The sequence below is a fragment of the Mixophyes fleayi genome, chromosome 3, assembly GCF_038048845.1.
Source record: "Mixophyes fleayi isolate aMixFle1 chromosome 3, aMixFle1.hap1, whole genome shotgun sequence".
NCBI classification, from domain to species: Eukaryota; Metazoa; Chordata; class Amphibia; order Anura; family Limnodynastidae; genus Mixophyes; species Mixophyes fleayi.
The window spans coordinates 193367597-193489492 of NC_134404.1; the positions used below are offsets into that span (position 1 = coordinate 193367597).

The window sequence follows — 121896 nt, forward strand, 5'->3', positions numbered from 1 at the left end:
ATTGCATGATTTATAGTTCTCTGCTCAAAGTTAGCTTGAATGTGATAACAGTTTATTATCAAAAGATGCTATTTATGTGACTAGAATATCGTGCATGTTTTGACATCTTTATAGATAAGTACCTCTTAGTGCGATAGAGTATAGAAAGTGGGAAAACGTACAAATTGTGTTTAAGAATCCATATACATTTTGCTGCTGTCTTAGAACATTGCTCTGTTAATTCTTGTCCAAGGTTTAAAGTGTTTTCATTGTTACATATCTACCTCTAAATTAATCGTTTCTTTGGTGAAATGTATTTTTAATAACAAAAAAAACGTCAGTGACCCACGACTCCATAAATAAACGTACTAGTGTGGCTTTTAAAGACCAGTTTGGAGTATTGAGATTTCATTAGAGTGTCTGAGGTCGTAAGTAGGTAGTCAGAGGGTTCGTTAGTCTCCCTCTGGTGTTCCAGATTCTCTCAACATTACCCAATACTAAATCATGACTAAGGTGAAAGCACTGCATAGAAGATATTAAGGTGAAAATTGATATCCAGTACATGTAAAAGTACACACACTACTTCCCACAGACACGCTGGGGAAATGGGTGTTACATCACTGTAGGCTTAAATTAGTTAGCCTTAAAAAACAATATTTAGCAATGATTTTTCTGCTGTGTACTGCCTAAATTGATTGTGCGTCTATCCAATTTAAAGTAAAAGCAATGACAAATATATCACACCACAGTAGCCACAAAGACTTTAACTCACTCCATTATCATTATTCTAGACTATTGTAGCCTTATTCTTATTGACTTTCCACTGAATTACTCTGCTTCTGCCTCCCCCTTTGCTGTATAAGTATGTGCCCTATCGCTCTTTAAGTTTCTATACAAAAGTAATGTACCTAAAAACATCAGAGTCTCTAAAAGTCCAAGAGCAATAATTTTTTAAAATGGCAATTTTATTAAAGGCAAAACCCGATGGGCTTTAGCTTTAATGCTGTTTTAAAAAATGATGACAATTCACCAAGGATCTGCAGTTTGTCGGATCCACCGCTTGATAAATATACCCCCAAAACTTTAACCATTCACTAAAAGCTCCCCTCTTCAAACAAGCATATCCACATATTCCTCGTGTCTGCCCTAGGAATTTGACAATGTTTTGGTAGCAACGCAGAATTTGAGATCACTTTCATTACAATATATAACTGAAAGAAAACAGCAACGCAAGGAAAGAAATGGATATAATCCAAAAATGTATTGGCAAATTTGGGACTATAACACAAATTCAATAATCATGTGATCGGATTAAACATACATAAATTATGATATATAAAAAATACCCGTGCGAGCAACACAATTATGGGGTTAACCACTATCCTCACATACATGTACAATCGAAAAATATATAATTGGTGCTCAAACAATTGTAACAATGTGAAGTCAATATGACCGAAACAACCAAAACGGAAAAAAAAACACAGAGTCCTGATCTTGAAGTGTGGTTGTGACCACTTAATTGTCCGATATGTATTCAACAAATATTGCATCCAAATCAAGGATTCATTAAGAATATAACAGTTCTATATAAAACATCCGCTCTTCAATATGGTGGCCTAATTACCTTGTGGTGGAGATAATCTGCGTTATCTCTAGCCTTTTCCCTGGATGTTGTTAGGCTGCCGGTCTGATAACGAACTTACTGAACTGATGGAAGAGTTCTACGCCTATAGCACCCACCTTTCCTGTAGAACTTTATGCACTCACAGGTACTCGGATGCTCCCAGGACTTAACTCTTAGCGTAGTATAAGTTTGCTAAAAACACCGCAACAGCAGACCAAGGAAGGCTGAGTAGATGGTAGCGGATGGTCAGATGTAAGCCGAGGTCAAGGGTCACAAGCACGACAGCAGAATCCAAGTGCAGAGCAAAAAGGTCACAACAGGAAGTCCAATAGTAAACGGGCAGCGTATCCACAGAAAAACTGAGACGACAGGAACAGGACAGGACCAGGTCAGCAAGAGTCCACGCTATAACCGGCAGGGAGACTAAGCCCTCCCTGCCTTAAATACTGATGGTAGCCAATCAGGGCTTAGGCCTAAAATCACCCCTAGGCCATGATAATTAATTAATGGACAGTTTAATGAGTCCACAGGCTTGGAGGCACGCGCCCGACTGCTCTGGGTTCCCGGGGCGCGCCTGCTGTCAATTCGGCGTCCGACCGTTGCCCTGGCAATGGGAGTGACGTCCAGATCGTCATGGAGACGGCCGGGATGCCAGAAGGAGACTGAAGTGAGTCACGGCGGTGCCCGCGGTCGTCGCTGCTCATAACAGATGTGCTGCAACCTTCCGACCACTCGATCAATGATCCTTTGCTCGTAGTGTGTAATGATCAGCTGACCACAGATGGTGTTGATTCCGTGTGTCCAGGAGCATTTAGAGAAAAGAAATATGCGGAAACATTGAGAATCTATAAAACACTTTGTTTATTATTGAATAAAAGTTACACTTACATACAACTGTGTAAAACCGCCAAAGTGAAATATCACATGTGGATCTTTATTCCCAACACGTTTCATCCAAACAACCAGGATTTTCTAAAGGAAACTGTGTGTTCACAAAGAATCTGTTTAAATACTAACCTATTGAAAGCGCTGAGGTCTGTGAGCCATGGCCAAGTGATATTCAACAGCTGACTGAATACCTTACCATTATTCAGGAATTGGAGTGTAGATTGCACTGAGTAAGCTGCTCTGTCTGTGCATAGACAACATGTGGAGCATTGACAGTATATCTTTATGTGAAGCAGAGGAGGGGCTATGTAGCCCAAGTGAATAAAAGCCGCAGGAAGATGGACGCAGAACCAGTGGGGGGGAGTAAAAAGGTACCTTTGAGAATCCCTGGATAGTGGGATGTCAGTTAATCCACGTTGGAGTGTGAGCATGAACCTTCAAAGTACGAGGTATGTCTATTAAATAACGAGACTGTGATTCCACCTAGTAAACAAAGCAGTAAGAACCGGTTATAACTGCTTACGTAGTAACCTTGAACTTGTCTGAACCTGTATGACAAACTGCAACACTGTATGATTGTGAGTGGCCATTTAGTTTGGTTGTGTTTTCTATAGAGTGCCGAAAAAATGCTAAGTTTAAAAGTTGAATAAAGTGTCAATTTGAAATTTTTAGTAAAATTGCACAAAACACCAACAGAATGTTTTCAAATGATTACTACGGCCTATGGGAATGACTGCCTGTCTCGTGCGCGTGTGTTTGATTGGCACAAAAGATTTAGCGAGGGACTTGAGAAAGTCGAAGATGATGAACGCCCTGGTCAACTTTGCACTTCAAGAACCGAAGAAAATGTAGAAAAAATCAGTCAGATTGTTTGAAAAGACCGCCGACTCAGTGTTCGAATGATAGCTGAATCCGTGAACATTGACAAAGACACCGTATGGAAAATTTTGCGTGAGGATCTTAACATGACGAATGTTTGTGCAAAGTTGGTCCCAAGGTTTCTCACACCAGAGCAAAAAGAACGTTGCAAGGAATGTTGTGTTGACATTCTGCAGCAACTTGACACAGATCCAAACTTATTTCATAAAGTAATCACTTGTGATGAGACCTGGATCTTCCAGTATGTTCCTGAAACCAAAACACAGTCAATGTATTGGAAAACATCGTCATCACCAAAAATGAAAAAAGCTTGTCAAAGCAATTCAAAATTCAAAGCAATGCTTATTTTTTTTTTCGATATCAAGGGTGTAATTTTGGAAGAATGGGTTCCAGAAGGCATAACAGTTAATTCACATTATTATAAGTGAGTTTTGAAAAAGCTGAGAGAAAGAGTCAGAAAGAAATAGCGGCAAATGTGGACAAATGATTTCTTACTTCACCAGGACAATGCGCCTGCTCACACAGCACTTTCTGTGAAGCAGTTTTTGACCGACAAACACATTACTACACTTGAGCGTCCTCCGTATTCGCCCAATTTAGCACCTTGCGATTTTTATCTTTTCCCAAAAGTTAAACCAGTGCTTTAAGGGACACATTTTGAATCAGTTGATGCTGTAAAGAAGAAAACGGCAGATATGTTGAAACAAGTGAAAGAAATTGATTTGCTTCATGTCTTCGACCAGTGGAAAACAAGACTACAGCGATGTATTAGTGAAAATGGGGAGTATATAAGGGGACAAACATTAAATTTGTAATACCAATAAATAAAGGTGAGTTATTTAATCAGTCTGGTTATTTAATAGACATACCTCATATGTCCATTGCGTACTGACACCTGTTATAGTGAGAGCCAAGTATTCTGAGTGTGTACAACTACTGCAACCTGCAACACCTGGTATGCAGCTCAGTGGTTGAAATGGAAATTTTAGAAGTGACAGTATGAAAACTGTAATAGGAATGTAAGTGAATGGAATCTGAGAGTTTTATAATGAAGGCTGTAGGAGAAGTGGCGGTATGGCATACCACCTTATACGCCTCCACTATGACCTCCACTATGGACTTAAGCAAGTGAAGTGCAGGTGGAGTAAAGGCGTAATATAGCTTAACATCTAGTGAAGTGTATGTGCTGAAGGCATTTGGATGAAGTTGTGCTTATAATTGCTATGATTTGTGCTGAAGGGGTTTGGCATTTGAATGTCCATTACAACCATTATGATATGTGCAGGAGAAGAAAGAATTGAAAAAATAAAAATATTTACTTTTGTTATGAGATAGTCTGGCGCCTAACCTTTATTTTACTGTGCACTGAACACCACTAGTAACCACTCCATGTTCATTCTGTTTAAAGTAGAGACGAGCGGTTTGGATTCGGAAAAATCCTACAGATCCGAGATTTGGGGTTCCGAGTGAAACTGAGTCATGACTTAGTTTCTCAGGCCAAAATCGGATCTGAAAACGAGGCAAAACGTAATTTTTGGGAAAATGTCAGATCTTGCTAGTTTTGGAACATTATATTTTATATATAGCCCTCCCTCGTGTTCTCATCTGCCACTTTAGAATAGACAGTGTGTAGGGAGGATGTTAGCTGCAGTGCTGTGCTCTGAAAATTGCATTTAAACAGACTACAGCATTAGACAAGTGAAAGAGGGACAGAGAATACAACAGAATAGCTGTGATTATTTTAATGCAATTCTGTAGGCATCAATCATCTAGAATAGTTTGCTGATCAATTGGTTTTCTGTCAGAGAGTTTAGACAAAGAAGAGGCTACTGGTTGTTATTAATGCATATATAATACTATATAGAGTTAGACATCATTCTGAACTAATTAGTATTTAGTGGAGAAAAACAGTGTGCTTTTGCTGTATGACTCTTAGCAGCAGAACCCAAAAAGAAATATTAGATTTATTTATTTTAAATGTTTAAGTATTTCTAGTTAATCTTGTGCTGGGCAGTGACATCTGCATTAAGTGGGGAATAAAGGGTGTTTCAATGTGAGGTTCAGCAACAGAACCTCTCAAAAAAACTCTACATTCTACATTTTTTCTAATTTTCAATAATTGTAAAGTTGTTAAGGGTCATTCAGTGACATCTATATTAAGTGGGAAAAAAGGGTGTTTGTGTGAGAGTGTCAGCAACAGAACCCCTCACTACAGCTGCACATCCCTAAAAAAAACTCTATATTCTAATATTTTTCTATTTTTCAATACTTCTGAGGTTGTGAAAGGTCAATCAGTGACACCTATATTAAAAAAGTGTGTTTGCATGTGAGCGTCACTGCAGCTAGACACCCCCCAAAAACACTCACAAAAAGTGGTGACGTTGTTAAGGGTTATTCAGTGACATCTGTATAAAATGGGAAAAAAGGGTGTTTGCATGTGAGCGTCACTGCAGATGCACACCTCAAAAAACTCTATATTATAAGAATGTTTCTATTTTTCAATACTTGCAAAGCTGTTAAGGATCATTCAGTGACATCTATGTTAAGTGGGAAAAAGGGTGTTTGCATGTGAGCATCAGTGCAGCAGCACATCCCAAAAGAGTAAACAGGGTGTTCTTGTCTTTGACTCTGAGCAGCACAACCTCCCTCATAAAATATAAAATATGTTTATTAACAAATAAGAACACATTTTTTAAATTACAAGTATATTGTGGAGCAGTGTCATAAGAATTGTTAGATAACATTTGTTTCTTTTCCTATTTCATTGGGCATTCCACTGGTGTGGTGGCAGGCAGCTACAAATAACTCCTACTTGTTCAAGTAGCATTACTCCTCTTGGCAACCATGGATCACTGTACAGATCAGGAGCATGGCAGTAGTAGTACTTTGATTGTTACGACCTCTACTAGTAAAAAAAAGTAATGGAAGAAAGTTGACAAAAGCATACTCCAAATGCAAAAACTATTTGTCAAATTCAATCTCAAAGGAAACATCAGCTCTTGATGAAAGGAGCCTGAGTAAGAGAGAGAAATTTCTAATGACTGTGGTGATTTTTCCAAAAAAAGCTAAATAATTAACATTCCATACACCACTCGCACTGGCAAGACAAGGCTCAGATTAAGCCTACTTTTTGCTAGTAGGGGCCCAGCTAGTGCTGGTACTAGTAGATGTACTAGGATGGCCATTGCAAAACAGAGTATCCAACACACTGTCAAGATCTGCCTACAGCTTTCTGCATTTGCATGCTACTTTGTATTGGCAGCTCCTGCCTCCAGGACTTTTGGACTTATTACATTCAATGTTTATCAGTCAGTACCTCTATTCACCAGAGTGCTTCTATTGTGCTTTTTCTTTTTTCGTTATAGGGGCACCAATTATCTCCTGCACCTGGTGGTTCCCTATTTATACCTGCCTCTCTATTACCTGTGCTGGTCATTGTTGTTTTGTTGCTGGTTCTTATGGTTGTGTTCTCCTGTTTCTCATGTGCTCTGGGACTTTCTCATGCTGCTGCTGACATCACTTCACCGGATTTCTCTCCACTCAGCGACTCTACCTGCATCCGCTGTATTCCTTTGCTACCAGTATTCAGCTTTAATCAGAAATCCCTGTGCAGCATCAGCAATATTCAGTTCATACTATTTCTTGTATGTTCTTATTTTCAACCTGCTCAATAAACACCTTATGATTTTTTCACATCCCAGGCTCCATAGCTGTGATTTCCGAACAGCCCAAAAAACAGCTTTGGAGCCGAGTGAAAGATTCTGCCTCAGATTTGTATTCATGGGACTCAATTGTTTCCATTTGTTTTCTCCTGCAAACATGTATGCCTTACAAAGAATTGAACTGCTTCTGCTACAGACTCTACTAACGGACATCATTTTATTACGCTCTCAGCTGGCTCAGTTTTCTACTTTACTCACGGACCCACTCAGGAGACTGTCAGATTTTGTTTCTGCCAATTCTAATGCTGTTGATTTGTCAAAACCTACATTCTCTGCTGCTGTTGAATCAGTGCAAACAACACTTTTTAATAGTGCTACTACAAACTTTAATTTAACCAAGAACTACTATGTAACAAACTCCAGGATGGCAGATGGTCCAGGCCCCCATCTGACTGAAGAGGAGTGGCGGCGCAGAAGAACTTGCAAATTATGTCTTTACTGTGCCAGTAATGTACACTTCCTACAAGACTGTCCTCTCTACAGACCACAAAAACCAAGGGAGGGCTGGCAGACTTTAGCCCGGGGGGCAAGCACACAGCACTGGCCCATAAGTAGCTGTCCACCCTTAAAGGGTGGTTTTTGGTACAATATATATTTATCTATATAAAAAGAGGCTATTTTAGTGCTGCTTAATCCATATATATATTTGTATGACCAGGCCCAGAGCTGGATTAAGGCTCTGGGGGGCCTGGGTACTTTAGATAGGGTAACCCCCTATGATGTAACATGGGGCCTGATTCATTAAGGATCTTAAATGAAGAGGATTCTTATTTCAGTCTCCTGGACAAAACCATGTTACATTGCAAGGGGTGCAAATGAGTGTTCTGTTTTGCACATAAGTTAAATACTGACTGTTTTTTCATGTAGCACACAAATACTTAATAGCTTATTTGTACACTGAAATTTACAGTTGATAAGTGTGTGCTACATGAAAAAACAGGCAGTATTTAACTTATGTGCAAAACAGAACACTCATTTGCACCCCTTGCAATGTAACATGGTTTTGTCCAGGAGACTGAAATAAGAATCCTCTTCATTTAAGATCCTTAATGAATCAGGCCCATGGTTATCATTTTAGATAAATACACAGGCTGTAGTACTGTGTGTACTACAGTTAGGTGCACACAACTCTGCCTTCACAAGTAGTACAGTGTGAAGCAGGACATACCTCTCAACTGTCCTAAGTGAGACAGTCACCCAAATTCGGGACTGTCCCTCCAGATGCAGGACAGTTGGCAGACTGTCCTGTTCTCTCCTACCTGTTCTTGTCACTTCCACCACTTGTGAGTGCTGATTTCTTAACTCATTTGCTGCTTATCTGGATCCTGGAATGTTGGATTCCCTATTAGAAAAAAAAAATGGGTACATAAAATTTAGAAAACTCCAAACAGTCCCAGTGTTAAATTAATAGCACCCACGTTTTATAATTAGGCCTCCCTCCAGCCCTAACCTTAAAATAATTATATTCTCATTTGCTAAATAGATCTAATTCTCTCCAACCATCCCTAACATTAAATAGCAAACACATTTAATATATAAACCTATTTCTCTCCCTCCAAACAGCCTCACCAATAAATTAAATTACCCCAATTGCCGCCAGTACAGAGGTGACAGTTTCAGCCACCAGTCCTGAGGCGCCAGGATCAGCTGCTAGCCCTGAGGTGCCAGGACCAGCCTCTAGCCTGGTGGCGCTGGCTCCAGCCACTAGCCCCAAGGCGCCGGCTCCAGCTGCCTGTCCTGGGGTGCCAGCTCCAGTCGCCTGTCCTGAGGTGCCAGCCTCTTCCTCCAATTCCGAGTCGCCAACTTCCAGGAAAATTGAATACTTTTGTCTATATGGTGTAGGTAGTAGAACAAAAGTTATAAGCATAAGAGAAGGAAGAAAGGTATATGAGGTATGATGTAAGGAATGTGATGAATGTGGTATTGGAGGGGAAAGGATGTGTAGTCAGTGAAAAACGAATGATGGAAGTGATTGAAGGGTATTATGGTAATATGTATAAGGATAGGAAGTGTGAGGGAATGAATGATGTTTTCAAAGCTATTGTGGGTAGAATATGTAATGCACAGTAAAACAAGGTTGATTTTTGCAGCCCTCAGTTGTATTTATGTCCAAATCTAAGCCTGGCCTCAAGTATATGCAGTGCCTGACAGAAGAATCACAGACAGTCTGATGTTGTTGAGAGATTTGATTGGCAACTGTAAGGAAAGAAAACAGAGAATGTTAGTATTAGCACTTCAAAAAGCTTTAGATAGAGTGTTATATAAGTTTAGACTTATAGCGTTCCTCTGTTTTTGTGTGAAAGGTTGTTGAGTAGTGTGCTTCATTTAGAAATTGAATAAGAATGTTGGGATAGAGTCTGGTGAGCGACAAAGATGTCTTTAATCCTCTATTGCTTTTTGTCTGTGTAATTATGCCTCTGTTGCAAATGAAGAGAGATAATAAGACTGTTGGACATTGGTGATGTCTGATATTGGAGGTAGAGGGGTAAAAGTGTTGGGATATATGGATGATGTGGTTTTTGCATGGAAGACTAAAGCAATGCTAGCTAAAGCAAAATTTTTGACTAAAATATTTGGTCAAACATCTGCTTTGTAAGTAAATTGAGGCAAGAGTAAATGTCACAGCTATGTGGATATCAGTATGCGTGAGGATGAAGTTGATTATATAGCAGCAGGGTTAAAAGTCCTGAGTGTTGTGTTTGAGGAGGATTTGAAGAGAAATGAGAGTTAGGAGGAAGCTAGAATGAAATTTACAAGAAAGTAGAATTTTTGGAGAATCAGAGACTTGTCCAGTAAAGTTTTGATTTTCAAGGCTGTGGTGTTAATTATACAATTGCTATACTATACTCTTAGAAGAGAGGTTGTGATGAAAGAGAGAGGAAAAGGTGATTTTGAGTTTCCTAATGTGGATGTGTTCCTAGATGTGAATTTTATAGTACATGCAATAAGAATGATTGAAAGGCAAAAAAAGATTGAGTGTATGCTGTGTTATATTGCTGTGGGGATGATATAATGAATAGTATAGAATAAAACAACGCAAAAGTATCTGAGAAAGCCAGTGTTCATTTAGTAAAGTGGTATGGAAGGATTTGGGGGAATGTATAAAGGTGTGGTGTGTTATACAATTTTAAAATCAATTAGATGCTGTTTTCAAACACAAGCCACATAATTTACTAATCGTTTGCGTAAAATCGCACCCGATGTGTGGAGGTTTCAAAAGGCGCAAACAGTTACTTTGCAAACTGAATAAGACCTTTGTCTCCTGATTTAACCCTTTGTGATGCAAATGATTTGGACTTACATGTACCTTTAAAATGGGCTTTTTAGGAGGTGTATCTTAATGCGTCCAAATGTGTTAGTGCATCTCTTTATGATGATGGTGACGATCACAACTGTGCTCTGCATTCTTCTGTATGCTGTATTTAAAAATGTATTTGGCACAATATTTGTGGCTAAACATATTTTTGCAGCTACTTTGTGGCGGCATTAACTAAAGCAGGAATCATACTCAAAACGCTTATGATTTCACCATAAATGCCAGTGAGAACCACATCTAAAACATTGATGCAATTTTGTGCACTTTACCGCTTGATATATTGCACTATTTTATGGGTTCCATATTATAAAACCAGCATTACACTTTGTGATCTACTGGTTTAAAAAATTGCTGCTTGACATGTAGTTTTTATATTGATAAATTCAAAGGGAGATAATGAAAGTATTGAATGATAGTGTATATGTGATATTGTTTTGCATGGGAAAGGATGAATATGAGGCAAGATATTGTTTTGGATGAGTGTGTTGGGGGTTTTGTCAGTGCATTAAGTGCAGAAAAAGATAGATTTAGTGAGGTTAGATGAATGTCCTAGAATAGGTTTTAGTAGAAGGGAGAGTATCATAACTCCCATCTGTCCTAGTTTCAGCAGGATAATACTGATTTTAGCGCTCTGTCCTGCTGTCCCATCTGGGGACATGTTTGTCCCTTGGTTGAGAATGTTGGGTGAAGGTAGGTAAGTAATGGGCAGCCTAGTGCTTTACAGTGCTAGTTAGCCAGCTGGGGGCATGGCCATACCCATGTCTTTAATTAGCCATTCGCAAATTGTGATGTGACCACGCCTCTCTGTATAACTGTCGGGGACAGACATATTGGGCGGTATGGAGTATTGCATTTGTAGTGGAATTGTTGGTATCCACAAGAGGTATGGCAGTTGTTGAGTAAGTTATGAAAGGATAGCTGAGATGAATTTTATTTCATGAAAGATTGCCTTGTTTGGAAAATTATTGCTAGAGTACTATGGTTGGTGATGGTTTGTATTATGTAAGCACTGTAGGATATAAGAAATGTTTAAGTATTAAAGAAAAAGAAGACTGTTGTGAAAGATTGTGTGAGAATAGTGACAGATAATTTATATGTGTATTTATGGGACATGAAAGGCAGTGTTCGTCTGGATGATGCAGGAGAGGTGTGACACTTTAAAAAAATCAAAACACTTGGTGAACGTTTATGTAGTTTGAGTCGGTGAAGTTTCTATGGCATAGGTGGTGTGGTTGGCGGTATTGTAATATTTTTTTATTTTCCTGTTATTCTTCTTGTGTTATAAATTGAAATAGTTATTTAGTAAATAAAGAGAGAAAATCATTGTAGATCATGCAGGAGAACACATTTTTATTACACATTTTTATTAAAAATACACGTGTAAAAGTTAAAAAGAGTTAGGTTCAAAACTAAAGTGAATAAAGACTTGTTCACCACTTCATTAAATCTTCTTTTTTTTCTTTCTTGTTTGTTGATTCATTGCAGTCCAAATGGAAAAAAAATCTTCTTTTCATCTCCCTGGATCCATCATTCTCCAAAAATCAAAATCCAAACAAATTCCAATAAAAAATTACCCATCTGCACATTACAGGTGATGCAAAATAATTATAGCCAGGAGTCCCTGTAAACTGTCTCCACCAGCCAGCAAATTACAAGCATTTTCCTACTATGGCCATTATTTGCTAGAGGGTGAAGTGGAGTCCCCAATGTCAATCACAAGGGGTCTATATTTGCTACTTAGCCCATGGAGGTCAGCTGTTAGCTTCTGGGAGGGGCACTGTTTATTGCAGCACCCACCCATATAGGCTGACCAGCCTGGAGCAGATTTTCACTTTAGCAGGGGGATCCCAGGCTTGTGATCTCTCTATTAACGTGGAAACCAGCCTAAGCCATCTTGTGCTGACAATTGATGCTGCTAAATGTGAAACTAAACACAAAATGAAAAGATATTAAAATTCTATGAGAAGGGATATGTGCTTGGCTCAGGTAATCTTAGATAAGCTCCATTAGGGAGTAGGCCTAAGTAAAGTTTTAAATAGGTATGGTATGTAATTTGAAAAATAAAAATTATAGATCTTTTACCTATCACAAAGTAAATAAAATGTATTTAAAGGTAGCCAAATTGATTAAGTCCAACACACAGATTCTGGAGTGGAACCAGCCATGGTGACCTCTTTCACAGTAAGTGGTATTTGTATATGCTGAGAGCAAAGAAAATTCTATGATAATAGAACATCTATGCTTCACTTGCTTGATTCAGAGAATGTTTCAGATACAAACAGGTGGAATAAATGCTGTTGCATACGGTGATGCTAAAAAAAACTGTTCAACTTAACCTTGATCATATACATCGGCAGTTGGATGGTTTTCTTCAAGGAAACATCTAAAAAGCAATTTATAAACCAATTTATTGAGTAAAAGCTAGGAACAGTAGGTCAACACAATTCATTGTTTACAACAACACATCAAAATATATTTATGTGTACATTCACTTTAAGTTTGAACTATAAACTAAATACTATGACTCTTCTATTAATTTAAAGCACGTTGCATCTCTCTATAATGTACAGCCTTTAATTCAGTTATTCTGTAAATAACATACAGCTATTCACAAATACTAGGACATAATATAATAAGCTAAAGTCTATTCAGAACAGTTCTATTCAGTTATTTTTATAAATTTGATAGGTTATTTTTAACAGTTGTAAGCAGTTTGTATAATAAATAGAATTATAATACCCTTTACTTGTGCAGGTAATAAATAATATCAGTAACATCATTATGCACACTCTATGATTCATATGTTAATTTGCATCTAACATTTTTTGGCCACGCTGCTTTCTCAAATAAGAATGGTCTATCTGTGTAATGAATTTGTAAGTTGTTCTGCTCCGTCGAATACTCCTTTAATTGGAAAGTGAAATATGATGTAACAAAGCATATTGTCTTTATGCTGATCACCACAAAATGTACCCATTATTAAATTGCTCTTATTTTTCTTACTATTCAAAACATTTCAACCAAAATAATTAAGTACATAACTGTCCAATGCATCTCTAAATATATATATATATATATAGATAGACAAAAACAAGGATGCTCTGCACTCTCCAAACATATAATTAATGCTGTCCTAACTACTTTTCCGTATTAAAACAGGGAATGTTAGTTCCACTTATTGCAATATATAGTAAGCTGACCAACTCACGCCAAAGTCTTCCCATTCCTATATATATATATATAGAGAGAGAGAGAGAGAGAGAGAGATTGTGGCAAAGAGGAGTAATTGCCACACCTCTCCTGCATAGGGACAGGTGAGGTCCAGAGGAATCTGCAGCTTACGGCTGCAGACCAGGTAACAGGTGTAGCACTGCACTTAGGTTCTGTTATGAGAGATGTCACAAAGTAAATGTAAAATGTGATTTACTTATATGCTTTCACAGTTTCTTGCACAGCGACAGCAGAAGGCTGACAAGGTGTCTGCAATTAAAGAAAGAAACTTCCTTTAAAGCCAAATTGGGAGTGTCGTCTGTCAGTCACCCAAGGCTGTGGGAGAAGCCTTAAGTATAAAAGACTATGTGGTTCACATCTGCATTGCAACCAATGCCAGTACCTGTGAGCTCGTTACGCTCACAGGTACTCAGATGCCCCAGGTCTTACACTCAGCGTAGTAGAAGCTTATGAACATACTGCTGCATGGAATAGTGGGTGATGACAAACAAAGCATGGTCAGGAAACAGGCCATGGTCTAGGGTCCGAAGCAGGTAACGTAGTCAGGAACAGGCAAGTGGTCGGGGCTGGCAGTAATCAAAGAAGTCCGGGAAACAAAGCAGAGGTCAGGGCAATCAGCAAGCAATCAAAGTCCAGGAAACAAGCAGAGGGTCATATACAGAGAATCAATCTGAAAGTTTCAGCTACACACACAGGGACAGGCAAGCTAACAGGGAACTGAATTCTATAACTGTCAGGGAGGCTAAGCAAGCCCTCCCTGCCTCAAATACCCATAGTAGCCAATCAGAGAAGGAGGAAAAGGCAGCCTAATAATAAGCATCAGGGGCTGCCTAATTATCTGCACAGCTCATAAATTAGCCCACAGGCTATTGCCCACCTAATGTGCACACTCCCAGCTGCCCCACATGCCAGGATACGGTGTTGTCCAAAAAATTAGCGTCCCGACCATTTCCGTGGCAATGGCCGGGACAGAGGGGAAGTGATGTTGCGGTCGTCATAGTGACGGCTGGGACGCGACCGTAGAGAACACAGAATCGCGGCAACTCGTGGCAGTACCTCCCCCCCCTATTGAGGATGGGTTACGAAACCCCGGCAACCTGCATTCCCTGGAAACTTCCTAAAGAATTCCTTGACTATCTTATCAGCGTGGAGGCACCTTTGCGAAATCCATGATCGTTCCTCCGGGCCGTAGCCTTCCCAATGGACTAAGAACTGAATCTGCACTTGCACTCTCCTGGAATCAAGGATTTTGTCCACAATTAATTCACAATCTCCATCAATAATGACTGGCCGTGGTCTGTGTGGCCTATGCCGATTAAACTTATTAAAAGCGACAAAAGGTTTTAAGAGAGAACAGTGGAAAATGTTTGGAATTTTTAAAGATGGAGGCAATTTGAGTCCGAAAGCCACAGGGTTGATTTGCTTGATAAACGTAAACGGTCCAATAAATCTGGGTCCCAGGATCTTACACGGCTGCTTGAGTTTAATGTTTTGGGTGGAAAGCCAGACTTTATTACCAACTTTCAAAAGACAAGCACTATGATGGATATCCGAAAGAGATTTCGACCTGAAGGATGCTTGAAGTAAGACAGAGTGAACTTTCCTCCAGATAGCTCTAAGCCATGAAGCAGTGGAAGGAATCTTGGAATGATCAGAGGTTAGCATGGAATAGAGAGAGTTGCTCTGGAATGGAATCCGTGATTGCAAAAAATTGGAGATGTGCAGGTTGAGGAATCATAGGAATTATTTTAAGCAAATTCCGCCCACGGAAGTAGCGAGAGCCAGTTGTCATGAAATTTGGAGATATACAACCGAAGTAACTGTTCCAAGGACTGATTAGTTCTTTCAGTTTGACCATTGGACTGTGGATGATAAGCAAATGACAGGCTAATCTTCATACCCAGTAGACTGCAGAAAGACCTCCAGAAGTGAGCGATAAACTGGGAACCACATCATCATTCAATACCGCTTACAATACATTCCACGATATTAGACAACCAAGGAAGATACACGATTTTAGTTGGATCTATTTCTCAGACCCTTATAACTATAGCTACTCCCTATGCTTCAAACGTGGTACAGGGTTTCTTTATCACTGTCATTTTTGGTAAACTAATTTAATCAGCTATGGGTCATATTTTTCTTGGAAGAGACATTATTACCAAGTTAGATGCAAAGTTGGATCCTTCACCATCCTACCCTTCCTCCCTTCGCTCCTCTAGAGATTTTCGCCAAATGAATTCCCTGATTAAATTACACAATTTTTATCATGCTTGGCGGGTATTGAACTTATCGACCACTTCGCTACTACGTTTCTCAGATGTTCTTCCCATTTCCTTGACAGACCACTCAGCGCTCTTCCTTCACATAGACATTAATCCTACTGTTCATCCCCGACTCTCTTGGCGTCTTCATGATAATCTCATTTCCAAAAAAAGAAGATAAACAAAGGGTTATGCGGGCGATCGCAGAGTTCAGGGAACTCAATTCATTCCCAGAGATCTCTTATTCTGTCATATGGGATGCCCATAAGGCCACAATCCGAGGCTTATTGATTAGTATGTCCTCTGCCTTGAAATAAGCCCAAATATCCCGAATACATAACCTTGAATCTGAGATATCATCTCTTACTGAAAAACACCATCGCCATCCAAAACGTAAAATCTATCTAAAAATCCTAGCTCTCAAAGCCCAAATGCAACTAATTTTGTCAACTAAGGTTGCTAATACTCTAAAATGGCTACGTCAAAGATATTACAAAAAAGATAATAAGGCGGATCCCCTTCTAGCTCATAGCTTATGCTCTTAAAGGACATGCAACAGAATTACTTCTATACAGGATGCTTCTGCTAACAAACTCTATGATCCACAAAAAATAGCCGATCGCTTACAAGATTTTTACTCCAAATTGTATGATTTGCATGCTGACACCCCTCCGCCCAAAGATCTTCAATCTAAAATCATTAGGTTTTTAGAGTTTTGTCATCTCACTCTGTTAGATGACTCTCAATTGTGCTTTCTGAACAATGAGATAACGTCCACAGAACTAAAATTTACTGTGAAATCCCTCAAAAATTCCTCCGCCCCAGGCCCTGACGGCGTCACAGCCTCATACTATAAAAAAATGCTCCCAGCCCTCTCCCCCATGCTCTTGGATTTGTTTAATTCTATTCTTCTAAGTAGGAAGTTTGACGGAGCCACCACCAGAGCAAATATAGTTGTAATCCCCAAAGAGGGTGAAGATAAAACTCAATGTGCAAGTTATTGTCCGATCTCTCTGTTAAATGTCAACTTAAAACTTTTTACCAAAATTTTAGCTAACTATCTTGCTCGGATGATTCTCTCTCTGGTCCATCTGAATTAAGTGGGTTTCATCCCTAACCGCCAAGCAGCAGATAATACCAGAAAAGTCATTGAACTAATTTATGCTGCAAACAAGTCTAAGACACCCGTTCTGGTGGTGGCTCTTAATGCAGAGAAAGCAATCGATTGTATCTCTTGGCCCTTCATGTGCGAAGTTCTTAAAGCTGCTGGTATCCACGGTCCTTTTCTCAAAGGAATAGCTTCTTTATATTACAATCCCCCAGCTATAGTCCTAGCTAATGGATGTGCCTTCCCCTCTTTTGCTATTTGTAACGGCACTAGACAGGGATGTCCCATCCCTTCTTCTCTTCGCACTAATAATGGAGCCTTTTGTCGCTAGAATTTGCCTCAATCAGAATATCTCAGGAATCTCTTCATGTTCGAGATCATCTAAACTAGCAATCTATGCTGATGATGTACTTACTCTAACGAATCCTCATGTTTCTGAACCCACTGTTTTTTATGAAATTAAAGACTTCTCTCTAACTTTAAAATTAATTCTGATAAAACTGAAGTCCTTGCTCTTAATTTTCATCCTAATACTCAAAAACATTTGCAAGATTCTTTTAAGTTTAATTGGCAAACACAACACATTAAATATTTAAGGATTAAGCTAACCAAATTTTATAATAAATTTGGCCAACTTTCCCCTCTAATAGAAGCTCTAAAGTGCAACTACCATCCCTGGAACTCTCAATTCATATTGTGGGTTGACAGAGTCACTGCAGTAAAAATAAATATCCTTCCCAGAATTTTTTATTTATTTCAAACCGTGCCAATACGGTTCCTTTGTCCTCAAAGACATTCAATGAAGCATCTCCCAGTTTGTTTGGTCTGGTAGACTCCCAAGAGTCTGCCTGAAAGTTCTTTCTGACACGGGGTTCTGGGCCTTCCCTGCCTTCATAAATATTATCTATCATGGCACCTCACTCAAGCTGTTTTAGACTGTAGGTTGACATGGAAGGGGACCTTCTCCAGATGTTGTCTCCCAGTATCTTATTCTGGCTCAAAACAAAAGACCACCCCCTCTTCATAATCTCCCTCCCACAGTTTGTTTCTTATTCGAAATCTGGAAATATTGTACACATACTTTCAAACTTATAGATAACCCCAAATGTATATTCCTTCTCTGGAATAACCCAGCATTTCTAATCCTAAATCTTTTGCACATTGGACTAAGCATAATATTGTGTTTCTACCCAATATAGTCCCAATGGGATTCTTTCCGACCTTCTCTGAGCTCCGTGATCTCCTTCACCTGCCTCATTTTAGTTTTTACCAGTACTTGCAAATTCCTCACCTATTTAACAGTAAGATAGACCCAAGATCACCTTGACGACCATCTCCCCTAGAGAACTTCTGTCTCAATAGGACCTGCTCAAAGGGTCTGATTTCCACTTTCTACTCCTTCCTGATGAATAATAATCTACCTGATAAAGAATTGCATAAACTGTGTTGGGAGGAAGATATGGCTGAGGTTCTAGAGCCTGGAGAATGTAAAGAGATTCGAGAGGCAGTTGCTAAATCTTCAATCTGCACTTAGATAAAAGAAAATTCTTATAAACTTTTATTTTGGTGGTATTTGGTCCCTTCCAGGCTGAAAACTATTTATCCATTGGCATCAGATCTCTGCTGGTGTAATTGTGGTTATCAGTGTTCAATGTCTCACGTTTGGGGTAGCTGTCCTAAGCTTGTCCCTTTCTGGCGAGAAATGACTGACCTTATTTATAAAATAACTAGTCTAAAGCTTCCGTTCCATCTCTCTTATTTTCTTCTCCCTTGCCTTCCCCCTGACACTCCCAAACTTATTTGGAAACTTCCAATTCACATTCTTAATGCACTAGATGACTAATAACTAGAAAGCAAGCTGAACGCCCCACTATCTCTGCGCTAATTCAGAAAGTTTGGCAGATATACAATCTAGAACATATGACTAGTATATTAAATGACCGTCCAAACCAATTTCTCTCGACATGGCATCTTTGGCAAGACTATTTTGCCTCTTCGCAAGGCATCTCTTAATGTATCATACTGTTAGGGCTCACGACCACCAAGATGAGCTTTTAGAACAGTTAGAGTAGCGGTGTTCACTTTTAGCGGCCGCCTTTCCTTAGAGCTTTATATGTTCACAGGTACTCAGATGCCCCCAGGTCTTAAGCTCAGAGTAGTAAAAGCTCATCAATGATGGCCGTAGCGCAGATGGAACCGGAGGTGCTAGCCCAGACTAGAGGGGAGGTCAGTGGCAGGCTGAGGTCAGAGGTCCGTAGCAAACAGGCAAATCAATATCCAGGCAGAGGTCAGGGTCACTGGCGAAACAGCAAAGTCCAGAATACAAGCCAAAAGGTCAGGGTCACAGGCAAACAGCGAAGTCCAGAATACAAGCCAAAAGGTCAGGGTCACAACAGAAGATCAGGCAGACAGGAATCCAACAGCAGGTCAGCAACAGCACAGGACTGGAAACGTTATAGCCAGCAGGGAGGCTAAGCCCTCCCTGCCTTAAATACAGAAAAGAACCAATCAGGACCCTGACCTACAAATATCCCCAGAGCTGCCTAATAAATTAACTTGGCAAATTAATTAGCCTGCAGGCTGTTTATTCCTATGCACATGCCCAGTGTTGCCGGGACACGGCACTGCTCAGAAAGCGTCCCGACCGTTGCCATGGAGATGGTTGGGACGAGGGGAAGCATAAGCTGTTGAAATGACAGCCAGGGCGCCAATGGGAGGAAGCGAGCCGCAGATCACCGCGGCTCGTGACACATACCCACTATGTATCTTGAGAACATAATCTATTTTTTTTTAATCTCTCTCTATTCTTCCAAACTCTCCCTCTGCTATTTTCCCTATGCTAACAAACCCTTCTTCACTCCCCTTCTTTCCTCTCTTTCCCCCTCCTCCACGCAGAACAGTGTATTCCACACAATGAAGTTTGCTCAAACTTGGTCTAATCCCATGGCTGCTCTCTAAATTGACATATGTATTAATATTGACATATTATTTTGAACCTGTCTGTAATGTAATGTGTGTCTTATCCTGAAATTCTGGGATTTGGTTCATTTTCTTTTTCTGTATATCCTGTTTTGGAAATGATTGCGAGCCAAGCATTCTCGTCCAACATCATAAATGCTCTCCAAAATGAATGGCACTATTTCCCACAGAAACACTCCAACATCTTGTGGAAAGACTTCCAATAAGAGTGGAAGTTGTCATTGCTTCAAAAGGGGGACCAATTCCATATTAAAGTATATGTATTTGAATACAATGTCATTACATTCCCTGTTGGTATAATGGTCAAGTGTCCAAATACTTTTGTCTATATAGTATATATATATAAATTGTGACCGTGAGGGGGAACCTGCCACCAAGTCTAGGGTTGTTCCTACAGCTGTCCTCAGCCAGTTTTATTAAGCAGCAAAATAAAAAGATGACTACAAAATAAACAAACTGCCGTCTGGCTCTAACTAAACATTTGTCAATACTGACTAATAAACTAAAATAAAACATAAACAGTTCAATTCACAGGCAAATAGCAAGGTTTCCTCTCAGAGGGACTTACCAGCCTCAGTCCCCAGGCAGAGAGAGAGACATTCAGGTGCACCTGTTGATTAGCAGAAGGTTAACAGGTAACCTGAAACACCCGGCTACAGGCCTAATGGATGGAGCCCACCCTACTTTCTCCATCCATAAACCCCAGGTCCCTTATCTGGCTTTTTTTTACAAGCCTTTAGTATTATAGCAGCTCACAGCTACTACTAACAGACATTCTCCTGGGGTTTTAAAAGCAGTATGTTAGGAATCTAGGTTCAATGTACCTATTATCATACACCTCACCCTTGACTCTGTCACAATATATAAGGGCAAAACTTCAATGTACTAGAGGACTCTAAGATTTCCATGTTGGCTAATGAGCTCATGCAAGCTGTGATTTTCAAACTTGAGTTTCCATCAGAGCCATCAAATGTTACACGATTTCAGTTATTCAGAAGGACTACACATGATGCACCCAGGAGAAGAGTGTCTGTAAGAAGAGAGTTCAGTAAACTAATCACTCACTAGACAGTGCTCAGACTCTCCATAACCATTTCCCCCGTGGCCCATATCAGCTCTCATAGGGTTCTTCACTGAGAGAGAGAGAGAGAGAGAGAGACATACTATTTTAACAGGAAATATTATTTATATGGACAAATAAATAAATAATATATTATGGGTTTTTTTGTTTACTGAGTAATTTCACACTGTGTTATTTTCCACATTGTAAATGTAAAATTTGTTACATGACTAATCATAATTTTGCTGTCATTTTTTGTGGTACCATTATTGTTATGGAGTAGTAATAAATGTAAGGGTGTTCTTAGAAAACATGCAGCATTTGGTAATGTCCAGTCCCAATTGTAATTAAAATTATTCTTCCTTGGCCTTAAAGACCCACATGTTCATGCATCAACCATTCCAGTCTACTTCATAAGTCTAAACAATAGAAATAAAAGGGTTAGGGCGCTTCCTTGTGCAGTAATTTCAACATGTCATTTTTTTTAATTATATAAAATATGGGTGTCAAATAAAAGTAGTGAATGGCTTACTGTAAGTCTTTAGGTCTTGGACCATTCTGAAACAACTTTCAGCTCCATGTGTCCAAATATATTAAAAAGGAAATGAAGGCACATTATCTATGGTGTCACTGGTGGTCAGCTGTACACTATAAACTGGTTGGGATCACTGTTCTGGAAGGTATTTATCACAATGGAAAAATACTTCAGGATTAATGAATTCAGTATACTGTGTTGGAAAAGTAACTTTGTGGTTCAAAGGCACTCTATCTGTGTGTGCTTGCACAGGTGTGTTTTTTATAGCAATATTGCACAATTATTTTTAATTTCCTTTTTAATATGTTTGAACACATGGAGCTGAAAGGTGTTTGAGAATAGTCCAAGACCTTACAGATAAGCCGTTCACTATTTTTTATTTGGTATGCATTTGTTTTTATATAGTTATGAAAAATCATGTGTTGTAATTACTGCACTAGAAGGCGCACTTTTCCTTTTCTTCTTTTGCTTAGATTCTCAGTTTTCTTTAGTGAACAAGCAGTATACTAAATGTTGACAGTCACCTGGATTTAAGGGAGTAGCTTTTCAAAATAGACTAGGATTGGTTGATATTAAGAGACTTTATTTTACTTGTGACCATTAATTCTATTGGGAAGCCAAGGGATTCAAGTGCCAATTACTACCTGCATATTGCTCTTCATAAGTCTGTTCACAATCCCCTTACACTTCTGAGCAGCGGAAATTACCACTAAACTCCAAAACTAAATTGTTCAGATATATGATCCATGGTGGCAAAATACAATGTTCAGGGTTACTCTGGCATTTCACTGTAGCTCTGTTAAATTGTTAAGCATTACCTTTCTACTCCATTACAGACAGCTGAGCCCTTCCACATTTTTAAGACCATGCCCTGATGGTATTGGATACAGGTCAAATACTTATTCTGAAAGCATTTTAGTTGTTGTGACATCACTGGCCCTGCCTCAGTGTAAGATACAGCCAATCCATATAGTGTATTCCTGCCAACCAAGTATACTAACCTGTCAGTCACTGTTCCTTGCTTCCAGGTCTAATATGACAGCTGTATGACCATCACACAATTTATGAAAAGGTTAAAAATTTCTCCTGCATTAACTTACTTTTCATGGGTTACCGAAGACCCAATCGAATTCTGTGAGGACTGTGATGTTAGGAATTTACGCCATTTCAGGATGGCACTAGCTTACCTCTCTATCTGGTCCACTGAAACCAGAATGGCTATGCATGATCCATCACTGGGACAAATCCTAACTTTAGTTGCGCATGCACAGTTTATACTTTGGATTCACCTGCAGCTTTAAGATGCCTATGATTTGCATATTGCTTGACACCGCACTTGTTTAATAATTGGACCCTTATGTTATAGAAACACTACCCTGTTAACATGGCAATTTCTTGCATGAGAGGGAAAAAGAGCATGATGGATTTACTTAGTACAAAGCCTTTATTTATTTAATGTATATATTTCTGCTCAGTAATACATAGCTTTTGATACATATTAATGTATATTAAATAGTGACTTTACTGTTACTTGAAGGGTTAGAGGCACTCATGCACAGTTTAGTCTGCTGTACTGCTGGAACATTTTAATTTGGTAGAGAATACAAGAGATAGCAAAGTTAACTCAACACTAGCAAATCAGCAAGCAGAATCTACTTTTGCCTTTTGCAGCTTCTCTCAAAAGAGAGCGCATACTTTTATACTGTGAGTAAAAATTCATACAAGCAACTGCTTGCTTGGAGCCCATGGTATGGTCAACCTGAGCTGAAGTCAATGAAGTTTGAAAGCCTGTCATAATAGAGATAATTATTCTCTATTGCAAACGAGACATCAATACACACCGTACAGACTTTGAACACAACAAACAGCTCAGGCTCATACCTCAGGTGCAAAGTACGCGTTTAAGGTAAATATTGTGTACACTAAAAGGAATATTCGGAGTGTTCGCTGCGGAGTTAGTGGCTCTATATACATAAATGATGATGATGATGATGATGATGAATGATGATGTTCCCTAAATGGAAAACTGTATATGATTGGTCAATAATAACACACTATATACTGTATAAATATCTGTAATTAGGGTGTGATGCTGCATTGTAACCAGCTAACCTTGCTATAACATACATGCTGTAACATATGCCATATACTTTGTGCCTTCCTGTTTGCTGTCTGCACGACCTGCATAATCTGTGAAAGATTGGAACAAATAAAAGACTTTCTTAATTAAAGAAAATACCTTGAATTTTGTGTAAAGACAAAGCAATGAAACTTATAGCAGGGCAAGAAGTATATTGATGCTAATTTTGTTATCACATCCCTGCCGAATCAGGCCGGCACTGCTTGATGATACACTATGCATCATCATGGCACATCCTCTCAGACAGGTAACAATCTTTCCAGGAGAATTGCCTACCCTCCCAGGAATCCAGGAGGATTTATTCTAATCCTGGAGGCTCCGGGACATTCCAGGAGAGTCATTCCAGGAGAGTCTGTAACTACAAGACAGCCTTGTTCATAATATTATGACATATTAATTAAGTGACCCTGTGCCCAGGTTACTGCAATATGTTAAATGATGACCATAATATAGATTTGGTCCAGTTTGTCCCTGGATTATATGTATATGATTATTAAAATTCAAAACCACTACTGCCACAGCTATGTGTCCCTCAGGCATATTATGGGTCATGGTTGGCTGACAATTATAATTATCTAGCACAGTGGTTCCCAAACTTTCTCAGCTCGAGGCACCCTTAGGGTCACCATAATTTTTCCAAGGCACCCCTAAGCAAAAATAATTACCGGGTAGTCCCGTTTTTTAAGTAGTTGGGTCAAAATGACGTAAGATGTATTTAGACCCCTTCACCATCACATTGTGCCCCTTTATCATATCACTCTGTGTCCCCCTCTTCGCCATCTCACACCCTGTGTCCCCCTCTTCGCCATCTCACTCTGACCCCCCTTCAGCGTCTCTCTCGGTCCCCCTCCTTCAGCGTCTCTCTCTATCCCCCTCCTTTAGTGTCTCTCTGCCCTCCTCCTTCAGCGTCTCTCTGTCCCCCTCCTTCAGCATCTCTGTCCCCCTCCTTCAGCGTCTCTCTCTGCCCTCCTCCTTCAGTGTCTCTCTGTCCCCCTCCTTCAGCGTCTCTCTTCCCTCCTCTTTCAGTGTCTCTCTGCCCTCCTCCTTCAGTGTCTCTCTCTGTCCCCATCCTTCAGTGTTACTCTCTGTCCCCCTCCTTCAGTGTCTCTCTATCCCCCTCCTTCAGCGTTTCTGTCCCCCTCCTTCAGCCTGTCTCTCTGTCCCCCTCCTTCAGCCTGTCGCTCTGTGCCCCCTTCAGCCTCTGTGTCCCCCTTCAGTGTCTCTCTGTCCCCTTCAGTGTCTCTTTGTCCCCTTTAGCGTCTCTCTGTCCCCCTTCAGCGTCTCTCTCTGTCCACCTTCAGCCTCTCTCTGTCCCCCTTCAGCCTCTCTCTATCCCCCCTTCAGCCTCTCTGTGTCTCCCTTCAGCGTCTCTCTGTCCCCCTTCAGCCTCTCTCTGTCCCTTTCAGTGTCTATCTTTCCCCTTCAGCGTCTCTCTGTCCCCTTCAGCGTCTCTCTGCCCCCTTCAGCGTCTATCTGTCCCCTTCAGCGTCTCTCTGCCCCCTTCAGCGCCTATCTGTCCCCTTCAGCGTCTCTCTGCCCCCTTCAGCGTCTATCTGTCCCCTTCAGCGTCTCTCTGCCCCCTTCAGCGTCTATCTGTCCCCTTCAGCGCCTCTCTGTCCCCTTCAGCGTCTCTCTGTCCCCTTCAGTGTCTCTCTGTCCCCTTCAGCGTCTATCTGTCCCCTTCAGTGTCTCTCTGTCCCCTTCAGCGTCTATCTGTCCCCTTCAGCGTGTCTCTCAGTGCCCCCCTTCACTTACCTTCTTCCCTGACGTCTTCTCTGCTGCTGCTCACTGAGACTGCTGGACATGATGAGGTCACGCCCCCGGCAGTCAGTGAGGAGGAGGATACGGCGCTGGATGATGGGTAAGTTGTATTTTTTTTGTTTGTGTTTTCTATTTTCTTTTTTTTTTCTAGGCGATCGCGGCACCCCTGTGACAGCGCCGCGGCTGCGCACAGTTTGGGAACCGCCGATCTAGCAGAAGATTTTATGTGTGATGTAACAAAAGAGAATATCAATAGGATAAAACTATACTAATACCAGGTTACTGCAATATGTTAAGAGATGACCATAATATAGATTTGGTCCAGTTTGTCCCTGGATTATATGTATATGATTATTAAAATTCAAAACCACTACTGCCACAGCTATGTGTCCCTCAGGCATATTATGGGTCATGGTTGGCTGACAATTATAATTATCTAGCACAGTGGTTCCCAAACTTTCTCAGCTCGAGGCACCCTTAGGGTCACCATAATTTTTCCAAGGCACCCCTAAGCAAAAATAATTACCGTGTAGTCCCGTTTTTTAAGTAGTTGGGTCAAAATGACGTAAGATGTATTTAGACCCCTTCACCATCACATTGTGCCCCTTTATCATATCACTCTGTGTCCCCCTCTTCGCCATCTCACACCCTGTGTCCCCCTCTTCGCCATCTCACTCTGACCCCCCTTCAGCGTCTCTCTCGGTCCCCCTCCTTCAGCGTCTCTCTCTATCCCCCTCCTTTAGTGTCTCTCTGCCCTCCTCCTTTAGTGTCTCTCTGCCCTCCTCCTTCAGTGTCTCTCTGTCCCCTTCAGCGTCTCTCTGTCCCCCTTCAGCGTCTCTCTCTGTCCCCCTTCAGCGTCTCTCTGTCCCCCTTCAGCCTCTCTCTGTCCCCTTCAGCGTCTCTCTGTCCCCTTCAGCGTCTCTCTGCCCCCTTCAGTGTCTCTCTGTCCCCTTCAGCGTCTATCTGTCCCCTTCAGCGTCTCTCTGCCCCCTTCAGCGTCTATCTGTCCCCTTCAGTGTCTCTCTGTCCCCTTCAGCGTCTATCTGTCCCCTTCAGTGTCTCTCTGTCCCCTTCAGCGTGTCTCTCAGTGCCCCCCTTCACTTACCTTCTTCCCTGACGTCTTCTCTGCTGCTGCTCACTGAGACTGCTGGACATGATGAGGTCACGCCCCCGGCAGTCAGTGAGGAGGAGGATACGGCGCTGGATGATGGGTAAGTTGTATTTTTTTTGTTTGTGTTTTCTATTTTCTTTTTTTTTTCTAGGCGATCGCGGCACCCCTGTGACAGCGCCGCGGCTGCGCACAGTTAGGGAACCGCCGATCTAGCAGAAGATTTTATGTGTGATGTAACAAAAGAAAATATCAATAGGATAAAACTATACTTGCAAAAAAGAATACAGGTGAAACCACATGCTATTTAATGATAATTTGGTCAAGTTTATTTTTTAATGTTCCTTGCAATGCTGTTGTAATAATTTATTTGTACAATATTAATTTATTGCTTGTTTACATTCAATGTAAAATAACTATTACATTACAGTTCTATTGTTACATACATGTTTTTATGGGTAATGCTTCCAGTTGATCGTTCTAAGAAGGTATGCCTTGTAGGAGAGTTTTCACATTCCTTTTTTTCTTATGTGCCCTTTGCCATAACTAGTATGCTAATTTGATTCAACATGTCTTACTTAAAGTGAACCCATCACCTCTAGAGACTATTCAAATGCTGTTGTCACATAAAAAAAACAATAAAAAAAATAATGGCAATGGCAATAGGAGGACAGTGGCGGTACTTATACTGTCCCAGTCCTTGTAAAATTGGTACCTGGCAAAGGCTACCGCCGGCAATAGTCCTTACTAGCCTGACGGATTTGATAAAAAGGCAGAATCCCTAAATACGGTGAAAAGCTCCAGTTTTTCAACAGATTTATGGCTTATCCCATTGATAAACATACCCCTTAATTAACTCAGCTCTGTGCATTGAATACAGTTCAATCAAAATAGCATTCTGAGTCATATTTAAGGGCAACAAAAATAAACAAATCTGCTTAGATAATAAAAAAGTATTGGTAAAAAATTAAGAATGAAGCCAGAAAGATAAAGCCATGTATTTGCTAAAAGTTGCGGGAAGGCATGTACGAACAGTGAGTTAAAGGTGTCTGAAGGTGGAAACTTCCTTAAAACCATTTATATATAAAATCTTTGTTTAAATAATGTTCAAAGGAACCAATACATATCTGATTGAAAGCCATTTTACAATAAAAACATATAAAACAATCCCCTTATATTATATTTGATTTGTTATCACAGTCTGCATTGAGTATTGTTTAACTGTTGCTGGGAATATTCCACTAACAGCTATGCTGTAAGTGTAAATGAAAAAGTTTTATGCAATTGTTATTTTCTTTTAAAAAATTATACTATTGCTAAAAGTTATGTCAAAATAAATAGTAGTTGTAGGCATGTATGTATTTCCAGTACTCAGTATGAGTTTACCTTCGTTGCAAATGTGTAACAGATGCAGAATAACAATATGCACTTATTACCTAATTGTACAGCTAATGGAAGAGTTACCTCTTTAATCTGTTGTCTCAGATGCAGTTATTATGGGTCCAATAGGAAATATTATATCTTGATTTTAAGTTTATGCAATATACATTATGTAGGTCAAACCTTTATTATCGCAAATACCCAATCATTTACAAAATAGAGTTTTGGGGGGTTGGTAAATAAAGGTCAATAAAAATCACTTTCAAAAGTTATCTTATTATTTGGTGAAGCAAAACAAATACAGTATTATGTAATTTACAAGATGAAGTATCCACTTGGGACTCTGTTTCAATTGTAACTGTAACTGGTTATTTTCGTTCTCTGTGTGAGTAGATGATTTGCATAATATATAACCTGTTGTCTACTGTGATTAAAATACATTTGGTCAGAAAAAGCTAAAACCTAAAAAATAAATAAACTTCAATGTCCTGCATACTATAATATGTTGACTACCAACTCAAAGCTGCACTACCATCTACACATTATATTTGACTAAACTCCTTCCTCCCCTAGCTGCTGACCCCCCAAAAAATGGCCACCCACTCACACCTCTTCAGTCTTGTGAGAAGAACCGCAGAACCTCGGACAGGAAAATAATGGTAACTAGGCCCCTTCTTGTTTGGGTTTCCTCCGGGTGCTCCGGTTTCCTCCCACATGTCAAAAACATACTAGTAAACTAATTGGCTGCTGTCAAAATTGACCCTAGTCTCTCTCTCTGTCTGTCTGTGTGTATGTATGTTAAGGAATTTAGACTGTAAGCTCCAATGGGGCAGGGACTGATGTGAATGAGTTCTCTGTAAAGCGCTGCGGAATTAGTGGTGCTATATAAATAACTGATGATGATGATGATGGCAATCATGTTTTAAGATATATAACTTGTGACAGTATGGGTACATCAGGGCTAACTTTACTTTTAGTATCATAAGTTTACAGTTTTTATTTATATTTGTTTTGTGGCTTACTGTAAATAATTTATTTGGCTTCCGAAAATGGATGCAAAATAGAAATCGTAAGTGTAAATTGCATCTCATAATTTACATAGTATTCCAAGTTGCAAGGATCTACTTAGCACCCTCAAAAGATACGTCTCCTAGAGACCTATTTGAGTCTGCCTTTACATTGCTAGTCATGCCCACTACCTTCCCCGTTTCACCTCTCTAAGTGCAGAGAGGTGCAAAGGGGGAAATCCATCTCAGTCGGAGTGCAAACTGAAATGGATCCTTGCCCAAAAGTTTTTTTTGCGCTGATCAGTTCGACTTGCACCCAACTCTACATGAGGCCCTCAGTTTGTACTTTTGGTGTTGGAGGTCAGGGGCAAACTCTAGACAGTGTTGCTATAATACTGATTTCTGGAAAAAGCAAAAAAAACACTTGCTGCACCTAGTTCACCTTTTTGTTTTATTCGGGTGATCTCATTTATGTTCATATAATACTCTCCATCTCCACCAAGAGGAATGTGACACGCGCTAAGGTGGTGGACACACAGCTGATAGCACTGGATAACACTATAGGATGTGCTGCATGTGTGAGTAAGAAGAGGAAGCTGACTACTACAGCAGCAGCAGTGCTCCAAAGTAAAGTGTCCAGCTCACCCAGCGGTTTAACAAGAAGCCGTGACACCAAGAGGAAGCATCTTACTAAGGTGCCCCCTCCGGTGACCAGTGAAACTAGGGCATGTGACCAGCAGATGGGGAATGTCTAGTGCATTATAATTGCTAAGCCTCCCTCCAACTCCCTTTCTGTTTCGTGCTCATTAGATAGGATTCCTAAAAATGTTTGCTATGATGAGGAGGAGGTTAATTGATGGTAGTGAAGAGTCTGCAGCATCTAATGATCAGCTCACAGACCGGGGCACTGCTGCCTGCTGGCACTGATTCTCTGCATTCAGGGAAGGAGGAGAGGCATTTGAGTCTCTCTAGTGATTGTCAGCCTGTCTCGCACACTCAGAGCATGGCAATATTGTATAGAGAACCAAGCCCCCAACAGATTTCGTTGAATGATAACTTCATGACCGAGTAGCTAACAGAAAACCACTCCACACCAAGTGTTTTAGCTGACAGGAATATCCAGCCCACCTAACTGCTGTGAATGAACTAGATACAGAGAGTGAAGCAATGAATGAAGGCAGACAAAATGGCCTAAAGGGCATTATTCCAAGTGATTGCAGAGAGTTCTGGGCAACTGGACATCCCCCCATCATCATGCACACATGAAGGTGAAGAGTACATAAAGTTAGGTGGCATGATGTTAAGCCTGAGCTACCCTTAGTAAACTTTTGGAAGATTTTTTAGTCCTCACTACAATAACGCCCTAAGGTTCATATACAACCAAGTAAGTACAAAATTGTTAAAAGTATATCTGATTTGTTTATACATTATATTAGTAGTTTGCAGAAGTTTGTAGGCAATAAAATACAATGGAAATTTACAGAGGAAATACAAATTACTTATATTTAGACAGTTTGGATATATATAATTCGACAGCTTGGGTCAAAAGGGCATGCAAAGTAAAGTATACCTTCCCATAGTTGAAATTCAGACACATTAGAGATCTAGCACCAATATGGGGGAACATTGGTACATTTCTTTTAAGTCTTTGTAAACTGTATATGACTATTATTCCAGAGTGCTCATGCTATATTATATGAAAGTGCTAGTTTGTTCACATAAGCCATTTAAAACCATGAAAAAGTCATGTGATCGATTTCTTCAGGTAGTGATGTGCCAGTTCAAATAACTGTTGAAATGACGTTGATTATCCTTCATTGCTTAAATGGTCTGAAAAATTTTAGTGTTTAATTTATTGTTTACTTTTCCTATTCAGTATTAGTGTCCCAGAGATAATAAGACCTTATCAATCGAGTCTCAAATAGTTTCCATTTACCCAGAGTTTACAAATGTATTTGCATCCAAATAAGATGAAGCGTCTGTTTCAAAGTAATCTTCAAGCCTCCACTGTAACGTTTCAAAGGTTGGCCGGTTCTCTGGCCTTCCATTCCAACATTCCAACATGATGTTGTATAGGTCCTTGGGACAGTTGAGAGGTTTGGGGATTCTGTATCCTTGTTCCAGTTTTTCTAAAACCTGCCTTCCATTCAATCCTACACAAAAGAACATACAGTTAAAAGGTAAAAAAAATAATCCATGCACTTTTTAAATTTGCATAAGAGAATAATTTTCATCAACGAGCACTGTGGGAATCTTTTAACTACGTGATGACCTTGTCTACTCTTTAAAAGTAAAGAAACCTTGATCAGCAATTAAAAAACATGAAATTGCTCAGCTGGTGAAACTGCAGGTAAACCATGTTTGCAGTTGCTCTCTGCATGCTGGGTTTCTTAATAAAAAATGTAAAATTAAATTGAAATTTACGGCAATACGTTTGGATGCTTTGTTTGATTTTAATAATAGATAGATAATTTCAATTAAATTAAAATGTGATCTCATCATTGTTTGCTCTTCTTGCTTTGCTTAGAATGTTTCACTAGCCACCAGTTAATCCCATTCATGCAGAAGAACAGCAATGCCAGACATTTCTCCTAATGGGCAATCAGCCCTATGGTATTCCTGATTTATTCCAGTCATTTCACTCTTAAGATTTCTCCTTTCTTTTTTTTTTTTTTTTTTACACTAAAGGAAACTATTTTGAAAACGTAACCCAAGCAACAAAATAACTATTGTAGGTGACTCGATGTTGAATAAAATGATTTATAGTAAATATTAAGTGAATTCTGACAATAACATCCCACATTTATGTTTCTACTTCTATTTTAGTTTTGCCCTCCACACAAGTTTGTTGTTTTATTGTATATTCATGAAATGAGGGATGAGTAGCAGTCAAAGAAAAGTGAGTTAGTGGATATATCCCACTATGGCATGAATTGGCTTTACCAGGATAATGTTAATATTAACGTTCAGGGTATATTTAGTGAAACATAACTGATCATAACTGATGGCTGTAGTGTATTTGTATTTATATTTGTAAATAAATAGGATATCTAAGCCAAGGCCATAAACCTGTGGAAGTCTGATCAGCCTGAGGGCCAACGTTCTGTGTCACAGAGGGAGTTTGAATAGAGGAAAAACACATAAATAATTATATAATTATATAATTACATAATGTGAATTAGGTACATTTTTAGCCTTAAATTTCAGTACGTATTTTTATAACTATTTGTTCATCAATAAATATTGTGATTATTTATTGTCATGTTAAATTACAATGTCAGACACCACAGCAACTTTGGTTCAACCTCTGGGCAGATATGGTTATAAAGGGTTCATACAGGGTGTGCTCTCAAAGCCTATTACTTTAAACATCTTGCCATGAAGTATAGGTCACTTACATTTGGCTATTTGGCTTGTAGACTGGGGAGTAAGAATACTTGCGGATTTCAAGGCATCTGAACTCTGTGTAAAAAGCGCTCTGGCGCAATGAAAGCTTTTTTATGTTCTTGGCACTGGCATCATCACAGATGCCAGGCACAACTCAGATTCTATATTAACCCAGCGTGCTGGCCACAGTATCGCCATATTATTGTGTGTCTGTCACCGTTGTCTAGCATTACTTTTGTTCCCAATGCTATTCTGTGTATCAGACCCTTGGACAGTTCCTGACTATGAATCCTGGTTCTCCCAAACGCTTACCACTATTTCTCCTATACTATTAATGCTGAACTTAGGGTCATTGTTTTCAGTAATCACTAAAGCTCAGACCAGCCTAGCTATCAGAGTTCCAGCTTGTGTTTTGGTTGCATGTTTCACTTAACCTTTAAATTAAGAATGTACTATGATTGCAGTCCACATCCATACATTAACCCTAACACTTCTCTGAGCAAGTTTCCTGATTTAATTCATGAGTAAAAACATCAAGCCTTAATTACATCCACTTTGAAAGGTCTACTGTATTGGTGCACTGCTGTTGTCTTTGCTTTTGATCCTTGCTTTGCCACTGGAAAATCGGGTCCATTGCTAAGATGACTAGCTGCAGAAGTTATTTGCAGCAAACATTGCACACATTTAATAGTGTTCTGTCTTTGTGTTCTTAAAGGATCCGTGCAGAGCCGTAACTTAAAATCTTTAGCTCCTGGGGCGTGAAACCAAAGTGGCGCCCCCCTAGCCCTCAATTTTAATCAAATGAACCTAAAATATTCGTAAACTGCGCCCCCCGTCAGCCTTTGCATCCTGGGCAGTTGTCCCTATCGCACAGCCCCAGTTATGGCCCTGGATCCATGTGTTAAATCGAATTATAATACTTCTTTTAATGAAATATTTTTTAGAACACACCATGTACAGAGTGAATTCTTTGGTTTACAGGAACTTTGCTTAACTGGGTTTTAAGTGCAAACTTGATCAGTGACTGATCAGTGACTGATTGAAGATTTGCAAAGATTATCAGCTCTTGAACAAAACTTTAGCAGTGGAACTATTTTGTTTTTAATAATGATATTAAACATTATGAGGAAGTAATCACTTATAGACAGACCAGATCGTTTTGTTTTAAATAACGCTTTCACACTAATGTGAAACACATGTACAGATGTTGTTGTGACACTGTCCCGTTCTATCACTTCTGTGAAGATTCATCTTTGTGATTGAGGTTTCTTCTATAAGCTTATTTTATGTAGAAATGCAGTTCTTCTGAAAAAAAACAGATAGCTCAATGTATAATATGGTATATGTTATTGATCCTTTTCCTAATGTAATAACTACTGGTGCTTAATTACATCTCACACATGGGGGGGAATTCAATTCCCCCTTAGTACCACCGCGTTATGGATATTACCATTATTACGGTAATATTAACCTGGTTTCTGGCGTTTGAACTGCCGTAATAACGGTAGTTACGCGCACTACTACCGTAATAACGGTAATAGTTTTAGCACGGAGGTACATTGGGGCAAATTGAATTCCCCCCCATAGTTTTAGTTATTATTTTAGCTGTACAGTACAGCCATATAGAAATCTGCAAGAATTGTATTATATGCTTTGCTGCTTTTAAAATAAATTTTTAAAATAAATTCAATATTTGTGTTCCATCTAAATTAACTTAATGTGTATAACAGCTCAAGGGGCATTAAAGTAAGAGGGAACTCAAAAATTATCAAGTTATGCAATTTATATCTTTAAAAAGATATAATTACATAATGTGAATTAGGTAACTTTTTAGCTTTAAGAATATTTTGATATTTTTTAAAAAGACCAATCGTTCTTATTTGTCATTTTCTATGAATGTTAAGTAACTACTCCCATTTATCAGTCACTATCATTGACATGTATTAATTAGCTCAGACTTTCCTTAAAGATCTGTTCAGAACTTTGGATGCACTTTACTACACTACTCATGTGTATTAAAATCTGTATTTAGAGTTCTAAGTTAATTGTGCTTAGGCTATGGAAAGACAGATCTACAGTGTGCAAAGCAAGATCCATACTGTGGGGGTGTGCAAACATAAGTGTACCATGTTCACTGTAGATGTGACCTAGTTAGACATACCTCTATGGAGATGCATCTATTGCATCTACAGCGTTAGCACGTATCTATACTGTGTTAAAAAAACAAAACTTCTCCACACCCCAGTCATTGAAAAAGTTCTAAATTATCAACAGGCTAATTAAGTACATTTGTCAGAATGTGAAACCAACCCCAAGTTTGTTAGCAAGTAGCTTAAATCCTTAGAGGAACCAGGCCCACAATAAAATGTGTTGAACACACACAAACACACACACACACTCTAGGGACAAGCAGTTCTTTGCTGAATAGCACTATCAATGATTATGACTAGTATATCTTCATTGCAGATTACCTTAAGTCTTAAGACATATGCAACGCAAGAAAAGCATTACTTTGTGGATGCCTATGTTCAGGCCCTAATATGGTCTTTCTAACCACATGATTCTAAACTCATTACATACAGTATATACAAGATGATAAAAAAGAAAACATGTTATTAGCAAAATAATACTGGAACATTAACTTACCAGGGTAAGGCATCTTTCCATATGTCACTATTTCAAAAAGAAGGATCCCAAATGCCCAGACATCAGATTTAACGCTAAACTTGTGGTGTCGGATTGCTTCTGGTGCCGTCCATTTAAGAGGAAGCTTTACACCATTTTTAGACTCGTAAACATCATCCTCCTCCTTAAAAAGTAATATAGAGTTAGAATTGTATTTTGCTGTGATGGAGATATAGAAAGAGTTTAGTGTCAAATAAAGATACTGGCACAGAATAACCTGTATATTATGCTTTCAGTTATTTAAAATATTATACTGTATTGTAACATGAGAGTCATTTTACAACAATGAGCAGATGGCAAAGATTATGGTGTGTGTCATGAAAAGTTACACATACTGTAATGGAGCAAAAAGTAATACATGCAAATGTACACAGACCAAATTAAAAGTGGTGTGCATCCAACCACTGGGAACCTACAGCTTTACCCTAGCCTCTGCTCCGTAGAACGTTTCTGGGGAGAACAAGATCTTGCTTTCTATGACACCTTGGTCTAGAAACAGGTTTAAGACAGGACTCATTAACAAGTTTTAATGATGATTCCTTTTTTATATAGAATTGACTCACTTTTTAGTTGAATCAGGTAAAATACAGATATTAGTAGGCCTCCAACCAGATTTGAGGCTTTGGTGGGTCTTTTAGAGTTTAGAGGGGGATGCAGGAAAAATCTCTATGATTAACTCCATATTTAGCTATATGTGTACTTGGGAAGAGGCAGAATGAGGGGGCATTTCAACATAGGCCAAGTACAATAAAGGCATGGTCACATAGATGAGATGTCGAGACTGGCTATGGGCGTTGGTGCTGGTATTTTTTTTTTTTTTATTTCAAACAGTTTTACATCATCCTCATCAAGTTGAAAATGATGAATGTCATCTCCAGTATGACGCCGCAAGATGGTGTGCTTTAAATGTATGTTCATTCAGGAGCATCTATGTATTTATTTTGAATAGCAGATATTGTAAGATATGTGTAACTGAAAATAAACATGTAAATGCACTTTTGATGCAAATGTGTCCAGCTCTAAATGAGCCCCTTTATGTTTAAGTAATAGACAACACTTGCATGTAATTTTGCATTGATTTCTTCTTTTGCTAAACAATGAATACTAACTGCAGGCCTATTTTATCCAATGTATCTAAGTATGAGCTTATGGGGACTTTCACTCTCGCTTTTTTATTGTACACCTGCTGACTGACCAGTGATTAAATCTCAAACAATTACCTGTGTATTTCCCTTGTACTACCCATGTTAGCCCTGCAACTATTTTGGCTGGATTTCCCATATTTCTCCCTTTTTCTCTTTCTGTACCACCATGTTGTCTCTTTCCTTTAAAAAAACTGTTAAAGAATATGAAAAAATGTATTATACTAAAAAAACAGCTACCAACCCACAGAAGAGAATTAATGCTTTCATCTATAGCTGACAGACACACTGTGGTGGCGATACCCCCACATTCCCATCTGGTTCTTATGTCACTCATTCAGTGCTTCTGGCACCGTGTAATTACTGGGTGGCCCTAGGCGGCCGAATAGGTTAGCTAAATGGTAATGACAGCCTTTCCTGTTAAGCATACTTATTCAACCTGTAGCTTGCCAGTTGTTGCATATCTGCAAGTCCAAGCATGCCCTGCAGAGCCACTCATTGGAAGTCAACTGAGACTAGATGGATATCCACCTAAGTACACATCACCTGGCCCTCATCAGTACAAAAACCCTCATTTGCAGAGTTTTCACCATCAGGATACTGTGACATTGGCTTCCCACCCATTTTAGACATCTCTTGTTACCAAATACACTTATGACTGTTAACATCACTACACCTAAAGATGTATATGGGTTAACTGGGGAAATGAATTTGCTCCAATGTGGACCACCACCCAATGTCCAATTATGCCTGTCGCCAGATTTCTGATACCTTATATAAACTGAGTATATTAACGTATTATATCTTTGGACATCCCACAAGAACTTTGGATATGGAGCTATGTCCTTAATTTCATCTGTAGATATTTTATGGACTAATATGGGTAACTTCAGACATCAAACCAATGTTTATTCATTCCTCCCTCAAGGATTGCACCCTGTATATTAAACACTTGGTTGGATCATTGTGTGGAAATTATGCATGTTACATTATAGGAGTGATGTAATTCCAGAAACATTTTCCTAAATAGAGCCAGGTGGGTCCTGTGGGAGTGACAGGGTCTGGGACTGGATGCCATATCTGCTGACTCACCCACATGTCCCCACCCATCTTGGAAACAGGAAGTTAGCATCAGCTGAACCCCCTTTCATGTTACAAAGAAATTAAAGGGGTTAAAACACAGAGGCTCTACTAATTAAGAAAGCCAAACCTCCTAATCACAGTGATGAATAGGCCATTGTTTTCCCCTGGACTAAACCAGGCAAGTGTGCCCAAACTCAGCAAGAGGAAGCCAAAGTGGTATTGAATTTTATCTACTCCCCATCCACCCCTAGGAATATCCTAGCCAAACGATTCCAATGGAGTCTCACTCGTGGTATGTTTGGACTGCAAGGATCTCAGTGATGTTCCAGTTCGGAATGAGCTTAATGTTGGAGTTTCAGCTTCTACCAGCTCTGTCAGAGGACTACTATTTTTATACAAGATGTGCATAAACCTCTGATTCCGTGTTCGTCACTGTATCGGGAGAAGCTTCTGCAATGTGTCTGCCTGGCATGCCTACCTGAGTGGGGAGACTGATATTCAGCTTCCTACCATACTGGTAGAGGGTCTATTGGCTAAGCAGCTGGGATACTCAAGAGCTTGGCTGGAGACCACTACAGTCCAGCCATAAACTACTGACATCTTGAGCGAGGTTTGTTACAACTTGGCCAGAATACTGTGTGGGGGAGTAATAGTGTGGGGGCTGGGGAGTAAGATCCAAAATCATTGAGAGATGAAGGACGTATTGCTCCGCCAACTACCTCAGCACCACTTCAGAGACAGCTTGGCCGGGGGCTATCAACAGCTTGGCTGAAGCATATATATAAGTTGGTACTTAAATATATACTTAAACAAAAGCTTAGCTGGAGCCAAATCACTCTCAGCATGGAATCCACGCTGGCAGCCCCATCTTCGGTCTCCTGAGTATGTGCAGGGGAAGGTGCAAGTTCAGTGAAGCCATGAACTGAAAGCTCAAATGGGGCTTCATTGCATATGCGCTGATTGCCACATATGCTCATAAAAGCAGAGAGGGGGCCTCTAAAGCAAATGGTTCAGCATCATCAGCCTCTTCCAAGTGCAGACCCCATAGCAGCCAGGCTGCTCTAGCAGTAGTTCCACCACTGCATAGAGATACATAGCTTGTTTCCTGATAGTGTATATGCCTCTAGAATGTCACTTGTATGAAAAAAACAAGTCTTATTTAGGATTTATAGCTGTACCTCAAAAACTCTGGCAAGTCCAAAATCTGCTACTTTGTAAACACTATTTTCACCAACAAGCACATTTCTGGCTGCTAAATCTCTGTGGATGAAGTTTTGTGTTTCCAGGTAAGCCATTCCTGAAGCCACTTGAGCACCCATGTCCACCTGTTGGGGCACTTTGATGGATACACCAATATCATCTGCGAAAACAACAATGCATTAATAACTTTTAGTACAATATATAACAAAAATATTTTTTTAACATTTAAAACACATTTGTCACCTGTGCCACACTTTTTATGGTGGAAACGTGCTGTGTCATCTTCCTAAAATCTGACAAAGATTTTAAAGTTACTGCAAATATAACAAGCGTATTTTTCAAAAACACACGGGTTAAGCAGCCATCCTTTCTCCAAAAAGCAACATTTTATTGAAGAAAGCATTGTCCTTTACATAACAACTTGCTTATGGATAGTACTGTAGTGTGGGGATGTGATATAATCATCATCATCAATTATTTATATAGCGCCAATAATTCCGCAGCGATGTACAGAGAACACATTCACAACATTACCTGTCCCACAGTCTAAATTCCCTAACATACGCACAGAGAGACTAGGGTCAATTTTGATAGCAGCCAATTAACCAACCAGTATGTTTTTGGATATAATGCACTGCCACTGTATATTATAAAGCTATTAGAAGTTGCTGAGTAGTTTAGTAGTCATATAAAGACCAGAAATCGGGTGTCTTCATATATATCTCAGAACTCCAAGACTAATTATTATTGTGTAAGGACAAGTGTCCCTGATCGTTATTGATGTGTTTACATTAACTAATAACATCACTATTAATAATTAACCAAAAATAATGTTAGAAGCACAAAAAAGAAAACACGCTGACTAACCGGCTCATATGTATGTAAAAAGCCATGTGGCAATAAAGTGACACAGTCTAGGGATAAAGGAGGGCATGCTATAAAACTTTTATTCTGTAATAAAAAAAAATGACTAGTAATGGTCAATCCAATGAAATAAGGCTTATAATATATCTTAGGGTGCCTAACTAGTGACTGGTGGTCCTCAACTGTTATTCCCACTTGTTAATAAACAAGTCAGATTCCAGACGCCACTATATTCAGACTAGACTCTTTGGAACTACTTCCTTATCTAAGCAGCACTGCCTATACAGTCAGCAGTTGACTAATGAGATCATTCATTTTTTGTGTTTTTAAAGTCCAAGGTGTATACTTTCGTTAATGCAGGTGCATAAAAAAGTGCATTACACACAAAAACTGCAAACATATACCATCTTCAGAACCCCCTTTCGCTGCAAGTTTAGAGGACTATTTTTCCTCTGTATCAGACAAGGCTTTCCCCAGGATTTACATATTTGGCTCTCATTTTGGGAGAGCCTCCAAAAAGGTTAGGGCAATGGTAACTGAAAGATATTTGTGAACAGAGCCTATAAGTGTCCACAGCACTCCATTAATCCAAAAAGACAAATAAAAAATGTGAAAGTGTTGACATGTGAGGACACTGAAATTAAATAGTGCCCCAGCTGTCAGAAAAGCCAGGACAAAAAAATCTACACCCTAGTCATCTACCATGGGATCACCACACCCAGGTGATCTTCTAGCAACCACAGGTCTCCATTCTGGGGACATTGCACCCTGAGCTTCCAATCGCTGATTTTCTGGTCAGAGGTTCAAGGTAAACTGTCCATGATTGGAGGGGTCATTCACCTAGGACAGGACGCTTGATCATAGGCATACTGAAAATTGTTTCATTTCTTGTTATTTTTTCTTTGATGTTTTGTCAAGCCAGTACACTGATAAAATCAGAGTGAATTCATCCTACTTTGTAAGTTCATCAGCATTGATTCTATTTAAGATTGTTTTGCTATATTCACAAATACTTGCACTGTAAGGAGTTATGTGTGATTGAATTTTTCTTTACATATTAAAGTGTTCTGGTGGGTGGAACATTCTATTACTGCTGGCTTTCTATATAGAATATCGCACTATTTACCAATTGTGGCAAATAAGCTAGAAGGTGCTATTTTGCACCTTAACAAAACAGCAGGGGTGTGACTGGATCACATATAAATAACTCATGGTATAAATTTATTTAAAGGAAATAGCACAGGGCGATTACTTAAATAAATTGTCAATGCACTTATTTTTAATATTGTGTATATTTTGGTAAGGGAAATTCTTAATTTCTGAGACCAGGGTAGAAAATTAGTTTTTTCTGTTTAACCTTTCTAAAGCAAATGCATTCTGATGTATATATCTGATACAATGAGTCTTTGTTTACAAAGCCTTTTGTGTATTGTGATGTGAGGAAATGGCTTGTTTTGAGGTTTGTACTTTTTCTTTTGGAATGTGTATTGGGCGACTGTCTGAAGTATTCATGCCAGTTAGACCTTTTGACTTACTAGTGGGTCTCCTGCCTCTGAAATAAGATGCAGGATATCACAGCAAGGTTTTTAAGTATTTCATAGCTAAGTGTAAATATTATTGGCTTTGCAATGCATGTAAATTCATGTTTGTGTAAACAGGCTATATCCTGATGCTAAAAATAGCCTGTGTCTAAACTGTATAAAATGCACTAGCTTGTATTGGAAACCTGTTCTTCTGATTTAATCTGGCCTGCTCACTGGTACCTTTAACCAGTGAAGAGCAAATAAACATCTTGCTTCAAAGACCTGCTTGAAAACATCTTCAATATTTCTGTATTCCTGGGACCTGCAGATTAGACCCTAAATCTAATCCGTTCTCCGGCTGTCTCCGAGGTTTGGACCCAAAATTTTCCATTACCACCGCTCTGTCTGCTACCCATGCAGCCCTGGTCAGTGTGATAGGCCAGGGGGGATCCATCCACAGCTTCCCTGATCCATAGTAAGAGGTCAGGAGTACCAGCCGAGGTACACCAGTAATGGGGTACACTCGCAGCGTCAGTTACCCAGAAGAAACCTGGTACTGGATGCCAGTAAGGAGTCCAGTGGTGGCAGCACGTGTAAGCCCTCCTACTGTGGCAAGAGGGTGCATTTGGCATAACGTAAGGGAACAGTGGCAAAGTAAGCCCAGCCAGTTCCCAGTAACAACAGACAGGGTGGCATAGGCGGTCCATCCTGTCACAAGGGGGTTTTAAAATGTGTGGATGAAAGTAGAGTTGGAAGGGGGTACATCCTAGTTCTGCACTAGATTTCAGTGTAAAAATAAAGCTGTCCAGAATTTTATGCTATGTGCAAAATTGAGCAATATTTTCCCTGCATGTAAATCTAAATTGCATTTACAGTTTTGGCAGTGCAACATGGTTTGTCCGAGGCAAATTTGCAAGCTTCAGGTTGGTTTGCTGCTCCTCCGTCTACCTAAAGCCCACATTCTATACTTATAATGTTGCATTTTATTAACTAGTATGTATGTCTATGGGCCTCTACAAGCTATTAAACCAATGAATTAAAGCCGCATTCTCACAAACAAGTTTTTTTTCTATTTTAATAGCAAGATAAGTGTTAGCTGTCATGTGTTGGCAGAGAGTGGAGAAGGAGGGGGAGGATTTTACAGAGATCAGAGCCTCTCTGCTCACTACATGTGTCATGTGACTGTGGTTGCCATGGTAATCACATGACATTATTCAGAACTATAAATCTAAAATAGCAACTTGAAGAAAAAAAACAAGGAAAATCAGCAATATTCTTCTTAGTCTTTCAAACTGATTTATGTAAAAAAAAAAACTCACCTCATTTTTTCATTGGATTTCAGTAAGATTGGTTGATTTTTTTATGTGCACTTATTATGTGTCTTTTGTGGGAGTTTGCATTTGTGTTGATTACTTTTATAGCAATTCTTTCTTTCTGCCAAGGCTGTGTTGACTTTATTGCCTCATCATTTTTTTAATATGTTTACTTTGACATCAACCATCAAAATAGATATTATTTATAGTTATGTAGATATACATGACCATTATTTTAGATTACAAATACATCATCCTTAACATATCCACTATTGTGTCCTGTTTTGGGCAAAATTCACATTTTTAATGAGCAATTTTTTCTAGTAAACTACTATGTCAGAAGAATGTGAAAAAAAGACAAAAATTAAAATGCACGTCAGTAAATCTATACCATTGAGTTTACTAAATTAAGATGATCACACATATTAAAAGAGGATTACAGCTGACAACACACACATTGCAGTAATAGTATGAGACTGTTAGAATTCCACATTACAGAAAACTTTATAGATAGTTGGAACTACTGTACATAGACCACCATACATCCACATTAGCACAATAGCTATATATACGGTATGGTACAGAGTTCAGTTTAAATTCAGTACAACAGACCTAACTGTTAAAACCTCAAGAAGTAATCTATGACAAGCAATCAGGTGTTTTTATTATTGGGAATAATGCATTACCTTGAGCTCTAAGTAATTGGTATTCTGCTAATAGCAGGAGTTTTGTTATTACCGTGGTAATTCATTACATTTCTCTTACATTTCTTTCCCGAAACTGCAATATTTCACATCCTTGTCTAGCACAAAGCAATACAATTTCAAACAGGTACAAATTCATCCACATTTTTCAAGGCAAAGAGACTTTACTGTTACTGTGAACTTGCTGAACTGTAATACTCTGCTAATGGTGATATAATTAATAGGGCTTCTCAGCAACAATTATTCTTTATTGTTATTCTCTTTTTTATTTAATAGCGTCCAGTTCTTTCAACATGCCAGTGATTAAATAAGCCATTGCATGCATTGCATTACACTGTTGAATAAAACCCATTGGAATATACTTTCAGAACACATAGTAAACACATTGATAGAAAATAACTCAACAGTTCAATTAACAGATAATCTTTGACAGCAAATAAAACTAAAAAAAAAACAGAAATACAGTACTGCAGAATCGTCTTTGCAATTATGCATGTAATGAGGAGTACATCAAGCACACCGATCAGTGCTATGTAGTATTTCTTTTACCCTGGGGTCTAAAACCAACACACACCTGGCCACAGGTCACAGAGTCTATTATTGTCAGTGCTCTCTATATACAATGTCCACCTCTCACCCAGTGGCGGAACTACCATTGGTGCAGCAGGTGCTGTGCACTGGGGCCCTTGGAGATAATAGGGGCCGCTGCATGGCAGATGCAGAGGGTCGGAACTAGCGAGCTGTGAGCCCTGCTTCCTTGAACTGGGACCCTTAGCTAACTGCTTCCACCTCTGTGCTCACCATCAATAGGATGGGACAATGCCGCTGTAAAATCTGTGTACTTGTCTAGAGTAGATAGCAATGAGCAAGCACCTTCTATTTGTCAGGTTTAGGGTAAGAGCACTTATAGTATGGGAACAGTTCCCCTTAGCCACTGCCAGTCCGAATTTGTTTTACATAATAAAATATGCACTTGAAAACGATAATGCTTTTTCTTTTGCTAGTTTGAATAAAATGCATAAAATGCGTAGCCCAACAAGGCATACCATTTTGAAAACTAGACAAACTACCACAACAAATGAGCTGAGTTTATAGAAGCCAGGATGGGGAAGATCTTGACATTATAACCCTTCCCCCATCTCTGGATTTCTTAATCTTTCTATAGTGTATCGTATTATTATCTGGGGTGGGGTATGGAATAATGATGCTGATTATTCCGACAAGACTTGCCCTGATGTCTTCACACCGAAGGGCTCCTTCCCGTCGAGGCTTCCCGGATGACTGATGTGCCAAGCGACTGGAAGCAATTACGATGAATGAAGAAGCCGCCGCGGCTTGATGACATCACTGCCAACCGCAATGCTGTTATCGGTGCTGTTAAGGGGGTAATGTAATTATGCGGGCTTGGACAAAGTACTTTACAAAGCATTGTACATTGTCCATGCCCGCATACTTACATTACCCCCTTAACAGCACCGATAACAGCGTCGCGGTTGACAGTGACATCATCAAGCCGCGGCGTCTACTTCACTCATCGCGATTGCTTGCAGTTGTTTGGCACATCAGTCGTCCTGAAGCCTCGTCGGGAAGGAGTCCTTTGGTGTGAAGGTATCGGGGTAAGTCTTGTCATGGTAGTCAGCGATTATCTGGTGAACATCAGACAATAATTACTAAGGGGGCACATAATTTGAAATAGACATTCTCATGAAAATGAGAGATCCCCACAGTTTCGAAGAGCCAAGACGGGTGTGATCTGGACATTACAACACCCCACTCTCATTAGTGCTGCTTAGTGTTTTCTATAATGGGGAAAATCTAGGCATTATAACTACCATCTCTAGAACGTAATGCTTTCTGTTTTGTAGGGTGGGGATCACAAAACAATGACTACTAAAACCTAGCATCTCAGGACTCCATTTAAGATAAGTGTACCCCTGAGTTTATTGAAGATCCTCCACCATTCTGGACTTCTTAATAATTTCTGTAGTGTAGGGTATAATTGTCTGGTAATCACACATGATCACCGGAGCTTCTGAGCAACATTTGAAAGTTGGGCCTCTCCTCTTTCAAATGATGGTACCCCTGAGTCTGTAGATACTAGGAAGAGGGATATTGGGCATATTTAAGGATATCCTCCATCCCCTCCACTACTGAATTTTTCTGTAGTACAATAGCTGAGCACCAGCTTGCTCAATGATTGTGATGTAATTGCACACCATCATGTTGATGCCATAAATCCCAGTCTCTTTTCACAGCCACAATTTTTAGAAAATATCAGTGATGGATAAGTATTATTTTAACTACTTTGAATTGCATCAGTGCTAAGGATGAATGGGACTCTTCCACATCACTTTAGGGCTAGATGTGAAGAACAAGTTCCACTCGTCCTTAGCAATGATGGGAGTTAATAAAGACTTAGGGCCTGATTTAGAGTTGTACATAAATCCAGTCCTACTTACAAGTGCAAAGGACATTGAAGTTTATTGCAACAATCAATGGACTTCATTGATATAGTATAGTTCATTCATAGCCCAGGTGGGGTCTACACACTAGTAGCCAATCTGATTGACTATTTGCTGGCAGGACTCTGTTTTCATTTTATTCTGCGTCGTCCAACAGGGACCATTTGTAACCCTTGGATTATTTTGGGTTACTATAGGATGGAAGAAAAGAAGATGTCTATGTATTTAGATGTGTATGAGGGATTTGGTTATTCTGTATTTCTAATAAAGGATATTTCCTATGGTGCCTATTTATTTACTATTGGTTCAGTGTCTGGAAAAACAGCCTCCAGTGGGCCGTGGCTGCCACGGCATTCTGGCATTTGTAATTCTACAAGTACCAGCATAGCCCTGCAAGCACTGCCAGTATGTTCTAGCAGTTTTTTGCTGGGATTTGTAGCTTCACACACTAATGTATTACAGTTGTGACCAAACATATTGGTATGCTTGTACTTTTTTTCAATGATTTAGCTTTTCGAGATTTATTCTACTGCAAACCAAATGAATACATATGTATTTATTTTTAATTTCAACAATTTTCGGGAAGAAATGGTGCATTATTACAAAAAAAACTGAAAGGTTACCAGCATTTTTGGCCATGACTGTACTTTAACACATTACTCTGGCCCTCCACACCGGGCTGGTTTTCCCTATAGTGGGCCCAATTTCCCTATGGAATTCAGTCCAGACTGACACATTATGGGAGGGGACCTCTCTCTGAAGGTCTTCCTGGCACGGAGTGCCCGTCCCAGCCTGACATAGCCTAGTGCTGGGTGCAGCTTTTAGTGAAAAGCATCCCAAGTTATAAGCTGGTTATACTTTTAGGGAAGGGTGGTAGTTTCTACATATGATTTTTAAAATGTAATCTTTTTAACTTTAAATTCCAGTCACCATCAAGTTGCCACTCTTTGTTTTGCTTCATATTTTTCCAGCAGATATAAAACATTTTTATAGCTACATGTATTCCCGCTGCCACAGAAAACACTGAAAGGTTTGGTGTGAACAAGTCCTTGCAAACGGTAATATTTTAGCAGACACAATATTTTTTCAACCAAATTATGCAAATATTCAAAGAGCTGAGTTTAGTCTTAATTCAAACAGATTGATCAGTAGTCAACTAAATCCAGGGTCTACACAGCAACTAGTCTTCCACCTGATTGAATCAATATATATTTAATGGCTGCTTACTTTGTAGATATGAATGCAGACTTCCATGTTTCATAAGCTCAGTAATAATATACACTGGTTCTTCCAAACTGCACACTGCATACAGCTGGATGAGTTTTGGATGTCTGAGACTCTTCATAAGATGTGCCTCCCTTAAAAAGTCCTGTGGATTCATTGATCCTAAAAAGAAAACAACACAGAGTTGATACTATTAAGGATTGTTCTTATATACACAGAAACCATGTGGGAATAGTTACAAATGCTTTCTGTTTCTGGAATCTAAAAGAAGAGCACCACAAATCTTCCAAGGTATCAAAGGATATCAGTTCAGCTGAGGAAAATGTATAACTGGAGGATGCCAAATGTCTTAGAGGAACAAGAACCTTTTATGTCTCTGTAACCTTTGACAAGAAAAATCAAACAGAAAACTCAATAACAACATAACAAGAAAAAAGCAATGCTGTTTTAACTCTTCAAGTCCTCTGGTGGTGCCGAAATCAACTAACATCAGCTTTTGCTAACATTAAATAGAATCACACTATCTGTATACAAAGTGGGTGGTTTACAAAAGTCAGCCATTTAAAGCTTAGCTTACCGTTCACCTGTCCAATCAGGCATATACAACTATAAACTGATGGGGGCTTGTTTTTCCCCAACACCTGATTTGACAGTTTGGGGAGTAAATTCCAATCCACCAAGCTTATGAGGGCTACTCGCTTAAGTAGATAATACTATAAATTTCTACCAAATTAATATATAACTGTGATTAACCTTTGCATAACTTGTAATTGGGAATGTAGAAAGGGGGTGGAGCAGTGGCGAACAAGCAAAGACCTGATACAGTGACGGTGTGTTTGCATAATTTCAACACAATTATATGTGCACAGATCCGCAGAAACACTTAGGAGTGTATCTCTGGCAGGTGTTGGAGGGTAGGTGCAACAATGCGCGATAATGATGATGACAATCAGCAAAACTATCTAGCCGCTAATTTGCAGATTTACCCCTCCAGCTGATAGCACTTAAATCATTAGTGTTGCAGCTATATTATATGACATTGCATTGAGATGGATGCAAATTGAGATATGTCCAGCTAAACATATGCATTTTAAATATGCTTTTTCTTCATGTGTCTTTTGTCTGCATACGTTATGCGCACATATGCATTCAAATTTAAATGAGCCCCTATATATAATGTAAAAAATGGTGAATGTATTCTCATCATATCTCTCTCCTTTCCCCTATCTCTCCCCACAGTATTGACTGGCCCTACATGACACGTAGGATCAGTACATCAGAAGAGAGCGAGGCAGAGTGACTCTGCCTCGCAGCTGAGGTGACACTGCCTTTCACAATAGCCAGACTTGTGAATAATAAAGCAAGTCAGTGTCAATGAATAGTTCCCAGAATGAAAACAGTTGTCAATGTCAACCTCAATGATCCCTGCCACAGATAGGCTTGGGCTATGACAAAAGTATCCCCACAATAACAATCTTAAGAGATTTACTATGATAACAATATATATCACAATAAATACATTTAGTATAAAATATACTTATATCACTTACTTCAATAAAAAATATGATTTATTTACAAACATACAATATGCACCCAACAGAGCAAAATTAATTTTTTTTATGTTATGGGCCTATTTCTGTGCAATTGTGACCATGTATATGTTTATTTCGCATGTTCTAATGGATGGAGTTGGTAAACAACTTAGCATTCCTGTGTACACTGGGCACATTCTCGCTGTGAGCCCACATTAAAAAACGAGATTTTGTTTTGCAAGATTATATATTTAGATGACTTTTAGGTGAACAACAGGATAATTTCCTAGTTAGCAGATGGCAACAGAGCCTCTTTTCACAACACAAGGATTGTTTTTCTACAGATGCTGAGGAGGTTCCAATAATCGCAACTCGCTCTATATTTTAAATGAGAAGACTTTTGCTCCCTCCCTGGAGACCTTGCTGTTACCAATATAAATCCTGCCAAAGATTGTATAAGGGATTTTGAATGGAGTGGGACCCTCTGGCAAGATGGTGGAAAATTGAACCCTGTTAAATACAGATTAAAAGCTTTATTAATTGTAATATTTAATTCCACAATTTACAGCTACATACCTGTTTTTAAAGTTTTAATAGCCACTGAAATAGTATTGTTCCACAATCCTTCCCAAACTTCACCAAACTGACCCTGTCCCAGCTTCTTCAAAAACCTTAGAGAGTTTCGGTCAATTTCCCAATGATCTGCAGTTTCATAACACAAATCTGGAGGCAAAGGAACTTCTGTCTGGATTAAAGAAAAATAAATAATTACCAACAATTTGGAAAGATGAACTTAGTTTCATACAGAGTTGATTTTGACACCACAATCTTCCCTCACAAGTGTGACAGGAGTCCAGTATTATCATGCTTTGCTGTTATGGAACCCTGCTCCTTCCACTGTCTAGTACTCTGTGGCTTCTTGTTTCCCCTCATTCCCCTCCTCATATCACAACATAGCCCCTGTCACAAGCTGTCCTACCCTCACTAACGTATGTACTGGTCAATGTCTCCCTCAAGATCTGCACACGTATCTTTTAAAATGTCCACTGTTGCTGTTACCATTTTAATGTTTAGTTTGGCTTAAAGGTCCTAGTCTCACCCAAAGGATACACACAGGTAAACAGGAGATGGAAAAAAAAGGTGTTGAGACTCTAGCCAAGCAACTGCTAAAAACAGGAAAAAACATTAAGCCGAACTTTGGGGAATCTACCACACAACTTATATTTCTAGAATTTAACGATTCTGGTGAAAAAAAAATAACGGTAGTATCTACTTTGAATTTATAGGAAAATACATTTTTGTTTAGTTGATGTCCTATTGAAACGAGTCCATGAGCAAGTATATTTTTTTGACTTTGAAGTATTGAGAAAAAATGTATCATGAAATGTGGACACTGATATACAATGGGGAAATAGTCAGACTAGATGGGCTGTGTGGTTCTTATTTGCCATCAAATATATGTTTCTTTGTTAAAATGTCTCTTAAAGCAGTTATCATTTTGCTGTCATTGACCAATGAAGTCCTTTTTAGCACACTCCTGGCTGAACAGGAGCCTTTGTATCCCATAACGATTAGTAGTTATTTTTTATAACATCACCATTCACTCTTTTCTTTGCACAAGTTCAGCAAAACGGCACTTGAACAAAAATTTTCTTCTGTAGCCACACACACAACAGTTCTTATTGATAAAGTCAGATGAAACTAAGGACAACTTCCATTACAATAAAAAGTTGTCTCACAGTTATGTGCAATTTCTTATGCACAGAAACAGCTGAGGTGTTTGAGGAAGATAATGTTCAGATGATCACACAGACTTCACTACCAGGAAACATTTTACACAAACACCTATCAGACTACCCATTAGTATGCACTACATTGTGAAATTACTTGGTCCGCTTTATACCATTACACAAATTTCTGCATGCTTATTAGGGAATTAAATGATTTGTTATGGTTTAGAAAATGCTTGTTTCTCTATCCCAAACCATAGCCACATCTGGCTCTCCAGCTGTTAGGATCTATCACATCACTAGAATTTTTAATTACTGTATGGCGTTTATTTAATATTTCTCTCTAAACTGTATTTACTTATGTTGAACTGAAGTTAATATAAATACAAACGCTATTACGTACATAGTTTTAGGGTATCTTTAGGGCTCCCATAATTCTGAAACTAACATCTAGGACATCCATGTGAATAGAAGTTGTATGAGGCCATAAAGGTCACCCCAATCTTCATTTAGGACTCAAATGAGGCAACAAAATTATAGGAACCTTTTACCACTTATCTTATTAATTTGGATGCATCCAGAGTCTCAATTCTGGAAAATGATTATTGTAAATTAGCAATATAATGAGACAATTGGCGCACATGGTTGCCCTAATTCTTAACCATTTTTAAGGCACGGATTTGGAAGAACAAGACCCTCTATGGGAAAAGGCTAGATGCACTGCTGCATCTATCCACAAGATGGCACTTGCACTTTTCTTGTCTACCATGTGATCATCTTAGAAAAATGTCAGACAAGGAAACTGAATTGTCATTTTTACTAAGACAAAAAACAAAGTTAAAAGGCCATACACATGTTACAGCAGCCAGCAGCCATAAATACACATAAATCTGATAGAGATACAAAAGTGCAGGTGGATGATGGCTATACACACAATCACAGTCAATTATCTAGCAAGATATATATATTATGTAAGCTAAATTATTGCTAAGATTTGCAGGGTCATGCATGAACTTGGTCTTATTTTTTAACCTGATAATATGTAAAGTGATTTTACTATACATAATGTTAAAAAACAACAACTAACAGCAACTAGCAGTAGCATAATTGTTATTTATATATCATCCCTGGTACTGACCAGGTTGTATGAGCACCTGTGTGCCAAGAGTGTGCTGTGCATTATTATTACTTATGGTGAACTGGGAATATTAAAGATTATAATTTTACAAGGATGCTACTCCAAGGAGTTCCAAGGTTTAACCCAGAAAGGTACACTTTCAAATATCTGTCCCCCCAGATCATGCCCACAATTTCAATTTTAATTAAAAAAAATAGCAGCATGGTGATAGCCAGATCATAATTTTGAATAAAATGATGATGTATCATACACAACCGCATCACATGACAGGAATAAGTAATGTAAATACCTTTATGCATGGTTTTCTCAGCCTGCAGCAAAGTCCATCATCCAACTTTGTGTACCTTTCCACAAGTTCCTCCAAATTTTGTAATTTTACTCTTGGCGTTATATAAAATCCTCCGTTATCAAGTTTTCTGATTCTGTAGTGTTTCACACTCACACCATCATAGACTAAAACAGAAGAAACAATGTTTTTATATCAACCATTGTTTAACTAAATGGTAACCCATTTGTGTAGTCACTTGCTGCATTGTAAATCGCATATCTTCCAACCATTCCGATTTAGGCGGGACAGTCCCGATTTGAAGACTCTGTCCCGAGATCCCAACAACTTTGTCCCAATCGGTGGGAAATTAGGGAGGTATCGTCTGTTCACTGCTACTTTGCATGGCAGAGCAGCGGTGAACAGGTGCAGTGCGCGCGACAATGAAGGGGTTTGGAGGGGAGGGGAGAGAAGGAGAGAATAGGGCAGCCTAGTTCTTCAAAAGCGATGGCATCCCTCCAGGCGTGTGACCATGCTCCCCATAGTGGTGTGGTTGCGGCCCCATCACGCCATGGCCCGCCTCCTGTCCCGATGACGCCTACCAAAATGTTGGGAGGTATGATGTTGTGAGAAATTAAAACACTGATACTTTTTTATTATATTATTATTATTATTATTATTATTATTATTAAATATGTAAGACAGCACATATACAAAACAGTATGGTAATCAGCAGCTGAAAAAATCCTACACCAGCAGTCCAAGAATTTGTTATTTCTGAACCAATCAATATTTAGCTTACATCATCCAGAACTTCATAGCAACTCTTCAGCAGGATGTTCTATTTACTGTACATTTGTATGCTAATAATGTGCAAAACATAGTACTGTTGGTGGCACAGTGACTGGCATTGTTGCGGTGAAAAAGACTTTGAAATAGACTGCAACATCTGCAAGCGCTCTATCTGTGTGGAATTTGTATGTTCTCCCCGTGTTTGCATGGGTTTTCTCTGGGTGCACTAGTTTCTTCAAACAGTCCAAAAACATACTGGCCAGATAACTGACTTTTGAAAAATGGAACCTAATCCGTGTGGTAAGGAATTATGATTATAAGCTCCACTGGTGAAGGGACTCAATTTACAATCATAATATTATTGGTGCTATTGGTGATAAATAAAAGATAATAATAATACTGGTAATAATATTATAAATGTGATAACCTCTTTTGAAATCTTCATAAAAATGCACTGCTGTATCTGTCCACAAGATGGCACTTGGTATCTTCGTTATATAGAGTGAGATCAACATACAAAAATACAAACAAGAAATTTTGTGAGATAGATTTGTCTATATATTCATTTGGTTTGCAATATATCTCATATTTTCAAGCCAAGAATCACCCCATAACTTTACCCATCACATATTGGCTTATCGCATTGTTTAAACTAGAGATTAAAGAAATAAGAGATGTCGGATGTGTCTTTTTGCCCTTGCCAGTATCACTGCAAATATATAGGCTTTCTGGACAAATTCAGTGAAGAAAGGCCTGTCTTCTTCCCACAATAATATTATAGTTTAATCATACCTCCCATCATTTGGATGTCTGAAAGAGGAACAAATAAGCCATGCCCCCATCACCGCCCACAAACTTCAGGTTTGCGCAGTTCGCGCATACGCACCGGGGAAACTGGCTGCTATGTTCTGGTATCGGAACGCATACCAGGACAAATTATAAATCGGGCGGGACAGCGGAGCAGTCCACTGAAATCAGGACTGTCCCGCTGGAATCGGGACACTTGGGAGGTACGGCTTAATCTCCCCAATCCTCAGTAGATTGAAAAGCCTAGTGACATTAAAGTTATAAACTAGAAACGTGTGGGCCCCACAGAAAATGTTTTAAGGGGCCTACAAACTTTCCAGGGAGGGACACTTTCCTTTTCACTTCCTCATTTAACTTGGCAGGCCGACCAGCCTACCACCTCTGCTCTGTTGTGTATTACTCTAAACTTCCTTCTCCTCTGAACAGAATTTCATTTTGGAGCCCAAGAATGACAGCTATGTGGACTGCATTCTGTGGCTTCATAAGCCTTGTGGAGTCAGCGGTCACACATCACAATGTTTGTTTAGAGCTCATTAAGCTGATGGAAGACATCACATGATTCTCCTCTGAGATGACAAAGATCAGCAGGCCCCACAGCAGCATTGGTGGCAGTTACATAGAGCAACGCTCTTTAGTGCTGTTTAATCATCATTGCAGAGGTACTGACATATATACCGCCAAGTTTTATTTATTTTGTGCAATATTGATAAACTGCTAAACACACTGCCAAGTTGTATGCAATACTGTTAGTGGTGATCTCACCAAGTCTAGATTGCCTTTGTCTGTATTTGTGGATTTACCATCTAATCTAAGAGTTTCCATTGTCATTTGTGTATCTATTACATGGATTGGTGTTTATAGCTGATATTTTGTAAGCTTTTATCCATATACAATAAATAGTATTAACTGTTGGACCAGCGCTCCCTTATCCATATATTGCTTTATATTAATAGAGAATCCACATAATGTCAACCTAGAATCTATATAGATATCTAAACAAACACTGTTTCCTCAGCAGCTAAAGGTTGTGGCACCAATCATTTTCATTTTGCTAGTGTCCTGGTTTAGCATTGAAAGCTATGCTTACAAGCATGCCAGTCTAAGGAGACCATTCAATTCAATGGTTTCAAATGTAATAATACTTCATGTATAAAACAATGCAATACTTTTTTAGCCTTACGCCGTTCAGCTTTTCATTATTTGCACTACTGTGATTAAGGTAAGAATTTTCTACACCTATGTTATTTCCCCATAAGAAAATGTAGGACAGAGGCGGAAAGTTCTATCCAATTAATTTTGCTCAATACTTGTACTTATATGCAATGAATTGTTATTGCTTAAATCTGCTTGCCACACTTTAGGTGGCAATATAGATTCAGTGACAGTCACATATGTGTTTGAATTCTACTCTAATTCATAATTAACATATATATTCTGATCAGCCACAACATTAAAACCACTGACAAGTTAAGTGAATAACATTGATTATTTCCTTACAATGGCACCTGTCAAGGGGTAGGATATATTAGACAGCAAGTGAACAGTCAGTTCTTGAAATTGATGTGTTGGAAGCAGGAATAATGGGCAAGTGTAGGGATCTGAGCGACTTTGACAAGGACCAATTTGTGATGGCTAGACAACTGGGTCAGAGCATCTCCAAAATGGCAGGTCTTGTGGGGTGATCCCAGTATGCAGTGGTTAGTCCCTATCAAAAATGGTCCAAGGAAGGACAACTGGTGCTCCAGCGACTGGTCCATGGGCGCCCAAGGCTCATTGATGCGCATGGGGAGCAAAGGTCCAATCCCACAGAATGATAGAGAGGTGAAGGCTTCCCACCATAATATTTTCCCACAAGTAAATGAGTGAATAAACACAAATGTATTAATGTAATGTACATACCAGACAAAGAGTAATCCCCTCTTTGGCTCTCACTTTCACGGACAAGAAAAGACCCTGCTTGATTGCCTGGTAGAGTCAACTGCTTTTCTGCTTCTGTTCGCTTTATGTCACCAAAGAACCACCTGCAAAAAAAATCACTGATTATTGAGATGAAAGGTTCAAACCTCAAAAAGAAAATACCCTTATACGTTTCCTATATGCTCATAATTTGCATTTCTACAACACATCAATCTAACAGGAATTTAGATTTATATCTATAAATGTTAAATTAGCCAACTCAGATAATAAACTTTGCTTATAGACAGGCAGTGGATTTGCAAATAATGTATATGATGTTTTTAAGTTATTTTTGCTCATAAGAACCCAATATATAAATCGATCCAGTTTAACATTCACAATCATATATGGCAAGAGTTCAATACCATCATTAACAATAGTGGGTGTAATCTCTTTCACTGCAAGCTACTATGTTATATAATATACACAATGTATTGCGCTCAATTACCCAAATTGCAAGTAGACACTAATCAGTTACTAATCAATAATGGATGTGAATACATGCAAGCCAATCCTAATAATAAATAATTGTTAAAAATAGCAGAGGATAATGGTATTACCATATGTGGTCAAATGTGTGACTGATAGATGTATGGATTTAGAGCTGAGTGTCCACTAAAATATAAGACCAAACCATATGGAATATGATGAGGTATATAGGACCAATTCTAAATAGTAATGACCTAGGTTTAATCGGCAAATGGTCATACAATGAAGTGGATTGAGAAAGAATTACAATGCAACAGCAAGATAAAACAATATATAAAAATAATATAAAAACAGTCCCAGCAATAAAACAAAAAAATCAATAAAAAGTCAATATTAAGTCCAAAAGTTATTCCAATATGAACCCTATGTTGGAAGTCCCAAATGATTAGATTGCTAAACTTGTTATCCAAAAACCACAGGGAAAAAAAAAAAAGGCCAGTAATAGAAAAAACTGCTGATGGAAAAATAGGCATAAATAGCGGTAACTCACAAAAGTCCAAGCCACAGGGTGAGAGTGATAGGGTGACTGACCGGAGGTGTCGGGATCCGGGGACCGCGGTCCAGATGTTAGATGGACGGTGGATTACCGATGGAGCCCATAAGGTATGCGAATGATGAGACGGGCAGCGTGGAGGTTGGAGTGCGTTCCAAGGTGGAACGCAAGAATCGGATATCCTGATGTGTCAGCGGATGTGGGTGTGTCCAACGCGGCTTGCATGTATTCACATCCATTATTGATTAGTAACTGATTAGTGTCTACTTGCAATTTGGGTAATTGAGCGCAATACATTATGTATATGTTGTGATTTACAGGAAGGGATTCCTGAGTATTGCTGCTCTTGCCTAATTTGGGGTTGAGCGCGGCCCTTTCCATATTTTCACTATGTTATATAATAGCCTTTGCATGACCTTCTTCTATTTTCTCCAATGGATTTACAGTAATAATTACCAATCGGGAGACATACAGTTTCTCAACAGACTTTATTAAGGCATGTGTTTATGTCTGAAGGTAATAAAACTTGCATATGTTTTTATAATGTACTTTCCTTGCATTTCAGCTCTGTGTCCTTGTATGGTTCCCTTCATGATTGAGTATGCATGTATGAATAAGCGCATTCAATATAGCTGTGCCCAAACATGTGACTTGTAAGTCAACGTTTGTGTGCATGTCCATGATGTCAGATGTTTCACTATTTAAACCTGTTTAGATTGTTCTCTGGTGCTTGTTTTAGCAACAGCTTGTGTTACCATTTTTATGCTTCAGCATTATTCTGTCTCACCCTCTGATACTAACCTGGCTTGTTTTTAATTCTGATTGTTTGCTTATGATCCTGCCCCTGGGTTGTAATATGTTATTAAAACACTTTTGGCTTCTTTGACCTTGGACTACGTACTGCCTATCTGAACAAGTGCACACGCAGGTAGATAAGCAGGATCAAATAATACATTGCAAGGCCTCTCTAGCCGTATGGATGCATCTCAGGCCTCATTGGCTCCTTCTCCTCTTGTCTTGGTGTCAAGAGCTTTTCCAATTGTTATATACTGTGCATTATCCCAATTTCCGAACAATCATTCCTAACTTAAGCACCCCTCCATCCCCTCATTAGTGAGGTGGTCCACAGTTCTGTAGAGGCTTTCTTGACCAATGTGTTCAATTAATTTAATTTTTTCAACCAAGAAACTTGTGTTTGAACTGGCTAAAATAACCTTCATAATTCCCTTATTATCCAGTCAAGTCCTTGTATCCATTGTGGTAAAAGAAAGACCCTTTACTTTTAAACTCTTTTGCTTTTATCTTGGCCTTTCACAAGATCTTTAAAGTACCTAGCCAAATTTCTCCTGCATCTACAACTTCTTAAACCTCATATAATGCACTCTAACCATACATCAATAAGATATACAATTCCAGACCATAGCTTCAGAGTTGGGCTGGGAAAAATGTGTTTTTGTTGCTGCTTTTCTAACAATGACTTTTAAAAAGAATCAAGGAAGAGATGGTATCTCATGCTCCCCCAGCCACTCTTTTTTATCTAATCATTCTGCAATTTAAGAGACTGAAACCAACAGAAGGATCATTTCAGAAAATAAGAAAAAGTTCACTTAGTTCACAGTTTAGGACTACTTTTGCTTTCTTCAGCCAAAGAGCGAATGCAAATGAGTAACTCCAATCTCTCGGATGAGGAGCATATCTGCAGGAAAAAATGGTATATTTATATTGTGTAATTAAGGACCATTTTGTCAACAAATCTACCCAGAAGCTGGGAAATTTGCTAAAATTTACGAGGTCACGGTAGGGAAGGTTTTTCCCTCTCCAATGAATAAAAAAAAATTTTGGGGCCAATATTGAATATATCTTGATAAAATATCAATTTCTACTTATGACTTTCTGGAATTTGGAGTAGCTGGAAACCTCATTGAATGTTGTCTCATTCAAGAGCTTGAAATACTCACAGTACCCTTGGAAAAACTCTAGGCTCTGTGAGCCTTTTTCCTGTGGGTTCTACTCAGTTTACCATTCCTATCACTACCCTAGGCTCAACAAGTGTTGGGACCTTGATTGGGGCGGAAAGTTTGGGTACTTCAATGGTCTCCTTTCTCCTCTGGCTCCACTGGCCTAGCTGCCCGAAATTGGTTCTCTACGATACGGTTGTTACCCACACGCTGACGTCCTGAGTTAGAGCAAATAAAATATTTAAGCTTGCTCCAACTCTAGGACCCATTATTCTACATTTGATAACTCTAGATTCCCACCAGAGATTAATCCATCATCATCATCATCATCATCATCATTTATTTATATAGCGCCAATTTATTCTGTAGCGCTTTACAAATGGGCACAAACATAATAAACTAATAAACAAACTGGGTAAAACGGACAAAGAGGTGAGAAGGCAACTTCCTTTAACTCTTGGAAAGAGAGAGAAGACAGATAAGTGAATGATCTCACCAAATATTCCTCCTTCCCTTTATTTCAGCGGCTACTTGCAAATAGCTGCAGACTGGAAGCAACAACAAGCTCCAACCTTACAGACAGTCATCAACATAATCTGATACACATATAAAATGGAATTTATAAATAACATCTTCGTAACACATCTGAGTATTTCAACAAAATGTGGGAGCCCTGGACCTCATACTTTTATATACATCTTCTTTTTCTAATACTTATAGCCTTTAAGGTTTGGTCCACTTGGTCCCATTCCACCTCTCCCCATTTCACAACCTCACTTCATTCTATATTTGTTTATTGCACTTAGTTTTGATTGCGGTTCAGTTGTTTTATTTTATTTGTATTTGTTTTTTTCAGGAAAATCTGGTCAGCAAATAATACTTTCAGCCGTTTAGACTGTTGTTATATTCCTCCCTTGGAGTTGCTGCTCTTAATCAGTCTGTATGTTATATAGGTGCTTTTTTTTTTTTTAAACATTCTAATATCCACTGTGTCAGTAAACAGCTGATCTGTGAATAAATATAACTTTAAAACCACTCCTATCACCCTTCACTAGGGTGTTTCACATGAGAAGCAGATTTCATTTTTCATGATGACATACCCCTGTTCTGGACTGACACTCGGAACAAATTCTTTCCTGGTCATCCATAGTGTATGAGAGGTGAGACCATGCCACTCCATAATTCCTGCCACTCCCATTTCAATTGTGCCATCGACATTATCCCTGGTATCTCTTCACCTAGGAGTTGAGTATACTCATTCCCAAAAGTAGACCTATGTCCAAAAGATTAAGAAATCATGGACAGAGGTTTAATCTCTCCTGCTGGTGCAGCTTCCTCTTTGTTGAGAAGAAGTCCCACACTTTCAGACAATGCAGTGACTACCAAGGTCTAAACAAAATCCCCTTAACAACCATTGGCTTTGAAATTCCAGCTGATGAGGACATTAGTGGTGCTTCAGTATTTAAAACACTTGATTTACAGGGACCTTATAATTCAAGGAAGCAGATGAGTGGAAAACACCCATTAATACTTAGAATGGGCATTATGAATACCATGTAACACAATCTGGCCTCAACAGCAGTGTTTTAAAATTTTGTTAAATACATTTTATGTGGGCTTTTCTATCATTTTGTCATCATCTACTCGGATGATATTTTTAAATTTTCTGTATCTTTGAACATAACTGTCATTTTTGGTATATAGAATTTCCGCCTTAAGACTGCACACAGTTTCTCAAAAGTTTTTTGATATTCTGAATTGGACTCATAGGATTTAAAGCTATTCAGAGATTTTTATCTTAGCCAACTATTATTGCAAATTCATCAAAAACTACCACTGACACCACCTCCGTTTTCCTTTTCGTAAAAGGTTTTTTTTCCTCTGCTCCTGTATCCAACTTTTAGATGTAGACACTTTAGATGTACTCAGTTTGAGTAGGAGCAGAACTATTTCAGCGCAAAAAAACTGGAAAAAGTCATCCCTGTGGCTTCTAAACATTTTCTCCCTGTAAAGAAAAGTTATGCCATCAGAGGCCAGGAGCTTCTGGCTATCAGACTTGCACTAGAAGAGTAGAGGTGTACTCTAGAAGAATCAATATTTCCTGTCACTATACAGACCACAATGATCTTCAATACGGGACAATGTCTCAACCCTAGATAAGCACACTGGACATTCTACTTTTGTCGCTTCAATCTTCTTCTAACTTTCCATACTGGTATAAAAAATGTAAAAGTGGATGCCCTTTCTTGTCTATTTGACAGTAATAAATCCGAATCACAGGAAGAATTCTCCTATATTGTTGACCTGTCCTGAATCCTTAACTCTATGTCTATCTCCTTTTTAATCATTCCCCCAGTGAAATATTTTAGTCTCACTAGGAATAAATACATATATGTTTCTGAACCATTCCTGCATGTCCTGACAGTGTCCTATATATTGACCTTCATTCATTCCCCTGTATAGCCAGTTGCTGCTTACTGAGGTTAGTTCTCAGGCGGTAACCTGTGGGTTCCCCGCAGTCAAGTCCATTACTCCACTCCGGGAGTGCCTATTGAAAACCAGAGTGGACTCCACATCTCTGATCCACAGTCAGATACTAGCAGCGCAGGGAGTACACATCCTAGACAATTTGTTACAGTATTGTGAATATTACTATTGAATCTTTTATAGCACCTTTAGATTGGTTCTCCATCACTGCTGCCTCATTGGACACCTCTCCAGCTAACTGATACTGAGGGCCGCGACCTGCACGCCTCTTACAGTGGAGTCCATACTTCCTTGCGGGGGTCCCTGGTGAAAACCAGAGGCGTGTTAGACTCCGCCCCTCAGTACTCAGTAGCGCCAACTGCTGGTAGGTGTCACCATCTTCATCCTCATGGATGTGCCAATCACTCTCTTGTGAAAGAGGAGAAGCTTTACCTCTACACACTAGTGTGTCAGCACAAAAACATTTCAGCTGAACAAACGCTAGCATTTTTTCTGTTGGAGTTGTCTGACATCACTGTAGCTGACATTCAACAGAAGTAAGCTGGATATTGTGGCTTTACAATGAAAAGGGTTCAATAAGTGAAGGTGGACATACAGACTCGTGATTAGTAAGTGAACAATATATTGTAGCAGTCACTGTATATTATGATGGATTGGCTACATGTGTAATTAATGACACTAAGAACAAATATAGAAAAAAATTGTGTTTTTGCACCAGGTATTGTGTGGTAATAAATACACAAGATACTTTAAAATCTGCTGTAGTGACGTCTTTATATTTAGTGATTTCACCATGTAAAACACTCAAATTTTTATTATTTTAGTTTATTAAGTTTTTCCTCCTTTTACTCTGTGGGTGGAGTCTATTAAGGAGTTTATGAACGCTCACAGCAAAATTTGTTTCTACAATAATTAACCTGTTTTGTTATTGTTATGGGACTGTATTCTTACAAGTTAGTTTTTAAATATAAATATTTATTCAATAATATTAATATGGTTTTGAGTCTTATTTTGATCCTGTGAAATGGTTACTGCATAATTTCTATAGATTCCAGTCCAGCATTCAGACCTGTGATAACTTGGACACTGCCCTTCCATTTTAAATCTTTGATGATCAGCATTTAAAAGTTCTTTTCAGAAGAACATTATCTACTACAAGCTGGATAACTATTTCTGCCAAGATTGGTAACAAGACTATAAGATCAAGGAATGGCACTTGTGGATCTCTCAGCCCAGTGGGAGTGTCTAGCGCCAAACAAACACATATGGGGAGAGTGATCATTGACACAGAACTTTGTGCAAGTATATTTTGCTAAACCTGTGTTATTTCCATAAATAATTGGATTTTTCACTTATTCATTGTATGATTATGCTGACATTTTGTGAAAAATGTTCTTTGTGACAAGGTCCATGTTTCAATACATTTTTGAGGGGATTTATCTGCTTATCCTCACTAGTTTGTACTATGACTATAATGATCACCCCCATTAGAGGGATACATGTGGCCTTAGCTTTCAGAGCCACAAGGAACTGGAATGATTAAGATAAAGTGAGACTCTAGAAAGAGTGGCTGGAATATACTATGTATCTGAGTTACTAGTTGTTTGTAGAATTCTTCAGTGAGCTTTAGATTTTTTTTTATATATATATACATATATATATATATATAGACTTCAGTGCTGCAATTGCAGTCTATTTTCTAACGCTGAAGACTACTTTAGAACCATCTCTTTCATTAAATTTTTCATTTAAATAATCATGAGAGTGATTAAAATTGGTACTGTCTTACTTACAAATGACACTTATGTGTGTGATGCTTTATTACACAGAACTTGTTATTACATACCACAGGTATTTATATATTAAAATTTTTATTACATACTGAAGCTTTTTATTACCTACAAAGAAAGTTCACCGTGCGTCCCAATAAAATTATAGGATAAACCCAGTTCTGAATTGGTGTAAAGTTGAAGTCCTTTATGCGTAGTGAATGTGACTGTGCTCTTCTCCACACAGCAAATAATGCCCATAAAAATGTGCTCTCTCCACTAATTTTTATCATTTCAATATTCTCACTCTGCAATCTCAAATCTCGGTTTTACGAAGCTCACTGTTGCGCCATACTTTGCAAGGAATTATCAGACTTAATCTATTTCATATTCTCAGCCTAAGCAAACTTCTACTTCTTCACAAATGCCACCGTCTTGCTCTGCAAACCACTGTGCCTTGGTGGGAAATGTGTGTAAATCAAGGTTTAGGACAGGATCAAAGCAGATTGTTCTGCACTTCATAAATCACCTCTTCAGCGAGCAAGGAAGTTAAGGACAGTCATGAGCAAGACCGCTGACAATTCATAAATAGCATCCAAACATCTTTTTCCCCCCCATCGAAAAATCCAAGTAGGAGGAGTACCAAAGGGACTGTAATCTCCTTTAATTAACCTATAAAAATGTGGCTTTTGTTGATGCTTGCTGATTGGCTTCTTTACTATCATGCACTCTGATTGGCCTGACTGTACCGTGGGTGTAAATTATTCAGTAAATGAAACAATGAGTGAATTCATTTGTCCAAATTTGCCTATTTCTAATATTTCTACAGCTCTTCCTCAGATAGCCTGTGTATATCATTAACTTTTGAAACAGCTACTAGACATGCAGCAAGTCAGTGAAGAAATATGGAGTTGAGCATACCTGTAAATATAGCCAGCACCTTAAAATTTCTAGCACTTTCATTTATATGTTAATTTATGAAAGTATATATATATATATATATATATATATATAACTAAAATCATATTGGGGATGCCGTAGTCAGGGGTGGACGGTTGCATTTCAGCCAGAAAATCACACAAATCCTGTGTTTCAGGTTCAATAGCCTCAGCTAGTTTTATTCACCAGCTTGCAAACAGAAAAGGTACATAAACAAAATCCTAGCCATCCAGCTACCAGCTACTAGAGGTATTCCCTCTCTAGAGTAAGGAGCCTAGTGTCCCTCCCTTAAACCAAACAAATGGAACTCACACAACAAAGTTGTCGTTTCTCTTTGGAGCCATCTGACCTCCTCCCCAGACAGTGAAAGACTGACTGAGGCAGAGCTGCAGCCTTTTACCGACACCTGTCAGGTTCAGCTTCTAATTAGTCTGCTGTGAGCCTGCAGACCAGAAGACCTGGACCGGGCCTTTCGTATAGAGCCCACCGTACACTCTCCATACAAAACACCAAGGACCCTTACCAGCCTTCCTTGAAGCTTTGAAACACATCGTCAGAAGCTTTTCCTCAGGCACAAATAATCTCCATGGTGTGTTAAAATACAAATGACAGGAATCTAGGACTTATGCACCTGCCATTCACTTCTTTTCCAGTGCTTCTGTCACAATATCACAATATAATATATATATATATATATATATATATATATATATATATATATATATATATATTATGCACATCAGCATCTTATGATTCAATAGTAAAACAGAACAGCACAAAGTGGGTCACTGAATAGTGTGTGCTGCTCTCCTATGCTCTCACCAGGGCTGTAGTCACTCACCACCCTCATGACAGAAACGTATGTCCCCTGACAGGAGGAGATATAAACAATTGGGTGGGGGTGACTCACTAGACCTGAATATAGCTTTTCACTTATACCTGTCAGTGTAAGAGAAGGCACCTAGAAATAGAAGTGAGGGTTTACCGCTCTAATTAAAAGCAGTCTGGTTTTGAAACAAGTGAGACAACACAGTTTTTTGTTTATCTTTCCCTTCATGATGTGCTCATAATTTGGTATTTGTATTGCCTCTATAATTTGTGAATGTAATTGAGCAAGTGTATGTTTACAATTGAACCAATGCTTAGCAAAAATTATTCAACTCTATTAGAGGTGTCATGTAATTCCATTAAGTAGTTGAGTCATTTACCTGTCATGATCATGTAGCAATTGTTTGTTAAGACATACATATAAAACGTCTTCTGCAATTATTAGCGCTTGATGAAGCAGAGAGATTTAAAAAAATGCTGAGTTGTTTCACTAGCTTCACAATAAACATGCTCTTAATATGAGCTTGAAACACATCTGCGAATGTGGAATACCTTCATTTTCCAATTTTGGCCAGTTTTTGGGAAGTATTCTGGAGAAAACCCTCTGAGAGATTTCCAGCTCCTGGTGTAAAGTTTATTTGTCTATACATTACTGATGTGTCCTGGGAATAACAAACATTTACAGTGGAAGAAAAGATACCACTGACATTGTTGATTGGTTTAATGCTATTTTAACAACAATATTTGTAATAGGTTCAATTATACTTAAGTACATTAGATCACTATGCCCTGTAAGGGGAGATAGTATGAAGTGCCAAGCCTCTGAATTCCAAGCCTGATTCCTGCTTAGTAATTGTTTTATACATGGCCTTGCTGACTTGTTTGTTAATATTTATAGGAGCATTTAGTAGCTGTTAGGGCAGGGCATGAGCAAATAAAAATACTATTATTACAGCTATATTAGAAAAGGGCGGATTGAACTGAAACTGGGTGTATAACAAAAGGAAAAATGTTCAGAGCTTTTATGGATGCTAAATGTCATTCATTAATTTGGAAGAAAATAAAACAACACAAACATGAATTGTATATCACTATCATGACATTTACAATGGCAAAGTGATTGGCATTGCTGATACACAGTGCTGGGATCAAGGGTTCTACTCTGACTGTGTTTCGTTCCATAGTCCAAAAACATACAGGTATGCAAGTAATATGTTGTCACTACATACATAAAGGCAGGGCCTGAACTACCACTAGGAGAACCTCAGTGGTTATAATAACACTCATCCAGCATTACTATTGCTCCCGCAGGGGTATCCACATGGGGCACCGGCCGCTGACATGAAGAAGAAACAGCCAGCAACTTCTTAAATGTAAAGCTGCTGGCTGCTGCTCCTCCATGTTTGTGATGGGTTGGGAATGTGGCACTTGACTATGATTTCACAGCCAAGCACCACACTTCCAGTCTGAGGATGCCAAACTTCCCTCCATCCTGTCAAGGTAAGAAGCAGCGGCAGTGGGGACAGCCAAGGGGGAGAGGGGCTGGAGAGCCACCTCTGAGGCAGCCAGCGATGTTTCCTAGTATGCCCCCGAGGTTTGCACCTGCCCGGAGTAAAGGGGCTGCTGTACATGGCAAACTGCATTCAGGGAAGTGGAAACCAATATAGTAACCACAGATTTCCATAAAAGGGACGAAAGACATTTATGCTGCAAATTTATGCTTTTTGCTATTTAGTGACTATATGGACATAAAAGCCCTGATTTTGTTTGTGAATATAGGAGGGTAGCTCGGCAAAAAGACTTGTTGTAATAAATTTACAAGAAAAGTTCATATTACAATACAAACTGAATACAAAGGGCATGCTGTATAAATGCCAAAGGGGAGAGAGAATCATTTTAGTTACTACTAAGTTATAACTTATAGGCTTGATGTTATGGATAGTCATATACACAATACTACACATGCAGTGTTCTTACAAAGAATTATAAACATGTTAACTTACAAATGAACTGGGCAAAATCTAATAGTTTATATGGCATTGTTAAAGCATTGGTCTCTTTCAGCACAGAGCAGATTTGTTCCTTGTTGGGGAACAGATTCCCTTAGGGAATTTAGCTACATTCTGAACAGACTGGGGCTGTGTTATATTATGACAGGGGGACCCAGGCGTGGGCTGGCAGATTTCAGCCTGGGTGGCGCACAGGCGGTCGCATCTCGACACGGGATGCGGACGCGTCATTGATGGCGCGGCTGTATCGCGTGTCATGTGATGCGACCGCCTGTGCGCTTACGCGGCCGCATCCTGTGTCATGAGATATGCGGCTGCCGGTAAAAATCGGCAATATTGCATCCGGGGGCTGGCCGGCCCTAACAGCGGTGATTTTGAGCGGTCCGCCCTAAACCGTAGGATTATAATGAGTCCAGCCATGATATAAGTACCGGTGCTTGGATCACTTTTTTTTGGGAAGGGGGGGGTTCAGGTCAGATTGTTATGCATGCATTATGTTTTTGTGAACACATTTTAAAACAAGTTGGATAGATAAGATGATACAATTGGAGCTGAGTTTTAATTAAGTGATGCCCACAGGATAAATTAAATTCAAGCTTTTTTTTTTTTTTACAAGGAATCAGTTTCTGACACTAATCAGTACATGCCCTGAAATGGAAAACCTGCTCCTCAACGGCTGATACATTGCTTCTGCTCATTTAGCGTGATGAAGTGAAAAACGCAGAATGAAAATAAGTTTGTGCACTATATACCTACATGATACCCTTTACAGAAGCAGACAATCTGGTTTTCAAGAACCATTCATGCAATAATGTATTCATATAAGTAATACAATGTTGTGTCTTTGTATTACAGGCAAAGCTTTGTGTGCCATTTTACTTTAAATTGTATGCTATTTACTCAGCTGAACTCTTTGATCATTAAAATGAGCCAAGTAAGCCAGCTATTAGTTTCATATATTCTATTTATTCTTTCTACATTGATCTTTAGATACTTAAAAGTAGTGGAGAGCAAGCGCATTTTTTCTCTATGCAGGTGTACAAAAAAGTACTTTTGTGACAGTAATCCAGTAAACTACATATCTTGTCATATGGGCTATGTAAAACATTTTTATTAGAGAAACACAAAGGTCAAAAGTGAGCTTCAGTATCAGTTAGAATGCAGATCAATGTTCAAATACAACTCTCATGTTTCCTTATGCACTTTCTTGAAATTAATAAAGTTAATGTATCAAATCATAACTTTTTTTAAAATTTGAAAATATAATAAACATTTATTGGTTTTTGTATGTGCACTATGATGGTCTATATTCTTTGAAATATTTGAGTGCTGACTGTATAGAGAACCCTTGTCTAGGCTGATTCTCACATTAGGCTATACACCTGTAAAGTGATGATACTGATTATATTAAACACATATTATTAGTCTTCATATTGAACACTTGTGAAACTGACAATGTATTTACCATTGACGGCATATGCGCTAATTAATTTAAAGGTACTCTGATGACATTTCATGCAAGTGTCACTATTTCTTGCATTTAAATGAAATTTCCACCTTTGGACCCTTACCCAGGTGCCTGTAAGAATTTGTCTGGGTGACTCACAGTTGGTAGAGTATCTCAGAAACTGGTAAAGTAAGCTAATTGCACAGGAGCTGTAGCTATCCAATACACCAGCCATGTCACTTAGGGCTAGATTTACTAAACTGCGGGTTTGAACAAGTGAAGATGTTGCCTATAGCAACCAATAAGATTCTAGCTGTCATCTTGTAGAATGTGCTAACTAAATGACAGTTAGAATCTAATTGGTTGTTATAGGCAACACCTCCACTTTTTCAATCACGCAGTTTAGTTAATCTAGCCCTTAGTGTTTTGTTAGAACAATATGAGATCCTCATCTTAAACTCTGCAACTGCAATGACTATGCTATGTGGCTTTCTCTTTTTACAGATGCAAGCTATTGGGTTAGGTAAAATCAAGGCAGCCCTTGTGACTGCGATAAGGCCCCAAACAAGGACCCAAAGAAAGAAATGTGGCTTTAATGGTACTCTGGTAGAACATTGATATTTTCAGTCATCATTTGGATTCAGTAGCTACTGAAGATAATAATAAATGGTTCAAGCAACTGTGTTATTCGAGAGAAAATTATTGTGGCACATATACTGTTTTGTGATAGAGACATTCTGACGATTAGGCATCAAATTGAGCAATTAAGTTGAACCGTATTGACCTGGAGACTTAAAAATGTAACTTGTGGTACATTAATCTCTAGTTATGTCTAAACTTTTAGTTAGTCAAACAGCTATACAATCTAAACGTCAATTTTTTCTCTGTACTTCCTCACATATTACGGTAAGAATAAATTCTAGAAAAGCCTGTCTAACAGCCTGTCTATATCACACAAGATACGGCACATAAATAGACTTATGTCCCAACATGAATCACAAGGCCGCCATCAGGGAGGGTACAACAGCAAGGGGCCCGGACTCGCCAAGGGGCCCTCTGCCCACCAATAATCCCAGCCCCCTTTCTCAGAGGGCACCCTGCCGGTTGGATCAACTTTTGATCTGCTTCATCAGCTTTATTATGTCTGCATCAGACCCACTACGAACACACCTGACAAACTGCGGCAATCTGCGCAGGCTCAGTGTGCTCACACTGGCCTTACAGAGTGTAGGGAAAGAAGGGGGCGGCGCCAAGTGACATAATCGACTGAGAAGCTTGGGTGACAGAACACAGTCAGGGTCAGTATGTCCGCAGCTTACAGAGAGAGTACAGTCAAGCCTTACCAGAGGGGGGTACTAGGAGAGAAATTTTCTCGAGCCTCTGACTGGCCCCAAAATTTTCCGACTTATTGTTTTTGTGTTGTGACTTTTTTTTATATTTATCCATTTGCTAATTTGGCAATTTCCAAGTAATAAAAGTTCAAACCTAGTGCCTAAACCTGCTAATTAGCTAAGGTGGCATAAAGTGCATCGGCACATGCGTTTATAGCTCTCTCCAGTACATCACTTTATGTATACAGTATTTTATTTGTACATAAATTTAAGCATTAAAATCAATGTAAAATACATTTTAAATGCATTTTTGATGGGGGTTCTTTTTAAGAAAGAGGGGGTGGACCTGAGCACAATTACATCTAACTCATCTACTGCTGCTGAGAAAGGAGTGCTGCAATCAAGCTCATTGACAGTGTGGAGGACTTGGTAAGTTTAAGTGGGCATGTGGAGTTTCATGGTATGGCATTTGGGAGGTCTGATGGACATGGAAACGGCATGTGGGGAAATCTGTTGATATATGGGGAGATCTGACGGGCATGTAAGGGGCATATGGGGAGGTCTTTGGGAGATTTGATGTCATGTGTCAAGGTCTGAAGGGCATATAAGGTGTTTGTGGGGAGGTCTGGGGGCATGTGTGGAGATCTGAGGGTCATATGAGGGAGTTTTGGAGCACATGAGGGATCTGAGAGTTTGAGGGAATCTGAGTGCATGTGGGGCTATTTTGGACTATGTGGGAGGTATGAGTAGCATGTGGTGGAAGTTTGGAGCAAGTGAGGGGCGTGTGAGCACGTTTTGGGAGAAGTTATGTGGATGTGCTAATGTCATTTTTGGGATGTTTATTTGCATTCTCAAAATTTAGGGTAATGGCCGGCCCTTTTGAAGGTTGGTTGTATGCAGTAAATACTGTGTGATATGTGTTTTGTATTTACTCATTGACCAGCTTTCCATATTTCATGTTCCTATTTTTCAAACAGGCCTCGACATTCCAGGATCCAGACAAGAAATCAGCAGCAGGTTGTAGATGCTGCATTAACAGGTAGGAGATAACAACAAAGTCTAAGAACAGGGGAGGGGAGTCGCATATATTTGCACTAGGTACCATGGCTTCACTCTATACCTCTGTGTTCACTGAGCCCTGGGAAGACAAGGGTCGCTCGTGAACGGGGGTTCCTGTCTGTTTCATTTGTACTGGGCCCCACAATTTCTGATGGCAGCTGTGATGAATCAGGCCCATAATGTTTGTGCTGAAGGAATAAACATATTATCGTGGGATACAGTACTTAATTCATGGTTGACGTCACGTTGCTTAGCAATTGTATAAGCTGAAACTGGTACTTGCCATATGATTGGTTCAAAGAAAAATTATGTATTGATTATTGATTGGCTGCTGGTAAATAAAGACCCAGCAGCAATAGCTGACTCTTGATGATGAATTAAAGCCTAAACATAGTAAACGCATTCACACTTTGATGTATTTTTTGAAATGTCTCGATTACACTAGTTGTAATAATTCTATAAGAAAATTATTATAATAGGACAGAGGGATTTAGAAGGGGAGAGAGGGGCAATTGAAAGCTTTTGATAACATGGCTGCAAATAATATGCTCCATAATGATTAGGAGCAGTGTAAAATAGGTAGAAATAGATACTAATTGATACTAACTGGCAAGAATAAATTTTTAAATTCACAGTTGAATTGTTGTTGGCTGCATATAATTTATATTGCACTATACATAGCAGAGCAGAAATACTAGAATTAACCTATAGTACCAATGTTTATGAATCAGGTTATAGGAGACATAACGTTTGGCACTAATTCCTTATAAGTGCATAACTTCGGGAGCAGGGTTTAACAAGCAGACATAAACTGGTAACATTGGAATTCATGACTCAGCTTATTTTACAAAAGAGTTGCAAATTTGTTTTGAGTCATAACTACAAATACTGATAATAAGGCAATTTTATAGCTATCGTGCTCACATGTGTTATAAATGGAATAAAGATATGCTCCCATACATTTCCTTATAACTAATTATACTAAGCCAATTTTATAACTATGCTGCCTATGTATGTTATAAATGGGAGAGACTTCCCTAGAAACAATTACTTATGTCATCATTATATTAAAATCTATCCTTGAAAAGCCCTATAAAGAATGGTTTAAGAGCAGTTTTGTCAAGGTTGATATAAATATAAAATACTGGACTATTTCAGGATATAACACTGATAGGCTGCAAACTGCCTGTGGGGTACAATTATATAGCTGGAGCTGAACTATCTTTTATAGCTATTTGCCTGCACATGCTATGAATAAATGTTGATGGGCGATACAAATGCTCCTATAAATATTTCTAGTATTAACCAACAAGTTGTCCATAACCACAAACTTGTGAAATGGTATTCATTTTCTATAACTGGGATATATCAATATGATTTTAGTGGAATAAGATATCCACACAACAGCAATATTACCATTCACAAACTTTTCTTATTTAAAAATTTCGCTAGCCCAAGCACAGTTACGTACAATGTAGAGTAGCAAGCAGCAGCAGATATACTTCTACAGGGGCAAATGCAGGATTTATAAAGAGGGGTTTCCAAGCCAAGCTGCCAAAGTGGGCATGATCATCATACAAACGCCACGGCCAATCCTTTTAGCGAGTGCTAGATTGCACTCCAAATCCTTCCCATCAACTTCTAATACATGGGCAATGCTGTTTGCACTATTGTTCGATACACGTAGCACCCCTTCATGAGCAGAGATGGAAAGTAACCCAAAATCAGTATGGACTGAGATGGAAAGTAACCCAAAATCAGTACTGTCCCACCAGAATCAGGACAGTTGGTAGATTGTCCTGCTCATTCCTACCTGTTTTTGCAGCTTTCACAAATTGTGGCTGCTCGTGTTGCTGCTTGTCTGAATCCTGGAATGTTGAGGCCCTTTTTGAAACAAGGATAGGTCCATGAAATAGGGAAAGTCTTGAGATGAGTGAACACTCTAGGCCCCCCAACCAACCCAGATGTTACATCAGTAGCATGCAGAACCCACATTTAATAATTAAGGCCCTGACCTGCAAGCAGCCTTCACAATAAATTAATAGCAATCACAATTAATAAATAGGCTGATTTTACCCCAACATTAAATAGCATTCATAATTAATAAATAGACATAAATTGCCCCTCCATTAAATTAATAGTATTCACATTTAATAAATACACATATTTCCTTCCACACAGCCCCGACATTAAATAATTACTGTTCACATTTAATAAACAGTCCTCCTCCCCAAACTCAGTTCTACATTCAATTAATAACCCTGCAAACACTCCATCATTAAATAGTTCCATCACCCCACCTTAAATTAATAGGCAACACCATGACCCCGCTATTAAATTAACTATTCTACACCATAAAATTTATAGATTCCACCATCATTCCACCAGTAAATTAATAGTTCCCACCCACTATTAAATGGTTAACTCCCACCGTAACTCTCGCTCCCGTTAAATTAGGTCAAACTCCCATAAGTGCGCGACTGGGGGGACTAAAGAAACCCCTCTTGTAAACCCGGCTAAATGCCTCTTTTGTCAACTAAGAAACAGAGACATACAAAGTTAACACTAGGGGGGCACACTTGGTATAATAGTGTTGGCACAGCACTCTAATGTCACTGTGCACAACTCTATATGCGTAATAAACTTAAGTAACTTGATCCATAATATTGCCAAATCTCATATCACTGGTGATAAACCTTCCAAAATGAATTATAGTTTTTTATAGAAGAGATTTGTGTTTACACACAATTACAGGTGCAGAAATACAACATCTGCCAATACTTACATAGGCACAACTACAGACCCAGATATCTTATGCAAATATTCAATTAAGCATTAGACACCGACCATTAAGTGATTATCCTCACCCCACTATTAAATTATTAACCCAAGCCTCTACTCACATTACATTAACTTCTCATCCCCTGCAAACTTACCTTCCTCCATTCTACATTTCAGAGGCAGACTCTTCTGTATTCTTCTCTTGCTGCAATCACACGTGGGATGGCATGCATATCATGTGGTGCGTGTCCCACATATTACACATAGGTGTGTGCAACACATTTCATTAGGGTGTGCACCCATGGATACCTAGAGAAAGATATTCTGCGCCGCAGCTCGCAACCAGAGGGGTGTGTCTAGCACCACCTAGGGGGAAAGTTATCTATAAGTGTTCCCAGATCATATCATACCACACAGTAGTGCCCACAGTTCTTATTTTGCCACAGAATAGTGTCATAAGTTCATATCATGCCACAGTTCCTAGTATGCCACACAAAAATGCTAAGTTCATATTATGCCACGGTAGTGCCCCCAGTTCCTATTATGCCACAAAGTGCCCCAATTCATATTATGCCACACAGTAGTGCCCCAAGTTCATATTGTGCAACAGCAGTGTCCCCAGTTTCAATTAAGTCACACACTAGTGCCCCTGATTCCTATTATGCTACATAGTAGTGCCCCCAGTTCCTATTATGCTACACAGTAGTGCCCCAAGTTCATATTAGGCAACATCAATGTCCCCAGTTCCAATTAAGTCACACACTAGTGCCCCTGATTCCTATTATGCTACATTGTAGTGCCCCCAGTTCCTATTATGCTACACAATAGTGCCCCCAGTTCATATTATGCACACACACATCACACATTACCATTAAACACAGCTATGTGCAAGACAACTCAGTTCTGGAATCAGCACACAGACCCTTCAGACAGACACTTCACAGCCTTCTGTTCTGCATTGATTGATGAGAGGAGCTGTTGCTGCAACTGGGCACACGCAGCGGTTCCTTTACAATAAGCAGCTGCAGTGCACAAATTTGGCTCTGTGCGCACTTATGGTGTTATATGAAATGTCACAAACACGCAAGTGTCACAAACATGCTCCCAGCTTTTGTGACTTTGGGGTGTTTGCTGTATGAGGTTACACACGGTTCCAGTCCACAGTCTCTCTCTACCTATCACACAGGTTACAGACCTACTAAATCACCCCCACACTGCGCTCTCACACCCCCCACACTCTTCAAGTTTTCCACCACCTATTGAAAATGGGCAATAGGACCCAAATATTTTGTCCCACATTGGCACACAAGGATTCTGGCTACCCACAGGCTAGCAAGGCACACACCAACAAACAAAGGGTTAACTCTTCAAACCTTCAGACTGTTACACAAATGGAAATCCAAGCACACACTAGGCTTGTTAGTCAAATGTATCAACAAATCACACACTGGCATTCAAAGTTAACTTGGTCAAGCTATATTCTTCTTTACAGGGTAATGGATAGTCCATTCAATTTAAAAAAAAATATATATTATTTTTAAACAACAACAAATGCAGTCTGTTTTAACTGAATTAAATACCAATACTAGATTAAATATAATTTGGAATAATGTGCCTTCTGTAAAAGTTGCAGATGTTAAGGCTGACAACCCCCGTGATTAACGTTAAACGTCAGTGAAATGCAGTGGTAACATGTGCTTGCATTGAGGTTGGGTGACCTTCATTGACCTCAGTGCGTTCACTTGAGGTGAACACCAGTAAATGGAGCATGCAGCGTTCATATAACGGTGCCGGAGTGCAAACGTTTCCGATCACAAGCACAGATACTAGATGATATGTGCCATTGTAATGAATGGCTTCCGTAGCCAAAACTGTTTACATGCTTTTTCTAGAATTACACAAATGCTAAAAAAGCATGTATTTTGTACATATGTGAACAAGGGGCTTTAAGCAGCTTTATAACAATGACCTTGCTTTTGTCTATTAAAAATGTTATAAAAGCACTGTACAATTTCTAATTACTGCCGCTGCTATAAAACAAAAGAATGATTAGACTTGGATGCCAGAGTTTTGGTTTAACAGAGCAAAGAACTACAGAAAAAGAACACATGCCTCACATTATGAACATATTCTTATTCCTCACTAAATTGTATTCACATCATAGTTTCTTATTACCCTCTAAAATGCGACAAGACTTTGTTTTCAATTAAAATATACATAGCCAAACTATGTTACGGTAAAAGGATTATAAACCCAAGTAAATAAAAACCATAGTGCAAATTATTTTTTAAGCATATTTGCTCATACAATTCCTGTGCGAATTAAGCAAGGTACAGGCAATCTCAGGCTCTCAGAAATGGAAATTATATGATGGGTTTGTAGACCTGCTTCTCGTTGGAGCTTCCCTGTCTCTCTGATACAGTGTAATGTGCTGTCTGTGATACATGGATTTTATGTATATTGTATATAACTTACCTTGGGAAAATCTAGACATTGCACTCCTGTGCAGAATAGCTAGCGAAAGTGCTTCTACAGACCTACAAACAATTGTGTAAGTGTTTTTAGATTCATAATTTTAAAAACACATTCATTATTCAGGAGCACAGGTCAGGCGAGGAATACAGGCGCCTGTTACCACCCTCCCCCATCATCATATGAGCCCTATGACTCACCCTAATACATGCTGTTGTCTAGATGGCCAAATTGGTACATTTTTTACACTAAATCATTGTTGGTGTGCCAAAATATGACCAGCAATACTGACCAACATCTCATCTGGATCAATCACTAGGTTTGCAGCCATTGGCTGACCAAATTATCTATGCTCAATATGTACAGCTAAGTTCTACATCTCTACTCCATTGCCGATATTGAACTACCGCTGCTCCAGTGACTCTATTACTATTATCCTGAGTTACCATCAGAGTGTCAGCTATAGTAGTACTTCTCCTCTTCGCTGCCTATATTGAACCACCTCTGTACCAGTGATTTTATTTTCCACAATTCAAACTTACCTCCTAGTGTCCAGCTATCACCTGTCTCCTCCGCTTTCGGCTCCTCCTACCACTCTGCCAGGTACCCTCTCAGGGGACCGCGACCTGCGGAATAGGGGCTGCTAAGACCATACCACCTTGCGGGGGTCCCTGGCGAATACCACCTACCCGTTAGACTCCACACCTATGAGTGAGCCGTATCAAAATCTGGCAGATCCAAGGGATCCTTTAAACATCCTCGGATTTCGTAATCACGTCCTTCTCCAGTCACTGCGCTCCTGCTCTCTGAATGATTGTAGAATGGAGTGTAGTTATTCTATAAGCAGTGCATTTCGTTCTGCTGACACAATGACTGCAGTAGATGGCACAGGTGACTATTGTCACATTGCACTCCTCAATCAGTAATTTCAGTGACTGGTAAGGGAGAGGCAGGGAACAAGCAGGAGCAAATTAGTGTTTGGGAAACATACTTACCTACGTCCCAGAATGCCTGTAAGACTTCTAAATTTCGGGGATTTATCTTGGACTGCAGGAAGAGCAGGGCAAACTCCCAAATCCCACCCACTTCCCTAATAAAATGGGCGGAAGCAAGCTCCTCCATGAGTTCTGTGTGGCAAGTATGAGAAGTGAGATGAGAACCTCATCTGTGTGGCTCCTATAATGGTGCTGCCTGGCATGATGCTGTCACCTCATTCTGGTGAGCAATGGTCAAAAAATAAATACAGATTTTTGTTTTAAGTAAAATAATAATTGTAGTATGCTGCTATTATGCATCTCACAAAATTCTTTATTTCTTAAAGTTTATTTATATATTGTCAGCATGTTCCACATCACTTTACAAAGGGGACAAGACTGGGTATTAATAGACAGATAAAGAGGTAAGCTTACAATCTACTTGCAAGCTTACAATCTATATGAAATTAGAAGATTAATTCATGAGGTTAAGTACCACATATTGTATATAGTCCTTCCAGATTGCAACGGGAAAGTGCTTAGGGCCTGATTCATTAAAGATCTTAAATTATGAAGCTTCTTATTTAAGTCTCGTGGACAAAACCTTGTTACAATGCAAGGGGTGAAAATTAGTTTTCTGTTTTGCACATAAGTTAAATACTGACTGTTTTTTCATGTAGCACACAAATATCAACTTTAAATTTCAGTGTACAAATAAGCTATCAAGTATTTGTGTGCTACATGAAAATCAGGCCCTTAGTGGAGTTATGGGATCCAGTTACACATAATGTTGATTTGGTGGTCAGAGGGTTGTTTGAGTAGAGAAATAGAAGGAGAATAAATGTTTTGACTTTAGGGGGATGGTAAAAAGGTACAATAGCCTTCGGAGGTTAAGAAAATGGTTCTGCAATTTAGTAAGCTGCCAAATTAGGTGAATTTTCGGTGAACACTTGAAGGTTTGGAGGCAAAGTCTGGTGGTTCAAGAGAGTCAGATCTATAGAGTCGGTGGACCAGGAATGGGAGCAGGTAAGGAGTGTGGATGAGAAGTGCAGATATTTGGTATAGTGGAGAGATTGAGTTGGCGATATATGCTTGTGCAGTTTTGTTAATGGCTTTGTATATTAGATTATTAGTAGACATATTTTATGTTAGAAGAAAGCAGAAGTAATTGCAATCACAATGTGCTTTGTAGGGAGTGGCAAAGCAGCAGTAGAAGAACGGTGTGTAAGGAAAATAAATCTAGCCACTGCATTCAAAATAGATTGTTGGGGTAACATTCTGCTTAGGGGAATATTAGCAGCAGCAGCAGCAGCTGCTTATATAGCGCCAGTAATTCCACAATACCAGTAACAATGGAATTGCTATAGTCAATGTGGGACAAGAGTACGTAAGTTAAAGTTTTTGCAGTGTTTTTTATAAGTTACAAGACACTACATCATAAATTAAGCAATCATGAATTAATATACATGCTACGCCATCTGTTTTATTTACAGAGGATCTAATGCAGGTGAAACTCAGTAATACATTTCAAAGTACAGTTGTTGGGAAAGAAATGTAATAAATAGATAAGAATATTTATACATAGAGACTTCCTCATTGTTGAACTAAAGACATATGTAACCATAAAACAGAAAGTAAATAAAGGAGAAAGAACAGAATTCCCCTGCATTGTCAATATGCAAATAAATCTGCTAGTAAGTAGTTAGCTTACATCAAAAACATCCAGTTTCACAGTGCAAACACTCTTACCAAATATATACAAATATTACATATAATATACACCAATCATCCAGAACATTAAAACCACTAATATTGTGTAGGTCCCCTTCGTGGCACCAAAACAACTCGAGGCATGGACTCCACAAGACCTCTGAAGGTGTCCTGTGGAATCTGGCATCAAGACCTTAGCAGCAGATTCTTTAAGTCCTGCAAGTTGCAAGGTGGGGCCTCCATGGCTCAAACTTTTTTTTTCAGCACATTTCACAAATGCTCGGTTTGATTGAGATCTGGGGAATTTGGAGACCAAGTCTACACCTTGAAATCTGCCATATTCCTCAAACCATCCTTAACATTTTTTGCAGTGTGGCAGGGCATATTTTTCCACTATTATCTGACTGAATTATCCCACTGCCATCAGGGAATACCGTTGCCATGAAGGGGTGTACAACAATTTTTAGGTAGATGGTACATGTCAAAGTAACATCCACATGACTGCCAGGACCCAAGGTTTCCCAGTAGGACATTGCCCAGATCATCACACTGCCTCTGCAGGCTTGCATTCTTCCCATAGTGCATCCCAGCTAAACAACTTTTTCAGCAATTTGTGCTACAGTAGCTCTTCTGTGGGATTGGACCAGATCGGCTAGCCTTCATTCCCCACGCGCATCAATGAGCATTGGGCACCCATGACCTTGTTGCCAGTTCACCGGTTGTCTTTCCTTGGACCACTTTTGGTAGGAACTAACCACTTAATACCAGGAACGCCCAACAAGACCTGTCGTTTTGGAGATGCTCTGACCCAGTCGTCTAGCCATCACAATTCGGCCCTTGTTAAAGTCGCTTAGATCCTTACGCTTGGCTATTTTTCCTGCTTCCAACATTTAAACTTCAAGAACTGACTTGCCATTATAATAAGATAATCAATGTCATTCACCTCACTTGTCAGTGGTTTTACTGTTGTGGCTAATCAGTGTGTGTATTATGTGTGTAATTTAAAGGAAGAATGGATAATACATAAGATTAAAGTGAGTTTCAAAGGTACATTGTACTGGTCACCATATGCATCGATATGAGTGTATAAGGAACAATTACCCAACTGGCATTTGCACACATGACGAACACCAACCCAAATTTAATCCAGCCAACGTGCTCATGCAGTTGGAAACAGAATAATAATATGTCCAATTTTGGTAGTACTGTGTCCAAAAAGCCACTATCTATCAATATAGAAGCAGCTCAGAGAACAGCAAATAAAATGAAGCAGAACTTTTTAGTTCTTCTCCCATGTGTGCCAGTACATCACCCCCCTCCTTTGTCTGTCTGTCTCCAATTTTGCGTGTGCACCTCCTATCTGTCTCCCTGTTATCATATCTATACCCCCACCATCTTCTGCCACTATTCGTCATCTGCCACTACCTACTTCTTTCATCTCTGCCCTCTTCACCCCTATCTTTCTCCTTCTAAATTCAATGGAGTCCTGCTGCCTAAAGTCCTGATCAGAAGCGATGTGGAAGAAACCAAGGAAGACAGATAAGCACAGTATCTTGATTTCAATCATTTTTCCCCTATAACACTGCTAATGACGATGATAATCCCGTCAGCTGTAAGAGTCATCAGCTGTCTCCAGCGAAGCCTTACCCATGCGATTAGCACATATGACAGTACTTGTGCAACTGCAATACCTGCTCTGTTAACAGATAACAGATTAAATAATAGTAACATTTTAAAAAACGCTTTATTCCTTGAATAAAGCATTAATGCAAAAAGGTTTTGAAATATTTTTTTAAAATAAATTTACAATACTTTTACACTTTTTTTTTACTTTTTTGAAATTTGTTATTATTTTTAAGCTTATTTCTACTTGTTAAGTGGGCTTAAATCTGGACATGCAAAGCGGTAAGTTAACCCTTAACGCTTCGGCACAGTATCACTAGGGTAGGTAAGTATTGCTACGCTGCCAAGGCAATCATTTTTTGATAAAGCGGCGATAAATAAATGTTACATCATATCACCACAAAATAAGTCTTTATATCTTTGAACTGCTCTCTATATCTTTCAAGCTCCTTTGCCCTCTTGCTAACACTAGTTTAGATAAGCTGTTTTTATCAAAATTAATAAATAATTTTTTGTAGTTCTTGTAATGTGTCTTTTTTAGTATAGTAAGATATCAGAGATGTGATTACGTAACATATTAACTTTGGATAGCAATGCAGGGCTTCCCACGTGAATGGACTCCGCTCCTCTGCACTGCTCCAGAGAAGCTACAGAGGTGATGTAAACAGACCGCAATACAAGCTGCAAGGTAGTTCCGCCTTCAGTCAATCACACTCATCTTTTATCGGTGCCTCTGGGTCTTCAGTGTTGTGGTACTACAAAGCACTGCATGTCCTGCCAGAGAGCAAGCTGGGACTTGTAGATCCAAAATTGCTGGGGAGCTATAGCTTACAATGGTAAACAGCCAGCCACATATTGCACACACACTGTTCCAATGGCACCTACAAATGCATTCCCAAGTGAGTCCTTCATACCCCAGTCCAACACTGGTTTTTATTCACTTAAACCTGCCCACACATGGTGGCCACAGCCTCTCCCCTGGCACACTTCACTACTGTGGGGTGCAGCAACATAGCAAGTGCTTGCTCTGGGCGCCAACGCTCCACGTTGCACCTCTGATAGGAAGGGCAGGGAGTTAGTAGCTGGGACAGAGACATGCCGTTGGGTGGAAGTTATGATCATTTACGGGGTAGGAACGAGAGAGGGCCTTAAATCAGAAAGTGAGGAAATTATGGTTTTGGTGGGAATGGGGTGTGTAGGTGGGAGTTTTAAGTGACAGTTTCTTTAAATATTAGCCATCCTAGCTATGTGGCTGTGAATTCAGTAAATTTAACCTGGGTTGAATAGATCAGGTCCTCCATGTCCATGTAGAAATCTATTCTGTTGAACCACTCAGATATGGAGAGCTTTTTGTCAGATTTCCAATGCAATGGAATTATGCACTTTGCTGCATTATTTAAATGTTTCAGCAACAATTTGTTATATAAAGAGAAGGGTATGGTGGTATGTAGAATAATCCAAGAGCATTGACCTGGTGTATCTTTGGTTCCCATTATTTGTGCATATAAACTAAAGACCTTTTTCCAAAAGGGAACTAAATGTGTACATTCCCACCAAATGTGAAGTTTGCAATTGCAAAGTGGCATCTCCAACAAGTGGATGGGATATTTGGGGAAATTTTGTTAAGATAAGACAAATGTTTAAATTTAATTTTATGCCGAAAAAAAAAAAAATATAAAAAAAACAAGGGTCTACCATATACTAGATCAGTGTTTTCCAACCAGTGTGCCAGAGAAGACTGTGTTGTACCACTAAAGTCGGAAATGCTAATAGTAAGTCAAATTACCTTTACTTTATTAATAACTAAGCTGAATAATCATGGCAATACAATGTGCGTACTTTCTGCTATTTTCCATTATGTTGACCATAACACCTTACAAATTACAAAAGAGGTACCGGTATCTTTCAACTCTACTGTCCTAAACTTTCGTCTTGCACATGACAACCATAGATAGGGAGTCTCTGCTGTTACACTGATGTATCCCAGTTAGAATGCACATTAATCATGTGACTTCCATTTTTTATATATATATATATATATATATATATATATATATATATATATATATATATATATATTTCTTTTTTTTAAAGTTTGTGACACACTTACATTTTGACTGGGCCTACACCACCCAAGTACAACACATTTCTTGACATCTGTGGCAAGCAACCCACCTTTACATGTTATTATTTATGTGAACACAAATCTATCATCGACCATTATGAGAAAACAATTAAATCATTCATTCTCTCGGTTATCGTGATCACACAAATACATAGTAATAATCTTTTACTTCGCAAAAATAACTTTATAAAGGTACATATAAATCTTTACATACAGTATAGTTCAACAGGTATATTGCAGGTATAAGATAAGATTGCAGGCATATTGCAGGATTAAATAGATTATACATTGATTGTAGAGTTAAATAGAGTAGTTAGGTATAGTTTTGTAGATATATAAAATAGTATTGCAGAGTTGGATGGATAAAGCATTGTAGAATTAATACCTGGTGGCTGAAGTGTGTTGAAGAGTTAATGCAGTGTGCACAGGAGAGCATGCTGAAGAGATTCTACCTCTCTTTGTGCCCACCACTCATCCCTTACACATGCCCTAAAAAATTGTTCAACTTCCCACTCAGACCTTGGGCCATTTGTTGCCCATCACTAGTATGATATGTGACTTTCCAAATGTTTCAATATTGTTTTTCATTATAATATTCACATACAATAGAATGTGTCAAATCATCAATGCTACGGTAACAGAAAATGATAAGTATGCTGTGAATTAATTTTTTTGTTGCTTAACATTGAAAAATAAAAGTGGAAGTTTCATCACTGCAGCAGGATAAGGTCCAGAACATTCATCTTTATGAAAACACATTTCAGATCTAATAACGATATGCAATTTAAAATGGAACAAGGAAAAATTGAGTCTTTAGAAGTCTGAGACAAGACAAACCACATTTTGACAAACCTACATGAATATTGCTCAACAATTATAGATACTTTACAAGTCAACATAATTTTTTAACTAAAGAAAAATGCACGTAATTCTTATTAACAGTCGCACAATTTTACTGCATAAGCAATTTAAATTAGTAGAATGAGCAATCATTAGATGAAGCCTAATTGGACTTAACAGTCTTTATATACACACACACCCTGAGAGTTCTGAGTTACACCCACGTTTGCTCTAGTAAACTCCATATACATCATAGTATTTGTCTGTACACTTCTTATGATTCTTAATATTGTATAATGCATGTGAATGTAAATGTGATTTACATCACTATAAGAATAAGATACATCCAACTGCATAATTGTAATTAAAGTGACAATGTCCTAGCAATGGAAGGTAAACACCAAGATACAATTTTTACTATGTTATTTAAAATAAAAAGAAAAAATGAAAAGAAAAAAAATGTATCTTATGATAAAAACAATAATAATGAACATGGAATGTTTTCCTGTACTTTGTTTGTTTTTCTGCCTTTTGACCAGCTTTAAATATGCAGCTTGGAGTGGCAAATCCAGGATTATGTATCCATACGCTAATTAGTGTGTTTATCGCCTTAAAAATATGTCAGTTGTAAGAATTTTACTGCTATAAATATTTTTATATATTGTAAATATGGAATGTAAATAAAGTCATAAAGAAAAGAAACCATTAAACTTGGATTTTTATTGGTTTGTTATGCTCTTCAGCTTCTTTAGTGTTTTTGTTATTTGTGACAGTAACTTTTGCTTTCCCTTAAGTTTTTATGTTAACAATTTACTTAGTACTAGCAGAATCCCCGGCGTTGCCCGGGATTTAAAGAATGTGTTACCCCCCTCGCCACCCCCACCCTCAGGAGTGCTAGGGGTGTCCTGCCCCCACAATATTTGTTGTCAGACTGTAAGTCATATGTGTACCAGGTTTGGTGTAAATTGTTCCAGACATTCCAGAGTTATGGTCGTTTTCGATGATTTTTAGGTGTTACCCCCCTTGCAACCCCCACCCTTAGGAGTGCTAGGGGTGTCTTGCCCCCACAATATTTGTTGTCAGACTGTAAGTCATATGTGTACCAGGTTTGGTGTAAATTGTTCCAGACATTCCAGAGTTATGGTCGTTTTCGATGATTTTTAGGTGTTACCCCCCTCGCCACCCCCACCCTTAGGAGTGCTAGGGGTGTCTTGCCTCCACAATATTTGTTGTCAGACTGTAAGTCATATGTGTACCAGGTTTGGTGTATATTGTTCCAGACATTCCAGAGTTATGGTCGTTTTTGATGATTTTTAGGTGTTACCCCCCTTGCCACCCCCACCCTTAGGAGTGCTAGGGGTGTCTTGCCCCCACAATATTTGTTGTCAGACTGTAAGTCATATGTGTACCAGGTTTGGTGTAAATTGTTCCAGACATTCCAGAGTTATGGTCGTTTTCGATGATTTTTAGGTGTTACCCCCCTCGCCACCCCCACCCTTAGGAGTGCTAGGGGTGTCTTGCCCCCACAATATTTGTTTTCAGACTGTAAGTCATATGTGTACCAGGTTTGGTGTAAATTGTTCCAGACATTCCAGAGTTATGGTCGTTTTCGATGATTTTTAGGAGTTACCCCCCTCGCCACCCCCATACTTAGGAGTGCTAGGGGTGTCTTGCCCCCACAATATTTGTTGTCAGACTGTAAGTCATATGTGTACCAGGTTTGGTGTAAATTTTTCCAGACATTCCAGAGTTATGGTCATTTTCGATGATTTTTAGGTGTTACCCCCCTCGCCACCCCCACCCCGTAATAAATTTTAATTTAAAAAATTTTTAGTTGCCTCCGTCATGTTTTAATACACTCGTATGCAAAATTTCATGATCTTCGCTTGAAAAATGTGGATTTGTATAGAAAGACAGACAGAAGGACAGAAGGACAGAAGGACAAATTTTCTCTTTTATATATTATTAGAAGACTATCAGGTTCTGGTTCAAATATGTCATTTTTGCATTAACCAATGGAGTTATTTGTGTCTTTTTGATATAGGCATTTAGTAGAGATAAGTGACAGTGTGGCAAAATTTAGCTTGAATAGTGTTTAACAGGCTGCTTTGCAGAGATGCATTGCCATTTCACAGAATGCCATACTGCATAGGTAAATTTGCTTTTTGTGGAGTACATAGTCTATGAATAGAACTGGAATGAAAATGGTCATACTGTTGTGTGGCTAGAGTAGCTTAAAACCAAAATAGTGAAACTTATAAAGTTTTGTGACTACATGCTGTACAAGGTGAACATCTTATGGTTTTGAAAGTATCACTCCTCTCTAGTAATGAGCTACGAACATTCTTTGTTTTAGAAAGCCTGGGATACATGCTCTCAAAACACTCCATTTCAGAAGAAAACAGTCCTCTAAAAATCAGGCCCTCCTCCTGAAAAAGGCTCTAAAGGATGAATCTGATCCCCTTTCACTGAAAGACTAAATCTATCAATGCCTCAACCAGATTTTTTTGCCCCTTTCATCAATGGGTAAGCATTGGAAATGTGTGTTGTGTACGTTGTTACGGACACAGCCTTTGGCTTAAATATAAAATTGCCATAATTGTCAACTGTGGTGTCACCACTCCCAAATGATTTTCAGGCTCCCAGGGTTGCTAATCCATGGACACAAGTCACCTCTGGCTTTTCTACTAACAGCATTTCCATTTGAGGACCAAAGCCGCCTGTCCACGATTATAGAGATTGCCAAGCCCTACTTGGTCAGCTTTACACTTGATATTAGCCAAAATGCCAAGAAGCAAAATATAGTTATAAAATAAATATTTTTTTGCTAATATAGACCAGAAAATGTGCGCTCAGAATACCAAATGCAAAACAGTACAAACAAGCAAAAAGTAAACTGGGATGCAGTTATATCATACATCCCTTTTCCTTTACTCTTAAGTGAGAAAGCTTCGAAAAAGTATGTTGGGTTCCAATTACCCTGCGATCTGCCTAAGACTCACCCAGGGATATAAAATTTGCAGCTCTGGAGATGAGAACCTCAGAGGATGGAACCTGTAAAAGTCAACCTTCAATCCATTGAACACAAAAACACACAAAAAAGTGAAGATGATCAAATGTGAAGAAGTAAAGAACGTAATGCCATGACTAGTAGCCTAGCTTTCAGTTGGAATGATATAAATCATCATCATCATCATCATTTATTTATATAGCGCCACTAATTCCGCAGCGCTGTACAGAGAACTCATTCACATCAGTCCCTGCCCCATTGGAGCTTACAGTCTAAATTCCCTAATATAGACACACTTACACACAGACAGACAGAGAGGGAGAGACTAGGGTCAATTTTGATAGCAGCCAATTAACCTACCAGTATGTTTTTGGAGTGTGGGAGGAAACCGGAGCACCTGGAGGAAACCCACGCAAACACAGGGAGAACATACAAACTCCACACAGATAAGGCCATGGTCGGGAATCGAACTCATGACCCCAGTGCTGTAAGGCGGAAGTGCTAACCAGGCTAGGCCACTGTGCTGCCTAAGCCTGCCCAGCAAAAAGGGCAAGAAAGTTAGGCATCAAAGAAGACTGAAGTATGTGATTAAGTGCTATAGGCCTCTGGCTTGCCCTATGATTTTAAGATACCCCAGGTTGCTGTTCCAGGGCATCGTATCCTGGGCTTTTTCTGTTGCCACCCTTATGGCAAAAAGACCAAGCCAAGCTGCCTTACATTCATGCAGATGCAAATTGTTCCTTATATAACTATGGTTTAAAGGATAGGTACAGCCAAAATAAGTAAAGCCAAATATACAATTTGCATTCAGATGTTTTCAAGCTTATTAGCTCTCATCAGTGCAAAATACGGATATGCCTCATCTCTAGCCTTTTGTAATAGTTGCAACTAATTAAATTATTCAGTCCCGAACATGTCATGAGGGAGAAAAAAAGTTGCATGCCAAGGCAAACCATTAAGCAGTCATCTTTTTATTACATGCAATTGCATATTTATAGAATACAATTTCTGTGCTGTAAGTAATGTTATTTCTATACAAGTAGTGGACCCCTTAGACAGTTTATAGTCATGTCCAACACTGTATGCCTGTATTTCTTACAAGACATGACAGAACTATCTACCCTTTGTTCTGCAAATTAATTTGAGCGATTAGCCCCACACTTCTCTTTTAATAGGATAATTCCATGAACTCATTGTTTGTAATTCAGTCCACCAAACCACTTAGGTGAAAGCTGGAATTTTAAACACTTGCTCTCTATTCCACGTTACATAGAGATTAACTCAGAATCATCAGTCAGTCTTTACACATATTTTCTCTCAGTTCTCAGTGTACTGTGTGTGCTTATTAAGTACTATGTACTTAGAAAGCATTCCCATAGAACTACAATATATTTTATTAAGCAGCAACACTTTCTGCAGACAATGTGGAGATTTATGTAAGTCAAACCACATCAAAGAAAATGTTTGTCAGAGACTGTATGTGTACAGGTCCATAAAAAATATACTGTCAGCAATATTTCTACTAAAACATTATTTGCATATAAAACAAATGAAGGTAGGGATATCTATAGGAAAATAGCCTAAGTCACTAGTGTGGTGCACCATATTTACTAAGTGAAAATATAACTTATGTTTTATTTACTTTATTTTTGTTTAGCCACAAAGGTAGTGATAATGGTTTCATCAAGACAAGGGCTTAATTTTTCAATTTGTGGCAATAAGAATGGTGCTTTATTGCTGCTTATCGTGAAATGAAAAGTTAAAAGTGTGATGATTGGAAAAGCAGGCTGATATAAGGCAGTGTTGGCTAACCTGTGACACTCCAGGTGTTGTGAAACTACAAGTCCCAGCATGCTTTGCCAATATATTGCAGCTTATTGCTAGAAGGGTATGCTGGGACTTGTAGTTTCACAACACCTGGAGTGTCACAGGTTAGCCAACACTGATATAAGGGATAGAAAGCTGAGGAGTGCAGTAATGTTCTCCAGATAGATGAGTTTTCAGTGCCTGCTTGCAGTGTCGGCAACTGAGTGAGAGATGCTTCCGGAGATGAGGTGCAGCTCATGAGAAGTCGGGCTGACTTGTGTGAGAGGAGTTAAAAAGATAATTAGGCAAAAGTTTCCTGCAGGGGTGTTAACTACCAGAACAAGAGAGGGAACTCTAGTGGTCCCTTTCTCTCTGAGCTGAAAATGAGGTGCAGAGCAGAAGCAGCAGCGTAGGAAGAGGCATATAAGTGAGAGGAAACCTTGTGTGACCCTTACAAAATTGTTGTCTATTGCTGGTCGGCAAAAGCCCAGAATAAGGACATATACAGTGGGGTGAGAGAAGCCTGTGCAGGGTCCTAGGGTCAATGGAGGGGAGGTCTGGGCTCTGGCATGTATTGTGCAATGTGGAACCTGCACAGCTGCAGGTGTTGCACCATAATGTCTTGTGTCCTGTAGTTAAGAAAAGTTGTGGCAGGATTTAAAAAGTGTAAGCTGCAGTAAGGCAAATACATTGGGTGGACTTTGCCCCTGTGCTCTATAGCCCTTTTTGCCTTTCAGAAATTTGCACTTTGTACTCTGCAAATGTCTGTCCCTGTCTCCTGTTTATGTTTGTCTCACTGTTTCCAGTTTTGTATGTGTACCTTTGTTTCTAGCAGTATTTCTGTCCTGCCCACCCTTTGTCTGTGTGCATCTTTGTCCCCCTCCACTTTGTGTGTATGTCTCTCTGTCTCCAGTTTTCCATGTGTACCAATAACTGTTCATCTGCCTCTTTCTCTCCGTGCACCCCAATTGTTTGTGTGTTCCTGTCTCAACATTATGGGTACCTTTCATTTTTTTCTCCTCCTTTGTGTACATGTTTCTCTTTGTCAGCCCATCCCATCTGCTTCCCCTCCTTTTAGTATCATCTGCCCTTTCAACTCACTGTCCTCTTGTGCCACATCATCTCCCCTTGTCTTCCACTTCTCCCCTATTTATGCCTTTCCTTCCTCCTCTTCTGCTGGAGTCAGTGTGGAAGGCAAAACCAACGTTGGTTGCTGTCTATCAGAAGTGACGTGGACGAACAGAGGCACAACTGTCTCCAACACCACATAATTAAAACTAAAGATGGTACGTAAGCCCAATTTTCTAATTTCAATAATTTTTCACTGTCAAAATAATCAACCTTTGTTACATTCTTTGATAAATAATGGGGCTAACTTTCACTTCAAAGGATTAGCGCTGGCATTAATGCTGTTATCGACAGTAGATTGCATTTGCATGGGGAAGGCTTTTTAACAAGTATTGTGACTTGTACCACTGCAATACCTGTTCTGTTATCGCCATCTCAAGCTTTGATCATGTTTACCACCGTAGAGGCGATGCTAACAGTGTGCTAACTCCATCGACTTTGCCTGCAGTTCCCTACATGAGGTAACAATCAAAATTTTTCCAGGGTCACTTTAAATTTCTAATCTGACCCTGCATGTCATGTTAGGCAGTGTAATACTTCAAATGCCATTCACACAAATTGTTTTTATGGGGTCACTTTCTTTCTCAGATTATCATCATATCATATTATGTTCTATTATGTATAATAATACACTATATACCTATAGAACACATAATGTTTATAACACGTACATAAGTAGTAACAGCTCTGGGCCTCACTGATTGTGTCAATCGCAACAGAAGTAATAAATATGCTTTGTACTACAAATCACTCATGTAATTTATACAAGTTCTGAGGAGCGCAAGGGGAACAGCAGGGGCTGGCTGGCAGACTTTAGCCCAGGGGGGCACGCACACAGCACTGGCCCATAAGTAGCAGTCCTTCCTTAAAGGGTGGTTTTCGGTACAATATATATTGATCAATATAAAATTTTATTGTTGTTTAATCCAGCGATACTTTATTATTATATATAATAAATCTTAAATAATAAAAATAAATAATGCAAAAAAAAAAAACCAGAACTCACTTTATATTGCATTTTATTTTATATGTTCCTTCTCCTACACACATTCCTACATACATTTTTTTCTTTTTAAAAATACCTGACTGATTATAATGGGATTTATCAACATGCAAAAAGCCCTATATACTAATAGGGTTATTTGTTTTAGGGTTAACCTAACCCAAATAATATAAGGGGTGGTACTGGAAGGAGGAGTAGAGCACTAGGTGTCAATCTGACACCCTGGCCCAGAGCTGGGGGGCCAGGGTGCACCTTAAACAGTGGGCCCCTATGATATAACATGGTTATCATTTTAGACAAATACACAGGCAATACTGTGTGCACCACAGTTAGGTGCACGCAGCTCTGCCTTCACAAGCAGTACACAGTGAAGCGGGACATACCTCCCAACTGTCCTAAGAGAGACAGTCATCCCAATTAGGGACTGTCCCACCAGATTCAGGACAGCTGGCAGACTGTCCTGCTCTACCCTACCTGTTCTTGTCACTTTCACCACTTGTGACTGCTGGTTTCTTAATTCATGTGCTGCTTGTCTGGATCCTGGAATGTTGTAGGCCCTATTTGGAGTTTTCTAAATTTTATGTACCCATTTTTTTTCCAAACAGTCCAGGTGTCAAACTAATAGCACTCACGTTTTATAATTAGGCCTTCGTCCAGCCCCAACCTTAAAATAATAATATTTACATTTGTTAAATAGATCTATATCCCTCCAACCAACCCTGACATTAGATAGCAAACACATTTAATATATAAACCTATTTACCTCCCTCCAAACAGCCCCATCAATAAATTAAATTGCCCCGCACCACCCCACAAACAAAATAGCACCCATTAAATAACAAGCCCCCTCCTACCTCCCACACTAAATTAAGACCCCAATTCCTTCACACATTATAATGACACACACACACACACACACTGTACTGGCATCTCACACACACACACACACACACACTGTACTGGCATCTCACACACACGCACACACACACACACACACTGTACTGTCAACTCACACACAGTTTACTGACATCACACACAAACTTTACTGACATCTCACACACACTTTATTGTCATCTCACACTTTACTGTCATCTCACACACACTTTACTGTCATCACACACACACTTTACTGTCATCACACACACAAACTTTACTGACACACACACGCCACTTACCTTGTTCCATCCGCGTGCGCTGATCTTCACACATGGGGCGGCACCTGTCACATGGTGCGCGTCCCATGTGACACTGAGGAGGGAGGGGAGAGACAAGCAGAGCCAGTGATGGATTGTGGCTGGTCCCAGAGGAGGGGCCAGCCACAAAGTAATAGAAACTTGGGCTGGTGTCTGTATAGGCCCAAAATTGCCTTTTTCGTGTCCGGCCCTGGGGCATCTGCCCCCCAGCCCAGCCCGCCCCTGGGGAATATGGGGGCAATTGAACCACAGGCCTCTCAAGTGTTTAAAGATTTGCATCAGCACTGAGTGAAGGGCAAGCTTCCTGCAGGGTTGATATTAGTGTACTTGCTGTATGACTATTTACTAACTTACTCCCACTGGCTCATTCAATTTTGCTGTTCCCACAAAGCTCCAGGAAATAAAATAAAGTTATATCTCATGATTCATGTGTTTATCTCTGCTTTACTTTTCATAGTTGCATATTAATGTAATCATGTAGAAGTTAAGTGGTGCTATAAAGCACTTGATTGAACTTCCTTCCAAGGTCAAAAGTTTTGTGGAATACTGCATGTCATGGGTTGACATATTAGATAAATGGCCCTCTACTGTAAATTAAAAATCAACAAGGTCTCAAGGCTGTGTGCCAGTGACTTTTATATAATAGGTGCAAGGTATGCAGTGTACACAAGCCTAAAAGTTACGGATATAAGGAGTCACCTCCCATTTCCATAACTTGTGTAAAAGCATGCAGCAGGCGCTTTTAAAGAAATGAGTGGGTTTGTGTGCAAGATTAGTGTACACAAGCCCATGAGTCAAGGGAATCCCATGACTGCTACAATGCACCTAGAGTTTTCTATTGCTGCCAGTATTATTTTTTCCTCCACACTAGTAACTCTGCTTCATTATGGCTTCAATGCATCTTTATGGCCCCCTGTCTCCCATATTGCACCAGTAGGCTGTGCTCAGAAGGCTCATTTTTACTCCTCAATTCCTAGCGCCTTCTCCACATGGCTCTTGTATTGACAGCTCAGTGCCGTTGGATGGCTATACTGTCAAATGGCCCATCAAGTCCGTTCGGGAATCCAGGAAGGATGGAGTGAGAATGATCTTTATTTATGAGCCCAGTCAACTGATGCATTATGTGAGGCTGAGGATGTGGTTAAGTCATAATAGATCAGAGCTCTTAACGTCAACATAACAATAAATTTGGCAGCAGTATAAATTTCTGGGTGCATGGTAGTCAGCATAAGGCATCCTTGACTCACGGGTCAGTGTGCGCAACTAATATTGCACGCAGACCCACGCATTTCTTAAAACACCCCTGCTGCATTTACCACCCTAGCTTTGTTATGGCTGTATATTGCTTATACATGGTTAGGGAGCACCACCCGAGATTTGTTATGGCTGTATATTGAATAATCAGCCACATAGATTATCGGGAACTTGATTGGTTGGTGCAGTGGTGAATTTATTTGCTATGCTTTTATACAAGTGACGGAAATGGGATGTGACTCCCTATATCCTTAATAACTTACAGGAAGGAATTTGCTTATTCACAAGTTTTCTTAACAAACAAAGATATGACATAAGACATCACAGTGATGTCATCACACATCGCTAGTGAGAAAAACATCAGAACTCACTATCAATATAGATATAATGTACAGGAGTTAATACGTATATTAGCATAATTTATGTATTAGAAAGATATTAGAAGTCCCTGCTTTTGTGATTACATAATTTCATTTTATTATCTAAAAATGTTTCCTGTTATTATAGCTTGAAATAAAGTTTTACAGTTCAAAACAAATCTGACATAATTGGGAAAATGATTAGAATATAAATGATACTATTGTATTAAACAAAATAACAAGTACCTACCAGTTTTAATAGAATGGCAAATATTTATATATATTTATAAAATCTTTATTTACATACTTTATTTAGGAAGGATAAAATGGAAAGAATCAGAGGAGGGGTTGCGATATATGTTAAAATAAGCATAAATACTAATTGAAAACAACATATTGAAAAAACACTGAAGCCATTTGAGTAACCATAGAAACGGGGGAGAAGGCTATTCTTAGTACTGTCAGTAGACCACCAGGCCAGAAAGAGGAAATGGCAGGACCTATGGCATGACATCAATAAAATGGCATTAAATGGAGAGGTAATAATCATGGGAAACTTTAATCTAGCTGATGTGAACTGGGAGGGGTCTTTTGCAAGCTCCACTAGAAGTAGGGGCATTCTGAATTCCTTGCAGGGAGCATCCCTTAAGCAAATGGTGAAGGAGCCTACTCGCAAAGAAGCAATATTATACTTAATACTTACAAATGGTGACAGAATATCTGATGTAATGTGTGTGTGAACGTAGGATCCTGTGACCATCAAGCAGTATGGTTTAGTATAAATACAAAGACCGACTCATACCACACAAAAACAAAAGTGTTAGATTTTAGTAAGGTTGAGATGTAGAGATGGGAAACTGTGTAAGTAACTCTCTGGCAGAGTGGAAGAACTTGAAAAGAGTGCAGGAGAGGTGGGAGAAATTTTTTTTAAATACTAAAAGCAACAGACCTTTGTATCAAAAGGGTTAAGAAAACCACAAGGAAAATGAAGCCAGTGTGGTTTGCAAGAGAAGTAGCAAGTATTGTGAAAGCAAATAAATAGTTAAGAAATATAAGCAGAATCAAAATAATGAAGACAAAGGGGTATATTTACTAAACTGTGGGTTTGGAAAAGTGGAGATGTTGCCTATAGCAACCAATCAGAATCTAGCTGTCATTTTGTAGAATGTACTAAGTAAATGATAACTAGAATATGATTGGTTGCTATAGAAAACAACTCCACTTTTTCAAACCCGCAGTTTAGTAAATATACCCCAAAGAGGTGTATCTTGTTAGACAGAAGGAGGCTAATAAGGTAATCAGATGTGCAAAGGCACAAGCTGAAGAGAAAATGACCAAGGCAGTAAGTAAAGGGGGCAAAACGTTTTAGGTATATAAGTAAAAGGAGAAAAACAAAATCAGCAATAATAAGACTATATACAGAGAGTGAGAGTCCTGTTGAGGGAGATAAGATAATAGCAGATCATCTTAATAATTACTTTTGCTCAGTATTCACTACAGAAAGAGAGGGCAATGGGCCACAGTTAAGTTGCAAGTATAGTCATAAAAATGATGTAGATACAAGTACATTTACAGAGAAGGTCCTAACAGAACTCTCTAAACTGAAAGTGGATAAATCAATGGGGCCAGATGGGATACTTCCAATCTTATTAAAAGAGGTTAAAGAGGTGCTGGTAACACCATTAACAGAATTATTCAACCAGTCACTATCTGGAAGCGTAATTCCAGAGGACTGGATGAGAGTGAATGTACTCCCATTGCACAAAAGTGGAAGCAATTGAAGAAGCGAGCAACTGGAAACACTCTTAAAAGAAAGATGTAGAATATCTCAAATACAGTAACTTACATGATCTCAAACAGCATGGATTTACTGGGGGGAGATCATGTCAAAAAAATATAATTTACTTTTTTGACTGTGTGACTAATGTAACAGATCAATGAGGGGACATAGATGTAGCTTATCTAGATTTTAGTAAGGCTTTTGACACTGTCCCACATCGTAGACTGTTAAATAAACTCGAAAGCTTGGGATTGAATTCTAAGATGGCTGAATGGATAAGTTCTTGGTTGCAGGATGGAAAACAGAGAGCTGTAGTAAATGGAGTGCGTTCACAGAAGGGAAATGTTACCAGTGAAGTATCTCAAGGTTCTGTACTTGGACCAGTGCTTTTAAATATCTTTATTGGTGACATTGCAAATGGTATTGAAGGGAAGGTATGAATTTTTTTGTAGATGACACAAAGATATGCAACATGGGAAACACACCAGGAGGTAATGACTAGAGGAATGGTCAAGAGTGGCAACTACAATTTAATGCCAAAAAATGCAAAATCATGCGCTTGGCTTTCAAAAAACCCAAAGGCTAAATATAGTATTAATGGCACTATAATGGAAACTACTGAGGAGGAATGGGATCTAGGAGTCACTATTTCAGGTTATTTAAAGGCAAGTAAGCAATGTAACAAAGCAATAAGAATGGCAAGTCAGATGCTTGGTTGCATAGGGAGAGGAATCAGTAACAGAAAGAAAAAAGTAATAATGCCACTTTACAGGTCATTGGAACAACCTCATCTAAAATACTGTTTTCAATTCTGGAGGACATATCTCCAGAAGGATATAAATACATTAGAGACTATATAACGAAAGGCAACTAAAATGGTGCATGGCCCACAGGACAAAACTTACCAGGAAAGACTAAAATATATTAATATGTTTAGTTTGGAGCATAGTTGAGAAAGGGGGGACATGATAGAAACCTACAAATATATCAAGAGTTTTAACAAGATACAGGAGCGAAATATTCTTCAAAGAAAGCAAAGTGTTAGAACACAAGGACATTCACTGAAACTGGAGGGAAGTAAGTTCAGAGGAAATTTGAGGAAAAACTACTTCACAGAAAGGGTAGTGGATAAGTGGAATAGCGTTCCATCAGAGGTGGTAGAGGCTAATACAGTAGAGCAATTTAAACACGCTTGAGATAGACATAAGGAAATCATTACAAAGCATAAGGATAAAATAGGGTATGAGGTTAGCTTAGGTTAAAAAACAGGCAGACTAGATGAGCCAAGCAGTTCTTTTCTGCCTTCAAATTCTATGTTTACACGTTGCCCATATTCAATAGAAAAGTATTGAATGTATTCTATTTTTGGATTTATGGTTCAATAATAAACATGTATGCTATGTGGTATATATATCTATTAAGTTGTATGTTGATATATATGAATTAATTGGAGAAAGGTACTTCAGAAACATTTGCCTTTCTGCCCCAACTAATAGCTTATAACATAAATAATTGAAATAGGCTAGTAATCATAAATGTGTACTCCAAAACTAAAAAATGCACATTGATTTTTTTTTATTAAATAATGTCTTTTGGATTCTGTTTGATTTTTAGTTGGATTCATTAATGAAATCAATGAATTAAAATGAATGATACATTCTATTCTAATGAAATGTATTTAACTTTAAGTAAGTAGCCCAATTTTTGGATCTTTTAATTTGAAAGGCAACACAATAAGCAGTGTGTTCTTGCTATAATAATTTAAAATGAGACACCGAGACACAGGACTAAAGGCAACACTGCAAAAAATAAAATAAAAATATGCACTGAGGACCACATTTATGAAAACTGTCTGCATAGTTATTATAAATATCTTCTTTTTAACCAAGTATAGGAAATGTGTTTAAATACTTTTTGTTGCTTTTAAAGTCCCTTACATACTGGCATTAAAATACATGTTTTCACTAGTTTTTTTAAAGTGCAAGCTCTCACTACCACCATATGTCAAATGCAGGGCCATCTTAACAACATTATGGGCCCCTGGCAAAGCAGTGCACCGGGGCCCCTACATATATAGATATAGATGTATAGAGATACAGATATAGATATATAGAGATAGAGATAGATAGATGTACTTGCTCAGTGACCCTTGAAGGTTTAGTTTGCAGGTTTTTTCTTTTGCAGGATTATTTATTCTAATTAAGAGCCCTGCCTATGGGGCCCCCTTGCCCGTGGGCCCCCCGGGCACCTGCCCATCGTGCCCAATGGAAAAGATGGCCCTGGTCAAATGCAACGTATCCTGCCCACTTTACTAGGAAGTGGGTGGGATGTGACAGAATGGCCTGCTCTCTCAGGAGTCCAGGAGGTCTACCTGGACACCTGTACAGTAATTCTAGACACTGGCAATACTCCATACCACTATTCTTCTACATCATAGTCCCTTCTAGTTAAGTTTAGTAAATCACTATTCATTCCACATATTGTCCTTATTCTGTTTACTCAAATTGTGAATTATTTGAGATTTGGACTATACTGCTAAACATTTCATATGTGTAACTTGAAAACAATATTTAAGGAGTAGTAGGAAAGTTTCGTATACTTACGGCTTGGATTCAATGCTGGAGACAAGAGCAACATAGTTAGCTGGAATATATCCTTCTGGCTTTTCCCGGGGTGTCAAAGCTCTAGCTCTCCACCAGCTCTCATGAGTAAAATCCAGTATATGCATTTGGTCCCCGGCATAAAAACTTAGCTCTTCATTTGTGCCTGCTCGGTAAGAATATAATGCCACATAGACGTCTCTTATGTTGGTCTCTTTTTTGGGGTATACAATGACTTTTTGGGGATTCTGCGGGTGATAACCAACAGCTTCAGTCCTGTTAGGCTCAACTATATGGTTATTAGCAATAACAATGTCATTCTCTTTGTAATTATCTCCTTTTTGGCTGTTCTTGTTTTCAGTGGAGGAACAGGGGCAACAGCAATATTTCCTACAACAGTTCCCCATACTCACAGTTAGGTGACAAAGGTAGTTCCTTGTTTTCTTATTTAAATTGTCCGTGCTGACCCTTCCTTCCCTCCATATCTGGTAATGTGAATTATATAATAAGTAAAAACTGATCTTGCCTTATTCAAAAATATATTTGTCTGCTAAACGTCCGGCAATATGGAAAATAATCCCAGTTTTGACCTTTCATAGGAGAAAAATGTTAACAGCTAAAACAGGTTCTTCACACTTGCAGAGATTGTTCTTTGTCAGGTACTGAAGTGCTAATGCCCTAAAGCCGTCAGCAGTGTCTGTGATATTTCTCACTGAATAAAGAGGGACTCCTTGTTGAAGATTGTGTCTGGTTAAATCTGCATACTGGATCAGGTATACAATTTACTTCCTGGTGAAGGTATGTTTGTTTCTTTTTCCTAGGACCGCCCTCTTTGCATAAGTGCTAAGTCAAGTCTTTGGTTCCTGAATATTCACCAGGGAGATTGTAGTTAGCTACAGCTCTTGGCAGCCTTCCTCATACCTGATGAGTAAGATGCAATAGAAAAGATTTTACTGCAGGTACTTTTGCAGCTGCTCACTGAAAATAAATCAGACCATGCCCTTCATGCAAATTAGTATCAGTTTCCCTGAAGGGTGAATCCTGTAGTGTTTAGTTTAACCTGTCACAAAAGGCGGCTTGGAAGGTGGGAAACTGAGAAAAAGTTCTTGTGTGATGTCATCTTGTTACAGCACCACTAAAGATTCCCTTTGTACAAAAGATAGTATTGCAAGAACGATGATTTAAACAGACATTTAAAAAGGGCATATGTTAGAGATTTATACATGTTTATATACACCTTATATATATGTTAGTTACTTTTTGACAATATAATAAATGTAAACTTTCTTTAGCGTGTGCACTTTACCCTCCTTGTAAGAATGCTACTTGCATTTCGAGGTATATATCTGATTTTCATAAAAGAAACTATTAAGATCTTCCTCTTTCGTTTAGACATAGTTTGAATTTATTTCACAGTGCAAAGGGCAGGCACTGATAATAAGTGTCTTGTTACAGTTGTGCAAATATTTATACCCAGTCTTCATTCTCTGAAATTCCATTAAGAAATGCAGCACGGCTGTTGCATAGCTTAAATGCAGCTTTAGAACCACTGTGTGTCTCAAATAATGCTGCCTTTAGGCGATGGGCGGTCACCTTGTCCTCTGGCCAAGAGACCGGTTACTAGAATCCCAAGGTGTGCCCATGGTGCCGCCTGAACTGGTGGTACCTGAATATGCACTGATGCATGAGAACACCTTGGACTAATAAAGCACTTTGCATTGGCCTTATAGCAGGGCAGGTAAATTGTTATACATACTTGACACTAGCTGTTCACAGCCTTTTGGCTAAGATCAAGTGTAGTATCTGTTCGAGGAGAGTTAAGGGGTTCCTCCGATAATGGACAGACTACCTAAGTCATGTGGCCAAAGAGCCGGCAGCAATAAAGTCCAGGACCTTTGTGCCCCCAGAGTAGTGACTCAGGGTGCCTGAAAAATCACTGAGATTGGTGATCCCAGGTGGTAAAAGTAGGACACGAAGCGCTGGTTTCACTCTTTTGTGGCCTTTTGGCTAGGCAGGAATTTTTTTTACAAATCCAGCCAAAAGGCTGGAGGCAGTATTCATTAGGGATGAGCGCACTCGGATTTATAAAAATCCGAGCCCACCCGAACGTTGCGGATCCGAGTCGGATCCGAGACAGATCCGGGTATTGGCGCCAAATTCAAATGTGAAACTGAGGCTCTGACTCATAATCCCGTTGTCGGATCTCGCGATACTCGGATCCTATAAATTCCCCGCTAGTCGCCGCCATCTTCACTCGGGCATTGATCAGGGTAGAGGGAGGGTGTGTTAGGTGGTCCTCTGTCCTGGTAGATCTCGTGCTGTGCTGTTTAGTTCTGTGCTGTGCTGTTTAGTTCTGTGCTGTGCTGTGCTGTGCTGTGCTGTGCTGTGCTGTGCTGTGCTGTGTTCTGCAGTATCAGTCCAGTGGTGCTGTGTGCTGTGCTCTGTCCTTCTGAGGTCAGTGGTGCTGCTGGGTCCTGTGCTGTGTCCTGTTCAGTCCAGTGGTGCTGTGTCCTGTGCTCTGTGCTTCTAAGGGCATAGTTATTTCCCCAATATTCCCCTGTGTTTAAAAAAATAAAAAAAAGTTTTTTTAAAAAATACCAAAAACTACTTTAATTTTTTTTAATTACCACAAAATTTGCACAACCAATCCTGCAGTATAAGCCCATTGGTACTGCAATATTACCAAGTTCACACATTCAGCAGTAAAAGTCCAGTGGTACTGCAATATTACAAAGTTTACACATTCTGCAGTATCAGTCCAGTGGTGCTGTGTCCTGTGCTCTGTCCTGCTGAGTTCCGTAGTGCTGCTGGGTCCTGTGCCGTGTCCTGTTCAGTCCAGTGGTGCTGTGTCCTGTGCTCTGTGCTTCTAAGGGCATAGTTATTTCCCCATTATTCCCAAGTTTTTAAAAAATAAAAAAAAAGTAAAAAAAAATAAAAAATTTAAAAAAAAAAAAAAATAATATAATAATTATAACCAAATTTGCAAAACCAATCCAGCAGTATAAGTCCATTGGTACTGCAATATTACAAAGTTCACACATTCTGCAGTATCAGTCCAGTGGTGCTGTGTCCTGTGCTCTGTCCTGCTGAGGTCCGTAGTGCTGCTGGGTCCTGTGCCGTGTCCTGTTCAGTCCAGTGGTGCTGTGTCCTGTGCTCTGTGCTTCTAAGGGCATAGTTATTTCCCCATTATTCCCAAGTTTTTAAAAAATAAAAAAAAGTAAAAAAAAATAAAAAATTAAAAAATAAAATAAAATATATAATAATTATAACCAAATTTGCAAAACCAATCCAGCAGTATAAGTCCATTGGTACTGCAATATTACAAAGTTCACACATTCTGCAGTATCAGTCCAGTGGTGCTGTGTCCTGTGCTCTGTCCTGCTGAGTTCCGTAGTGCTGCTGGGTCCTGTGCCGTGTCCTGTTCAGTCCAGTGGTGCTGTGTCCTGTGCTCTGTGCTTCTAAGGGCATAGTTATTTCCCCACTATTCCCAAGTTTTTTAAAAATAAAAAAAAAGTAAAAAAAAATAAAAAATTTAAAAAAAATAAAAAATATAATAATTATAACCAAATTTGCAAAACCAATCCAGCAGTATAAGTCCATTGGTACTGCAATATTACCAAGTTCACACATTCTGCAGTATCTTGTGCTACATATAATGGAGACCAAAAATTTGGAGGATAAAGTAGGGAAAGATCAAGACCCACTTCCTCCTAATGCTGAAGCTGCTGCCACTAGTCATGACATAGACGATGAAATGCCATCAACGTCGTCTTCCAAGCCCGATGCCCAATCTCGTAGTACCGGGCATGTAAAATCCAAAAAGCCCAAGTTAAGAAAAAGTAGCAAAAAGAGAAACTTAAAATCATCTGAGGAGAAACGTAAAGTTGCCAATATGCCATTTACGACACGGAGTGGCAAGGAACGGCTTAGGCCCTGGCCCGTGTTCATGACTAGTGGTTCAGCTTCACCCACGGATCTTAGCCCTCCTCCTCCTCCCCCCCCCCCTACAAAAAATTGAAGAGAGTTATGCTGTAAGCAACAAAACAGCAAACAACTCTGCCTTCTAAAGAGAAATTATCACAAATCCACAAGGCGAGTCCAAGGATGTTGGTGGTTGTCAAGCCTGACCTTCCCATCACTGTACGGGAAGAGGTGGCTCGGGAGGAGGCTATTGATGATGTAGCTGGCGCTGTGGAGGAACTTGATGATGAGGATGGTGATGTGGTTATTGTAAATGAGGCACCAGGGGGGGAAACAGCTGATGTCCATGGGATGAAAAAGCCCATCGTCATGCCTGGTCAGAAGACCAAAAAATGCACCTCTTCGGTCTGGAGTTATTTTTATCCAAATCCAGACAACCAATGTATGGCCATATGTAGCTTATGTAAAGCTCAAATAAGCAGGGGTAAGGATCTTGCCCACCTAGGAACATCCTCCCTTATACGTCACCTGAATAACCTTCATAGTTCAGTGGTTAGTTCAGGAACTGGGGCTAGGACCCTCATCGGTACAGGGACACCTGAATCCCGTGGTCCAGTTGGATACACACCAGCAACACCCTCCTCGTCAACTTCCTCCACAATCTCCATCAGATTCAGTCCTGCAGCCCAAGTCACCAGCCAGACTGAGTCCTCCTCAATACGGGATTCATCCGAGGAATCCTGCAGCGGTACGCCTACTACTGCCACTGCTGCTGTTGCTGCTGTTAGTCGGTCATCTTCCCAGAGGGGAAGTCGTAAGACCGCTAAGTCTTTCACAAAACAATTGACCGTCCAACAGTCGTTTGCCATGACCACAAAATACGATAGTAGTCACCCTATTGCAAAGCGTATAACTGCGGCTGTAACTGCAATGTTGGTGTTAGACGTGCGCCCGGTGTCCGCCATCAGTGGAGTGGGATTTAGAGGGTTGATGGAGGTATTGTGTCCCCGGTACCAAATCCCCTCGAGATTCCACTTCACTAGGCAGGCGATACCAAAAATGTACAGAGAAGTACGATCAAGTGTCCTCAGTGCTCTTAAAAATGCGGTTGTACCCACTGTCCACTTAACCACGGACATGTGGACAAGTGGTTCTGGGCAAACGAAGGACTATATGACTGTGACAGCCCACTGGGTAGATGCATCCCCTACCGCAGCAACAGCAACAGCTGCATCAGTAGCAGCATCTACAAAATGGCTGCTCATGCAAAGGCAGGCAACATTGTGTATTACAGGCTTTAATAAGAGGCACAACGCTGACAACATATTAGAGAAAATGAGGGAAATTATCTCCCAGTGGCTTACCCCACTTAGACTCTCATGGGGATTTGTGGTGTCAGACAATGCCAGTAACATTGTGCGGGCATTAAATATGGGCAATTTCCAGCACGTCCCATGTTTTGCCCACACCATTAATTTGGTGGTGCAGCATTACCTCAAGAGTGACAGGGGTGTGCAGGAGATGCTTGCGGTGGCGCGCAAAATTGCTGGACACTTTCGGCATTCAGCCAGTGCCTACCGCAGACTAGAGGCACATCAAAAAAGCATGAACCTGCCCTGCCATCACCTCAAACAAGAGGTTGTGACGCACTGGAACTCCACCCTCTATATGCTGCAGAGGATGGAGGAGCAGCAAAAGGCCATTCAGGCCTACACAGCCACCTACGACATAGGCAAAGGAGTGGGGATGCGCCTCAGTCAAGCGCAGTGGAGACTGATTTCCGTGTTGTGCAAGGTTCTGCAGCCATTTGAACTTGCCACATGAGAAGTCAGTTCCGACACTGCCAGCTTGAGTCAGGTCATTCCCCTGATCAGGCTGTTGCAGAAGCAGCTGGAGAAAGTGAGGGAGGAGCTGGTAAGCCATTGCGATTACACCAAGCATGTAGCTCTTGTGGATGTAGCCCTTCGTACGCTTTGCCAGGATCCGAGGGTGGTCACTCTTTTAAAGTCAGAGGAATACATTCTGGCCACCGTGCTCGATCCTCGGTTTAAAGCGTATGTTGTGTCTCTGTTTCCGGCGGACACAAGTCTACAGCGGTGCAAAGACCTGCTGGTCAGGAGATTGTCCTCTGAAGAGGACCGTGACATGCCAACAGCTCCACCCTCATTTTCTTCCACATCTATGGCTACGAGGAAAAAGCTCAGTTTTCCCAAAAGAGGCACTGGCGGGGATGCTGATAACATCTGGTCCGGACTGAAGGACCTGCCAACCATTGCAGACATGTCTACTCTCGCTGCATTGGATGCTGTCACAATAGAAAAAATTGTGGATGATTACTTTGCTGACACCATCCAAGTAGACATGTCAGACAGTCCATATTGTTACTGGCAGGAAAAAAAGGCAGTTTGGAAGCCCCTGTACAAACTGGCTCTATTTTACCTGAGTTGTCCCCCCTCCAGTGTGTACTCGGAAAGAGTTTTTAGTGCAGCGGGGAACCTGGTCAGTGAGCGGCGAAGGAGGTTGCTTCCTCAGAACGTTGAAAAAATGATGTTTATAAAAATGAATAATCAATTCCTCAATGAAGTACAGCACTGCCCTCCAGACAGTACAGAGGGACCTGTGGTTGTGGAGTCCAGCGGGGACGAATTGATAATGTGTGATGAGGAGGAAGTACACACTGTAGGGGGAGAGGAATCAGAGGTTGAGGATGAGGACGACATCTTGCCTCAGTAGAGCCTGTTTAGTCTGTACAGGGAGAGATGAATAGCTTTTTTGGTGTGGGGGCCCAAACAAACCAATCATTTCAGCCAAAGTTGTTTGGTAGGCCCTGTCGCTGAAATGATTGGTTTGTTAAAGTGTGCATGTCCTATTTCAACAACATAAGGGTGGGTGTGAGGGCCCAAGGACAATTCCATCTTGGACCTTTTTTTTTTTGCATTATATGACCAATCAACAGTCGTTTGCCATGTTCAAAAAGTAAAACCAAATTTAAAAAAATACAAGAAATTAAACCAAAAGTAAAATGCCGTGTCATAATTTAAAACAAGAGGTATTGACGTGCTCTAAAACTACTGTATTGTTGTTTATATTTTATAAACACTACACTTGAAAGCTTGAGTCTTTCAATAAAAAAGTAACTGTCCATTGCACGAATATTTGCAACAGGGACAATTTTAGGGTTAAGAAAGTCAACTAATAACACTTCGACGCTGTCTGTCTTTATAAACACTACACTTGGAAGTTGGAGGAGGTATTGTGGCCCCGGCACCAAATTTACTACCGGGGCCACTCCACTGTGCAGTCCATATTTAGGTGTATCAGATATTAAACAACGGTGACAGTTGATGCCCAATTTTTTAATTATATTGTGGCCTCGGTACCAAATTGTGTACCGGGGCCACCACACTACGCAGTCCAGATACTTGTTTGGTGGAATTCAGACCAGTTGAGGGTTTTATTATTATTATATTGTGTGGACCACTCTATCAATACCACACTACAACTCTATATACCACTCTATTTCATACTTTAATTCTATTTCATACTTTAATTCTATTTAATACTTTAATTCTATTTCATACTTTAATTCTATTTCATACTTTAATTCTATTACTAATTACCATAAAGAGGAACAAAATAAACCAATTTTACCAAAAGTATAATATGACTTAGAATTACAAACACTACACTTGAAAGATGGTGCCTTTAAATGAAAAAGTCAGTCTTCATTGCACGACTATGTGCAACAGGGACAGTTTTTTGGGTTAACAAAGTCAAACAATAACACTTCGACCCTGTCTGTCTGGGATCTCAATGACGAATTGTCTGTACCATGTTTGGAGGAGGTATTGTGGCCCCGGTATCAAATTGGGGTACCGGGGCCACCCCACTATGCAGTCCAGATACTTGTTTGGTGGAATTCAGACCAGTTGAGGGTTTTATTATTATTATAATGTGTGGACCACTCTATCTATACCACACTACAACTCTATATACCACTCTATTTCATACTTTAATTCTATTTCATACTTTAATTCTATTTAATACTTTAATTCTATTTCATACTTTAATTCTATTTCATACTTTAATTCTATTACTAATTACCATAAAGAGGAACAAAATAAACCAATTTTACCAAAAGTATAATATGACTTAGACTTACAAACACTACACTTGAAAGATCGTGCCTTTAATGAAAAAGTCAGTCTTCATTGCACGACTATGTGCAACAGGGACAGTTTTTTGGGTTTACAAAGTCAAACAATAACACTTTGACCCTGTCTGTCTGGGATCTCAATGACGAATTGTCTGTACCATGTTTGGAGGAGGTATTGTGGCCCCGGTATCAAATTGTGTACCGGGGCCACCACACTACGCAGTCCATACCCTTTTTTGGTGGAATTCTGACACGTGGAGGGTTTTTTTAATTATATTGTGGCCTCGGTACCAAATTGTGTACCGGGGCCACCACACTACGCAGTCAAGATAGATAGATGCGTATCATAGATAAAGTACATTCAGTGGTGTGGGGCAAATTGAAAAATATTCAAAATGCACTGACATTATCAAAAACAAGAGGTTGTCACACGCTAAAACTCCAACATGTATATGATGGAGAGGATGGAGGAGCAGCCGTATGTGTAGTGTAATGCAGACCTGTTGAAGGTTTTTTATATATTTTATTGTGGTGCCCAGTGCCCACCTCCTCTACGCAGTCCAGGTACATTTATTGGTGCGATTCATAAAAGTTCAGGGTTTTTAGATATTGTGGTGACCCACTCCTCTACGCAGTCCAGGTACATTTATTGGTGCGATTCATAAAAGTTCAGGGTTTTTAATATATTGTGGTGACCCACTCCTCTACGCAGTCCAGGTACATTTATTGGTGCGATTCATAAAAGTTCAGGGTTTTTAATATATATTGTGGTGACCCACTCCTCTACGCAGTCCAGGTACAGTTATTGGTGCGATTCATAAAAGTTCTGGGTTTTTAAGATATTGTGGTGACCCACTCCTCTACGCAGTCCAGGTACATTTATTGGTGCTAATCATAAAAGTTCAGGGTTTTTTAATATATATTGTGGTGACCCACTCCTCTACGCAGTCCAGGTACATTTATTGGTGCGATTCATAAAAGTTCAGGGTTTTTTAAGATATTGTGGTGACCCACTCCTCTACGCAGTCCAGGTACATTTATTGGTGCGATTCATAAAAGTTCAGGGTTTTTAATATATTGTGGTGACCCACTCCTCTACGCAGTCCAGGTACATTTATTGGTGCGATTCATAAAAGTTCAGGGTTTTTTAATATATATTGTGGTGACCCACTCCTCTACGCAGTCCAGGTACATTTATTGGTGCGATTCATAAAAGTTCAGGGTTTTTAAGATATTGTGGTGACCCACTCCTCTACGCAGTCCAGGTACATTTATTGGTGCGAATCATAAAAGTTCAGGGTTTTTAATATATATTGTGGTGACCCACCTCCTCTACGCAGTCCAGGTACATTTATTGGTGCGATTCATAAAAGTTCAGGGTTTTTAAGATATTGTGGTGACCCACTCCTCTACGCAGTCCAGGTACATTTATTGGTGCGATTCATAAAAGTTCAGGGTTTTTAATATATATTGTGGTGACCCACTCCTCTACGCAGTCCAGGTACAATTATTGGTGCGAATCATAAAAGTTCAGGGTTTTTTAATATATATTGTGGTGACCCACTCCTCTAGGCAGTCCAGGTACATTTATTGGTGCGATTCATAAAGTTCTGGGTTTTTAAGATATTGTGGTGACCCACTCCTCTACGCAGTCCAGGTACATTTATGGTGCGATTCATAAAAGTTCAGGGTTTTTAATATATATTGTGGTGACCCACTCCTCTACGCAGTCCAGGTACATTTATTGGTGCGATTCATAAAAGTTTCAGCATTTTTAATATATATTGTGGTGACCCACTCCTCTACGCAGTCCAGAAAGATACCTTGTTGCAACGTTTTGGACTAATAACTATATTGTGAGGTGTTCAGAATACACTGTAAATAGTGGAAATGCTTGTTTATTGAATGTTATTGAGGTTAATAATAGCCTAGGAGTGAAAATAAGCCCAAAAACTTGATTTTTAAACTTTTTATGTTTTTTTGCAAAAAAATCCGAATCCAAAACCTTAAATCCGAACCGAGACCTTTCGTCAAGTGTTTTGCGAGACAAATCCGAACCTCAAAAATAACGAAAATCCGGATCCAAAACACAAAACACGAGACCTCAAAAGTCGCCGGTGCACATCCCTAGTATTCATGATCACTTATTTATTTATTTTTTCTTTGTGTTTTTATTTTATCACTTTCACATATTTTTTTGTATTTTTCTTTTTGGATTGGAGTGGAGGTGGTGTGGTCCAAGTGGTTCCCACTTCCTTTAAACTTCCCCTTGGGGGCAGAATATTTAGTCCTGGGAGAAGCCTTAGTGGATCCCAGGTGAAAGGGACTTCCTTATCTTGCGGGAAAAAGAAGGGGTCTGTAGACACTTGCCTCCTGAGATATCTTATAAACCCAGGGGGTTGGGTATAGAGGGGCTACTTTTTATGTTTTTGAGCACTTTTTAGATGCATTGTGGTTTTAGAGAGGCTTTTAAAGAAAATGGTGATGTATAGTCGCTTCATGGCCTTTTGGCTAAGATCAGGCGATGGGCTGTCATCTTGTCCTCTGGCCAAGAGGCCAGTTACTAGAATCCCGATGTGCAACATTGCCCTGGTGCCACCTGAGTCGGGGTGCCAAAACTTGCCATGGTGCTTGAGTACACCTTTGCACTAGTAAAGTTATTTGCATACCTCCTTTTTTTGTGGCATCCTTTTTATTTCTTTGCCCTGACCTTATGTCTGGGCAGGTCCCACCTGAGCATTGCAACAGAGTGGCCATATCGCTCCCATGGTCGGTGATGTCGTGGAACTCCCCCTAGCTTTGGTAAAGGGTTATCTGAAGACCCTTATTCTCTAAAGTGGCACTATGGTTCCTGGGGATGGTGAGCAATGGAGCCATTTCCCTTTAGGGAACTGTCTAAGGACCCAAACCCCCAGCACAGTCACTGCAGTGCACTGGATGATTGAATTCGATCATGCACCCTGGGCTTCAAAACAAAGGTGATGTATAGTGCAGGATGTCATATCGTATGCCATATGTCTTGTATTATTCTATAAAGTATGGCTGATTTATGGTGAACGTTGTATTGTGTTTTGGCCTCGCAGTACACTTGAATGTATTGTCCTTATGTTTGTTTTTAGTTATAATTTTCATTAAAAAAGTGCCTAGATTTCTGCCGTGGTTATGAGTTTGTGGAACAAGATGAGTAGATTTTTGTGGAGGAGCAGCAGTTTTCACAGGCAGATGAGAGGAATTAAAGTAGCAGTCAGTGTAATCAGGGCCGTCTTTCCCATTGGGCACAATGGGCAGGTGCCCGGGAGCCCTGCAGCCTAGGGGGGCCCGTCGGAGGCAGCAAAAAAAAAAAACCCTGAAAAAATAGAAGAAAATACTAACCTTGCGGTCAGCTGGCGATCCGGCTCCCTCCATGGTCTCCTCCTCCGTCGCGCTTGCAGTGCATGTCGGGCATGACGTCATCACGCCCGCCCGACATGGGCCCATATATATAATTTTTTTTTATTTTTTTTTATATATAGGGGCCCCGGTGCACTGCTGTGCCCGGGGGCCCAAGATGTTCTTAAGAGGGCCCTGAGTGTAATGTACAGACAGATATAGTTTATGGCAAAGGCGCATGTGTAAATTACATCTGTGTAAAATATGTACTATACTTGTAGTATTCAGAGCTGCATGTATCATTAAGATACGTGCGACTCTGTATGTTATACAAAATGCATGCATTACAGTAAGATATGCTTAAAGCATATTATATGTTAAAAGTGTATGAAAACACCAAAGCAGCTCTAGTGCTGCCAGCCTAGGTGTTTATTGGAAAAATCTGGTGGACAAAAAGGATTGGGTTCCCCCAAAGTTGTCAGCACTAGCATTAGGCTATGGCAGCCCGGGCTGGTGGCACTCTAGCAGGAAAACCCGTACCAACCAGTTCCAAATGTGCATGGGAATTTTTCCCAGTGATAAATATTACTGCACAGACACTAAGGGGGGTATTCAATTGTTAGAGAGTTTGTAATTTCGAGCGCGTTACGTCTTTTTTTTTTTATTATTATTTTCGAGCGCGTAAACTTCTCCGTCTTATCGCGCTCCAAACGTTTGTCAATGTTAAAGTATAGGCTGGATGCGAACCCTCAGCGGAAAAAGCTATTCAATTGTTTTTTAACGCTGTGGGTGAAACAGGCAAATCTGCTGTTTTATCTCGCACCTCCTTGGTCTGCTCAAAGAAATTTTTTTTTTATTAAGTTAAAAAAAATATACATTAAACTGAAAAAATAGGTGTAAAAGTTCATAAAAATAACCTAAAAACTGAAAAGTACTATTTTTTTAAAAAAATAAAAGTGTAATAATTAATAGTTTTTGAAAGTTCCCCCTTTAAAAAAATCCATTAGTGGTGCATGTATTTAAACTTTATTATTTTATTTTAAGGGGGGGGGGGTGGTTGTGCCTGACATCAGTCAGCTCTCATCAAAATTGTGAAAAGTAGCATGTTATTTATTTATTTTTTAAAACCAAAAGCGTTTGCTCCCCACTCTATTTAGTCTTAACCCTAGCGCTGGCAGGCTATTGCTGTGTGTGTTAAAATCTTTGAAAATTTTTGCGTAGGGTTCCCCCTATTTTAATTGAACCAGCACTAGGCACACCAGCCGGGGTGATAGGCACTATAGCAGGGGGGGGGGGGGAGGGGGAACGCAGTTTTGGTCCCACGGCCATAATGAGTAAACACCCACAGACTGTTCAGCGCTGGCCTGGATTCCCTAGGGAGTGTGGTCCACTGAAAAATGTAAGCGGGCCACCCCCCTAGGGACACCCAGCCCAGTGCCGATAGCACTAGGGCTCTTCCTACTACCCCTGGGCTGTGGGTAGTAGGGTAATAAATGGGGATTTTGTATGAAAAAAAAAATAATAAAAAATTTTGACTTGTGGAACTACATGTCCCAGCCAGCCATGTTGGCCTAAATAGTGTGTGCATGCTGCTACTTGTCTAACTACAAGCACCAGTGTACCCATGGCACCCAGGGCATGTTTGCACTTGTAGAACCACTAGTGCCAAAATGCTCTTACACCCACGGCTGGCTGTGATCTGTAGTTCCACAAAGCAAAATGTTAAATAAAAGCACAACACCCTCATTCCAACCACAAATCTTTATTAAAAATAATAAAACCCCAAGAAATACAGTAAACACCTTCATGTACACCATAGATTTTTATTAAAAACAAAAAAAAAAAAAATACTCACCATGGACGAAATCATCAGTTTTCTGATGCTTTACCTACACACACTCATTTACGCAAAGTCCCAACAAATATTTGTACCTTCGAAGAAATATCCGGCTTGCCCACTGTCCCACAAATATTTGTACCTTACAAATGTCCATGCTTGGCCAGTGTTCAAGAAATGTTTGTAAATGGCAAAAAATTTACCTGCTTGTAAAATCTTTAAATCTGCTGTCCAGGGGGGGGCATTGTTGCTTGCAGTGCTGGGGCCCTTCTTGATTGCAGTGTAGGGGCCCATTCTCTTGTGCAGTGCTGGGGCCCTTCTTGATTGCATTAATTTTCTTTTATTTTTTTATACTAAAATGACTGCCTTAACCACTCCTCATTTCAAACTCGCTAGGACCAATAATAGAGTGCGAGGGGGTAGATGCAATGTTAACAATTGAATTGAGCGTTTTTGTTTTTTTTTAAACGAGTGCTCGAACAGGAAAAAACGAGCGCTGGTTTTTGGTTTTTTTCGAGCGCGGGATTTTCACCCGTCTCGCTAACAATTGAATATGCCCCTAAGAGCACATTTGCAGCCAAGCTCTTAGCAGAGTTTTTGTATTTTGCCAATACTGGATTGTTTCAAGAAAAAGATGCCAAGGGTGCCTTCTGACTTAGGTGAGAAATAAAGAGGGTCAATGAGGGTTGTGAGGGGGTGTTTTTAATCAAATTAATAATTTTATTTAAATGTGGTATGTGTGTGTTTATTTACATTTTTGTCTGGTGCACTTGTGGTTCCTCAAGTGCAGACATGCCCTGGCAGCCATAGGTATGCTGGCGCTTGTAATATTACAAGCGCCAACATGCCCAACCACGTAAAGCCAGGCCAGGGCTTGCTGGGACATGTAGTGCACCATGAACAACCAGTACTTTTTTTTTAAATTATTATCTAACACCTATCGCAGCAGGGGTGTGGGAAGTGCCCTAGTGCTGTCAGTATGGGGCTTGGTATTCCTAGAGAGGGTTGCATTGTTTTTGGCGAGTTTAATCCCCCTAGGGATTTCAGCCCCATGTTAACCAGCCTGGAGCTGGTTGGTACTAAGGAAAACCCTATGCTGTGGGATTTCCTGCTATAGTGCCACCAGCATAACCTAGTGCTGGTATATGCAATTTCAAGGGACCACACTCTGTTTATCCCCACAATTTTGCCACTGGCACTCTAGGTGCAGGACTAGAGCTTGTGTGGCTTTCTGGGCACGGGGGCTGTTTGTTTTTTGCATTTATTTTATTAACATCAAATGTAAGGTCTGATCTTACATGTGGTCTACTGATTACACTGGTCTGCGATGAAAAAGCTTTTTTAACGAATTTATGTAATACCTATAGACTTTTGGTTGCTGAACATGAAAATAACTCCCGATTTTGCATATCATATCACCTTTTTCTGCAAAACGTGTATTTATGAATAGGTCGTTTTTTTTTCATATTCTTTGAAATAATAAATGTATTCTGCCTATATTTATTATAAAACATTGTTTTAAATTAATTCAGTCGGTAGTATAGAACGTTGCAATTCAGTTCTCGTCATAAAACGTCCCCGCGCCCAGTGCCAGATTGAGGTCCACATGGGCCTGGAGCTGAAATTTACAAAGGGCCTAAACCTTATACTGTCTAATGGAACATTGCACACACACAATGGTTCAACTATAACTACAACTACAAGGTGAGCTGGCGAAGGTGGAACCAAATACAACAGATGCAACACAATTTTGCCCTGTGCCGGTTCATTTTAACCCCTGCCTACCACAACATACACACACACAGTACACACTACATACTACACACACACAGGTCATATACATTCATAGATTATTCAAAAAGAAGTTTAAAAGCAGTTTTATTGCACAATGGCAACACATACGCGTCAATACCATTAGCACATTCAGTCTATCTTAAAGAAACATGAAAATTTCAAAACTGTTTTGGAACTGATTGGATATGCAAGACACAACTGGTTATTATGTGGAGATCTTAAAATGTTATGCATGGTACTTGTCCAGCAACAAAGTTACACCAAATTCCATGTCTTCTTTGTGAATGGGATAGCTGAGCTAAAACTTTACATTGGCAAAAAAACAATTGGTCAGCTCGAAAAAGTTTAGAAAGTGGAAAAATTAATGTCATCAAATCCAGTTAAGTAGATCCAAATAAAGTTTTACTTCCACCACTACATATAAAATTAGGTCTGATGAAACAATTTTCATCCTTCAAACAAGTGATTTAAACAAATGTAGGCAATGTAAAGGATCCAAATTACAAAGAAATTGTCAGGGAAATGCTTAATAGTTACAGAAACCCTGGCTGCAATAAGAGTTTCTAGGTACATTTTTTGAATTCCCATATTGAGCATTTTCAGAATAATCTCGGAGACTACAGTGATATTAAAGATCTGATGGCTCACTACTGCTGGATGATACACCAAGACGACACAGAAAAAACTTATAAGCGAAAAACGACAAAACGGAGTATGAAGACACAAAAAAAAATGTTAACAATGATTTCAATAATAATGGTTTTGTTTCTATTATTGTTTGATTTTATTGTTATTTTATTATGTAATTAAGGCAAAAACACAGTGATATCATCTACACTTCTTCGTTTTTCCCAATAAATATATCAAGAACAGTTAAACTTTTTGTTTTTTCTTAAAAATGTATGTAATCCCTTATAGGTAAATGTGATGTGATAATTGTTTTTATATACTATTTCTTGATGTACACAGGAGTATAATTAAGAATATAAAAGTATTATTAAAAAAGCTTTCAATACCTTAAATTTCACAGACCTGTGTTATCATTATCACCATGGATCTTGTACCTTCTAGAGGAATATCTGTAGCTGCTTTCTCCTCCGCATAGTACGTAAGTTGCCCCTCTTACGTTTTGCCTCTACACGTAGAGAGGTACAACAGGGACTCAGTCTGCATACAGACTGAGATGTACTCCTTTTCACTACAGATGTGCAGTATGGAGAAGTGCAGCACAAGAAAATATGGTCTATTTCCATTGTAACACTTTACAATTACTACTATGGGCTGTAGGGGCCAGGTACATAACAAGATCAGGACCCTGGTTTGGCAAGTTAAAAAACAATTCACACTCACACACACATGGAGCTGATGCAGAGTGAGTACTACTCCATTGTGCATAATGCAGATGCGCCCATGCAAATGTGTGATTCTGCAACTTACACAAGTCTGCACCTGTAGAGGTGAAACATATGAGGAAAGGTGCATTCTAACATAGGTTAAGTACAGTAAAGGTGTGTTCTCGTAAATGCAGCCGATGCAGACCAGCAGTTTCTGGTTTATATGCCCCTGTTCGGAGGTGTATCTTTTGCACCAGCTACATGGTAGATGCAAATACAAGCTGATGATGATAATGAATGGCAACGTTACCTCATTACTTCTGATTGAATTATTGTGGAATCACTGCATTCATTGGTAGCAGATAGATTGCCTCATTGCATAGTCGCTTGCTTGTGGCACTTATAGTGGATACATTTGGATCTTTTCTTTTCTAATCTTGACATAGCTAAATTTTTGTTAGCATTTTTTATCATGTGTATTTGTTGTTACCTACTTTTTTCCCTGATCTATAGCACACTCTTGTAGGCCAGCAACTCCAAAAAGATTGTCCAGCGAGCGTGTCTACAGGTCATGTGTAAACCTCTTTGGAGTGCCAGTTGCAAAGTTGATATGCCTCTTTCACCTACCACCTTATGTCATCATGGACACTCTGCAGATATAGCAACCTAGAGCATATGAGTGGCATCCATACAGCAATACCACACTGACTAAATTGTTGACTGTTACATTTCTGTGGTCATTCCAGACCACAGTGGGTGTTGCGACAGGAGTGTCCCAGACTGCTTTCAGTCATGTACTCAAACAGATATTGCAGACATTCCTGTAGCAAATCACCCAGTTTATTCATCTGCCTTTTGATGAGGAATCCCGTGTGCCCATAAAACAATAGTTTAATCGAATTGATGGTACTTATGTAGTGTTGGTACCATCGGGAGTTAATCAATCCATTTTTCGAAATAGGAAATTATTTTATTACACAATGTCAAGGCTATATTTGATGCACCTCTTCTCTTTCTGACTCCTTTGTGATGAAGCAATTGGTTATATGGCATAAAATATAACAGAGGCAAGGTGGAGATGCGTGGATATTAGGTAAGAATGTTTAATGTCATAAAATGTAGAAACAAAACTTTGGCCATGTCATTATTACTAGCTCTGTAGTTGCCCCATGTTCACTATGCAGCTAACCTTAGGTGAATTATGGTATGTTTAAAATTATATTTTACTTAATTGGTTCAAAGTGTAAATCTACATATTTGCAATACTGTCGAGTGTCTAGATTAACAAAGCATCCAAACACAAACATGGGTCGGTTGCTTTTTTAAAGTGTGTTTGTTCGCCTTTATGGAGACAGCACATATCGGTTCTGCCCTTTGCTAAATTTTGCATATAATTCATATGTCCACCAGTCACTGAACTAACGTTTGGGCTTCTCAAATACCATTTCTATTGCCTTGATTGATCTGGTGGAGCCTTCATATATGCATCAAATATTGTGTGCGACATTATTTTTCTGTGTGTAAGTTTTCATAACATTGCAATTAGGAGTAGATTGGACAATCTGAAAAATAACAGCAAAATGTGTTCAACATATTTTAAAAAAAAACTTTTTTTTTTTTTTTACTTTTTCCCCTAGGGCTGATGTTATAATTGTCCCTCACCACTTGTCTCTGAGTGACCCGAGCACTGGGGGCTGCAGGAACAGAGGCAGGTGTTGAGCCCTCTTGTCAAGCTCCCAGGGGACAGATGTAATAATCTGGCCACGGGGACTACATGATTAAGGATTGCTGCCAGTTTTGTGCAAATCCCTTCATAGCTATAATTATGCACTCCTGCTAACCCATCATCTCCTGGAGGCTTTGATTTATATTGGTCAGTATTTCTTTTGATTCATTAGAACTTTTCTCTAAGGTCTCCCAGAGCCGCACAGATGTTGATTGTGCCTGGGCAGCAGGAGGAGAAGCCATTGGTGTCCCTGGCAGCTCCTACTCCTACTCTTACTCTTGGTGTGGGTGGATGCTCAGCATCTAATAAAAACAATTAATGAATTTCACATGATTTTGCCATAATTAGGATTTTTTTCTAGCTAATTATTTAAACTTACAAAAGTTATTGAACTACTTCTTTACATAGGAAATTTTCTTCTAGACATTCCAAGAATGATACTAAATATCCCTTTTTACTAGTAAGTACTATAACTGTATACTATTCTATCTGATTTTTTTAAATGGGCCTAATTGCCGACAGCATTTCTGCCAAATGATTCTAGCAAATTAAATGTATCTGTTGTTTGATTAAGGAATGCAGAGATTAACCACAATTTATGAATGGCAATGTAAATGTTACTTGTTTCCAAAAGGGACCTATTACTAGGGATGTGCACCGGCGACTTTTGAGGTCTCGTGTTTTGTGTTTTGGATCCGGATTTTCGTTATTTTTGAGGTTCGGATTTGTCTCGCAAAACACTTGACGAAAGGTCTCGGTTCGGATTTAAGGTATTGGATTCGGATTTTTTTTGAAAAAAACATAAAAAGTTTAAAAATCAAGTTTTTGGGCTTATTTTCACTCCTAGGCTATTATTAACCTCAATAACATTCAATAACAAGCATTTCCACTAATTTACAGTGTATTCTGAACACCTCACAATATAGTTATTAGTCCAAAACGTTGCAAAAAGGTATCTTTCTGGACTGCGTAGAGGAGTGGGTCACCACAATATCTTAAAAACCCTGAACTTTTATGATTCGCACCAATAAATGTACCTGGACTGCGTAGAGGAGTGGGTCACCACAATATATATAATAAGAAAACCATCAACTTGTTTGATTCGCACCAATAAATGTACCTGGACTGCGTAGAGGAGTGGGTCACCACAATATATTAAAAACCCTGAACTTTTATGAATCGCACCAATAAATGTACCTGGACTGCGTAGAGGAGTGGGTCACCACAATATATATAATAAGAAAACCATCAACTTGTTTGATTCGCACCAATAAATGTACCTGGACTGCGTAGAGGAGTGGGTCACCACAATATATTAAAAACCCTGAACTTTTATGAATCGCACCAATAAATGTACCTGGACTGCGTAGAGGAGTGGGTCACCACAATATATTAAAAACCCTGAACTTTTATGAATCGCACCAATAAATGTACCTGGACTGCGTAGAGGAGTGGGTCACCACAATATCTTAAAAACCCTGAACTTTTAAGAATCGCACCAATAAATGTACCTGGACTGCGTAGAGGAGTGGGTCACCACAATATCTTAAAAACCCTGAACTTTTAAGAATCGCACCAATAAATGTACCTGGACTGCGTAGAGGAGTGGGTCACCACAATATATTAAAAACCCTGAACTTTTATGAATCGCACCAATAAATGTACCTGGACTGCGTAGAGGAGTGGGTCACCACAATATCTTAAAAACCCTGAACTTTTATGAATCGCACCAATAAATGTACCTGGACTGCGTAGAGGAGTGGGCACTGGGCACCACAATAAAATATATAAAAAACCTTCAACAGGTCTGCATTACACTACACATACGGCTGCTCCTCCATCCTCTCCATCATATACATGTTGGAGTTTTAGCGTGTGACAACCTCTTGTTTTTGATAATGTCAGTGCATTTTGAATATTTTTCAATTTGCCCCACACCACTGAATGTACTTTATCTATGATACGCATCTATCTATCTTGACTGCGTAGTGTGGTGGCCCCGGTACACAATTTGGTACCGAGGCCACAATATAATTAAAAAACCCTCCACGTGTCAGAATTCCACCAAACAAGTATCTGGACTGCGTAGTGGGGTGGCCCCGGTACCCAACTTGATACCGGGGCCACAATACCTCCTCCAAACATGCTACAGACAATTCGTCATTGAGATCCCATTAAGTATGTTAAAGACAGACAGGGTCCAAGTGTTATTAGTTGACTTTGTAAAAAAACTGTCCCTGTTGCACATAGTCATGCAATGAAGACTTACTTTTTCATTTAAAGGCACGATCTTTCAAGTGTAGTGTTTGTAAGTCTAAGTCATATTATACTTTTGGTAAAATTGGTTATTTTTGTTCCTCTTTATGTTAATTAATTAGTAATAGAATTAAAGTAGGAAATAGAATTAAATAGAATTAAAGTAGGAAATAAAGTGGTATAGAGTTGTAGTGTGGTATAGATAGAGTGGTCCACACAATATAATAATAAAACCCTCAACTGGTCTGAATTCCACCAAACAAGTATCTTGACTGCGTAGTGTGGTGGCCCCGGTACACAATTTGGTACCGAGGCCACAATATAATTAAAAAACCCTCCACGTGTCGGAATTCCACCAAACAAGTATCTGGACTGCATAGTGGGGTGGCCCCGATACCCAATTTGATACCGGGGCCACAATACCTCCTCAAAACATGCTCCAGACAATTCGTCATTGACAGACCCCAGACAGACAGGGTCGTAGTGTTATTGTTTGACTTTGTAAACCCAAAAAAATGTCCCTGTTGCACTTGCACATAGTCGTGCAATGAAGACTGACTTTTTCATTTAAAGGCACGATCTTTAAAGTGTCAGAAAGAGAGAGAAGACACAGGAGAGGAGAGTTGTAGCTGGGGACCTGGGGTGGAAGCTCCCAGGCTCCCCCAGCATTGCCTGGAAGTCTGAGCGTGGTGACTGAGCCAGGGCAAGGAATGTGTGCCCTGGATGAGGGGGAGAACTCCATGCCACTATAGTGAACCCAAGAGAGAGGGGGACACTGCACATGGAAGAGGCCCTGGAGTGAGGGCTGCTACAAGAGGCATGGTAGCTGTAGTGTCAGATCCTGAGGCTGAGAGTACACAGAGTGACGTGTCAGAGCACAGGAGACATTATCCCCGCAGAGGAGGGATGAGCTGCAGTTGAGAGGTCTGCTGTTGAAATAGGACATGCACACTTTAACAAACAAATCATTTCAGCGACAGGGCCTACCAAACAACTTTGACTGAAATGATTGGTTTGTTTGGGCCCCCACACCAAAAAAGCTATTCATCTCTCCCTGTACAGACTAAACAGGCTCTACTGAGGCAAGATGTCGTCCTCATCCTCAACCTCTGATTCCTCTCCCCCTACAGTGTGTACTTCCTCCTCATCACACATTATCAATTCGTCCCCGCTGGACTCCACAACCACAGGTCCCTCTGTAGTATCTGGAGGGCAGTGCTGTACTTCATTGAGGAATTGATTATTCATTTTTATAAACATCATTTTTTCAACGTTGTGAGGAAGCAACCTCCTTCGCCGCTCACTGACCAGGTTCCCCGCTGCACTAAAAACTCTTTCCGAGTACACACTGGAGGGGGGACAACTCAGGTAAAATAGAGCCAGTTTGTACAGGGGCTTCCAAACTGCCTTTTTTTCCTGCCAGTAACAATATGGACTGTCTGACATGTCTACTTGGATGGTGTCAGCAAAGTAATCATCCACAATTTTTTCTATTGTGACAGCATCCAATGCAGCGAGAGTAGACATGTCTGCAATGGTTGGCAGGTCCTTCAGTCCGGACCAGATGTTATCAGCATCCCCGCCAGTGCCTCTTTTGGGAAAACTGAGCTTTTTCCTCGCAGCCATAGATGTGGAAGAAAATGAGGGTGGAGCTGTTGGCATGTCACGGTCCTCTTCAGAGGACAATCTCCTGACCAGCAGGTCTTTGCACCGCTGTAGATTTGTGTCCGCCGGAAACAGAGACACAACATACGCTTTAAACCGAGGATCGAGCACGGTGGCCAGAATGTATTCCTCTGACTTTAAAAGAGTGACCACCCTCGGATCCTGGCAAAGCGTACGAAGGGCTACATCCACAAGAGCTACATGCTTGCTGTAATCGCAATGGCTTACCAGCTCCTCCCTCACTTTCTCCAGCTGCTTCTGCAACAGCCTGATCAGGGGAATGACCTGACTCAAGCTGGCAGTGTCGGAACTGACTTCTCGTGTGGCAAGTTCAAATGGCTGCAGAACCTTGCACAACACGGAAATCAGTCTCCACTGCGCTTGACTCAGGCGCATCCCCACTCCTTTGCCTATGTCGTAGGTGGCTGTGTAGGCCTGAATGGCCTTTTGCTGCTCCTCCATCCTCTGCAGCATATAGAGGGTGGAGTTCCAGCGCGTCACAACCTCTTGTTTGAGGTGATGGCAGGGCAGGTTCAAGCTTTTTTGATGTGCCTCTAGTCTGCGGTAGGCACTGGCTGAATGCCGAAAGTGTCCAGCAATTTTGCGGGCCACCGCAAGCATCTCCTGCACACCCCTGTCACTCTTGAGGTAATGCTGCACCACCAAATTAATGGTGTGGGCAAAACATGGGACGTGCTGGAAATTGCCCATATTTAATGCCCGCACAATGTTACTGGCATTGTCTGACACCACAAATCCCCATGAGAGTCTAAGTGGGGTAAGCCACTGGGAGATAATTTCCCTCATTTTCTCTAATATGTTGGCAGCGTTGTGCCTCTTATTAAAGCCTGTAATGCACAATGTTGCCTGCCTTTGCATGAGCAGCCATTTTGTAGATGCTGCTACTGATGCAGCTGTTGCTGTTGCTGCGGAAGGGGATGCATCTACCCAGTGGGCTGTCACAGTCATATAGTCCTTCGTTTGCCCAGAACCACTTGTCCACATGTCCGTGGTTAAGTGGACAGTGGGTACAACCGCATTTTTAAGAGCACTGAGGACACTTGATCGTACTTCTCTGTACATTTTTGGTATCGCCTGCCTAGTGAAGTGGAATCTCGAGGGGATTTGGTACCGGGGACACAATACCTCCATCAACCCTCTAAATCCCACTCCACTGATGGCGGACACCGGGCGCACGTCTAACACCAACATTGCAGTTACAGCCGCAGTTATACGCTTTGCAATAGGGTGACTACTATCGTATTTGGTGGTCATGGCAAACGACTGTTGGACGGTCAATTGTTTGGTGAAAGACTTAGCGGTCTTACGACTTCCCCTCTGGGAAGATGACCGACTAACAGCAGCAACAGCAGCAGTAGCAGTAGTAGGCGTACCGCTGCAGGATTCCTCGGATGAATCCCGTATTGAGGAGGACTCAGTCTGGCTGGTGACTTGGGCTGCAGGACTGAATCTGATGGAGATTGTGGAGGAAGTTGACGAGGAGGGTGTTGCTGGTGTGTATCCAACTGGACCACGGGATTTAGGTGTCCCTGTACCAATGAGGGTCCTAGCCCCAGTTCCTGAACTAACCACTGAACTATGAAGGTTATTCAGGTGACGTATAAGGGAGGATGTTCCTAGGTGGGCAAGATCCTTACCCCTGCTTATTTGAGCTTTACATAAGCTACATATTGCCATACATTGGTTGTCTGGATTTGGATAAAAATAACTCCAGACCGAAGAGGTGCATTTTTTGGTCTTCTGACCAGGCATGACGATGGGCTTTTTCATCCCATGGACATCAGCTGTTTCCCCCCCTGGTGCCTCATTTACAATAACCACATCACCATCCTCATCATCAAGTTCCTCCACAGCGCCAGCTACATCATCAATAGCCTCCTCCCGAGCCACCTCTTCCCGTACAGTGATGGGAAGGTCAGGCTTGACAACCACCAACACCCTTGGACTCGCCTTGGGGATTTGTGATAATTTCTCTTTAGAAGGCAGAGTTGTTTGCTGTTTTGTTGCTGACAGCATAACTCTCTTCAATTTTTTGTAGGGGGGGGGAGGAGGAGGAGGGCTAAGATCCGTGGGTGAAGCTGAACCACTAGTCATGAACACGGGCCAGGGCCTAAGCCGTTCCTTGCCACTCCGTGTCGTAAATGGCATATTGGCAACTTTACGTTTCTCCTCAGATGATTTTAAGTTTCTCTTTTTGCTACTTTTTCTTAACTTGGGCTTTTTGGATTTTACATGCCCGGTACTACGAGATTGGGCATCGGGCTTGGAAGACGACGTTGATGGCATTTCATCGTCTATGTCATGACTAGTGGCAGCAGCTTCAGCATTAGGAGGAAGTGGGTCTTGATCTTTCCCTACTTTATCCTCCAAATTTTTGGTCTCCATTATATGTAGCACAAGATACTGCAGAATGTGTGAACTTGGTAATATTGCAGTACCAATGGACTTATAATGCTGGATTGGTTTTGCAAATTTGGTTATAATTATTATATATTTTTTTTTTTTTTTGAATTTTTCTTTTTTTTTTACTTTTTTTTTATTTTTTACAAACTTGGGAATAATGGGGAAATAACTATGCCCTTAGAAGCACAGAGCACAGGACACAGCACCACTGGACTGAACAGGACACGGCACAGGACCCAGCAGCACTACGGAACTCAGCAGGACAGAGCACAGGACACAGCACCACTGGACTGATACTGCAGAATGTGTAAACTTTGTAATATTGCAGTACCACTGGACTTTTACTGCTGAATGTGTGAACTTGGTAATATTGCAGTACCAATGAACTTATAATGCTGGATTGGTTTTGCAAATTTGGTTATAATTATTATATATTATTTTTTTTTTAAAATTTTTTATTTTTTTTTACTTTTTTTTTATTTTTTACAAACTTGGGAATAATGGGGAAATAACTATGCCCTTAGAAGCACAGAGCACAGGACACAGCACCACTGGACTGAACAGGACACGGCACAGGACCCAGCAGCACTACGGAACTCAGCAGGACAGAGCACAGGACACAGCACCACTGGACTGATACTGCAGAATGTGTAAACTTTGTAATATTGCAGTACCACTGGACTTTTACTGCTGAATGTGTGAACTTGGTAATATTGCAGTACCAATGGGCTTATACTGCAGGATTGGTTGTGAAAATTTTGTGGTAATTAAAAAATATTAAAGTAGTTTTTGGTATTTTATAAAAAAAACTTTTTTTTATTTTTTTAAACACAGGGGAATATTGGGGAAATAACTATGCCCTTAGAAGCACAGAGCACAGGACACAGCACCACTGGACTGAACAGGACACAGCACAGGACCCAGCAGCACCACTGACCTCAGAAGGACAGAGCACAGCACACAGCACCACTGGACTGATACTGCAGAACACAGCACAGCACAGCACAGCACAGCACAGCACAGCACTAAACAGCACAGCACTAAACAGCACAGAACTAAACAGCACAGAACTAAACAGCACAGAACTAAACAGCACAGAGGACCACCTAACACACCCTCCCTCTACCCTGATCAATGCCCGAGTGAAGATGGCGGC

The 121896-nt window shown here is 39.6% G+C and overlaps 1 protein-coding gene across 1 annotated transcript; it reads right to left on the reverse strand.

Moving 5' to 3' along the window:
- Nucleotides 1–26903: 26903 nt before the first annotated feature.
- On the reverse strand, nucleotides 26904–97058 carry FRK (fyn related Src family tyrosine kinase). The gene is made up of 8 exons (XM_075202946.1): nucleotides 96262–97058; nucleotides 54735–54856; nucleotides 51261–51424; nucleotides 48680–48848; nucleotides 46575–46733; nucleotides 38460–38641; nucleotides 35018–35180; nucleotides 26904–31137 (listed from the first exon to the last, which is right to left on the reverse strand). The coding sequence occupies exons 1-8, from the start codon at nucleotides 96663–96665 to the stop codon at nucleotides 30917–30919; spliced, it is 1584 nt and encodes a 527-aa protein (XP_075059047.1). The 5' UTR covers nucleotides 96666–97058; the 3' UTR covers nucleotides 26904–30916.
- Between the last annotated feature and the right edge of the window lie 24838 nt (nucleotides 97059–121896).

Excerpts from the sequence above, each read along its gene's own strand:
- FRK (XM_075202946.1), bottom strand. The coding sequence starts at position 96,665 with ATGGGGAACTGTTGTAGGAAATATTGCTGTTGCCCCTGTTCCTCCACT. Across the intron at positions 48,849-51,260 it reads TGAGAAAACCATGCATAAAG|ACAGAAGTTCCTTTGCCTCC; the intron begins GTATTTACATTA and ends TCTTTAATCCAG. Across the intron at positions 31,138-35,017 it reads TGGAAAGATGCCTTACCCTG|GATTGAATGGAAGGCAGGTT; the intron begins GTAAGTTAATGT and ends TCTTTTGTGTAG.